A 144179-nucleotide genomic window follows, 5' to 3' on the forward strand; every position below is an offset into this window, starting at 1 on the left:
CCTCTTCCACCTTTATCTGGGCAGTTTGCAGTTTTTGGTTATTTAAAAGGAACAAAAAGGGGTAAAAGTTGGTCTGTGAAGAGGGGAAAGGAGGAAAGAATTAAGAAGTTTGTGATCTGCATCTGTACAGTCAGGAGAGACGAACACAAAATTAGGTGTATCCTTACCATCACTGGCTTCAGCCCTGCTGACGGCCACAACCTCTGCAATGATTCATACCATAACGACCAGCATCATCAAATCGATTGGGTTAGAACCTGTACGCATGTCAATGGAGGATCTGAAACCATCAAAGATTATGGTAAATTCATATCTAGTCCTACTTCACACATACCTCATGCTGCTTGTGTACATCACACCACTGAACAGCAAACAAAACAGTAACAATTCACTTAACTGCAATTGACTAATAAACAACAATAGTCACTTTCAAAGGGGAGCTATATATAACTATTACAGTGAATAACTGAAAGACGCAAATGCATCAGTCTATCAATAGCAATTAATGTTATCCAAGATAGAGTGGGTGTGTGTCCCAAAATCAATGTGTTTCTCAATCACACTCTATTCTCTTTGATTTGATTTGATTTATTATTGTCACGTGTATCAGCATACAATGAAAAATATTGCTCCTTGCGCTTTGTACAGAGTATACTGTTCATGAAGAAATAAATGACAGAGTGCAGAATGTAGTGTTACAGTCACAGCTAGAGTGTAGAGTGTAGAGAAAGATCAACTTAATGCAGAGTAGGTCCATTCAAAAGCAGAGAAGAAGCTGTTTGGTTGGCATCATTTTCCAGACAGGAAGAAGGTGGAAGCGAAAATGTCCGGGATTCGTGCGATCCTTAATTATGCTGGCTGCTTTGCTGAGGCAGCGGGAAGTGTAGATACAGTCAAAGGATGGGAGGCTGGATTAACAAGTGGCAAGTTTATTGTGAAACACCTTCTCATCTTTGCTGTTTGACCGTGGTTAATTCAAGCACTGTACTAAAGTCCATCAAGCAACTAGCTAAAAAAATTCCTCATTTTCAAGAAGAAAGCGGTCACCAACTCTTTCAGTTAGGTGTTGTTTCTGCATACAATTCCCACCGTGTGGCAATGCCAGCCTCTCTCTGAAGAAAGAGACCAGGGTTAATGTTTTCAGGTCAATGATTGTTGGTCAGAACTGACATTTTTATTTTGTGTTTGTGGGTCACGTGCTGCAAGTCTAATCATCCACATCTCAATGTGTGGAATTATTTACTTGTCGTGGTCAGGTTTCAAGGTGGGTACCGGGGGGGGGTTTGGTTGGGGGTCTTAGGGGTAAGAGAGTAGGTGGGAATGTGGTGAGGTGGGGAAACTTTCTTAAAATCTTTATTCCATTCTTGAACTTATAAAACCAATGCACAGAGTGAATTGGGCAAATTGGAGTCCATTCCTTGCTTGCTCCAAAAAACCAAACTCAAATTCCAATTGAATCCAATTAAAGGTCCCCACAAGAGAGACAAAATCTAAGCTGGCAAGAAAAGGCATTGCACCCAATCTTGGGCTTTATCTTAACCAAAAGGCAGTGGGAGAACTTTTACTCACTTCTTAAATTGTGTGGAGCTATAAAGCAAGGTATTCCTAATGACCAGATATAAATAGTCTTAAACTAATGTTGTGGATGCACTTTAAAGTCAGTATGTATGCTAAGCCTTCCAATCCCTCCCATTGTTTTGATTAGTTGCGGTACAACAAATTTTTTAAAGGTGTCGAATAGTTTTGATGGCAGGGTATTCAAGCATAGAGTCAAAGAATGGCTATAGTGCAGAAGAAAGCTAATTAGCACATTGAACAGGATTTTACATCCTCGCTTGGGCGAGACCAGAAATTCCCGTCTGAGGGCAATGGAGATTTCTGTTATAGGACCCTTGCCGCTCTGATTATGTGGGGGGTGAGTTGGTGGACTTCTGGCCATTGTCTCTGTGTCCATTCTCTGCAACAGCATCTCAGCTGGTTCTGCTCCTGTCTTTACCATGTAGCCCAGTAAAATATTTTCTCCTCACATAATTATCCAATTTCCTTTTAAAAACCACAATTGAATCTGTCTCCTTCATGTGCTCCAGCAGTGCATTCCAGATTCAAACCACTGGTCACACGAAGAGGTGTGTCCACATATTGCTTCTGGTTCTTTTGTTAATCACCTCAACCTTTTGCTGATGGGAACAGTACGGACCCCTCATGATTTTGAACATCAATATTAAATCTCCTCTCAACCTTCTCTCCTCCGAGGAGAACAGCCCAAGCTGTACCAATTTATCCACATAACTGGACTCTCATTCCTGAAACCATTCCCATAAATCTTTCCGACGCTCTTTCTAAAATCTTCCCTCCTTCCTATTAAGGCTCAACCACTGTTTTATGAAGATTCATAACTTATTCTGTCCCCTTATTTATAAAACCAGGATTCAGTGTAATTCATTAATCACTTTCTCAACGTGCTCTGCCACCTTCAATGACTTATGCACATGCGTACCCAGGTCCTTCCATCCTGCATTTCCTTTAGAGTTGTACCCTTTATTTTATGTCATGTCTCTTCATTCTTCTGATCAAAATATAACACTTCACACTTTTCTACATTATATTTCATCTGCCATGTGTCTGCCCATACATTCAGCCTGTTTATATCCTCTTGAAGTTTATCACCTATTGTTGCAGTAAAAGATGAAAATCACTCAAGTATGTAAGTTCAGTAATAGAAACTTGTGTTCACAAGCATGCTTGGGAGACACAAGCTGCTTCTACAGAGTGTATCCATTATGTGTAACATACTTATATCTTTTGGTTACCATGTATCACCAAATGAGCAGGATTGTACAGGTTTTCACTGTTCTCTTTATTTGGTTGAGGACAGCTCACATCTGAGCTTCTCATCACACTATTGCTTAGCCATCCTATGAAGATCATTAAGTTTTTGATTGCTGCTTTCCCACACCATCAAGCTGAGAAAGGGCTCTATTAACTATTCTTTTTAAGCTGTTAGTGCTCATAACTACATTTGCCTGCCTCAAAGCACTTCATGTTTAATGCTGAATTATTTCAATTCCCCCAATGAACTACTCTCATTAATTCACAATATTTCTGAGTCTTGCATCATCTACAAATTTTGAAATGGTGTTCTATACACCCAGGCCTGGATCATTAATATAAATCAAGAAAAACAATTTCTCCTCGACGTACCATTCCTCAGTCAGAAGTAAAATTTTCTGTAATTCATGTTTTAATAGGCTTGAATTAAATAATTACATTATGATGCAATTCTAAGACTAATGATTCAAAATATCACATTTTTCGAAATGCAATGCCTACTTGCACTAATACTTTTGACTTAAAAAGCATAGTTTTACTGACTAAAATAAAAGTAAATTACTGTGGATGCTGAAATCTGAAACCAAAAGAGAAAATGGTGGAATATCCACCATTTTCTCCTGTAGTTTTACTGATTTTTGGGAATTAAAGGGATTAATATGTAAATAAACAATATAATCATTGACTTAGAAATGATATAGCCAACACATTTTCTTAGAGCTCTTGCACCTCAAAATTTCCCACTACATTTCTGGCTATAACCACACAAAAATAAATGTGCACCAGTCTCACATGTATCCTCATTGAATTGGCCGATATTGTGGTCTTAAAGAACAAAGACACCATCCTGCAAAAAAGGCATACGGCAGGATTTTCCAGGTTCATTTGCCCTGAAACCGGAAAATCCCACCCAAGGTCAACGGACCTTTCCATGGTACGCCCCTTGCCTGCTCCAATTCCTGTGGCGGGCAGGATGGTAAAACTCCCCCCATAGAATGAAGAACCTGAGACAGCCCAATCTCTTACTTGATAAAACTCAAAAATATATGTAAATTATTGAGAATTGAAGGAACATAACCTTGCAACATATGATCTGTGGACTTTAACACAAATAACAGAATGCAGTAAATCCTTCATTTTTATTCTGTAAATTATGGATACAGGTATTTTGCAATGTATTAGAATTATTTGTACACTAAAATTTACATGATTGTGCAATCCTTCTGCTATTTTATACTTTATTTTTTATTATAATTGTCTCTAGTTATGATGATTTGTTTTCTTTGTATCATCATCACAACTTGGTATCTGCCACTGTGATAAGTTTTCGATAAACCAATTATATATTCGTCACTCTATCTATCTAAAGGTATTCAATTGAGGATGAATAGGAATAATTGATGTATGATCTTTATGTGGCTGGAACCTATCATATATTAAGATCTACGAAATACTAGGATGGGCAGAGAGCACTAGTATAGACAATAGTGCGTTAATATGTGAAGTCAGAGTAAGGGAGAACAAAATGATGTCTAAATCAACGTTATTGTGCATGTATGTGAATGCATAAAGTATAGTAAATAATATTGGGGAGATACAGGCAGAGATTGCATTTTGGAAGTATGATATTGTGGCGATAACAGAGACCTGGCTCAAAGGTGAGCAAGATTGGGTGTTAAATATTTCTAGGTCTAAAGTACTCAGAAATGAAGGAAAGGGAAGGTGTTAGCTAGAGAGACCATTACAGTGCTAGAGAAAGAGGATGTGACAGAGGATTCAAGGACAGAATCAATTGGGCTACAGCTAAGGAACAAAAAGGGTGCAATTACATTGCTTGATGTAATCTATAGAGTGCCAACTAGTGGGAAGGATGTGGGACAAATCTACAGGCTAATTACAGAGTTGCAAACATAATAGAGAAGTTTAATGGAGAAATTTAACTACCCAAATGTAGACTGGCACAGTGGTAGTGTAAAGAGTGGAGAGGGGCAAAAGTTCCTAAATTGTATTGAGGAGAATTTTCTACAGCAGTATGTGCCCAGTCCTACAAGAAAGTATGGACCTGGTCCTTGGAAGTGAGGTGGGCCAAGTAGATCAAATGTCATTTGGGGAACATTAGGAGACAGTGATCATTGTATTGTAAGGTTTAGGATGGTGATTGAAACAGGAAATAGGCAATGTCCAGTAAAAATAATTAACTGGGAGAGCTAGCTCAACAGGGAAAAAACAGAACTGGGCCAGTTTGACGGGAATGAAAGGTTGACGAGAAAATCTGTAGCTAAATAATTGGCTTCTTTCAAAACAGAAATGACCAAATCAGAGTCAAAATATATTCCCTTAAATGGGAAAGATAGGTCAAACAAATCCACAGCTCTCTGGATGAAAAAGGAGATAGAAATTAAGATAAGGAAGAAAAAATATGCTTTTGTCAGTTGTCATGTAGAAAATATATGTGAAAAGCATAATAGAGAAGTGAAGAGCAATTATGAGAAAAGACAGGCAGCCAGTAGAATGGGGAACCCTAAAGTCTTCGATAGGCAAATAAGCAGTGTCAGTGTGATAAAAGGAGGAGAACCGATTAGGGACCTAAAAGGGAATTTACGCATGGAGGCAGGGAGCATGGCTGAGGTTTTAAATAGATAATTTGGATCTGTCTTTACAAGAAGGTAAATGTTTTCTAGGCTGGGCTGAGAGATAAGGAAACTGTTAAATAGATTGATGGTACTGAAAGTTTACAAGGGGCAGAGACTGGATGAGATGCATCCAAGAATATTGAAGGAATTGAGAATGGAAATTGCAGTGGCATTGGACATAATCTTCCAGTCTTCTCCAGACTCAGGAGATGCCAGAGGACTGGAGAATTGCAAATGTTACGTTCTTGTTCAAAAAAGGTTGTTAGGATAACCCTTGTGATTAGAGGCCAGTTTAACATCAATAGTAAACAAATTTCTAGAAATAATAATTCAGGATAGAATTACCAATCACACAGAAAAATGTGGGTTGATTAGGAAGAGCCAAGCTGGATTTCTAATTGGAAAATAATGTTTAACTAACTTTCTGGCGTTTATTGAGGAAGTAACTGTTATGTATGTTGGAGGTATGCCCATTTAAGAGAAGAGGTCAAGCTCCACCCCGGGTGGAGTCTTGTGCTGACTATGCTAGAGATACAATGTGTTCATAACAGTTCCAGTTAGGTTACTCCCACTTATGTCATGGTATTTTATTAGCCCATATGAGACCTCATACATAATAGTAACAAAGAAGGTTGATGAGGATAATGCTGTTGACGTGGTATACATGGACTTTCAGAAAGCATTTATTGCAGTGGCACATAACAGACTTGTGAGAAAAGTTAGAGCTCATGGAGTAAAAGGGATTAGAGCAGTGTATAGGAAGGTTTCTAGTGGAGTTCCCCAGGATTTTGGCTTTTCTTGATATATATTAATGATCTAGATCTTGGTGTGCAGGGGACAGTTTCAAAGTTTGCGAATGACACAAAACTTGCAAACTGTGAAGAGGACAATGTAGAACTTCAAAAGGAAATGGACAAGTTGATGGAGAGGGCAGATATGTGGCAGATTAATTTCAATGCAGAGAACCGTGAGGGAATGCATTTTGGTACAAAGAACATGGGCAGACAAAATAAAATTAGGGAAAATATTGTTAAATTGATGCAGAAGCAAAGGGACCTGGGTGTATATGTGCATAAATCATTTAAGATGGCAGGGCAGATGGAGAGAGCAGTTAATAAAGCATATAACATTCTGGGCTTCATTAATAGGGGTATAGAGTACAAGAGCAAGGAGGTTATGCTGAATTATACAAAACACTAGTTAGATCTCAGCTGGAACATTGTGTACACTATCGGAAGGATGTGAATGCATTTGAGAGAGTGCAGAAAATGATTATAAGAATGGTTCCAGGGATAAGAAACTTCAGGAGAGGTTGGGACTGTTGTCCTTGGAGAGATAAAGGCTAAGAAGATATTTGATAGACATGTTCAAAATCATGAAGGGGCTGGAGAGAGTTGAAAGGGAAAGACTATCCCTGCTTGTAAAAGGTTCAAGAATGGGAGGGCACAGATTTAAGGTGATTTGCAAAAGAAGTAAATGCGATGTGAGAAAAAACATTTTCATACAGCAAATGGTTCAGGTCTGGAATGTACTTCCTGGAAGTGTGATGAAGGCAGGGTCAATCAAGACATTCAAGAGGATATTAGATGATAACTTGAATAGAAACAATGTGCAGAGATATGGGAAAAAGGCAGGAGATTGACATTAAGCCATGGTGCTCATTTGGAGAGCCAGTGCAGATGCAATGGACAAATGGCCTCCTTCTGCACTGTAACGATTCTGTGATTCTTTGGTACCAAAGCAATGCAATAGTGCTCTCATGAATTAAATATACACCAATGACACATTCTGCTTTGAGCTAATGCTTCCTCTTTAAGTACCATGTAAAGTCATTTGGAGCAATGCAAACATCCAACAGCTGAAAAATCCCACCTACCAGTATGTGTTGAATTTTGCAAATGTTGCAGATTGCTGTGACATACACCAATATTGACGCACGTTACAGTTTATTTGACTCACATCCCATAACTCCATGGTTTATTTCTATTTTAGGGAATTATAAAATTAATATCCTATGAGTACCACACAACTTCTTTAGAGACATTAATAACTGTGAACATTTGCAACTGTTTTCAAATTAGTGATGAAACGACTTCATTTAAACATTTCAAAATTATTAATAACTGATAACTTCCACCTGTCATGTGCAAACTAGATATGATTATAATTAATCATGCATTGACGCAGTGACATCTGGTATGTATCTATCCATTATCCAACATTTTCTTATTAACACGAATGATGTAACAGATGGAGATAAACATCCTACATTCTAATTTTTTTGCTTCTTATCAGTCTCAAACTAATTCCAGCCCAGACTCTCACTGATTAGGCTTATGAAGTTCAGGTTAATAGTACGGGCAAACTGACTCATTTCCACTCTACTCTGAACTCGAGGGTTGTCGGTGCACTGTAAGTGAATATACTCAAGGTTGGGACAGAGAGGTCTTTTGCTATTTCAGGGAGTAAAGAGATAAGGGGGTGAGCAGGAGAGTGGGAATTGAGGCAGACGGTCAGACATGGTCATATTGAATGGCAGAGCATAAACCATATGGTCTACTCCTGTATCTATTTCTTGTGGTTTTCCCACTGCAGCAAATGCATATTTAGTCACTGAAATGAGAGATCTGCAATATAAAAACAAGTAAACAGCCGATAATCAAACTATTCTGAATTATTCAAACTCACACACACACACAGAACACAGAACATTACAGCGCAGTACAGGCCCTTCGGCCCTTGATGTTGCACCGACCAGTGGAACCAATCTAATGACTCTCCAACCTAAACTATTCCAATGTTATCCATATGCCTATCCACTGACCATTTGAACGCCCTTAAAGTTGGCGAGTCCACAACTGCTGCAGGCAGGGCATTCCACGACCTTACTACCCTCTGAGTGAAGAACCTACCTCTGACATCCGTCCTATAATTACCACCCCTTAATTTAAAGCTATGTCCTCTTGTGTTAGCCATCACCATCCGAGGTAAAATGCTCTCACTGTCCACCCTATCCAATCCTTTGATCATCTTGTATGCCTCAATCAGGTCACCTCGTAATCTTCTTCTCTCCAATGAAAATAACCTCAAGTCCCTCAGCCTTTCCTCATAAGACCTTCCCACCATACCAGGCAACATCCTGGTAAACCTCCTCTGCACCCTTTCCAATGCCTCCACATCTTTCTTATAATGCGGCGACCAGAACTGTACACAAAGTCCAAGTGCAGCCTCACCAGAGTTTTGTACAATTGTAACATGACCTCACGGCTCCGAAATTCAATCCCTCTACCAATAAAAGCTAACACACCGTAAGCCTTCTTAACAACCTTATCAACCTGGGTACCAACTTTCAGGGAGCTATGCACATGTACCCCGAGATCTCTCTGCTCGTCAACACTATCAAGAGTCCTTCCATTCGCCCTATATTCTGTACTCCTGCTATTCTTACCAAAGTGAATCACCTCACACTTTTCCGTATTAAACTCCAACTGCCACCTCTCGGCCCAGCTGTGCAGCTTATCTATGTCCCTCTGCAAACTGTAACATCCATCCTCACTGTCTACAACTCCTCCGACTTTGGCGTCATCAGCAAATTTATTAATCCTCCTTCTACACCCTCATCTAGGTCATTTATAAAAATGACAAACAGCAGTGGCCCCAAAACAGATCCTTGAGGTACACCATTCGGGTCATATTTTACTTTAAATCGCAGACGTATTCTTTCTGCTCAGGAAATCCATTTTCAAATCCCTCTGCAAATCCATTTTCAAGTTTGCTGACAGCACCACTGTAGAGGGTTGGATCTCAAACCATGATGAGATGGAGTACAGGAAAGAAATAGAGAATCTGGTAAACTGGTACAATGACAATAATCTCTCCCTCAATGTCAGTAAAATGAAGGAGATAGTCATCGACTTTGGGAAACGTAGCGGAGAACATGTCCCTGCCTATATCAATGGGGATGAAGTGGAAATGGTCATGAGGTTCAAGTTTCTAGGTGTTTAGATCACCAACAACCTGTCCTGGTCTGTGAATAACCTACCTTATATGAAGTTGAGCTTTCTCTACACCCTATCTATGACTGCAACATTACATTATGCACCCTCATCCTTCCTTTTCATCTATGTACTCTATGAATGATATGCTTTGCCTTTATAGTGCACAAGAAACAATATTTTTCATTGTATACCAATACATATGGCAATAATAAATCAAATCAAAAACAACATTCTTGGAGTGGGGCAGCACAATGGTTAACACTGCTGCTTCATAGTGCCAGGAACCCGATTCCTGGCTTGGGTCACTGTCTGTGTGGAGTTTGCACATTCTCCCCGTGTCTGTGTGGGCTTCCTCTGGATGCTCCGTTTTCGTCCCATATCCAAAGCTGTAAGGGTTAGGTGGATTAGCCATGCTACATTGCCTTTTAGTGTCAGGGGGACAAGCTAGGGTAAATGCATGAAGTTATGGGGATAGGGCTTGGGTAGGATTGTGGTTGCCGCAGACCCGATGGGCCAAATGGCCTCCTTCTGCACTGTAGGGATTCTATGATTTATGGTATAGCAGGTTACAGAAACAGGGAGGAACAGGATGATGAATAGAAGGATGAAAATTTTTAAAAGAGGCATTCCATAATGGGAGCTGATGAAGATGAGTGGGACTTGGTGTGAATTAAAATATGATCAGCAGTTTTGAGAGAGGAGTTTAACACCATAAAGCCAGGTTGAGTAAGCTTAAGCCTAGGGGCCCAGAAGGGAAGGGGGCCCAAAAGCAAAAAAAAATTGGTTTAATCCTTTTAAGGGTGAATAAATTTTCATAACTATACCCTGTGGGTGAATATAACAAATACCTATAAATAGAGGAGCTTCACCTCCAGACTTGTACTACATGCAAATAAATACAAAATAAATGCAACAAGGAGTTTATTGTATATATACATACTTATTTTAGTGCATACTTAGTTACATATAGTACTTTTTTCAACATTCACTCTTACTTCGTATTAGTCCCACACCACAGCATGATGACTGTCACCACTGCCTCCAGTGCTATCAATATATCATCAAATTCACGATCATTGTCTGATAATTCACCAATATCAACATCAAAATCCCCAGCATCTAAATCACTCCCACTATCACCACTGCATCATCCATCATCAAAACTGTTGTTGAGCGCATTTACCCTACCCTGTGAAAACGTTAAAAGACTTTTGTTTGTGCGCCACCATTGTTGTTTACGACGCGACAAATGACTTGCTGTCACCACTCACCAGCCAGAGTTCAAATTTGTTATCATAATGCATTAATAACACATGTATAATGTCATCATGAAGCTGAAGAAAGAAGGCCTCTGATTGGAACAATTGCGGTTGGTAAATCTTGTTTGACCAATCACTGCAGACATGACAAAGTCAGCCTATCGAGAAACGACATTTATTTCGCTTTACCCTTCAAAGGGTTAATTGAGTGTACAAAAATTGGTTTAACTGAGTGTACATGTGAGTATTTTGAATGATATTTCAGTACTTTTGCATATACTTTTTTCATGCCTGGAATATTACAAATACTATTTTGTTTTCTAAATTAGACTCCAAACATATAAACATTTAGAAGTATTGCTTTTAGGACAAGTTATCTAACGTCACTTAACGTCACTTTATTCTCTTCAATGAAGGGTGGGGCAGGGGGCAGGGGGCAAGGTCAGGGGGCCTTACTACAGCTCAGCCTAGGGGTCTGGGTGGTAGTTAATCTGCCACTGCCTAAAGCATGTCACATTGAAAGTCTGGATGTAGTAAACGCATATAGAATAATTTAGGTAGAAGATGAACTGAGAAATGGGCTGAGACAGATTATGTTATGGAGATGGAAATGGATCATCTCTGTGAGGGTCTGGGGGTCAGAAATTCCGCTCTGGTTCAGATAGCATGTCAAGCTTGGGAACAGACCATTTGAATCTAAAACACTTGTCAAAGAAGCTGATAGAATCGATGGTTAGAGAATGAAATTTTGAGCAAGTGCTTAAGACTTCAGTTTTCCCAATGTTAATGTGATGTTAAATTGGACTCATCAGGCACTGGATGTTACACAGCAGTTTGACCACACAGGGGCCAAAAGAGGTAAAGGTGAATTAAAAGTTTGTGTCATCAGCATTCACGTGGAAGTTGATGTTTTTGTTTTTGGATGATATAGCTAACTAATGAGAAATGGGAGTAAGGCAAATACTTGAGAGCCTCCCAAGGTACTGGTGCAAGTGTGGGAAGGCAAATTATTGTAGGGGATCCTCAGGCTATTACTGTAGAGCTAAGCATGGATCCATACAAGAGCAGTTCTATGCAATTGGACAACAGAGGAAAGATGTTGGAAAAGGATGGTATAGCCAACCATGTGAAAGTTGATCTTTCTCAACACCCTGGCTATGAATGTTACACTATATTCTGCGCCCTCTCCTTTCCTTCTCTATGTATGGTATGCTTTGTATTGTGCGCAAGAAATAATATTTTCACTTTTCACTGTACATTAATACATGTGACAATAATAAATCAAATCAAAAAGGTTAATTAGATATCAAGAAGGATGAAGATAATGCGACATGGAAGCAATATGGGATACTTTAAGAGTCAAAGTTGTTTTCTGAAAGGGAAAACATGTTTAGCCAATTTATTGAAGCTCTTTGAAGGAGTTACATATGGTGTGGATAGAAATGTGACTTTGATTGTGATAGGTTCAGTGCTTTGATTGGGACACAAACCTATCAGAGAGGTTCTAAGATTGGCATGCTAAACATAAATAAGGACAATTATCAGGGCATGAAATCAGAGTCCACTAAACCTTAAATGATTCTAGGGGTGAATAACTCTCACCACTGTTATGTTCTTATATTTGTCATCAATCATATGATAAAGATTGGCAAAACAACAACGTAAGTTTTTTATTTGATGTATTTGACATCTCTGACAGCACTGTATGCAGTCTAGAGTCATGAAACTAAGTCAATGTTTATTTATTAGTGTCACAAGTAGGCTTACATTAACATGTAATGAAGTTACTGTGAAAAATCCCCTAGTCGCCACAGTCCGGCGCCTGTTCAGGTACACTGAAGGAGAATTTAGCGTGGCCAGTGCATCTAACCAGCATGTCCGTTTGGACTGTGGGAGGAAACCGGATCACCAGGGAGGAAATTCACGCAGACATGGGAGAACGTGCACACTCTGCAGTGACCAAACCAGGAATTGAACCTGGGTCCCTGGTGCTGAGGCACTGTGCCACCATGCCGGATGAGTAATGATTGAGATAAGCTTCTCCAAAGGTGCATGCACATCATATCACAACACCCACCACCCCAGCAACACAACAGCACCTCTCATTTTATGAGTAATTACTGCAGGTCTGTTTAATTTGCATTTACTTTAGGGTTGTTTATCAGCTTCTCAGCTGGGTGTACCCATTTATCTTGCATTTAAACATTTCAGTTCCCACACTAAAAGTTATATTTCAAAAGCGCATGAATTATAAAACTAAATATTTCTAACTACAACGCAATAAGTCCGATACATGGGCCAGAAAATGGGAATGATCAGTATTTAAAACCTATATATCTGCCAAGTCTTAATGCGAAACTGGCTCATTTTGGCATCGTTGGAATTTTTTTTTCGCAAACGCGGCTTATTTCTAAGCGGTTAAATTGTTTGGCAGCGAGTTTCACTGTTTGAGAGCTAGCCGGATCTCCCTCCCCGATCATTAGGTTAATGCGGATGGAATTGAATGTAAACCCAAGAGGAGGCGGCAATGCAGCCAGCGGCTGATAAGGGCTGAACAGAATCAGCAGAGGGTTTAATTGACAAAAAACCGAAAATGTTTTTACTGTTTTACTGAAAGTGGTCACAGAATAAATATTTTCAATTATGTTCAGGTCAGGAGGGATGATCTGAATCCGGGTGCTGACTTTTAAAGAGAAACCTGACCCGGAAGGAGTTTAAGTGAGTGCCTGCAATGGGAAGTAAATAGAACGTTGCGCGGGAATCGAATGTTGGTCTTGGAGTAGAACGCTACCCGGGATTAGAACATTAGTCTTGGAATAGAACGTTGGTCTTGGAGTAGGACGTTACCCGGGAATAGAACGTTGGTCCTGGAGTAGAACGTTACCCGGGAATAGAACGTTGGTCCTGGAGTAGAACGTTACCCGGGAATAGAACGTTGGTCCTGGAGTAGAACGTTGCTCGGGGGCGGAATGTTGGCTCAGGAACAGAAGTGGAAGCTGAGGATTTGCCAGGGTAAATGATGTTGAGGAGCCTGTGCTCAGTGCTGAGAACACTCATAGTCTGACCAAAGGAGGGGATGGGGAGATCAAAAAGGTGAAGACCCTTAGGGAGAGGAGTTATTCGCAGTGCCTGATTTTACATATGTTGTTGAGCCTTTGGAAAGTTTTTGAAGGAGCTCACCTTTTTTAAAAAAAACAAAATAATGAAGACGTGATGATGAGTTCAGTATAGTAGGTCTTATTATTTATAAAAAGTACCTTATTGTGAGGGGTTAAATATCTTTGCCTGGTGTTTACATCACAGAAAAAGGCCATTTGGCACAATAGATCATTGTTGATGTCGTTGTTTTGTCCCACATCTAATTCCATCTTTTTCTATAAATGCTTTTAGCACCTTTCTCAGCCTTTATCATCACCATTTACATTCCCTTTGCTAACCAGCAGGTTAGCAAACCCATTTAAAAAAAAACATGTACTAGACTTTATTTTTAAAGGAATAGAATTTAAAAATGTAGAAGTTACTAACTTTGGTTAGTGCTTGTGTGCAGTTTTGTTCACCATTTGGTAATAAGGAAAAGTTTATATTGCTGTGAATCAATCCTGATGAGTCCAAGCTGAAGAGTTTTGACAGCATGCATCTTTTTCTACAATATCAAGTTCATGGCAGCACAGTGGTTAGCACTGCTGCCTCACAGGGCCAGGGAACCTGGGTTTGATTCCCGGCTTGGGTGCAGTTTCTGCAGGGAAACTGATTCATAACAATACAAATCGTAAAGAGAACAACAATTTAAACTGCATGAGATTGGTTAGCAAGAAGACTCAGATTGATAGAGGTAATGTGAGAAATGCACCAGGGAACAGTTAACTGTCAAGCTTTACTTTAAATTTAAACCAGGCGGGTTGACTCTGATAGAACTATTGCCATGAACCAGGAATTGGCTGTCCCCCAGGCTTTTGTTTAGTTGAAGGAGGTATAATGCGTGGACTTGCTCCTTCTGTCTACAAAAAACAGGGCCCTGTGTGCAAATATATATAGCTGCTAGCATATGTAAGTGAGCTACACTGTGAGCCTGACTGATAATCTTATGTCGACTGCCAGTGTAATTCCTAGCATACTCAGGATTGTTTCGGAAGTGTTGTCCAATCACAGAATCACACCTAATGTAAGACATTGTTTTGGGTTTTGTCAGTTTTGAATTGCCCAGGAACTTGAGCTTATTGGTCACTGTTGCTTTCTCCATGGTAATACCTCAGCCAAAGTTGAATTGTTAACCAATCAGCACCATTTCTCTGTAGAATAAATTGTTATCGTTTGAAATTTGGCATTCTTATGTTAGTCCTGATGACCCCGTACAAAAACTTTGGCAACATGTCTTTCTTTTCAGCAGCATTCCAGTTGTGTCCTCGCAAATGTCTTCCTGATTTAGTACGTTAAAGGCCCTTTATAATTGCAAGTGGTTGTTGTGTCACAGACTGTATCAAAAATTCAATCTTCTAGAGAACAGAAACTAGCCACCACCCTTGGTCATTTGCTTGTGCTTGTCATCTCTCTAAAACGTGTTCTCACTTGACCTCTCCAAGCTCCTGTCTTTTTGCCTCTGTAATGGTACTTTCTAAAGATATTGAGCTTTGATTGTCTATCACCTTGACAGTTCTACTCTGATTTACAGTCTAGAAGTAGGTTGTCCCATTTGTTATAAACCCTGCAGCATGAGTCTTGATCGACAAATTTGCCTCCACCTTGGTGCTCCTCCTCCCCCACAGTGTGGCCACAGTGCAGCATCTGGCAGTTTGCACTGAGATGAGGGTCGCTGTATGTGTGAGCGAACCATGAGAGCGATACAAAGCAAGATGAAGAAAAGTCGCAATTGCAGTTTTGGCAGTTTTTCATCCTTAGTTATTTAAGACAGAAATGTTTCAAAGCATTATTCACATAAAGGTAAATCACAACCTGAGATACTTAGTGCCACAATTTGAATGAGCGTGTTTATATTTGCATTATTATGAACAATCCAACAGTAGCACTTAACCATATAATTAACAATATTTATTGTTCACCACAAGAGGGAGCTTGGCTACCTTTTTTTTTGAAACAGCCATTCCTTCAGGGAATTTAATGATTCATAGAATCCTACAGTGCAGAAGGAAACCACTCAGGGCATCGAGCCTGCATCGACAACAATCCCAAGCAGATCCTATTCCCATAAACCCACGTATTTACCCTGCTAATACTCCTAACACTAAGGAGCAATTTAGCCAATCCACCTAACCTGCACATTTTTGTGTGGGAGAAAACAGGAGCACCCAGAGGAAACTCACGCAGACATGGGGAGAACGTGTAAACTTCACTCGGATAGTCACTCAAGGCTGGAATTGAACCTGGGTCCATGGTGCTGTGAGGCAGCAGTGCAAACCACTATGCTACTGTGATTATCTTAATATGGTCAATTTTGACAATATAACTGTATGGCTGCAGATGTTCTGAAGTTGTAAGCATTTTTTATATTCCTTCCAAAACTGTGAGATTTGAGTCTGTACTCGGCCTATTATGAAAGCCTGTATTTGCTTTTAACTGATTTCACTGATTTGACTTAAATCTGAATTTAAGATTAACTTTAAATTATCAGCCTATTAATCATTACTTGTGTGGTTTTCTTTCACTGGAGTTGCTTCTTCAATGATGATCTCTATCTTTCAGCCCACCTTAATTTCTCTTGAATGGTGAGCTGAAGATGGATGAGGTGGTAGCTCAGCTAATTGCAGAAGAAGATTTTTCCACTGATGAGGGGAGCGCTTGGACAACTGGCTCTCATCCAGAAATCCATTTACCTTTGCCTACGAGTGTACTTCAATTCCAAAGTAAGACCAACTCAGTAAGCCATTTGTGTCTAGCTTAATCTTGTCTAATTTTGTGTGCTGAGCCTGCATGCAGTGTCATCGGTCAATGCTGTTAAAAGGGTAAATGAAATCTGAAAACTGCCCAGTGGAGCCGCACTGCTTGTATGTTATAGGCAGTGCCATCTTGCAGACATGGCAAATGGTTAGTGTCGCTTTTCCTGATCTTGGTGGCTGTCTAGGCAAAGTTCGAATGGTGTCAGTGATGGGGAATTGTATCCACAAGTTTACAGAACTGCACGTCTTGCCTTATTTGAGAGGATAGTCTTTGAGACTTTGAAGGTTAATGTAAAGAAAGCTTGTGTCTGATTATTGAAAGCAAACACATTCTGAAGGAGCAGGCCCTCATTAACTAAATGAGTGAATTTCTTTGAAGATTTATAAATTTGGTGTAAGAACATAAGAAATAGGAGCAGGAGTAGGCCATCTAGCCCCTCGAGCTTGCCCCGCCATTCAATAAGATCATGGCTGATCTGTCGTGGCTCAGTTCCACATTCCCGCCCTCTCCCCATAACCCTTAATCCCCTTGCCTATCAAATACCTATCAACCCGCGTCTTAAAAATATTGAGTGAGGCAGCCTCCAACACTTCAACAGGCAGAGAATTCCAGAGATTCACCACCCTTTGAGTGAAGAAGTTCCTCCTCAACTCCATTCTAAACCGCCCCCCCTTTATCTTGAGGCTGTGCCCTCTAGGAAGGTAAGGTGTTTGATGTTCCCAAACTGAACTTCGGGAAACAATTTGTCAAGAGTAGATAAGTGTATTTGGTTGAGGTTAGATAGATTTTGACTCCACGTGGAATGAAGTATGAGATTGACCAGCTCTGTGTATGTTTGTTCACAAAGTGGGTGCAAATTTTTAAATCTACACTTGTGATGTCCAGATGTCAATTCAGCAAATTGAATTCTGTAGTCTTTTAGAAACGACGAGGGGAATTAATGGAATGTCCTTCTGCCAGTTTTATGATTGGAAGATTGGGATGCAATTTAAGGTATATAAAGAAATTTGGGGCTTTTTTTTGGTTAAAAAGGTGATTGGATTTGGAGCTGATGACCTGTAGGATACAAATCAAACGATTGGATTAAAGTCATCCTTGTTTATAGAACTGCTCCCAGTAAAATTGAAGCCAGTGGAGGTCAAGGGGAAATTCCACCATGGTTTGGAGTTGTACCTAACTTCACTGCTTGAATTGCAGCAATTCAAGGGTAGTTGGGAATGGATAGTGACACCCACACCCAGAAGTGGAAAGAAATAGCACCACTGTGATACACAGGGAATTGTTTCCCGGTTGCATGACACTAGAACTGGCACTTTTTGCAAAATTGTATTTCTGCTTTTGAGGCTTTATCACGTTTGGAGATAACACAGACCAGTTAATGGAGAACAGCATTGTGTCTTATACACTTGGTGCCAGCAATTCACTAATGCTTATGTTTGCAGAATGCAGCCTCAGAAGGCACTTCTCCGAGGCAGAGCTATCACTGAAGTTGCAGTTGTCATCCACAGCTACTCTAGAAGTGCCTGTGACCAAGAGGGGCACCCATTGTATTTTCGAGTCACAGAACTTTGGCTGGACTCTCCTTAAATTCAGATTACTGTGTTGGCTGATAGAGGTGTAGCTGGCAGATCATACTCAGAGGAAGTAGACATTCTCAACATTACAAATATGTTTAATTACAATCCAATTAGAAATCATTTAACACCGTTTGTATTAAAGATAATATATGTACTTGGTTTAAGGTAGCTTGGTAACATTCACATATCTAGCATCTAGTTGAAGCTCCAGAAGCCATTTCAACAACGTAAATAACTGTAAAGGATGCTTTTTAGAGTTTTAAATTTATTTATTATTGTTACAGTAGGCTTATATTAACACTACTGAAATTACTGTGAAAATCCCCTTGTTGCTGCACTCCAACGCCTGTTCGGGTACACTGAGGAAGAATTTAGTATGACCTAACTAGCACATCTTTCGGACTCTGGGAGGAAACTGGAGCACCCGGAGGAAACCCATGCAGACTCTGGGAGAACGTACACATTCCGTGCAGACAGTGACTCCAGCTGGGAATTGAGCCTATGCCCCGGCACTAAGGTTATAGTTATGCTCCCAACAAGATGGGGATTAAAAGTTCTGTAAACAAATTAGATCTGCGGGTTATGACTTTCTAATGAGATTTAATTTTGTTGCTTATAACCCAGATCATTTACTATAATGTATTTATGTGCTGTTGTAGAGAGCTTGGGTGACAAATGCCGCAATAGAGGCTCTGGGCTCTGCTGTATTGCCTGAAATTTGTAGAAAGTAAACAGGAGTTGTGTTTGGGACCCAGGCAGAGAAATACCTGATGAAACCCTAAACTGTTATCGTGCAATAATTAACGACCTTTCCTGTAGTAAGCTAAATTATTTTTTGGGGGAGAATATTTGTTGGTTTCAGCAGTAAGATTGTGCAGCTGTTGGTCTGTTGACCAGTTCTGTGTATGTTTGTTTAAGAAGTGGGTGCAAATTTTTAAGTCTACACTTGTAATGTCCAGATGTTAAAAAGAGTAAAGAAACTGGCTACCGAAGAACGGCCCAAGTCTGCCTGCGAGCCATTGAGAAAGCCATGTTTCATCACCAATGGCAGACTGCTGCGGAACTGATGACAAACTACTTCCAGATCTTGGAAGACAACACAACCAGAAAACAGGAATCTGCCAGTCAGGTAAAATACATGCTGGAATGTCATAGTAATCACGCAGACTTCACCATCTGAATGTATGGGTGTCTCAGGCATGATTCTGAATAAGACCATAAGATTTAGAAGCAGAATTCAGCCCGTTGAGTCTGTTCTCTCTTGTCATCCTGGTTGATAGGTTTCTCAACTCTATTCTGCTGCTTTTGGTGCTGGATGGTGGTACTGGGCGTTCTTGATTACTGAATGTCTTGCCACAGTGGATAGATAAGTTTCAGCCACATTGGTGTGGGTCTGGAGCCATTATAGGCCAGGCAAGATGAGAACAGTCCTCACCAATGATGTGACATTTGGGCTGTTAATGTCAAACTGACAACTTCATGGTCATTTTTACTGATCAGCTTTTTAGTTCCTGTATACTTTTAAGCAGAATTCAAATTCTTGAATTGATATAATGGTAATTATGCATTCTCTGGATTTAGTGCTCCACTAACATAATCAGGGCACTGCTACGCTCCTAATGCCCACATTTGCTGTAAATTCTAAATGTTGGTCTATTCGTGACAGTTGCTGGTCCAAATGAAAAGCACTGTTCCTTGCTGATGCTGCTACTGCTGGAGTAAAGCTAACACTCAAACAGATCTGCCATGTTATTTCTTTCTGTTTCTTCCCACTGTACGATCTGCTCTTTCTTTTCACAAGTTCTTTGGAGGAGAGTCCCCTTCATGCACTCAGTTTGCCTCTCTATGTGGCTCTGAGAGGGATTTGGCAGGGGAGAAGCTGAAGGAGGATGGGTTTGGTAGTTCTTGTTCCAAGGCAGTGACACTCAGACCCTACGTGAACAATACTGTGGGATACTTATTCCTGTGCACAACAACCAGATTTGAAGTACCTAGATAGTAGATCATCTAGCGCCAGAACTTTGGTCTCGAGACTTAACTAGCCCTTCCTGTGTTGTGTACATTTTATATAACAATGATCTTGTTTTCAAAAATACATCTGCTTGTAAAGTTAGTACTACTCATGTGAAAGTGTACTTGATTGCATATCTATAGCTGCTAAATAATAGGTGCATGTTACATGGTAACTAATACAGCACCAAAATGATTTGCGTTTATTTATTAGTGTCACAAATAGGCTTACGTTAACACTGCAATGAAGTTACTGTGAAAAATCCCTTAGTTGCCACACTTCCGCACCTGTTCGGGTACACCTGAGGGAGTATTTGTCATGGCCAGTGCACTTAGCCAGCATGTCTTTTGAACTGTGGGAGGAAACCAGAGCATCCAAGGAAACCCAAGTAGACGCAGAGACAATGTGCAAGCTCCACACAGACAGACACCCAAGCCGGGAATCAAACCTGGGTCCCTGGTGCTGTGAGGCAACAGTGCTATCTACGGTGACTTAAATAACAAGTGAACGGGTGTTAATAATGTGTATTCCCGAAGTGATTCCTTTATAATTTCAGATCCTTGCTCTATTATATCTGTCTCCTTTCACTAATAAATATTTTAGAAAAGGACTTCTTTTGTTTGATAAAACAATTTGTAATGAAGGTTGCTCAGTGAAGAAATGCCTAAAGGACCAACAAAACTCTTTTTTTGGCTGTATTTTACTTTTGTGAAGACACTTAACAAATGAGTATTAAAAAAGCTCTGGTGGTTTTTTTCCATCAGGTGATCTGGAGAATGGGAACTGCAATACTTCAGTATCATCCCAACAGCTGCGATGAGGAGATCAGTTCATTTGTTGGTAAAATGAAGAGTATTGGAGTGAAACATTACCTGAAGGTAACTAAAAAAGGAAATCTTGGATTTGGATAGCAACTTCATTGATCTGATATTTCTGAAGCACTTTCAAAAAGCGCAGTTAACTTTTTTATTAGTATCATAATTAGGCTTACATTAACATTGCAATGAAGTTACTGTGAAAATCCCCTAGTCGCCACTCTCTGGTGCCTGTTTAGGTGCGTTGAGGGAGAATTTAGCATGATCAATGCACCTAATCAGCATGTCTTTCGGACTGTGGGAGGAAACCCATGCCAACACCGTGCGGACTTCACACAGACAATGACCCAAACTGAGAATTGAACCCAGGTCCCTGGTGCTGTGAGGCAGCAGTGCTAACCACTGTGCCACGCTGTCTGGTACTGTGATCCATTCACAGATTCTGAACGTTAAGATCCTGTTGTTCTCAAATGATGGGTAAGGTTGTTTAGTTCACGCACTTTCTTTCTCCACTAGATGATTTTTATTTTCTTAAAAATGTAAACACAACCTAAAATTCACCCCTCACGTAGTAAACTGAAGCAGATTTGCTGATAACAGCCCAACTAGGTTGTAGTGTCTTACGGTTTACCTGTTGTGTTTCCAGACTTGCAGGTGTTATGGACTAGTTCTGTGAGTTATCATTATTTGTAATATTATTGTCATTGATCAAATGGATTCTTCACTGAACATCAATTCTGTAAAGATACGCCAGAAATTATGAACTCTTCCGTTCAGTTGTAGTGCCCCTATTGCATGGTCAAGATTAATTATTTTGTCAGAGTTTAAATCTGAAAACATCCTGTTTTTAATGGCTCTGCACCTTGTTGCACAATATGTATTTACCCAATGAGCCATCCAGTGTGCTTGTGTGCATTTCTAAACCACCAAACTGCAATGGGGAAGATATAATCTGTCTTGTTCTCTCTGTTCCCAAGGTGTGCTTGGAGCATGCTATTCACCTGCTGTGCAATGGAAAGACAGAAGAGGCTTACAGAGAACTGACTATAGCTGAAACGTGGAGATATGGAGAAAAATCAGCAGCTCAGCAAAAAGAACTTAAACTCATTCAGGGCTATAGGGCATTGCTTGACTATTATACATGGGCTAAAAAGAATGGTGCCCTTCACGAGAAAGGTAAGTGATGGCTGTGGCGCCACAAACTCACATTGCCACTTTGTGTCTTGCTTGTGTTTAATAAGATAAGAGGAAACTTGCTAATTGGATTTTCCAAATCCAGTAAGGGTCTGCCTCCATAAATTGGCTGGTTAGCTCAGATGGATAGAGTGTGGTGCTGATAATGGCAAGGTCATGGGTTCAATTCCCCTACTGGTCTAATGCAATAGCATGTCTCTATCCACTGAAGTACATTTGGACTGATGTTTTTAAAATGTGGGGGTGGGGGGAAGGCGGTTTGCAGTCAGGATCCCTCAGGAACTTCTGAATTTAATGGCTGGTCCCGGTGAGCATTTTATCGTCTCTGTCTCTGTTTCCCGGTTGCAGCTTATTAGAATGAGAGATTAGCTCTCGGTTTTGTTTGCTTTCCTTTGGCACGGGCTACAACCTGGGAAACTGGACTAAGGGGTTGACTTGCGAGGGTTGGAGACGCGAGGCTAGTTGTGGGAGTGGTCTGCTGGTAGTTTGGTTGGGAGTGAGGGTGGAGGTGTAGGGGGGTAGGTAGTTGGATGCTGAAGGAGGACTGCTGCTACTTTTCACCCATTTCACCACACTACCAGAAGGATGTGGAGGCTTGGGAAAGAGTACAGAAAAGGTTTACCAGGATGTTGCCTGGTATGGAGGGCATTGGCTATGAGAAGAGATTGAATAAACTGAAATTGTTCTCCCTGGAAAGACAAAGACAGAGGGGCGACCTGATAGAAGTTTGTAAAATGATGAGGGATACAGGTAGAATGAACAGTTGGAAACTTTTTCCCAGGGCAGAAATGACAATTACAAAGGGGCAAAAGTTCAGGATGAGGGGGGAAAGGTTCAGTGGAGATGTGCAAAGGAAGTTTTTTTTACATGGAGGGTGGTGGGGTTTGGAATGCACTACCAAGTGAGATAGTGACATTTAAGACTTATCTTAATGGATACATGATTTGATTTGATTTATTATTGTCATATGTATTAACATACAGTGAAAAGTATTGTTTCTTGCGTGCTATACAGACAAAGCATACCATTCATAGAGAAGGAAACAAGAGAGTGCAAAATGTAGTGTTCGAGTCATAGCTAGGGTGTAGAGGAAGATCAACTTAATGCAAGGTAAGTCCATTCAAAAGTTTGACCGCATCAGGGAAGAAGCTGTTCTTGAGTCAGTTGATACGTGACCTCAGACTTTTGTATCTTTTTCCCAGTGGAAGAAAGAATGTCCGGGGTACATGAGGTCCTTAATTATGCTAGCTGCTTTGCTGAAGCAATAGGATATGTACACAGAGTCACTGGATGGGAGGCTGGTTTGCATAATGGATTGGGCTATGTTTACGACCTTTTGTAGCTCCTTGTGGTCTTGGGCGGAGCAGGAGCCATACCAAACTGTGATACAACCAGAAAGAATGCTTTCTATGGTGCATCTGTAAAAGTTGCTGAGAGTCGTAGCTGACATGCCAAATTTCCTTCGCCTTCTGAGAAAGTAGAGACGTTGTTGGGTTTTTTTTAACAATAATGTCGGCATAAGGAACCAGGATAGGTTGTTGGTAACCTGGATACCTAAAAACTTGAAGCTTTCAATCCTTTCTACTTCATCCGTGTTGATTAGACAGGGGCATGTTCACCTTTACGCTTCCTGAAGTCGATGATAATCTCCTTCATTTTGTTGACATTGAGGGAGAGATTATTGCTGCCGCACCAGTTCACCAATCTCATTCCTGTACTCTGTCCCGTCTTTGTTTGAGATCCGACCCACTATGATGGTGTCATCAGCAAACTTGAAAATCTAATTGGAGGGGAATTTGGCCTCACAGTCATAGGTGTATAAGGAGTATAGTAGGGGGCTGAGGACGCAGCCTCGTGGGGCACTGATGTTAAGGATGCTTTGGAGGAGGTGTTGCTGTCTGTCCATACAGATTGTGGTCTCTGAGTTAGGAAGTTCAGGATCCAGTTGCAGAGGGAGGTGAGATGGGTTTTGTGGGAATAATGGTGTTGAAGGCTGAGGTGTAGTCAATAAGTAGGAGCCTGACAAGGTGATGACATGAACAGATGGGGAACAGAGGGATATACGTGGTTGGTCTAAACAAGACAGTGTGTTTGGCATCGGCTTGGAGGGCCAAAGGGCTGTTCCTGTGTTGTACTGTTCTTTGTTCTTTGAGGTGCTGGATGGGCACTTGCCAGCTTCACCCAGCAGTCCCCACCATCCCTCTAGCTGTCATGTTTCCCGAGGTCTGTGAAACCCAGCTGTCCGTACAGAATCTGCATCTTCTCCCCATGCCTGCTTGGGTTTCCTCCCACAGTCCAAAGATGTGCAGGTTAGATGGATTAGCAATTGGTAAATATGGGGAGGTTACAAGGATAGGGTGGGTGGGGCCTGTAGAAAACGCTCTTTTGGAGAGTCAGTGCTGACTCAATGGGCCGAATGGCCACCTTCTGCATTGGAGGGATTTTATGGTTCCATGGTTGATGTAACATTGAGGTTTGAGATAGGTTAGGTTCAGTTTTGAGATTTTTAAACAGGCTTCCCAATCCATATCATGGTTTAACCTCCCTCCTCTCCCACCCCCACTTCTCCCAATGTGCTTGTCTTCTTTCCTACTGCTTCTTTAACCATTTGTGAAATTAAGATGTTACTATTCTTGGGCACTTTTGCTAAAGATCAGTTTTCATTTTTAGAGAACAGTAAGATTTTAAACCTCACCAGTCAGATTTCTGTCCTCACCACAGCACTGAAACAACATTAATTCCAGTCATAAATAACATTGACTGTGACCTTGATGCTCCATTCTTCCTTCACAGATTATAGAACCATAGACTCCTACAGTGCAGAAGGTGGCCATTTGGCCCATCAAGTCTGCACTGACAACAATCCCTCTAATCTACGCATCCCGGAACACTAAGGGGCAATTTAGCATGGCCAGTGCACCTAACCTGCACATCTTTGGATTGTGGGAGGAAACCAGAGCACCTGGAAGAAACCCACGTAGACGCTGGAGATTGTGCAGACACCAAACAGACAGTGACCCAAGTCGGGAATTGAACCCAAGTCCCTGGAGCTGTGAGGCAGCAGTGCTAACCACTGTGTCATTCTGCTCTCCTTTAGCTGTCTGTTGTCTTTAAACCTCGGCCACGCTATCCTCCTTGACTCAATAAGACTCGCCTTGCCTGTCTAATTGGAGCCAGAAAATCATTTAACAATGGCTTTTCCTATCATTGCACTTTCTATCTCTGCAATTCTCCAAAGATTCCTCTTTGATCCTTTCCTCTTCCTACTTACACCTATCCCTTGGAGCATTTTTGAAAGGATATCATTTCTTTGACCCAGTCCTAGTTTTGTCTGACAGTGCTCCTGGAGAACCCCTTCGGACAGCCTGCTGCATTTAAAGTTATGCACAAATGCAAGGTTCATCTTGTTTACAAGAAGTAACATTTTCTATCCTAGAACAAGCTGATGATGCAGTTGACTTGGGCACAACACAAGACATGCACAATTACTTCCGACAAGCCTCTATTGGACTGCATGATGCTATAGAAAATCCTGGTGTGTGGGATCCCTTTATACTCAGTTACGTCAATGTAAGTTGCAATACTTTTGGGTGCTTAATACAAAACGTTATCAAATTTCCACGTTTTCACTTGTTTTAGGCAATTTTTACTGGGTGTTTAATGCCATCCCAATGTTATTTTCTACCTTAACTAAGTACGACAGTTGAAATAGTGTGGGTTTGATCACAATCGATGGGTCAGTGATAGGGCATTCTCAGGGGCTGAAAAAGTGAAGGGTCATTCGAAAGCATAGGAAATCACTTGGCGTAATACCAGGTGACTGCTGTCAGAAGGTGACTTCTTTTTGTATAGAACATTTTACGAAAGCCTGAATCTACTTTTGATGGACAAAAGCATTCCATGGCATAATTCCAAAAACTGCTGGGGAGTTTTTCTGGTGATCAATTTTCACCCTTCAGTCAGGGCCACCAAATTACCTGACAACCTATCTCGTCATTGAATGTGAAACTTTGCTGTGTGAATTGGCCACGTTTGCCCACATTACAGAAATCACCATCCGTCAAAAATAGTACTTCCCGGGAGTGAAATACTTTGGTACCCAGAGGCATTATGTAAATGCAAGCACTTTCTTGAGTTCGACGGCGAGACAGGAAACTCCCACCCAAAGTCAATGGATTTTTGGCAGCTCCCCAAATTTTCCGGTCCTGCCTGCACCAATTCCCGCCACGGGCCGGACTGGAAGATCCCAGCCCAGACGAGTCATTGGAAAACGTGTGCTGCCAGTGCTATACACTGGGGGAGGTGGGAATCAGGAAACCAAGCAGAAAGTCTTACAAATCATGGTCTCAGAAATCTGATAAACTGCAAGGGGAAAAACATACTGAATACTGACTGAAGTGAGGGTATTAATTTAACTAATGTTCTTTCCTCCCATTTTAATTTGTCTGTGATCTTGACTGGTGGAGAACATTGAGTTTTTTGAACATCGATTTTGCATGTACTTGTCCACTAGATGGTGCTTTCAGACCTGCTTGCAAGTCCTTACGAGTAATTTGAAAGTTTGGCGAATTTATACATCTTCATTCTGCGTTCTCTCTGCTCTGTTAGAGGTAACACAGCTCGATATTTCCTGAGGAACACTCAGGTTGTTGGGAATAAGTCTGCTTAACTGATTTGACTTCTCCTTGACCAAAATGAGTAGTAACTTGACAGGCTCGCATCCACAGTTAGAGAGACTGGAATCTTGCAGCCAACAGAGATCTTTCGACCCACTTCATAACAACTTTTTAAAGCGATGCTGCAGCAGGTTAAATGCCCCAGGATTCGAACCATGCTGACTGTTTCCAGTGTGTAATTGATTAGTTTGGCAAGGTTGTGGTACCTGAAGCAGTGGACATTGGAAACGCGATTTGGTTAGGAGCATAGTTTGAAGGGTGAAGGGAGAGAAGCTGCTGGGATCTTTATTTTTTAAATAAAGCTAACTTATATTATGCAGCAGTAAGGAGAAGCATTCAATATGAGATCTCGTTTTAAACCTCCCCTTGATCAATTAAATAAATCTACCATTATATACCCTTCTCGCTGTACTCCAGAGCATCCTTGCTACTGAGCAATGCTCACTGCTGGAGATTTCTGTGAGCCATTGTTTGAGGCCACTCGGGACTTGCACCAGTTGATATTCTTCACTTTACCTGGGTCACAGCCTGGCTGTAGGATGCGTGAAAGGTCAAGACTTTGAGATTGCAAGCACAAACACTTGTGAATTCGTCGGGCTGATCACATGTAGGACTTGATCAGCATCCTGAGCTGAAGTTGATGATTTTTTTACCACCAGGAGTAATGCAAAGTGTTTCCACTGACCAGGGAAAGCATATTTTAGTTGTATCCATTTTATAATCCCTTAGACATAGGAATGTGCTCTTGTTTTGGAAATTCAGCTGCTATCTCTTGGATCATGTCCCTGATCTCGATACTCTGGGCGGGAATTTCCAGCCGCGCTTGCCTCAAGGCCAGAAAATCCCACCTGAGGTCAACAGACCTTTGCATGGCCCGCCCCCACCCACTACGATTACAAGAAAATTCCATCCTCTGTCTGTGAGAGTTTCCTTGTCTAAATTTCATTGCTTTCCCAGATGTCCTAACAGCTGGCTGCTGCACAGGCTTCCCCCTCCCCTGGAGGGTAATATTTTCAAGTCAATAGAGGATGCAGAGTGACTGCTTCAAGAAACTGTCACGAATGTGCATGAGCAGATAATCGTTGAATATCTGTGGGTGCTGTATCCCTTTATTGTAAATGTTGGTAACTTTGTCTTGTCTTTGGATTTCAGCTACTCGATTTCTATGATGGTTTTGAAGAAGCCCTGAAGGTTTTAAACAATTACGCTTACAATAGCAGATTTCCACCAAACCCAAATGCTCACGTGTATCTGTACGAATTTCTGAAGGCACACGATGCCTCGCCTCAAAAACTTAGGAAAGTGCTGAAGGTAAGAACATTCAGAAAAGATTCTGATCTGCTTCACCTGCTGATTTATAGCCTGTATAAAAACAAATTACTAGGGTTGCTGGAATGTGAAACCAAAAGAGAAAGTGCTGGAAAATCTCAGCAGGTCTGGCAGCATCTGTAAGAAAAGAGCTGACGTTTCGAGTCCAGATGACCCTTTGTCAAATCAGCTTTGTCAAAGAGTCACCTGGACTCGAAACATCAGCTCTTTTCTCCTTCTGGATGCTGCCAGACCTGCCGAGATTTTCCAGCACTTTCTGTTCTGTTTTGTAGCCTGTGTTCCTTTATTTCTCTTTTAGCAGGGGAACCACATTTGCCCACACGACACCGAGCTGGGCGTGTGGCAATTCTGTGTTATGTTCCTGCTCTTGGACTTGTCCACGCACAGTATCTAACGGCAGACTTGTTTTCACTCTGTTCTTTGGCCAGTTCCCATGTCATGGGGAAATCACTCTCTGTGATGGGGCAGTGAATGTCTGGTGCATTGAGAGCTGTTGTTGTAGCTGCATAGAATTGTCAGTCCTCCTCCCATTGCTCTTGTCACTATCCTGCATGGGGAGGCAACTGAGCCTCAGGGGGCAGCTGGTTTGAGTACTGAGAATATGGCATGTGCTTCATTACGTCTTTGCACTGATGATGTTGGGCTTTGAGGGTGCTAGGGGTAACCAGGATAGGGCAGGGGCTGAATCTGGATAAGGTACTTTTTTGGAGAATCAGTGCAAACTTGATAGCTTCCTCCTGCACTATAGGGATGCTATGCATTCTATAACTGTCCAGTGCTTTGAAATAGTGCCATGGGATCTATCTTTTATGACCGTATGAGAGAGCATCTCTGACAGTGGAGGATTTCCTCGGTATTCCTTTTGTGCTCAAATCCTGGAATCAGATTTGAACTCGTTAGGCTGAAATTTCATTGGATTGGCAGCCCATGCTAGTTAACCACTTTGTTCCCCTTTCCTGTGCCAAATTCTTCTGTGCCTTTCTTGCCTGACCCTCTGACTCAGGTCAGGCAATATCCAGGCAGCTTAGCTGTCTCCAAAGCCCAGCGTCAAACTGTTACGAGTTGGAGTGAAGGAAGCCATGGCCCTTACTTTCAGCTGCTGTAAAGCAGATTAAAAATCCGATTGAAAATGACAAGCCAGGGAGATGGTAAGCATCTAAGGCAAGTGGATGGGATTTAGGGGAGTGGGGTGACTGGATGTTGGGGTGACGGAAGGTAATTTGGATGGGATCTAACCAGGCTGGACCATGGAAGGATAGGGTCGAAGCCACTCAGGGACTATGTTGTTGGGGGCGGGGTGTTATAATTCAAATCAGAAACTGAAGTTTTTTATAAAGCCCACTTGGATCTTAAGTTTTGCACCTTGAATTTGGCTAGGCTAAGTATGACTTCAGATATGATACAAATGACCCACTAGGGAGCTTTTATCAAACAAAGTTTATTTAAGAATATAGTTAACATGTAGGGAAAGAAAATTAGCAATAATTTTTATCAATTACAAACAAAAACAAAACAACCAAGATAATGTATAACCCTTCACAAATGTATTTAAAATGTTTCAATCAAACCAGAGTTTTCCCACAGACGAAAATCCTTTTCACAGGGTTAATACAAAAACTAATTGTCACGTGATAGTGGAACTGGGTCCTTTTGATTGGAGAATTGAAACCCTGACTTCTCAGCCTTGTAACTGCTAGCAGCCCTCTGCGTACACCCAGAACAGTTTGAAGTCAGAAAGCTTCACAGGGAGAGACTCTGGTCAAGCCACCGATAGCAGAGGAAGGCAAGAAGCCTTACTTTAGGCTAACCAGCAGAATTTTCAAAAACCAAGAAGAGGGAGAAAAATGCTTCTGTTCAACTTGATGTCCCTTCTAAACTAAATTGCTGCAGCCATTCGGAAAATGAAATCTTAAGTTCACTCAGAAGAAAAACAAAGCTGTCCAAAACACATGACTTTCTGCCTAACAATGCAGGGTCATAAAAGATCCCAGAGTAAAAATAAAGAAATCCCATTTAAGTAGCAATAAAATGACCTCTGGCAGCCAGTCTAGCAACATTGAAACCCAAAAGGCCTGCTTACAACTGCAGAGAGCATGATTTAAAAAAAAAACTTAAAGTTACTCTGGCGTCACAGGGGATAAATACAATAAGAAGTCTTACAACACCAGGTTAGAGTCCAACCAATTTATTTGATGGTAATCTCATAAGCTTTCGGAAACGGTGTTCCTTCGTCAGGTGTGTGGGAGGTTCTGATCAGAGAAGGGCATATAAAGTTACACACAGTTTACAGAATAATAATTAGAATTCAAGTCTGTACAGATTCTCCATCCCCCTTTGCAGCAGGACGTGAACGGCTGGTAACATTGCACCCTTCACTTTTGAGTACAAGCGACCTGTTGTGCAAGCAACCACCAACTCATAATGCAATAATTAATAGGAAGTAACGTTTGTTATCCCCTTGCTTCCACCCCCCCTTCACAATCCATTGTGTCACATATAGGGAGATTTCAATGTGCGCCCCATTTAGGACATTGCACTTTTTGCTGAAATGTTTCTATTGAATCTCTAGGTATTGTATGAGCTGGTGCCTTCCCACGAATTGATGTTGGAATTTAATTCGCTCCTGCTGCAATCAGGTTAGTACTTTGGTGAAAATATTGTTTGTGCCGAGAATTGTTTCTAGATAGGAATTAGACTCTGATGTGAGCGCTATCTATTGAACAAAGCGACACTTGTGAACAGTGAACCCAGTTGGTTGAAAGTAAAGTTAAAGTTTATTTATTAGTCATAAGTAGGCTTATATTAACACTGTAATGAAGTTACTGTGAAAATCCCATACTCACCACACTTTAGCACCTGTTTGGGTACACAGGGAGAATTTAGCATGGCCAGTGCACCTAACCAGCCTGTCTTTCAGACTGTGGGAGGAAACTTGAGCACCTGGAGGAAATCCAGCAGACACAGTGAGAACATGCAAGCTCCGCATAGACAGTGACCCAAGCCGTGAACTGAACCTGGATCCCTGGTGCTGTGAGGCAGCAGTGCTGACCACAGTGCCATCATGCTGCCCATAGGAAGAACATAAGAAATAGGAGCAGGAGTAGGCCATCCAGCCCTTCGAGCCTGCCCCGCCATTCAATAAGGTCATGGCTGATCTGTCGTGTCTCAGTTCCACATTCCCGCCCTCTCCCCATAACTCTTAATCCCCTCTCTTATCAAAAACCCATCAACCCGCGTCTTAAAAATATTTAGCGAGGCAGCCTCCACCACCTCAATGGGCAGAGAATTCCAGAGATTCACCACCCTTTCAGTGAAGAAGTTCCTCCTCAACTCCGTTCTAAACTGCCCCCCCCTTTATCTTGAGGCTGTGCCCCCTAGTCCTACTGTCCTTTCTGAGTGGGAAGAGCCTCCCCACCTCTATCCTATCCATCCCATTCATCATCTTATATGTCTCAATGAGATCGCCCCTCATTCTTCTAAACTCTAACGAGTACAAGCCTAGTTTATTCAGCCTCTCCTCATAGCTCAACCCTCAACATAGGAAGGAAGTCTATCGGTGTTAAAACCTGTTGCCTGATCCACGTAGTCTTGGTCCTTTTGTTTTGCAGGAAAGAAGAAGCATCAAAAGGAAGCTCTGTGTGTCCTTTTCTGTCTTCTGGATTTCCCTACCTGGAAAGAACATGACCACACATGGAAACTATTAATGAAACAGATGAAGAAAGCTATATCTGAGTATGTACACTTGGTAAAGGACCATTTTACTTCCTTTGCAGGCATTAACCTATACTTGATAGTTGTGTGGTCAGTCATATTACAGATCACAGTTTCTGATTGCGATTCTGTTTGTGCAGCATTTTGCCAATTAATCCTATAAAATGCTCAATTGCATCATTTGACTGTTGGTTAAAAATTCTTTCCGGGTAACAGCGCCAGGGACCCAGGTTCAATTCCAGCCTCAGGTCACTGTTAGTCTGTGTGGAGTTTGCACGCTGTCCCCATGCCTGCGTGGGTTTCCTCCAGGTGCTCTGGTTTTCTCCCACACTCCAAAGATGTGTGGGTTGGTTGATTGGCCACGCTAAATTGACCCGAGTGTTGGGGATTAGCAGGGTAAATGTGTGAGGTTACAGGAACAGGGCCTGGGTGGGATTGGTGCAGACTCAATGGGCTGAATAGCCTCCTTTTGCACTGTAGGGATTCTATGATGATTCTAGTGACAAAGGAGCACCTTCACTTTGGACCCCCAACAATGCTTTCCAAAAGCTGCAGAGCGCCAAAAAGCAAACATGGGATTAAAGCAGAATTCGAATCAGAAGAATAATAACATATGTATTGTATCCAAGAATTGAGGATAGCATATTGATTTGAAGGATTACCCAGATGTGTTGCTGATTCTCAGTTTCTTCCTCAAATTACTCGTATTACTGAAGTATACATTTTTGTGCGAATGAAAGTTCTATTTTAATCTGAAGGCACTTTCTCTGATGCTATCAGATTTAAGCCCAGATATCTACTCTCAAGTCAGTGAACATAGATTGGAGATTCCTGGTTCTGTGAACCCAACATTTAAAAATGATTCACCTGACATTAAATTTTCAGCCTGGGGGTTGTGGGTTAGAATAGCAGCTGGAATGGGGGACCAGAGAAGGCGTGAAGAGGCTGGTGGGTGCCAAGGTGGATTGGATGGATAATCTGCCATGGGGCTTGAGCATAGTGTACAAAAATAAAGATTAAAACATCAAACTTTCTCTCCAGCTCTCACTCCTCTTGCCCTTGCCCGGGTGGCACAGTAGCACAGTGGTTAGCACTGCTGCTTCGCAGCTCCAAGGACCTGGGTTCGATTCCCGGCTTGGGTCACTGTATATATGGAGTTTGCACATTTTCCCCATGTCTGCATGGGTTTCCTCCGGGTGCTCCGGTTTCCCCTCTCAGTCCAAAGATGTGCGGGTTAGGTTGATTGGCCATGCTAAAATTGCCCTTTAGTATCTTGAGATGCGTAAATTAGAGGGGTCAGCGGATAAATATGCAGGGATATGGGGGTAGGGCCTGGGTGAGATTGTGGTCAGTGGGCCAATGGCCTCTTTCTGCACTGTAGGGTTTCTATGATCTATGAACTAGTAGTCCAGTGAGATTTGAAGCCACAACTTTCTGCCTCATGTTAACACCACAAGCAACAGACAATTTGATTTTTTTTTTGATCATATATTTTAATCAGTGTTATTTTCTGTTTCTTTAGAGGTCACCCTGACTGGATCAAAGACCAATGGGAGTTGAGACGAGATTGGTGGCCTGCATTTCATTTCAGCAAATTTCGAGCCCTCCGGGATTTTGAAGAAAATGAGAGGATGGCTTGTAGGAAAGCAGTGATTGCAGGAATCCTAATGGGGAAAGGTAAACTAAAATAAAATCTCCCTTTCAGACCAATATTACATATGAGGAATAAAAACAAAATAGTGCAGATGCTGAAAGGTGTGAAATAAAAGCAGAAAATAATGAAAAAACTGGGGAGATGTAGCAGCATCTGTGCAGAGACAGAGTGCAGGATCATAGAATCCTACAGTGCAAAAGGAGGCCATTCAGCCATCGACTCCGTACTGACCACAATCCCACCCAGGTCCTATCCCCGCAACCCCACATATGTACCCTAGCCAGTCTCCCTGACACTAAGGGGCAATTTAGCATGCCCAATCCACCCAACCCACACATCTCTGGACTGTGGGAGGAAACCGGACTGCCCGGAGGAAACCCACGCAGACACAGGGAGAATATGCAAACTCCACACAGACAGTAGTTTATATCTAATTTCCTGACATGCATCAGTACCACTCAGCTGTCCTGTCAGGAGTTTTTAGCTGTTGCTCAAATAATTGTGAAAAAAACGAAAGGTGAAATTTTAAACACTTTACTGAGGCAATTTTATATGTTGAAACTGCGGGGGGAGAAGTACAGCAGTTTGATAATTTAAGCATATTTATTGTATGAATGCACTACTGAAGTGACACTTAAGAGTTTTGTTTTTGCATGAATGGTTTTCCCCATTCAGAGTGGGAGAATGGTTAGAAAGCAGACTGTGTTCCTGCCCAATCTACCTGATTTGTAGGTTTGGGATAATGAACATGGGAAATTCTGAGTACATACATTTGAAAACAAAATATAAAGGGGCGAATTTTACTGGGAATCGAACTGGGCAAGGGGCAGACCATAGAAAGGTTCGTTGTCCTTGGTGGGCTTTTCCAGTTTCGGGATGAGAGAGGCTTAAAAGTCCCGCCCAACTTCTTTTTTTGAAATTCCGAGTTATTTTGTTTTAATTTCCTGAGCCCCGCCTTGAAATCCTATCTCTCAAATGGGAGTGATTGAGCTGTTGTGAGTTACAGAAGAGCAGCTTGAGATTGTTGGTCTCTGTTTTCTGTACTAATGAAGATTTGTGCGTGCATCTTGCTGAACTTGGCTAATTTCTCCAATTTTTGAGTCTGTTTCTCTCTCCTCCTCGTTTAGATTGCAAATACTTTGTCACCATTTACCGACTGGGAAATAAAGATCAGAATGTGCAACTGAAGAAGATGAGGCAATATGTGAAAGATCACAGCCTGCTGCAGCTATGTTAAATTGGAAACTGTACATACAGTTTCTAAAACTTGAAAATGAAATTTACATTAATTTCTAAAATTTGGAAGAAGGAAAGTTTTTTTGCAAGCATTTTTTGTTAACTCCTACTGATAAGAAAACCACTGCTTTATTTAAACGAAACACAGTGAGGATGATATCAGCTGGGTTGAGAGCTGAGCTATTGCTCCCTCCAATACGCCTAGTTTTTCTTCAATGTGAGGCAATAGTTGAGATTGCTTTGAAGAACATTCCATGAGATAGCAATGATACATATAAATGCTAACTGGGAAGCTATAAAAAATGTAATTTCTAACATTTTGTACTGTTTGCAAGCAAGTGTTTTTTTGTAACTGAGAATGCACAACTTAATGTATTTATTGTGACAAAAAATAAATATTCAATTAAGTGATTGTGCCTGTCTGGAAAAAAAAAGTTCTTATAGTTACAAGATTAATTTTTTTTATTATGAGGGAGTGGTTTAAAGTGGTGGGGATGGCAAAGGCAGGAAGCATGTGGTGGCATATGGTTAAAGTACCATAGAATCCAGCTGAAATTAATGAATTGAATGCTAAATGCATTTAATTTTGACATAGCTCCTAATAATCCAAAAGGCTAATGGAATGTTTATCTCGAAAACTGGAATATAAAGGAGGGGAAGTTTTATTGCAGCTGAATTGCTGTTGACAGCCTGGGCACTGCACCATTAAAAAGGTGTATTAGTCTTGAATGGTCAGAGTCACCAGAATGTTATCAAGGTTCCAGTGGTTAAATTAAAGAGATTGCATAATCTAGGCTTGCATTTCTTGGAACTGTAAAACGTTAAGGGGTGATTTTGATTAAGGCCTTTAAGATTTTGACTTTGAATTGAATGGTTTGATAGTAAGAAACTTTTTCTGCAGGTGGAGTCTCAGGGTGGCACGGTGGCACAGTGGTTAGCACTGCTGCCTCACAGCGCCAAGGACTCAGGTTCAATTCTGGCCTTAAGTGACTATTTCTGTCTGGAGTTTACACATTCTTCCTATGTCTGTGTGGGTTTCCTTCGGGTGCTCCAGTTTCCTCCCACAGTCCAAAAATGTGCAGGTTAGGTGGTTTGGCCATAATAAATTGCCCCTCAGTTTCCCAGATATGTAGGTTAGAGGGGTTAGTGATGGGAACTGTGTAGGGTTACGGAGATAGTGGAGAGGGCCTGGCTAAGATACTCCATTGGTGAGTCAGTGCTGGCTCGATGGGCCAAATAGCTTCCTTCCACACTGTATTGATTCTGGGATTCTGCAAGACCTGTCTTGCCGCTATAGAATTTGCAGTGAAAGTTTGTGCTAGCAGGATGGCCCTGAAAATGCCACCCATAAAATCAGAATCGGGTCATTCAGGAGAGAAATTAGGAAACACTAATTCATGGGGTAGTAGAAATGTGGAACACTCGCCCACAAAAACTGCACCAAATGGTACCTCAGTTAATTGTATAAAAATTAAGAGATGACTGGTTAAGGTATTGAGTGATATGAAGCCAAAGCAGGTAAATGGAGTTAGGAATCAGATCGTGTTGAAGGGCAGAACATACTCGAGGAGCTGAATGACCTATCACTGTTGCTATGTTCCTGTGAATCCAAAATGCTACATTTCTTTGACTTTAGAACTATTAATAAATTAATAGACCTCAGAATGTCTGCTGTGGGAAATACAAAAAGACAGCATGTTTTTGGTTATTGTCTGTTGAGATGAGAGTGGAAGGACTCTTGCTCTGTACGGAAGCTCTGCTATAATCAAGATGATGATGCTTGACCTCCCTCAACAACATGCGATTTGCCTTCCTAGTTGTGTGTTGTACTTGCGCACTAACTTTTGTTCCTTGAAGGAATGCATCTCAATCTCTCTGAACATCAAGTTTTATAAGTTTCACAACTTTTAAACAAGTTCTGCTTTTGTATTCTTACAACTACATTCTTTCTCGCATTTTGCTCAATCTGCCATCTTATCGCTCATTCACTTGGCTATCTCTGCAGCTCCTATCTCCTCACAGCTTGTATTTCCACCTACTTTGTATCATAAGCAAATCTAGACATACCCTGCCTTTTTGTCTGAGTCATTAATATAGATTATAAATAGCTGAGGCCCCAACATTGATCCTTGCAGTACTCCAATAATGACAGTGCTTCTTGTCCATTAACCAATCCATTATCCATGTTAATATATTACTCCCAAAACCATGACCCCTTCTTTTGCCTATTAGTCTTTTGTGTGGCACGTTTATTGAATGTATCTTAAATATCTAGATACACTATATCTATTGGTCTCCCTTTATCTACTTGACTAGTTACATTTTTTGTAAAACAATGTTGCCTTTGATCAGACAATGACTCTGTTTGCATTGTTAAGACTTCCTTAATTCTGGCATTTCCTTGACAACTGATGTCAGGCTAACTGGCCTGTAGTTTCCTGTTTTCTTTTTCCTCTTTTTGAATAATGGTGTTACATCAGCTTCCAATCTGCTGGGTCTATTCCAAAATCAAGGGAAAATCATAGCCAATGTGTCCGCTATCTCTTTTAGAACACAAGGATGTTTATCGTCAGGCACTGTAGGTTTTGTCAGATTTTTGTCCCTTAAGTTTCTCTCATACTTCTTGCCTGGTGATGTTCATTCTCTTAATTTTCTCACTCTGTTTATTGCTGAGGTTGTTTCTGTTATGTAATTTGATCTTTAATTCCATTAACCTGTTTTGGTGTAAAACTTCCCCTGATGGGGGAAAGTAAATATACTGCCAAATACTTGAGGAAATGCGTTCATCTGCACCCACAGGAGGGTTGCCTTCTCTGAGCATTACTGTGGGAGATGGAAGTACAAAGCTGTTATGGCCTACAATCAAAATAGGAAGCCCTCTTAATTATGTTTATAAACATTTGAGGCTTTGGCAAGGTTTTGTTGTAAATGTTAAACAAATATTAGTTCACACCCTGCCTCCCTTTGTCCGCGAAGGTCAGTATTTGTATAGTTATAAAAAAATGTTTCATTCAAGAAAAGAACAGAAATAGAACTGGAATCTGGCATGGAAATGCACTGCAGGAACTCGCCAAGGCTTCTGAGACAGCACCTTCCAATCTCAAGACCGCTATTATCTAGAAGAACAAGGCAGCAGACACATGGGAACACCACCACCTGAAAGTTCCACTCCAAGCCGCTCACTATCCTGACCGGGAACTATGTCGTCGTTTGTTCTCTGTCGCTGGGTCAAAATTCTGGAACTTCTCTAACAAGCACTGTGAGTGTATCTACACTACGTGGACTGCAGCTGTTCAAGAAAATAGTTCACCACCACCACCTTGAGGCCAGTTGGGGATAGGCAATGAATGCCTCGACAGCAATGTTTATATTTCATGTTTTTTTTAAATCTCAATCGTGCAGCCCTCCTAGGATCCTTTTCACAGCATATCCTGAATTTGGATAAAGTTAGCAAAAATTATAATGTGCATTTGAAGGACTATTGTGAAGGCTGAGCGAAGGAGGGAATTCCATGGAGGTTATGGCAGCAAAAGCAAGAGACCAGAAATGGAGGAATGCAAGGATCTCAAAAGATTGTGGGGATGGGAAATTTACAAAGTAAAAATGGTGACATGGACAGGGTGTGGCTGCTCAGCCAAGAAGGGATTTGGAAATAAGGATGTGGACTTTAAGGTGTTTTCAGAGCAGGAGCCAGTGGACTGGGGGTGACGGGTATTTGCTACGCAAAGAAAACAGATTTTTAGCTAACCGCCTGGTGTAAGACGACCATTATTTTGGACCACCCTTATGAAAATCACTCATTTTCACTTGCCAGTCCTTATCACTGGTTTTATGCTTAGCTAGCAGGGGAGGGACAGTCCAATGAGATGCTGAGTTCCAACTACACTTCGCAGTCATTGAGGTTCCCACCCTTAGCACAATTTTCCCGCAGTGTAAGTTCCAGATTTGTAAGATAAATAAATATGCCCAAAAAATACAAGATCCCAAACATTTTTGTTCAGTCGTAGGACATGGAAATTGCTGGCTGGACCAGCATTTATTGCCCATCCTGAGTTGCCCTGGAGAAGGTGCTGATGAGCTGCCTTCTTGAATCACTGCAGTCCACTTCTTTTTGATTTGGACCAGCCTTATGGAAATCACTCATTTTTACTTGCGGACTTTAAGGCATTCTCAGAACAGGACCCAGTGGACAGGGGTGATGGGTATTAACTACACAAAGATGCCATTGCTTTCACTACACGAAACAGATTTTTGATTTCCCCATAATGCTGTTAGGGAGGGAATTCCAGGATTGTGACCCATTGACTGAGAAGGAATGGCGATATATTTCCAAGTCAGGGCAGTGAATAACTTGGAGGGAAACTTTCAGGTGGTGGTCTTCCCATGTATTTGCTACCCGTGTCCTAGATGAAAGTGGTCGTCTAAGGATCTTTGGTGAATCGCTGCAGTGCATCTTGTAGATAGTATACAGCTGCTACTGAGTATCGATAGTGGAGGGAGTGGATATGGTGCCAACCAAGCAGGATTCCAATTGAAGGAAGAGTGAAATAAACACATTTGGCTTCTTGTTGATAAACATTGAGGTGCAAGGCCTCAGTGTAACTGTTAGAGTGTCTGATCTGTTTAATTAAATTAAAAACTTTTACATTAACAGCTCTGTCATGAATTTTCGATCAGCCTGCACATAATGGGAAAGTTGGAGATAGAATTCAGAGCATAACTTTCCAAGCTGGGCTCAAAGGGCCCTAAAACGGAAGTGAGGGGTCCCTAGGAGTTTAAAAAGTCATCAGATTTCTGTCCAGGGTTGAGATCGCTTTGCACTGAAAACACAGGTAGGTAACTTCCTTCAGGTCTTTAGTCCTCGTTTGCTTGTATGTACAAGCAGCCCATGTGTTAGTGTTTGGATTATAGATAAACCCTTTAAACCAGATTCTCCTCTGCAATTCTGCTCTCAGTATGGTACATTTGGCTGTTGTAATCAGGGGAAGGATAATGAAATCTCACAGAAATATAGGGCAGTCATGGAATTTTTGACTTCAATGAATATTAGTGGTGTGGAAAATTTATGAAAGAGATCTTGTAAGCATTAATATCCCCTTGTTAGGGATATTTATTCATTGCACTTAGTGGAATTCCATACTCCTTGTAAATGTTTTGAGTTATGTGCCTAAATTGCAATATGAAACCAATTCATAAAGAGAATAGTTTCATCTTCGATTGTTTGAATGGAAGAACTTGCACTTATATTGTGTCTTTCATGGTTTTAGGATGGTCTAACATCAGTCACAGCTAATAAGGTAGCATTTCTGCTACTCACAATGTAGCGAAATGCAACAGCTGCTCTGTTCAAGAAATATCATAATCAGCAATAAGATAAATGGCCAATCTGTACATTTCAATGTTTTTTGAGGTGTAAATATTAGTGGGGACACCAGAATAACTCTTTAAACTTTTGCTGAAATAATGCCAATAGTTTTTTTTTCATCTCCATCAGAGAGAGAGATTGGGCTAGAACAAATTGGCTGGAAAATTCCGGCCTTTCATGTCCCGCTGCATGTACAGATGGAGAATTTGGCACTCAGCCAAATCTCCATTCACTGCAGTGGGACCAAAGAATCCCACCGGCATGAACAGCCGGAAAATGCTAGCCAAAATGTTAGAAATACTCAGCAGATCTAGTTGAATCTGTGGAAGAGAGAGACAAAATTAATTTGGGTGGGGAATGGGGGAGGTATTTTCCTGGCCTCCTTGCCTGCCAAGCTCTTTTTGTTACAGCCACAAGATTCCTTCTCCCCACTGAGTACAGGAGATCCCTCCAGCCTTTAAACTCCTGCACCAGATCTCCAGGTCCTGAGTGCAGAACCTGTGACCTGCCCCTCCATGTGAATCACACCACTCATCTGGAATATTCTTCAACTACATGTTGGAGTCTTAATCTCCAGTTGTGCACGGGCAGATGTTTCTGGTTGGGGTTGGGTTGGGGCTGTACAGTGGGGTGGAGGGTTCTTACCTTCAGATTGTGGATTCCAAATTAACTAATTCAGCAGCAAGCTTTTGTGAATTCTAAAATAAAGCAGGTTATTTATTCTGGCACACTTACTGTGAATTAACTATTACATATATATATTCTCATTCAAAACCTCACAAATATTAGAAACAATTGAAGGTAATATACTGTTAAAGCTTATAATTATCTCAGGTTCTTTAGTGACAGGCCTGTAGTTTCTTTGATGAAGATGATGATAATCTAAAGTTGAAATGAAGATCTTGTAAGCTCAGAGAGTCTCAGCAGGCTGTTAAGTTCTTACAGTCGAAGTTCCAGGAAGTTGGTTCTCAGGTAAACCCAAAACGGGAACATACGGGTGGGAGTCCTTCACTCTGTTGGGTTCTCATGCTTACAGGGTATTGCTATTCATTATTTTAGCTGTTTGATGGCTCACAGCTAAATCAATGGCTTCTGGTAGAACGCTGTCCGCAAACAGTTTCTTGCTGATTTTAAAAGCAGGCTACAAAATGGCTTCATCATCATGTGACTTCACAAATTCAAAGTTTTTTTTCAAATAAGGGATCGGTGATAAACAGAGATTCACTCAGTCTAATCTGGATGAGGAAAACCATCATGATGAAACAAAAGATTAATAGGATCCATTCGCATCCACCTTTACACACGTTAAGTTTTGATGTTCCTTTTCATCTTGGACAAAACAGAGAGACATATCATCTAGATCAGCACTCATCCTTGTCTGTTGATCCATCCTTAAGCAAAGGGATGTGTGAATTTCCTGAATGCCAATATTTAAAGTAGGCATCTGCTAGGACTGTTTGGAGCTCAGATGCCGAAAATTACGTGATTTGTAGCAGCCTTTTTAATAATCTATTTCTGTTCGGTTTTAAAATATAAAAGTATTGACTGAAAGTTCATAATAAATTCAGATATGACACATTTAAAAGTTTTCACTATCCAGACTACTTTTCCAAAATGTCAAGCGTAGTTTAATTAATGCTACAATTTAATGTTGGCAGATATTAATCTATGATGCCGTGATGACTTCAACCGGGCTAATGAGGTTGGCTTGCTAGAGTATGAGCGGTCTGATGAATCTTAATTGATGGTTAAATCAGGGAGCCTCCTGTTCCCTATTTAAAACAGGTGTATCAGACTCCCAGCCTGCATTCAGCCAGGAGCAACTGGAGAGCTGGCTGTGTACAGATGTATGGTGTAAATAAAGTAACTTGGTGACGGGACTTTAGCCTCTGGAGTTATTACAAATGCAAACATAGCTGAAGTAGAAAATCTAAACTTTCCTGTGGAAGGTCCATGGTGGGACATCTCCTGCAGCATGAATAACCAGCTGGCCGACATTCACAACTTTTACTTACATGACAACGTTCACGTCTCCTCCCACACAGCCTTGCAAACCTTACCCTTCCTTTTTCTCCAAGTGGCTGCCCTTCACAGCTGCTCTTTATATAAAGCTCAAGTCATAAAAAACCCGCCTCCACATTTGGACCACATCTGCCTCTGAACTGTTTCCTTGGCAGGCCCAATTCCAGTCTGCACCAGCCAGGGAATATGAAAAAGCCCCTCCGGAGCCATCTTTTCCTGAGGCTGACACGTAGAGCCAGGAATCTTTCCATTCCATTACCCAGTTCAAACATGAAAATCTAGTCTCTTCTTGGTTATTTTCAAAGATGAAGGTGCAGTGCTCAGAAAGCTCATGATTCCCAATAAACCTGTTGGATTTTAACCTGGTGTTGCGAGACTTCTTATTGTGCCAACTTCAAACATGTGCAGGTTAGGTGGATTGGCTATGCTGAATTGTCCCATGCTAAATTACAGGGATAGTCGGGAGAGAGCCTGGGCAAGATGATCTGTCAGAGAGTTGGTGTAGACTTGAAGGGCTAAATGGCCTCTTTTGCATTGTAGGGATTCTATGATTCTTTGACTCCATGTTTCCACAGCCATCCTAATATAGATCATGCTTATTCTGACTGTAGTTTGATTAATGATTTGTATAACTGAACAGGCAGGCAAAACTTCAATCTAATGTTTAATCTAAAGCTTGTCAATTCTGACAGCTTAGCACCTCCTCAGAGCAGAACATGAGTGTTAGTACAGATTACAAATTCAAATTCTAGAGCAAAGCTTGAAGTCACAGTCTATTGGGAAGACCCGCACATCTACTGAACCGAATCCTTCACTTACTGCAGCCAAGGTTTCTAATTATTTATTAAAAAAGGAGAGAAAGCATATTTAAAAATTACTATGATGCAAATTAATTCCAACTGCAGTTCACCTTCCATCTGTTTTTTTACTGCAAGATGGTTGAACATAGCTCAGATTGACATTGTTTGAGATCCCCTCTTTCACATGGAACCTTAAACAGGAGTTACTTCTATTCAGGTAAACAGGAAGAGTTCTGTGACTGTACGTAAGTGACGAGAATCTTGAAACTGGAGGAGTAGATAGATATACTACCCATGTACTGAACTCAATAAAAAATAGCAAGCGGTTAAATAAATCATTGAAAAGGGTGATGGAAGCTCGACCCTCATCTCGATGGAATACAGATCATTTGATGTTATATGATAGTTGCATAAAACTGCATGTGAAGTAAACATTTTAAGAATCCTTGCCTTGGAAGAGCTACAATACAAATTCACCAGGACGATGAGCTTGGAATGCTATGAGGATAGGTTGTATGGTTAGGCTTGTATTTTCATGGATATACAAGAGTTAGGGATGATATCATTATTAAAATATATTCTTATGTTATCTCTGGAGAGCATGGTGGCACAGTGGTTAGCACTATTGCCTCACTGTGCCAGGGACCTAGGTTTAATTCGGGCCTCGGGTCACTGTCTGTCTGGATTTGTACATTCTCCCCGTGTCTGTGTGGGTTTCCTCTGGGTGCTCCAGTTTCTTCCCACAATCCAAAAATGTGTAGGTTAGATGGATTGGCCATGCTAAATTGCCCCTTAGTGTCAGGGAGATTAGCAGTGTAAATACGTAGGGTTATGGGGATAGGCCCTGGATGGGATTGTTGGTACAGGCTCAATGGGTCAAATGGTCTCTTTCTGCACAGTTAGGATTGCCTGATTCTATGACCAACAAAGCAAAAGAACCTAATTTACCATATGAACCCAACAAGCAAACCAAAGGACAACATTTTATAACTTTTACCTTAGCAATCAAATCAAAATGAATTAACAGCCAAAATTATGATCCATCTAAATTATGAATTACACATTAAATAGAAGATATAATAGAATTTATTGGCCAGTCCATTTAGCATAGGTGACTCTAATTTCAACCACAACGACTTTCCTTTCAAAGTTCTGAACTTCCTTAAGTAGAATTCCAGTTCTTTTTCTTCAAGGATGTAGTCACCAATATCATCTGCCAGCAACTTGAGTTCCATTGGCACGATCTTCACCAAGGTGGCAAAACCTCTAGAGCTTTGCTCATGCACCAACACTGATTGTGTGGACTCCCAGAATTACCTTTATCTGAAACTCAGCAACAGCCTGTCTTTCCAGTTATGGCCAATCAGTTACTTTAGTTGAAGTAGCACAATATCCAAATTTATTTTATCTCTGCTCCCAGGTCCAGCCTTCATGTTCACCTTTTTCTGTTGTGTCAAAACCCCTTCGCCAGCACATCTAACCATATGGATCCTGATTTTGTTGCACCCCCAGGTCACATGAGCCTGTTTCACATCCATGCTCTATAACATGTAAGGCTGTCACTGATACCACACCCAGCAGCACAGCCACTCCTCCATTCAAAGCTCTTGTCTGGCGTCCACTCTGCTGTCATTGAGCTCCAGGGATTGGTTCAGGCAGTGACTTCTGACCAAAGTTTGGTCACCTCCCAAAGATCTGCCCCTGCTACGTCTTGCTCCCTCAGGCGACTCCATCATATTGACCTGTAACTTCTGAGCTCCAGGGTATCATAACTGGAGGAGGCACCCCAAAGATGCATTGGGAAACACCACTGCCCAGAGGTACCCCGGTAAGGAATGCGTGGTAATTGGCATTGGGCAATTATCTTGCATGGGAAACATCTGAAATTGTGATTTAAATCCCAAATTGCAAATGTTCCAACTGTCTAACAGTAAGAGGTACCCAGATAAAGTTAGAAAAATTAAATCCACTTTTACTTCTGGGTGACTATTATACTGAAACCCCCTGCCTCCCACCCAACTGCCTCCCAAGACTTGACACTTGGGCACCCATTACATTGCATTGTCCTCACTCAACCTTTCTAGATGAGAAAGGAGCAGTTTCAGTTCCAGGTAAGTTGTTAGGAGTGGAGCGTCAATCTGACTCTGAGTGCCACTCCATGGAACTTACAGGCAAAAATGATTGGATAAATAAAGAGTAACCTCCTGTCCTCCTGTCTCTGTCTCTCAGGATTGATATATTACAAAATTCTGAAGGTGTGAAGAAAGGTTTAAATACGTAATGCAACAATTATCTTCAATCTATTGGCATAGTTTCAAATCATATTTAAACATATGGTACAAAGAGATGGCAACGCCACTTAATGACAGATTTCCAACTTGTCTTTGCTTCTGTACAGGAGTGTTCCCCTTTTACTGCACACCAGTATGATGCAGAAGACTCTCTTACACCACTTAGAAACATTCCAGAATTCTTCTTCAACTAGTGTTTAGAATTTCATCTAAACTGTTGCTCGTCCAGTCACCTATTGATGAAGGACTGGCAGATTCAAGAATTGTGCCAAAAGTGTAAGAGCTAATTCTGTAACTTGTTCCAGCTTCTTGACCCAGACTACTGCTTTCCCAATGTTCTGAAGAACACAGACTTGAACCAGAATCTTGACTCAGAGGTGGAGGATCGACAGGGCTGCCTGCACCTTTGTCTCCAAGAGGTTGCCAATGGCTCTTATGACTTATACTAATGATGGTACCCATCGTTTATTTGTAGCTGAGCAGCTTCATTTTGTCTGGATCTATTTGCCAGCTGGAACCCAACTGTCTGAACCATTCCTTGACTTTACAGAGATAGTATTGACTTCTCCTTTGGTTGGTGATGAGCAAGGATTCCTGGGATTGACCTTTCATCCAATATTCAAACTTTTACATGTATCATTCCATGCTGATTAAGGGCAAGGTGGTTAAACATGTGAAGGAGGTTCAGATTTACATTCAGTGGTCGTGCACAAAAATCTAGACATGAAATAGTTGGAATAAATTGATGGACATAGGGATATGTTTTGGGAGATCATAGTAGACTGGAAAGAAGCTGAAATCTCATGAAGATGAGATTTCCTAAGAAGAGTTAGTTTGTTAGCATTACACCATTGTTCATTAAGAAATGAATGGATATGTCTGTGAAAGCGAGTTTTGGTTAACACCTTGTCGAACACCAGGGGAGCTCTAACGAAGGGTCACCTAGACTCGAAACATTGGCTCCACTCTTGCTCCACAGATGCTGTCAGACCTACTGAGATTTTCCAGCATTTTTCTGTTTTTGTTTTATTAAGAAATTTTGATTACATTCATGCATTCTAGATTTATCAGGTGTCAAACTATTATTGCAGATTGTCCTGTTACAGAAACTGTTCAGTATGCTTAAATGGAAAGCAAGTAGATTTAATAATAGTTGGCCACATCATCAGTTTTATAAGCTGACACTTATTCTAACATGTCTGTTCTATACGAGCATTCAAATGAAACATATTTTAACATTTCAAAAGAAAATTCTTCTGCTGCGACAATTCACAGAACTTTTTGGTTCTGATTGTAGGAGTGTTTTATAGGGCAAAGTCTTACGATTCAATGTTGATGCAAGTTCCAGTAACAGGCCATATCAAATCCCACTGGACAATCCTTTCCTTTATGGTCAATGCCAGAGGTTTGTGCATACGGCATGAGAAATGTGTGGCATTGCTCAGTGGACAGGGGAGGCCCAGTAGCAAAGGAAAGCAGGGAAAGACTATTCTGTGGTGATGTGGGCCAGGACAAGTATGAAGAAGTTGACAGCATTGTAAAAGGAGGCAATTATGGCTGGAGCGCTAAGGAAGGCTTTGAATGCTATGACATAAAGTTGTGCCAAATTTCATCATTAGGTATTTTGATTTACGTTTATTGTGCAGCTCTTACAACATATGAATCAATCTTATCGAGTGGTGTTTGCTATCAGAAACTATTACGAGGTTACTCTTTTATCGGTAATTTATTTGGCAAACCTCTTCTGTGTTGAGAATGAAGAAAGCTGCAAAATGTTTTCTGTTCCTTAGCTTTATTACACTGATATTTCTTGGAACTGATGTGATAGTGCATTGCGATTATTTAACGGGTGGGATTTTAGGGCCTCACTCGTCCCGAAACCATAAAATCCCACCCAACGTCAACAGATCTTTCCATGGTCCTCCCCTCGCCCGCTCCGATTCCCACAGCAAGCGGGTTGGTAAAATTCTGGCCTACATGTTTGTACATAGATGAGAAAAGGCTTGCAGGCTCTTCTGTTATGAATGCAGTATATCTTCTTGATTGATCCTCCACCTTGCAACTTCTGTAGGAATTTGCTTTGTGTTTGGAATTTCCATTCACACAAGCATGTTCAACATCTAACCTGAGCTTGTGCGGATATATCTGGTTACAGTTATGATATTGTGACATGCCATACAAAAATTTAATTGAGTTACTTTTGCTGATGAGAATCTTTCAATCTTCACCTCAGAAGGAATTAACTGAATATGATTAACTAATGACATTTTCAGGTTTTCTTTGATAAACTTTGCTCTTTGGGACTTGAATTATAGGAAAGAATAATTACACAGGTTTAAAACATGTGATTTGGATCTGAAACTATGAGGCCCTGGGATAGGCATATGGGGCTGGCTTACATGTATCCCTCCTGAGTATGCTTTCAGTGGGAGGGTACTAAATTAGGATAGGTTCCCAGCTCACTACTCACTCCCATAACACGAAAATCAACAGCAAACCCAGCATGTTTAAAAATAATTAAGGGTCAATTGAGCTATTAACAAACCAATTGACCCCAATAATATACTGCTCATGCCATTGTATTGCTAGCATGGGTAGGTGGGCTGGAGTGGGTAGGCCTTTTTAAGAAAAATATTTTTAAAAGGGCAGGAAGGAAGAGGGTGTACCTCTCTCTGTACACTAAGGACTCCCTTTGCTGCCTGCCAGCAGGTTATGTAGTGAAAGCATGCTACTTCACCATTACCCACAATCCCTTGCTGAAAGAAAATTGGCAATGGAGGTGAATTGAGGTCCTTTAGTGACAATTAATTTGTCACTTAAGGGCCTTGAAAAGCTGAAGGCAGGGGTGGGGCCTGCCTGCCCTCAATTTGAGGGAATAAGAAGGGAGAGGGGTTGTTTTCTGGCCACCTACCTTATTTTACTTGGCTCCCTGACTCCCAATGTGCTGGTAGAAGCAGTAAAATTCAACACTTTAAGCCTATCTTTTAGACAAAGTTCTATGTGATCCTAATCTGGCACACCTGACCAGAGATCCACTTTCTTAATGGACTTTGAAGACTGTACATTTTACCTTGGCAAACTTATCATCAAAGTTGGCCGTTTTCTGGTATGTAGTAGCAACATACCAGCTGATGTAACTGACAAAACCTGAAAAAGAACTGATACTCAAAACTGCTTCTGAATATGGAGCTATGGCATGCAAAGGCAATGAATTAAACCAAGAGTATTGTGGGACCTGGGTTTGTTATCACCTAATCTGCAAGTATTCCCAAAATTCCATTCTGTCTTTGCAACACACAAATGGAAAATTAAAAGCAAATTTAGAAATTGCTGGCATACATGAGCTCTGGGGGCTCATTATATTATATTCATTAGATAATTATATCCATTAAAGTATTACATTAGGTAATTATATCCGGAAAACTATGGCTGTCTCACACCTGTTAGGTTATTTTGATTTTGACACCTGGTTTGGTGCATTTATTGGCATGTAGTAGCTGATAAATCTCTGTAAATAAAAAAAATCAAGAAGTGGTTAAAAGGTGGACTATGATACAATAATGTAAGTTAAGGTGGGGTGAAAGGAGGCTTGTGTGGAGCATAGTGACATGCGTAAACCTGTTGGCCAAATAGCCTGTCTCTGTGCTATATGTTCTGCATAATTCTATGGAAAGCATCACTGCAGCCCTAGTCATTATCTTATTTCCAAATCCTGGCAGAGATCTAAAAGCAAAGGACAGGAATTTAATATATCTATGTTCATCGTGTTAAAAAAGCAGCAGTCACCCCTATTGAAGAAAATAAACTTTCACAAAAGACAACAAACAGACTTGTTGAAGAAATATCGGTTTATGTTTTATATAAAAACAAGCAAGGACATTCAGAGAAGTTACAACATTGAAATACATCAAATTGTCCCAAACAATCCATGTTGACATTTATCCTCCATAAAGGACTCTTGAAAATATATGCAAAATAAGCACATTTGTAACTAGAAACCCACAGCTTATCTCTATGTGTCAAGATTTTGCACAACAAACAATAAGCAAAGGCTATTTTGGATTTGACAACTGAAGCTCTACCTTTCAAATGACCTGCTTGGTTTGAACTGTAGCACCTGCTGTAAAGTAGGAAACACAGTAGACAGATCAATGATGTGACAATGGCCAGATAACCAGTTCTTGTGGTGTTAGCTGAGGGATAAACATCATCCTGGAGGACTCTGGGGAGATCTCTCTATGCTTCTTCATAGTGCCATGTGATGTTTTACACCCCCCTGAGAGGGCAGACTTGCTTTAACGTCCCATTCAGAAAATGACACCTCCAACAGTGCATTTCAACCTTTTTGCATTAGATGTGGATCTGTGATTGCACTCTTAACCTCTTCATTAAGAGGGGTGTGGCTTCATGTCCATGGCCAGTGGCTTGAACATCACTTTCGGCTGCCACTCAAGTGCAGCAATGAGGATATGCTGCACTGTTGGAGATGGCGTTTTCTGAATGAGAGCTTTAGCTGTCAAATCCAAGGGTTGGAATGCTATCAGCTTACAAAGCTGCCATTTAATATGTTGTGCAGTAGCTGTGAATTGAATTTATGCAAAATAATACATTTTTCCCTTACATAACGGATGCTATCCTTCCTATTTATGGAAATGATCATAGTATTGGCACGGATGGTTATATGTACAGAGGCTATAAATCACCACATCTAAATGGTTAGTACATTTTAGGAGATTTCATGAGTGAGTGAGTTGCATTTCAGTCATCTTTGTGCATATGTGAAAAGCCTGCCCTTTTAAAGGATTATTTAGCTATTTTGTTGGAATTGTAGAATCCCACAGGGCAGAAGATGACCATTCAGCACATCGAGTCTGCATCAATTACAATCCCACCCAGGCCCTATCCCTATAACCCCAGGCATTTACACTACCTAATTTCCCTAGCACTAAGGGGCAATTTTAGCATAGCCAAACCACCTAACATGCACATCTTTGGACTGTGGGAGAAGCCGGAGCACCCGGAGGAAACCCACGCAGACACAGGGAGAATATAGAAACTCCACACAGACAGTCACCTGAGGCCGGGAATCAAACCCGGGTCCCTGGCACTTGAGGCAGCAGTGCTAACCACTGTGCCACGGTGCTGGGTTACTCAGCAGTTATTATACCTGATGATACTGTTCATGGCTAGTTTTAGGTGAAGTCTAAAAATAGTAAACTTTTGTCAACCTTGTATTACTTATGATTCATATGTGATGTCTTAGTCCCTCAGGAATATATTTGTAGATTGTCAAAGAATTCCAGAATGATTTGGAATGCTGGAAAGCATTTTGCACCTTATGAGTAAGAAGGAAGCGAAACACTAAAATATAGGCAATAGGTACTTGTCCTAAACTTAAGTGTTAGAAATGGCATTATAAGCTCTCATGTTCCAAATATTTCAATTGGAACTCTGGAAATGAATCCATGGGGTGGATTTTCCAGCCCTTCCTACCGACGGGATCTTGTGATCCTGCTGAAGATGACACCCCCCCCCCGCCCCTCCAACTCCCCCACTGGCGACGGGTTCCCCGGCAGTGGGACCAGCAAGCCATGCAAAGCTCTGTAGACATCAGCGGGACTGGAAGATCCCACCAGTGGCCAAGGGCAAGCCACTGCCACAACTGGAAAACATGCTGGGTGGGATGGTTTAGAGGGGTGGGGGGGTAGAAAATCTAGCCCCATGATTTCTCCAAACCAAAGGAGTGAATAAGATAAAAGATATCAGGTAGCTAATAGTAATGATCTTTCAAATTAACAATGATTTAGCAATATCATTCTTGTAGACACTGGGAATAGATGGAAGTAGCAAAGCATTTTTGTTCAATCGCACCTCTTATATCTTCACAATTCTATATCATATGAATTTGGGAATTGACTAAAAGGGCAGAATCTTACAGCCATTCACACTGGCGGGATTTTCTGGTCCCGCTGCAGTGAATGGAGATTTGACTGGGTGCCAAATTCTCCATCCTCACTGTGCTGGCAATGGGGCATTAACAGCCGGTAAGATTGCTTCCAAAGTCTTGAGTACACCTGTGTCACCAATGACAGGGCTCAGTATCACTGCAATCAGTCTATGTTGATCTATTTATGTAATGGACCTCCCATTTCCTATACAACATCTCCTAAACCATGCCGCCATATTTAATTCTCCATGTTCGCCATCATTTTTTACAATTTGGTAAATCTGCAGCTTAACTTGTTTAAAAAAATAAAATTTTAACCGTTAATGCATGACAACTGTAGTCACAATATTTATATTAACATAAAGAAACACAAAGTTTTTTACAAACTGATTGGATCATGCAAATGTAAGCCTTCATTTTTTAGTAGTTGGAGTCTCAAAATTTTTTGGTAGTTGGAGGTTTTGTTTTATTATCCAGTTGATCAATGATGTTATAGGAATATCTGAAAACCGGAATATGTAAGAAACAGGATATCTGTATGGGTGATTGATCAATCCAGGACTGATCAATCACCATCATAAATTTATCATCTCCTTTGCTGAAGGTGAAACGGGTAAGTGCAAAGGAACAAGTGTGGAGATTTCATTAGTGGAACAAAAAATGGGGTTTATTAACAAGTGACTTTCAAGAGCTACATGTTTGCAGCTAATTCCAAAATGCCATTGCCCTAGGAGAAATCCTCCCCTTTGGGGTGCTTCCTACTTGATCGCCCAGGCCAGGTGACCATTACCCTGCTGTGTTGCATTTAAAGGGACATTCACCATAGTAAGTAAAGGCAGTCACTTTTAAAATGTGAAGCTAAGTCAGCAGGCTCAATGGCCTGTTCCCTAATTATCTACTCTTCTTCAGTACTGTCCAACGCTTGAAGCAGCAAATGAGTGGGATTTAATCAGGATGGTTTGTGATAGTGTTGCACATGGCTGTTTCAGATTTAGATAATGTTGGTGCCCCTGTAAAAAGAGAATTTGAACTGTTGGACTGTGATGCTGAAAGGATGATGGTATATTTACACGTTAGCATGGTGTGTAACTTGGAGGAGAACTTACAGTTGATAGAGTTGCCATACACCCACTGCCCCTTGACTTTGAAGGTGGTGCAGGTAATGGTTCTGAGAGTAGCTGTCAAGGAAACTTCATTGAATTCTGTAGCAAATGTATATGCTGCCATTGTGTGCCGGCAGAGGGGTAAATGGATATTTGAAATAGTGGCTTGGCTGCTGATCAAATATATGTAACTTTCCAACTCAGAAATAAAATGGCTAATATTTGTGTTTGTTAAGGTATAGAAATGGTGAATTGGATTAAGGGACTCAATGTCAGCACCAAGCATTGTCCAGACCGGGAAGAAATTGGAGATGTTTTTAACATGCTGCGAACAACATTGAAATTATCAACATCTGGGAATGTAAAGGTGAACAAGCAAATTTCTCTTTAGAGGTTATTTCAATCTGGCCAAACATTTTTCAAGTAACTGCAGGCTCTGGCTAGACGGAATTTGAACTCAGGCCATAGAAATATTAGGATTTACTAAGTATATCTTTTATTTCAATTCTACACAAAATAGTCAAAGACTGGAAACACTGTACGTTATATAGTATCTACAGAGAATGGAAGGTAGGTTTAATGTTTTAGTTCTGATTTGTTTCAATTTTCCAGTATCTGCAGTATTTTTATACATTAAAATGACAATCTCTTTCTCTGGGTTGCAGGAAAGAGTTTCAATAAAATTGCAAACATTTATAGACATCAATGTTGTGGCAATTAAATATAATTCAAATGTGATTATATTTAAAAGTCAGTTTATTTTGTTCAAAAGCCATACATTTCTATTATAGCCTGAGTGTATGGCTTTATTTAAATATTTCATGTGGAAAATTAGGAAAATTGCTTTTCTGCATCTCTAAAATACAGCACTGTCTACTGTAGATAGTGCTGTAAGATATTTGTGTAACCAACTCCTCAATGTGGAGGATATTAGCCAGTACATCCTGTCCTGAAGTATAACCAATGCATTAGGACTCCATTATTCACACCTAATCACAAGTTCATCTGGTGGGTTGATCTGCTTACTACATCTTGAGGATCAAACGTGAGAATCTGAATATTGTGCCTAATGCAACTAAACATTGTCCTGTTGTTTTTATACTTTCGGATAGTGACATTATTTAGCAGTTTTCTTCACTTATTATTTTAAAAAGTGGAAACTTTGTTCAGGAAATGTACGGTGTTACAGGTTTCTAATGTGATCTCACTACATCTTAATATCAATGAGCCCAGAAATAATGAGGAGATTGTTAAACTCTCAGCAGGGTCAGATTATAGATCTGTCATAACACACTTAAGTTAAAGAAAATCAGAACTATGTGCATTTGAGATTTAATAGCCTAAAATCTTTTATTTTAAGTATATAGACACATTCTAATCTAACTTTCATACAAGGAATTTAGGCGACAAGTTGACAAATCTGCAAAACACCCCAGGTAATCAGTAGGATTCAGTACCTGTACATTGCTTAAACCCAAGGAATAGATTTCAAAATCAACTCATTCAAACTAGCAGGAATTTCCTGTTCCTCAAAGGAATTAAAATAAAAAAAACATTGTTAGCTCAGTAAACAATTGATGAAATGGGAATTCAATTTGAATTCAGTTGTCTGATACCATTTGTTATGTAGCCATTTGTAGTTCTTAGTAAGCAGCGAGCTGGTTCCCTACAGATATTTGAACACAAATTAGGCATGAAGTAGAAATGATTGTATGACTGTTGGAAAATTAGCAAAATAATACATGCGAATGGTGGCAGTTAAATAATGCCGACTTCTTGAATGTTCCAGCACGGTGATGCAGACGTTGGCACCTAATGATTTATGAATAGACAATACGAATTTATGAATACATTTGTATCATCAAGGTATAAAATTCCTATATTAAAGATCAGTCAATAACAAATCTCACTTCCTGAACAATTTTTCATAATTTTTTAGGGGAGTTATACTTCTTGATTATTTCCTTTCCAAGTGCATATGCCTCACAAGGAATGATTTACAAGCTCATTGAACCTTCCAGGTTAGTATTCATTTTATGCTCATGACCTTGTCTACAGGAGTTCAACACAAGTTGTGAGCTATGACTAGTCTACACTCATTTGACTACCATGTAACACAGTTCTGTAAAATAAAGCAGGGGGCTGCCACTAAAATCATTAGATATTTTAATGATTAATGACTTGAAAATTATTAGGCAATTATTATCTAAATATGGGTAATTTGAAAACACACTAGAATCTTTAAAACTCAAACAGTAAAATCTAAAGAAATAATCACTTATATAGGACTAAAACCAAATAATTGATTCAGATAGAATTCATCAGTGGAATTCAATGTCATAAATGATTCTGGTAATATTGCTGAAATATTCACAGAATCATAGAATCCCTACAATGCAGAAGAGGCCATTTGGCCCAACGAGTCTGCACTGACTCTCTGACAGAATATCTCACCCAGGTTTTCTATGCTCTGTAACCCTACACATTCAGCATGGCCAATCCACCAACCTGCAAATCTTTGAACTGTAGGAGGAAACCGAAGTACCCAGGAATAACCTGCTCAGACATGGGGAGACCGTGCAAACTACTCACACCCACCGAAGGCTGGAATTGGACTCAGGTCCCTGGTGCTGTGAGGTAGCACTGCTAACCTCTATGCCATTGTGCCACCATATTATGCCTTTAGATTAGTCATTGTCTCTATCACTGTTGTACTTAATTAGGGTTCAAAATTCATCAATTTACTGAAATGGTAAAGGTTTTTCTTTATATATATCAATAGTTATAACTAAACATAGAGGCTTGTTTAATCCTGTTTGTGAGAACTATAATAAAGATGAAGATTGAAAGACAGCTATTATTTGTATAGCACCTTTATTATTGCAATTTGTACAAGATGCCTTGCATTGAGAAGTGTGGACATCAATGAATAGAAGGGACATTAGGGTAAATGACTTAAAAGATAATTGAAAAAATGGATTTGGAAAGTTGAAGGGAAGGTGGTACTATAGGGAGGGATGCATTAAGCATGTAACTTTAGAGAAAAAGATGGTGGTAGTTGAAGATTTCATACTTCTGATGTATTGTATAGAGGTCGGTTGCATAGGAGACCAGAGATGGAAGACCAATTGAACTGTTCTGAGTCATAAATCTGGGGGGATGGATTTATGGAACGAAGATAGGCATGACCCATGGCAGTGATTTGCTATTATTTTTGATTCTATACTTTGTTGAGGTGATGGGTGAATGGGCAACAGTACTTTGGATCAGTTGGAGTTTATCTAGAGTGGAGTTCAGGAAGGAGAAGTCAAGCATGGGGGAATGAGAGGCAGATCTTATTTTCAGCAGTGCTGGTTAAACCTGATGCTTTTGAGATTGAAGAAAGTAGTTGTGTGATGGGTAGAATTTGGGATGGAAATCCTGATTGAGCCTGAATTATGTCTGGAAAAGGGGATAGAGTCAGAGGCAAGGATGTGGAATTATGTTAGGGAAGGTTTCAGCTCAATGACTTAATGTCAGCCAATTAATCTGACCACATGAGGACTCACCTGGTCACGTTTACCCTGTGCACATTTGCAGAGCGATGGACATGGGTTTGTTTTGTGACTCATCATGTTACAAATGATGAGTCACAAAGAGCACATTTGTGTCAGAGGAAGGTCGTTGAAGAAAATAAAATCAATATAGAAATTTCAGTGTTCCTGACAAGGCTAGCATTTATTACCTATCCTTCATTGCCCTTGAGAAGGTAGCTTGGACCATCTTCTTGAATTGCTGCATTCAATGTTGTGGATGCAGTCCAATGTTGTTAGGTAGGAAGTTCCAGAATATTCACCTAGTGATAATGAAAGAATAGAGGTATGTATGTCCTTGTGAGTATGGGTATGACTTGGAGGGCAACTCAGAGGTGATGGTGTCCCAATTCACCTGCTGGCCATGTCATTCCAGGTCATGTATTGCAACATTCTGCTGAAGATGTCTCGGTGAGTTGCTTCTGTACATCCTGTGCATCGTGCACACTGTAGCCACAGTAATCTGATTTTAGAGGAGGCAGATGTTTAGCACGTGAATGGGCACTGGTCAATAGAACTATTTTGCTCATTCACCAATGGCAGCTTGCATATGCCTTCCTAATGGTTTAAGCAGCAGTCTGGAAATGGAATTACTTACTACACTGTTAAATAGGAAGTGACATGTGAAGTGCAGAGAGCAAGTAAGAAAAGGAAATGGGTCACTGACATCGTGAAGTTTGCATGTTCTCCTTGTGTCTGTGTTGGTTTATTCAGGGTTCTCCAGTTTCCTCCCACAAACTGAAAAATGTGCTGATTAGGAGGATTGGCCTTGCTAAATTCTCCCCGAGTATACCTGAACAGGCGCCAGAATGTGGCGACAAGGGGATTTTCACAGTAATTTCATTACAGTATTAATGTAAGCCTACTTGTGACTAATAAATAAATTTTAACTTTAAATAAAACAAATGTTGCAATGCACCATTCCCAGACTGATGCTGAGCAAAAAAACAGAACAATGGGGCAGGATTCTCCAGTCTCATCCATGGCAGAGCCCATTGTGAACAAGAACAGAAAATTTAGCATTCAGGCCAAAATTCAATTCATTTTCAGCGGCACTGGAAAATCCCGGCCGTGAACAAGGACAGAAGATTTTGGCATATGTTCCATGGCATGCTATTATAAAAATTTATGGACCTGGATTATTTCATTTCTTTTTAACTATTTAGATATTTTAACTTGGTGATTCTGTTGGGATCTGAAACTTTAAGGATGGATTGTAAATACTGTGCTTGGGATAACATATGAGCCTACAACTACAGGCATATTATTGCAGTCTCTTTCTTATACTGCCTTCTCTTTATGTCTGCAGGACAGCTGTTCCAGGGAAGAGTAAAAACAAGTCAGTTCCAGCCAAAGTCAAGAGCAAACGTAATCGACTTGCGCCACAAGAAAGTATGTCTTGATTATAGCGCAGTTGTTTGTTTAACAAATACTTTTCTATGTACATTTGTCCAGTATATTTTCAGATAATTTTGTGCAACTCTAATTTATTTGGGCTACAGGGATTTTGTAGAAGGAATAAAGGGCATTCAATCTGTTTCATTTTGATAGTTAAACCTACCTAACTCTCTTTCAGCCCATGTGCCTAATTTAGTTTCTTCAACATATTTAATAGCCTCTTACATTTATTTTTGTTATTATTCGCAAATAAAATTCAACATGGCTCAGTAAATACATACGCACTTAACGGAGGTAAAATTTTTATTGATTTCTTTCACTTTTGCTTACAGTAAGAGCAAAACACCGTGGATGCTGGAAATCTGAAAAATGCTGGATAGACTCAGCAGGTCCAGCAGCATCTGTGGCAAGAGAAACACAGTTAACACTCTGAGTTTTTATGACCTTTCTACAATTCCAAAGAAGGGTCATACAGACTCAAAAAGTTAACTGTGTTTCTGTCTCCACAGATGGTGTTGTCCAAACCTGGTGTTGTCAGACTTTTTACTGTGTCCACAGATGCTGCCAGACCTGCTGGATTTTTACAGCATTTTCTGACTGAGCTCAGCCTTCCTGATTAAAGCCCAGAAATTAAGCATGTAGCGCAGACTGCCTGCTCTAAGCAGAAGTTACCCAGGATTCTGTGTTACATATGTATGTGGGTGGGCATATGCCCCTTTAAGAGAGTAGGCAGTGACTTGGAGCACAGCTCAGGCAGTCTTGTACTGACTGTGCTCCAGTTACAATGTTGAATAGATCATTCCTGCTTGATTTACTTCTACTTACCTCATGGTCTATTTTGTAGCCAATAAGTAACCCTCAAACATTATAGTTACTACCTGCGAGGGAGTAGTCATGCAGAAGTGGAGACCCACAGGTGGCCTGCAGATGAAGCAGGAACAATACTCTGCCAGATTGTAGTGACCTCAGGGTACCATCAGGAAATTCTAATAACTGCCATGTCATCACAATGGCTGGACATGTGACACCCATAAAAGTTTGGCCCGCATTAGCAAGCACTTTCCCTGGTCTTGTTTGTGGCTTGATGTAGCTGAATGTGGAAAACCCAGCCAGGATACAGGAAAATCCCAGTCCGCAATTAAACCAGTCCCCCCTTCAAGTCTCTCCCAGTATTTCATAAACCGTAATTTCATAAATACTAATAGGCTATGTGGGGTCCCTGTCCCAAGCCAAGACCAGTTACCAATACTTCATCACCCTAATGGATTTCACTACCAGAATCCCCAAAACTATTTCCTGCAAGGCAAGGCTGTGAGCGAAGGACTAATCCAGTTCTTCACCTGGTAAGGCCTGCCAACACAGCTCCAGTCAGATCAGGGGACCTGCTTCTTCAGGTCCCAAGTGTTTCAGGAGGTTATGCCCAGCTTGGGTATAACCCAGCTGAAGTCCTCATCCCACAGTTCTAGCAGGTGCTAGAATGCTGCCACCAATCCCTGAAAACCATGGTTAGGATCTAAAGCTCCAAATACTCCCAGAACTGGACAAGAGTCCCTGTGCACACCAGTGGTTCCTGGAACAAATCCATTGGCTTCACTCCAAGTTAATTGATGGGCATGAGGTGCAGAGCCCCTTGAAACTGTTCAAGGAGAAAATTCTACAACCAAGGCGGGTACTTCCATTTTGGACTATATCTCCAGGTTCAGGGAATGGCTTTTCAACATCTGCCAACAGTCCAGCAGGCAACTTAGCCTATTAAGCACCAATTGAATACAATTTTATACAACCCATGTGCTTTTTCAGTTGGTAGGGGTCAGTCAGTCAGCCAGGCGGCCTTTACCTTTAAGCTGCAACTTTGATCCAGGGCGGGATGAGCTGTCAGGGCAGAAATAAAGTTTGAAAAGGTATTTGGGGATTGTGGTTTGTGTAGGAATGTGCTAGCTAGACACTTTGCATTGTTTTTCCATTGCTAATTATTTTTTGCAGGTCTACAACTCCCTAAGACAGTTCTGCTGTCCCCCTGAGGTAACACATAAGAAACGCCAGATTACATCCTCTATTTGCTCCACATCCATTCTTTTCCCGCCTTTCACAGCACATATTTCATGTTGGCTGGTCATTGGCCAGTTAGGGTGCAATTACGTTCCAAGGCCGAAGTTGTTTCGCACCAGCTTCTGGGCCTCCCAAGTTCATGTACTGGAAAAGCAAAACATTTACACCAAAGTTTTAAGTCTTAGGCTGAATACAGGCAGGGTACACATGCCTCCAGCAGGACAATAACAATTGTTTGCTTAGTTTCATCAGTTCATAAGATATAGGAGCAGAATTAGGCCATTCGGCCCATTGAGTCTGCTCCGCCATTCGAGCATGGCTGATATGCTCTCATCCCCATTTTCCTGCCTTCTCCCCATAACTCTTCAACCCATTGCCAATTAAAAATCTGTCTAACTCCTCCTTAAATTTACGCACTATCTCAGCATCCACGACACTTTAGGGCAGCAAATTCCACAGATTCACAACCCTTTGGGAGAAGTAGTTTCTCTTCAACTCTGTTTAAATTTGCTATTCCTTATCCTAAGACTATGACGTCTCACCCTAGAATGCCTCACAAGAGAAAGCATCTGGTCCACGTCTACTTTATCCATACCCTTTATTATTTTATATACCTCAATTTGATCTCTCCTGATTCTTCTAAATTCCAGAGAGTATAGGCCTAAACTGTTTAATCTCTCTTCATATGACAAACCCCACATCTCTGGAATCAAGCTAATGAAACTCCTCTGAACTGCTTCCAATGCCACTACACCTTTCCTCAAATAAGGGGACCAAAAATGTGCACAATACAATTGAGCTTTTCACAGATAATAAAGTTCCATGAGGGAAAAAATGGAGCAGAAATGAATTTCATGAGTAAAAAACCAGCCAGGTTTTCACAGGTCACAATTAATCCCAAGTTAAAAGTTCAGTTCTCCACAGAGTGCAATTAATTTCATAAATTAAGAGTTGAATTCTCCACTGACTGTGATTACTCACATGAACTGAGAGACAATTTCTTTTACAGAGGACAGTTAACCCTGTGAAATGAAAACTCACCTTATCACAGGGACTGCTCATGAATGTCTGTTCTGTTCTCTTCATTATCTTTTTTCACAGCAGACACGTATTAATTCAGTTCCACTTTAGAAATGCAGAGACATCAGTTGATATGATTCATGATGAGTAGAAAAAAATAATGGTTACCAGCTGGGGATCCCCAAATTTTAAGTGGAGCAGCAATAAGTGCCCCTTTAACTATGGAATCCAAACTGTTCAGCAAGGGAGAAAGTATCCTCTTCCCGATGAAGACCTCTAGTCTTTGTCCACTGTTAAATCTTGCTGGTGTGTGGTTACTGTGTGGGCTAATGCAGCTGCAAGAAGATGCCCTGCTAATCTAGCATTGCACTATCCTAAAAAAAATGAACTTTTTACATTTCTCCAAATGCATTGAAGTTTGAATGTAGATGTCCATCAATATCTATGCGGATTCAGATGTTTCATTAAAACAGAATTTCCACATCTCAGATCAGGATTATAAAATAAAGTTAATTGACTTAGCTGTTTCTCATCAGATGTAAATCCACAGTGAAGCATTACCATTTAATTACATTAATTGATTTGATTTGATTTATTCATGTCACATGTATTGTACACAGTGAAAAGTATTGTTTCTTGCGCACTTTTCGGACAAAGCATAGAGAAGGAAAGGAGCAAGTGCAGGGTGTAATATTATAATCATATGTAGGGTGTAGAGGAAGATCAATTTAATGCAAGGTAAGTCCATTCAAAAGTCTGATGGTAGCAGGGTTGAAGCTTTTCTTGAGTCGGTTGGTATGTGTCCTCAGACTTGCGCATCTTTTTCCTGATGGAAGAAGGTGGAAAACAGTATGTCTGGTGTGCGTGGGGTCCTAGTTTGTGCTGCTGCTTTTCTGAGGCAGCGGGAAGTACAGACAGAGGTTAAGGAATTGTAGGTGCACAGCGTGGGCATGGGTGATGTAATGCTCGAGTAGCTTGGGGCACTGTCAATTGTGCAATTTTGAGACATCACTGCATTAACTATTATTGCTGCTCCACACTGTAACAGCTCAGAAGCTAATGCTTCTTCCTAATGCATAGAGCACCTTACCATTGTCTCACACTGAGCTCCCGTGCCCTCCAGACAAAAAGGGCTTCTCATTGCGATTGTTTCATTTGCAGTGACAAGACTCAAGCATGATAACAGAGTAGGCTAAACCCTCATCCCTAATCTCCCTCTAAAGCATGAGGTCAGAAGAATGTAGTGCTCAAACTTAGTCAGACATGAGCTGGGGAGTCAGTGTGCTGGCATTAGGCAGACAGGAGATAGACATTCGCAGGATCTCTGAAGAGAATCACAGATTTCTGTTGTTCCTGTATGAAACTGGAACTCCCTGCCTATGTGAATCACCCTGCCAATTAAAAATCTGTCTAACTCCTCCTTAAATTTACTCACTATCTCAGCATCCACAACACTTTGGGGCAGCGAATTCCACAGACTCACAATCCTTTGTGTTAAATTTGTCCTGCCTTTTTCTATAATCCTTTGAGCCCTAATCCTCTGACAACTCTGTTTCTCCAATTCTGGGCACATGTGCACACCTCCTTCCCCAATCCATTTATTTTACTCTGCTATTGCTGTTTAGGCACAAATCTTGGGATGCCCTCCCTAATATGCATCTATATCTTCAACCCTCTCTCCCTTTAAAATCAAACTATTTGAGCAATTTTTTTTTTAGTTGCACTAATGTTTCCTATTTGGCTTGGTGCTAGTTTTGTTTTATTCATTCATGGGACATGGGTGTGGTTAGTTGGCCAGCATTTATTACCCATTCCTAGCTGACAGTCAACCACATTGCTACGGCTCTGGAGTCACACATAGGCCAGACCAGGTAAGGGCAGCAGATTTCCTTCCCTAAACGACATTAGTGAACGGAATAGCTTTTTCCAACAATCAACAATGGTTTAATGGTCATCAGCAAATTCTTAAATCCAGATTTTTTAAATTAAATTCAACTTCCACCGGCTGCCAGTTGTTTTTGATGAGAGAAGGGATTAAGGGTTATGGGGAGAGGGCGGGAATGTGGAACTGAGCCACGACAGATCAGCCATGATCTTATTGAATGGCGGGGCAGGCTCGAAGGACTAGTTGGCCTACTCCTGCTCCTATTTCTTATGTTCTTATGTTCTGCCGTGGCAGGATTCGAATCTGGATTCCTAGAACATTAGATAAGTTTCTGGATTAACAGTCTAGTGATAATGCCACTAGGCCAACAACTCCCCAGTTTTGTCTGTTGATGCCTCAGAACTAAACACAATACTCTAGATGTGGTCTAAATACAGCTTTAAATATCTGCAGCATAATTTTGACCCTTATGTATCTAGTCCCCTTAAAATAAAGGCAAACATTCCATGAGCCTTGTTAATTATTTTTTGTAACAAATCTTTAGTGGACCCCTAAATCTTCCTGCTCATCCGAGTTTCTTATCAATGGTTTTGAACGATTAGAAGGAGGTTGTATTTATAACATTTGCTATTGTTTTGAGAGTAGTGAATATTATCTTGATCTTTCAGAGCCGGTAGTGGAAATGAATGGCATAATTACTATCCCTACCATTCCTTCAAGACAGAAGCTCAAGACAAAGTGCTCTGTAATCACAAAGGTTCCAACTGTTACCTGGGATCCAAGGGCACATGTGATACGAATAAGGCCTACAAAGGAGAACAATCGAAGGAAACCAACAACATCCAAACCTTCCCGTCAGAAAGTCAAACCACGTGTTAAAAAACCCAGGAAAGCACCAGGAATCACACCATGGAGTGCAATAAAAGCAACCAAGTTACCTTCTCTAAAGTGGAATAACACAAGGCAGCAGCCACCATCGGTGAGCAAGCCAACTAAAAAACAGAAGAAGACTTCTCACAAAGTACCAAGAAAGAGGAAGGCAAAGAAGAAATATAAAGCCAAGTCGGCTGAAAACACAGCAAACTTTTCAAGATTAACTCCTAAAGCCCAGCCACACAAAAAGAGAGTATCAGTTTCAATAAAGAAGAAGAATAAAATTCATACAAAACCCATTTCTGCAACCAAACCCTTCACAAAGGCATCATTAAGGAAGACAACCAAAATAACTAAACGGGCAGGATTTTGATATAGACCTGATAAAGCTGGAAAAAGTGAAGAGAATGAATGCCATTGAGAAACTTCATTGGAGTAGCCTCTGTCAATATGAATCTATTTGGTGCAAAGATCCAACTGAGATGTCCCTAATGTGGACGAATAAGTTTGTTTGAATTCTAGAACTAAGAGTTCTAGCATATTTGTTACAAAGTGTCTGTAAGAGTATTTTTCAAGAATAAAGTGATAAATCAATAAACTGTACAATACTCCAGTCTGGATTAATATTTATTTTGGTTATCTTGAAATGCTCCATTACTTTCTGGTAGGTTAGTTGTTAGCATACTAATAAGTATCTGACATTTCAAATCCATGGTGTGGAATTTTATGAGATTTTTATTCTAAGTGTTCAGCTAGTGTGAAAATGGGAGAGCTGCTGTTCTTTTTTTTATGTGAGTTTTCACACCCAATTTGTCTCTGAAAAGATGGGCTGATCAGTTTCTAGTCAGAGAGACTGTAAGTAGGACTTAACTCACCAGACAGCCTGTAGAGAGAGAGATACTGTGCATGTTCAGAGATCTGATGCTGCGCATGTGCATTTGCAGTAGCAGGAGTCTGACAGACAGAAAGAGAGCTGTCAGGCCCCTGCTACTGCAGGCAGTCTCAACTAGCTAGGTCCCACCCCGCAATCATGGTGACCGACAGCCCATGGTGGAGAATTTGCCACTGCCTCCTCTTGCCCACCGCCCAGACCAATCAAGGCCGTTGTTGCCTCCCCCATGGATCGCAGGCATAGTGGCATTGGGCCTCCACCACCCCCTCCTCTCTCCTTCCCCCACTGATCGCAAGCAGAATGGCACTGGGCCTCCCTTCCCCTCTCCCTCACCCATCAATCGCAGGCAAAGTGACAGCGGACCTCCCTACCCCCCATTGGCCCATTCCCCCATTGGCCTGCCCTCATTTGCCCCACTCCCAGCACATATCCATTCTCCCTGCCCCCTGGCCCACACCCCATTGGCTGTATCCTGGCACTACCCAGTGGATGGCACCAAGATGCCCAGTGGGCATTGCCCAAGTGCCAGGCTGGCAGTGTCAAGGTGCCACTGTGGCACTGTTAGTCTGGCACTGCACAAGGGGCACTCCCATCTTGTACTCAGCCTCCCTACAGAGCGTCAGTAGTCTCCAGTTCCACATGCAAGGCCAACATGTCTGTCTCCTACTCATGTGGAGCAGGTGTTTTCCTCGCCGGAGAGAACCTCTCCTGGACAGACCTTAAAGGCAAGCGAGCCCAGATGATTGAGCGCTGGGGTCATTAAACACATGTAAAACACTGCTTTAATAAATTTAAATAAATTAATCAACTCCATCCCATTTCCGGTGAGAGGCTGACCATACCAGAAATCCAGATGTCATAAAATCCCAATAGGCACAAAACAGGCGCATTTCCCTCTAGCCACTTTATGCCCAGTTTTATGACAAGTTCCAACTGCAAAACAGGTGCAAAGAGGTCATAAAATTGCACCCATGATGTCTATAGGAATTTTATTTTTCAAAAAGAATGGATCAGGCAATCATAAGGGACTATTATTGAACAATCCAGCATTGGTAAAATATTGTTCTTAAATATTCTGCAGTTTCCTGTAAAATTTCTAATGGAAGTAGATAGAAGTAATTCTAATATTACTTAATGTTGCTCATAAAATTGTAGGATTTTGATATCTATATCATAACCAGATTCATAATATTATATTTTAGCCTGTAACTTCTGATGGAGTGTCCCTACCTAATAACTAGTTGCCGTAAACCGTAAGCTGAAAGGTCCAGTCAGATTTAAAGATCTTTGACAAAGTATCTACGTAAGCTAAGTAGGTAGGATTGTGGGTTGAGGGATTTTGTGTCTGGTCGGGCCAGACCTTCCTTAAGAAGGGGGGACATGGAATGGGGGTCAAGGTCTGGCCTCAAGGATGAGGGGAGTTGGGTCAGGTCGGGCCTTGAAGGGGGAGGCTTTTAGATTGGGTTCGGCCTTGGAAGGGATAGGCTGGGCCTCAGTGGGGGCCATGTCAGGCTTCAGAGAGGGGGGAGGGAGGGAGGGAGGGGACGGGTTGGACATTGGGGTAAGGGTTGTCTTGGGCCTTAGGAATGTTAAGTCAAGCCTTGGTGGAGGTCCGTCAGGCCTCAAAGGAGGTTGGGTCAGGCCTTGGGGAAGGAGTGGACAGTCAGGTTGGGTCTTGGAAGGGGGTTTTGTCTTCAGAAGATCATCAAGTACAATTAGGATGGGTAGAAATTAGGAACAGCAAAAGTCACAAAACATTTGTGGGAGTAGTTTATAGGCCTCCTAGCAGTAATTGTGCCATTGGACAGAACATTTAAATAAGAGATTATTGGAGCTTGTAACAAAGGCAGAAATAATTATTGTGGAGGCTTCAATATTCATATAGACCAGGACAATAGGCAAGCATGGCCTAGAATCTGAATTTGTGGAATGTTTTAGTGACTGTTTCTTGGACAAATACATATTGAAACCAATTAGGAATGAAACTGTTTTAGATCTAACACTATGTATTGAAGTAGGGACAGTTAGTAATGTCGCAGTAAAATACCAACTGGGAAATAGTGATCATAATATTATATTCTAACTTAATATGAAAGTGACATTCTTCAATCACAAACAAGAATATTAAACTTAAACAAAGCATAGGTATGAGGGGAGAATTGACGAAGGTTAACTGGGCAAATAGATTAAAAGGTACGACTGTAAAGGAACAATGAGAAACATTTAAAGAAACAATTTGAAGACTATGGGTGCAAATCCCCTCCTAGCTGTTAAATTTCAGGAGAGGCCAAAAATGCGATTTGTGCCAGCGAGGTCATAGAATGAGATTTTGCCAATCGCCTGCCAGTGATATAATCAGATTCATGCCCATTAGTATCACTGTAGCGAGCTTATCACTGCTACTTCCATCTTCATCCTGATTACCCACCAGCTTTCAAAAACAGAAAGCAGTTGAGATAACCATGCCGGGGGTATACAGCGCCCCCTGCCGGCTAGAGAGAGACATACCAGGGGGCCCTCAGGGTAGCTACATTGCAGGGTTCCCCTTATAAATGGTGAGGGGTGTGGGGTGGAGGGAGGGGATTGCCCTTACCCATGGTAGGGTTGGAGTGTCTCAATGTCCAAGGTGTGGGGATGGGGGATTTCCAGTGTCTGTGGGAGGTTTCAGTGTCTATGGGGTGGGGTGAGGTTGCCTTTTATTTAAATTGGTTTAAAAATACTAACTCATAGGCCACAATCAGTGAGGATAGGCAACAGCACCTCCTCCATGATCATCCTCAACACCAGTGTCCCACAAAGCTGTGTTCTCAGCCCCCAACTATACTCCTTATACACTTTTGACTGTATGGCCAAATTCCTTCCCCCCCACCCATTCAACTTTCAAGTTTGCTGACAACACCACCATACTGGGTCGTATCTCAAACAATGATGGGACAGAGTACAGGAATGAGATGGAGAAGCTGGTGAACTAGTGTAGCAACAAGAATCTCTCCCTTAATGTCAATAAAACAAAGGAGATTGTCATTGACTTTGGGAAGCATAAAGGAGAACATGCCCCTTTTTACATCAATGGGGACAAAGTAAATAGGGTCGAGAGCTTCAAATTTTCAGGTGTACAGATCACCAAAACCTTCCCTGTCCCCCCATGTCAATACTATAGTTAAGAAAGCCCACCAAAGCCTCTACTTTCTCAGAAGACTAAAGAAATTTGGCATGTCAGCTATGACTCTCACCAACTTTTACAAATGAAAGCATTCTTTTTGGTTGTATCACAGCTTGGTATGGCTCCTGCTCTGCCCAAGACCACAAGGAACTACAAAAAATCATGAATGTGGTCCAATTCATCACGCAAACCAGCCTCCCAACCATTGACTCTGTCTCCACTTCCCACTGCCCTGGCAAAGAAGCCCGGCATAATTAAGGACCCCACACACTCCAGACATTCTCTCTTCCACCTTCTTCCATCGGGAAAAAGATATAAAAGTCTGAGGTCACGTACCAACTAACTCAAGAACAGCTATTTCCTGCTACTGTCAGACTTTTGAATGGACTTACCTTGTATTAAATTGGTCTTTCTCCACACCTTATTTATGACTGTACACTACATTCTGCATTCTCTTGTTTCCTTCTCTATGAATGGTATGGTTTATCTGTACAGCACACAAGAAACAATAATAATTTTCACTGTAAATACATGTGACAATAATAAATCAAATCCAAATCAAATCAAACAGCACCCAATATAGGGATTCATGGTATTGCTAGTTTTCTTAGGCCCCACCCCTCCAGCTGATCTCGCATCTGCCTTTGAAATTGAACAGAGTGTTGCTCAGTATGGCGACAAAAGCCAACTATGCAGCCTACAAGCTTCATACCGGCCTTCTCACTTGAGCCAACACTTTGTGCAATTGTTCACTTTGGTCAAAAGAACAGAAGAGCTGAATACTTTTTCAGAAGTGGGAAACTTGTAAGTGTGGATGTTCAAAGAGACTTCAGTGTGCATGCGCCAGGAATGCAAAACGTTAACATAAAGTTTCAACAAATAATCAGCAAGGCAAATGGGATGTTGGTCTTTATTGCAAGGAGATTGGAATACAGAAATAAAGAAGCCTTGCTAGAATTGTACAGGGTTTTGGTGAGACCACGTCTAGAGAATCAATCACAGCTCTGGTTTCTACATTTAAGAAAAGATACACTTGCATTGCAGGCAGGACAGTGAAGATTCACTAAATTGATCCCTGAGATATGAGGGTTGTCTTATAATGAGGGGCTGTGCAAATCGGATCTATTTTCTCTGGCGTATAGATGAATGAGAATCATCTCATTGAAACATAGACAATTGGGATAGATTTTGATAGGTTAGATGCTGAAAGATTATTTTTGCTGGTCTGGATTTCAAAAATCTGGCGGCACAGCCTCAGGATAAGGCGGCATCATTTAGGACTGAGATAAGGGGAAATTCCTTCACTCAAAGGGTGGGGAATCTTTGGAATTCTCTATCCCCGCAGGTTGTGGATGCTTCATTACTGAATACACTTAGCATTGGTATAGACAGATTTTTGATACTTCACGGAATCATGGGATATGGGGAACAGGCAGTGAAGGTCAGCCATGATTATATTGAATGGTGGAGCAGGGCCAAATGGTCTACTCCTGCTCCTATTTCTTGTGTTCTTGTGTTCAAAGGACTCTAGACAGACAAAGTGCTGCAACCTATGTAGTGGAGTAGGTGATTGCTATAAGACCTGAACAAAATGCTGCTTCCATTGTGCACAAATGCTGAAAGAATGATAAATGGGGCTATCACCAATGGGCTGATCAAGGCAATAGAAAACCTGCAAGAGAACCTGCAACCCTCCACTCACCAAACACTGCAGTGAGCAGAATGGGACATGGAAGGACAGAGAAAGATACAAGAAGAAGGAAAGGAGTGAGACTGCAGACTGCCAAACACTGGCACTGTCCCCGAACCTCCCGCTCCTCAGCAGACCCAATCAATGGAGGAGGAATCAGCAAGACGCCACCTGGAGAAGTGGCAGCGAGTGAAGAAAGACAAGAATAAGAAGGGGCCAATAAAAGATCAAACCACTTGCCAGACCAATAGCAAGAGGTGACTCTAGTCCAACCCCGGTGACAGCGGCTGCTATTCTTCAGGTGAGGAAAGACAATGGCAGCACCTATGGAAGAAGTGGCATAGATGGAGAGAGCTGGAGGAGGACACTCTTGAGTTCCACAACAATTGAGACAGTTAAGAGGTCAGTGGACCTCACAATTAAATTGAAGAGATAGGTGCACCCCACTCCAGGGAGGCAGGAACAGCTATATCCTCTAGGGAATGGAAGGTAAAAACCTATCCAACAGGGAACTATCCAAACCTCACTCCTTAGATGAACCCCCCCAATGTCACCTGGACAGAACAATTCTCATGGGCCGATCAGGGCAATAGAAGATTTGAACTGTCAAAGACAATGGGTCAGGTAAGCAACAAAATGCTTTCAAATGGTTACAAATATTGCTTCTATCAATGTGTGTAGAGTTAAATCTGTTATGTGCTGTGTTTCAACTTTGATTTCTTTGCTAAGGTTAAAGTGAACTCTATTGGTTGTGCAGGAGCGTGCAATACGCCACCACAGCTCATACAGGACAACTCTGTCTGACTCCAGATTTGATTGGAAACTTTCCAACTTCTACCCAATGATTGAAACTGCACTGCTGATGTTTGTGCAGACCTGGTGGGGACCCCATTGCAGATTCCCTTCCCAAACCCATTTTTTAGAGATGTTCATCATGTCGATGTGTGATATTCTGTTAAAGGTCTCCTGATCCAGGCTGGCGAGGCAGGTGTCCACCTGCCTGTCCCTTACATAAGCAATCATATCCTTGAAAGATGGTGGGCCATCAAAGAGCTTCCTGCAGGGTACAGCGTGAGCCTGGTCCATATGGATCACCCAACTCCAGAGCAAATTTAAACCAACTAGCAATGGCATTGGACAGAATCTTATAGTCCTCATTCAGTAGGGAGATGGGCCACCAATTTCTGATATTTTCCCTTGCCCCCTCCAGTTGTAGATAAGGGTGATGGTGCATTTCTCATGGATTCTGACATGCTGCAAGCCAGAAGCATACTCCCACATACGCTTAGCAGGTCTGAGCTGTTTCAGTTAATTACAACTCAAGAGATGAGCCATCACTTCTTGGAATTTTACTCTCCTCAAGCGGAGACGTTGGCCTAATGGTGTTATCGCTGGACTATCAATCCAGACACTCAGTTGATGTTCTGGGGACCTGGATTCAAATCCTGCCACAGCAGATGGTGGAATTTGAGTTCAATTTAAAAAAATCTGGAATTAAAAATCACTGTTGATTGTCAGAAAAACCCATCTTATTCACTCATGTTCTTTAGGGAAGGAAATTTGCCATCCTTACCTGGTCTGGGCTACAGGTGACTCCAGAACTACTGCAATGTGCTTGACTGTCAACTGTTTTCTGAACATGGGCAACTAGGAATGGGCAATAAATGCTGGCTAGCCAGTGATGCACAAATCTCATGAATGAATTAAAAAAAAACTCAAGAGCTTTATTCAGATCATCCTGAGTTAGCGATTTGTCCAGACTTTCCCATGTTCAGCATCTGTGATAGAGGATGTGGGCTTCACATCATACAATCTGGTATAAAAGGATTTGCTGACCCTCAGAATGTCAGATTGTAGTGATGTTATCAAGCCAGCTTCTTTCTTCAGTCTGCTGGTCACCAAGCTCTCTATGTAAGTGGCAGTTGGCAATAGGAGACAGTGGATTCACTGTCAGCCTGCAGACTGGTAGAATCTCTGTGATCAATTAGAAATGGTCTCAAGAACCAAGGTATTTCAGGGCCAAAATGAGGTCATATTCTCTGGGAATTGGTCTGACCAATTCTTTGTCCCCTTCACCACCAGACCAGACTATCAAAAAATGATGGGAATATGGTTTGGAGGATCTGAGCTATGAACTAAAAACTGGAAAGCATGCGTAACTATGGTAAAGCAAAAAGTGGAAGTGAGAGTAAACTCCCTGCCCATTGTGGGTAAAAGCTGGGCTATCAGGTGTGAGGCACTCTCAGTGCTGCTGTACATGGTGCAGGTGTGGCACATTCCTCACACTGGCATTGTGACAATCACCTGAGCCATCTGCCATTTCATCTGAAAGTCACAAATGGACTGTGTCCACAGGGAAATCACATACAAACTTCAAGGTAAAGGGGAACATTAAATGCCCAACAGCACCCTCATGGTGATGGCCAGCTTTATATGTGGCTGCATCAAATTGTGCATAGATCCTGTGTGTGCAATCACCAAGGCCCTGATCTTACTGGCACGGATGCCAAAGGCTTGTAAGAACTTGCCCGAGGCTAACGAGGAATGCCCTTCTACGAGTCTCGCCCACCCCAATTTCGGAGTGGCCATGCAGGTAAAATCGAGGCCCAGGTGTCATTACATGCTGATGTTCTACTTGTCCCAGTTGTTGCAAAGGATGTGTCGGCCCATATTGCCATTTTGTGATGTACCACTTATCCTTTGTGGAAAAGTTTATACAGGAAAACACATTTGGCAGTGGTCTGTAGGTAATGTCCTCAAAGACCTGTAGAAAAAGATAATAGATCCTGTGAGATGGTCACCTGAGCAGATTGTCAATGCCATTTGGCAGAATACATCCTCACCAGAGCATTTAAATCAAGAACAAAATGTAATTCGGCTGATGGTGAGAAAGACCCTATCATCAGATCCTTCCCACATGCCGAGAGTCTCATTCCTCTTTGGCATGTTGCCCTTGAAATGGTTATGATGGTGAAGCGACCATTGTCTGCTACCTTATGAAATATGCCTTTGCTAAGACAGATCTGGAGACAAATGCAGTGATTTTTGTGAGGTTTACCCGAAGCAGATCTGTAATGCAGGATGTTATGCTATTCCCAAGAACATACTCTCATTTAAGCATCGACTGTTGCTGGAGGACCAGAAACTCACTGGTTAGTTTGCTCAAAACTGATGGTCTTCCTGTGCAAAGAATCATCCTTAACCGAGAATTGCAGACTGGTACATTTTAACCTCCAAGACTACATGCTGAGAGACACACTAAAGCTTGAGACAGTTGCAGCAGAGACACAATTGCTGCCTGAGACCTTTCAGCCCTTGTATATCTAGGGGCTGAAAGTTATGTAAAACCCCTTGGACCATATGACTGACACAGAAAGTTCATTATGAATGTCAAGAGTATTGACATTTTTTGAGGCACCCCAGAGTGGAACACACTGCATAAAGGAAAGTTGAACTCTGTTGCACTTCCTGAAATCTTCAATTTAAGCAGTTCTTTCCTCAGGCTGTAATGTACATTTTAAATATTGAGAATAACACAGTTGTATCCAGGCACTTTAGAGTGGAACATGTTGCATGGAGCCAAGTTGAATTTTATTGCACTTTCAGTAATTTAATGTTTTGTAATGCACTTTTACAAATTTTATGGAAAATATATATTTTTGGAAAGGAAAGATACTGACCTCACGGGACTAACTTAATTTTCTTTTTTCTGGGACTTGGTAAATGTGTCATATTTTCCCAGTATTTTCCATTTAATTTCAAAGCAACTATATTTGCATCTTGTGCTTTTCTCTTTCTTTTCTCCAAAAATTACCAATTTAATTGAAGGATATCATCTGGAATTTCATAACCTGTCTTTTCTCTTTACAGGTGTGCCTGACTCGTGGTCTATTTTTATTCCAGATGTTTAGCATTTGCAGTTTTATTTCTATTTATCAAAAGATGCATAAATACCTGTTCCCTCCTTTATAATCAGAATTGTTGAAATACAAACCATGAGGCTAAAGTTCCAGACTGTTGTACAACCTGTGGAATTTCACACAGGTATGACCAAAAAACAGTATATCTGCTCTGAAAGGGAAAGTCAATTAAAGTATAATGGTTAACCTTTTGTGTTAAATTGTGTATACTGTGATATTTGGGAATTATCACAATTTGGGAATTAACAGAGATTTAATGCCTATTTCACAGCATTCTATGGGAATTCACAGCACAGTGGCCTCTGTTGTAATATTTCATTAGAATTGTCAGTGGTCTTAGCTAAAATTAAGTGGTGCTGACAGTCCCAAGGATGTAAAATTCCTCCTAACCAAGTCATTTATGAAAAAAAGGATGGAAGTAATGAATGGTTTTACTGACACAACATGTATAGCATGACAGAAATTCAATTTGTATTGCAATGATTGAGAATGCATAACATGAATGGTTCAACTATAGAATATACTGCACACACAAAGCATAAAAAAACTACCGGCTGTGCAAATGCAGCTGGTATTAAATCATGTATTCTTACAAATTGAACAAAAGTCTTTGAAAGATTACAACTGTTGGGTCAGGGAAATACAATCTTTTAAATGATTTTGTTAAAGTTTTCAAGATTACTTAAAGACAGGAGGATACAAGTTAAAATAGCAAATCAAAAGAAAGTTAGTTATAGTTGAAAGATAAAATCAGATTTAGAAAGCATACCTTTAGAGTGAGGTGTATTCGATTGCCCCATTGGATACAATTTCTCTGGAGCCATCTGTAGGATGAACAGGAATGGTTTAAAATGTTTGACAAAGAATATTCAGCTCAGAAGGAGGCAAATAAATCTTGTTTATTAGTAGCCTATAGCCTGGATGTCTATCTTTATATTATAACACCACTAGTTAAAAAAAAATTCAAATGCATTGTTCTTCATTTGATAACAACAAGAAGCTGGAGAAAAATTGAATAGCCTCAGGAATGCCCTCTTTGCTGATTGCCACCTCAATGTTTGTGCCTCAGGCTCTTTCCAAACTGACAGCGGAAACGTCAGTAGTGTGAGTAAGTCTGTTGTACATTGCACATAAAACAGGTGATTCATTTCAGACAGAACAATTTCATGGCTTTCACAGGGGCACAGAGGTTTTGTTCCAAGTGGCAGCTTGCTTCAAAAATCCAGGGTCTTACTGACGGCACAGAAATTGTTCTATACACTCAATAAAAATATGACAAAAAAATCGCATTTGCTTAGTACACACTTGCGTGTCACTATTGTCAATGGTAGATTTCTTTTCTGAAAGCATTTATGATGTCCTACAAGTCAAACACTGGTTCCCAACTTTAGCCTGTGTTTGCTCTGTGGGATTCATTTACGATAATGGAATGATATTACAGAGTGAATTGCATGGTTGAGTAGTCCACACTTCGTTCTTATCTGGATTGATCACATTTGTGTGTGTAACACTTTGACTGGAATTTGGGGCTGTAAATACAGTGAAGCTGTCAGTGTTCACTGTTATTGATGGATTCTACGACTGTTTCTGTGATATTTTCTATTATGCTTGAAGGATACTACGTTAACACCATGAAGTTGTTTTTTCTAAGTTACAAGGACATTTGTACTAACAATATTGAACTAGAATAGGCTCATAGAATCCCTGCAGTACTGAAGGAGACCACCCAGCACATCAAGCCTGCACCGACAGCAATCCAATCCAGATCTATCCCCTCAACCGCATGAACATGCCCTGTTTGTCTCCCTGACACTAAATCAATTTTGTATGACCAGTCAACCTAACCCTTGCGTCTTTGGAGTGTGGGAGGAAACTGGAGCACCCAGAGGAATCCCATGCAAACACAGGGAGAATGTACAAACTCCACACAGATAGTGACCTGAGACTGGAATTGAACCTATGTCCCTGGCACTCTGAGTCAGCAATGCTAACCACTGTGTCACCATGCTGCCTATATACATACTTAGTGTGGGTATAGAGAAGATTCAATATCAGGTCCTTACATATTGCTGCTCATCTCTAAATTGGCCCTTACTCTAGGTCACATATTTTTTACATCACCATGTGGGTGGTATTACAGTCAGACTCACGTTAACCCTTTAGGTACCAGATCCTTCTACTGCATCTCCCCTCAAGATCTTTATCCCCTGGATAAAAGCTGACATTCATTTACTTCCGGTTTGCTTCAAGACTTGCTTTGTTAAGTAACAGACCCTTCTACTGCTTTTATTATTATGAAATATTAATAGAAACTTCTATTGTCCAAGACACACAGTTAAACGTGGAAATCTGGAAGATGCTGTCTTACAGGGTGTATCGTTGTAGCTTACCATATAAATTGACATGAATATCAATCTAGAATGCACTATTCTGTCAAAAAACAATGAAACTTTTCAGCCTTGTTTAATCAAGAGTATCCGATTTTTAAATACCAGATTAAGTCATAATCACTGCTAAAAAATCTTTCTTCAAAATTAATTTTATCGGTGTGGATTCTTATTCCCCAGAAGAGGATTTGAAAATTGCCCCATTAAAATTCTTTTGTCAAGTTTCTTTATGATATTTTAGCTTCTACCTTAAGGTCATACCAATGATCCAATCTTTATTTCATTTTTGTGCAGCATCTAAAATGTGAATTATAATCCCTGCTTATTATTTCTTGTGTTGCTGTCTGTGAGAATCCTTCACTATGGCTGGTCAACCTGCACTATTGTTGAATGCAGCATGTGGTGCCACATTCAAGTCACCTCAGAATAGCAGAGTCCATATGCTAGTGGGCAACTTTTCTCAAGGGCAGCAGTGGGTGCCATTTCTTCACCACCAAATTTAAACTCAGATATTTGCAGTGCAACGAGAGCTCACCACATTAAATGTATCATTTCTAAAATTTAGCACTTGTTAAAGGAATGCAACTTTCTAGCATTGAATAAAAGATGTGAACTTCCCTTTATATTGGTTTTCTGAAAACAATATATTTTTTAAAGAAATATTATTCAGCTCACCAGTGATGGTTATGCCTTCAGTTATGAAAGTAATGTGAGGATGGATGTTTTTTTAAAATGTTTTTATGTTTATGTTTACCTATTAGTAAATAGGCTTACATTAACACTGCAATGAAGCTACTGTGAAAGTCCTCTGGTTGCCACACTCCATCGCCTGTTCAGGTATACTGAGGGAGAATTTAGCCTGGCCAATACACATAACCAGCATGAGTTTTGGGCTGTGGGAGGAAACTGGAGCATCCGGAGGAAACCCATGCAGGCACGGGGAGCATGTGCAGATTCCACACAGACAGTGACCCAAGCCAGGAACTGAACCCAGACCACTGGTGCTGTGAGGCAGCAGTGCCATCTGCTCTGCCACCGGAAGTATGGTGGTATTCTGTGAAGAAAAGTACTTTGTGTGCATGTGTGTATGAGTGTGCATGCGTGTATGCATGTGCACATGTGTGCAAGTGTGTGTGTGTGTGTGCGTGCTTTTGTGTGTCCATAATTTTGGAGAAATGCCTTTATTCCTTCTTGCAGTTTCCCACAACGATAGAACTGAGGATTAGGAATACAAATGCATACGGGGATCAATGAAACCAACTCATATTCCATCATTGTGTGCCTTTGTTTAGTGGTGCACCAACACAGTTAACCATTAGTAGCTACCTTATTAACAATAATATATAAACCTGGCATTAAAAGCTGGTACACTCCATTTAGAAATGGAATGTGAAGTAAAAGATAGTATAATTACAATGTATCAATCATACAGTCAAAGGATACAGGTTCTGAATACCATTATAAATTAAGATCATTAATCTCCATTGCATGAATTGGAAATTGATTTTGAAATTTTGATCTACAAATTCTTCAGATACCATATAGATTTACTTATGAAGATCTGTGAACATTAGGCTGACAAATAGAAAAGTTGTCACTTAGATTAATATGTTAAACATCCAAAATGTCTATAGTTAATGTGTTGTTCTGATTAGTACAAGGACATTTTGTGGCCTTTGTTCCACAAGCCTCATAGTCAAACTTCATTTGGCCCTAAAGGGCTCACATAATGAACAAAAGTGACCACTTGATGGCAGTCATACAAAGAAGTTGACACTTGTTTCTGGTGCTGGCTGTGCCTTATTAAAAAATATTTTTGAGAGAAGAAATGTGTGTTCAGCTATTCAGTAAAATGTGATTTTTTTTGAAGGACAATTGGAGGGTGCCATCTTTTCATTCAAAACTATTAATTGAGCAGGAACTGGCCAGAACCTTTCCATCCTCTGGGCTTCAGTAAATCTGTAATAACTTGGGTTTCAAGTATCAGATCAAAAATAATGAATGAATGCTTCTAAAGAGATCATCAATCCTTGACAGTATTCCAATATTTTAATGGTGTTGGGATTGTGAGATGCCCCCCTCCGTTCCAGATGCAACATTGTTAGCACAGACAGAATATAATTGATTTCTTAAAGTATCAGTTCGTTTTTTCTGAAAGTTTGACATTTTGGCCATTTTAATCTCAGCTTTCGTTGGCTAAAACAAATCTTACTCATGTCGACAATTTCTTTTTTATCAGCCTGACACCACTGGCCTGACAGCTATCATTGTATCAGAGTCCCTACAATGCAGAAGGAGGCCATCAGGCCCATTGAATCTGCTGCTATCACAATCCCACCAGACCCTATTCCTGTAAACTCTCATATTTACCCTGCTAATGTCCCTGACACTAGGGTTAATTTATCATGGCCAATCTACCTAACCTGCATATCTTTGGACTGTGGGAGGAAACCCACGCAGAAACAGGGAGAATGTGCAAACTCCACACAAACAGTGACCCGAGGCCAGAATTGAACCCAGGTTCTTGGTGCTGTGAGGCAGCAGTGCTGACCACTGTGCCATCGTGCGGTCCTTTAGGACTAATAAGAAATATTTATATTAAGAATAATTAGCTGTTGTAAGTAAGTTAGTTTAATTAGCACCTTGAAGATAAATTAAAGGCCACTATGACTCACATTTGTGATTACACTACTCCAGAAATAGAATCAAAACTTGTTTATTCTAACTGCAAAAGCCAGAATTCCCAATGCTATAACACCAAGCTGCAACTCCAGCTGCCATTGTGCTTTAGCAGTGTCTGTGCTGCAGATTTTGTTAAACTGCCTTCCACCGACAGGGCGATGCAGGATTGGGATGAATTGGAACACTTATCCATTTTAGATTGAATCAAATATGCTGACCTGCACACATCAGAATTTTAGATAATTTTACCTTCTTGTTACAGCGGGAGATGAGCCACACTGGAATCTGAGGTGGAAAACGTACTTGTGCCGTACCTTAAATCGAACAGGAGGAAATCAATAGGTAATTTAAAAACAGTGAGGCTTTTTATTTCCAGTTTTAAAAACAGGCCATATTTCTGAGGCTTGTTATGTATCATCCCTAAGGAGACTAATAACTATTACACAGAAATTGAAATTCACAGTGGCCAATTTAACTGATTATGTGATATGATTTTAAGTTTTGAGACTTTTACTACAACTGAAGTTAAACCTCACGGGATCCAGGTTGGAGTATCTAAATGGATACAAAATTGGCTTCTTATCAGAAGCCAGAAGGTGGTTGTAAAGAGTTGTTTTCAAACTGGAGACCTGTGACCAACAGTGTGCCTCAGAGATCAGTGCTGGGCCCACTGTTATTTGTCATTTATATTAATGATTTGGATGAGAATATAAGGGGCATGGTTAGTAAGTTTGCAGACGACACCAAGATTGATGGCATGGTGGACAGTGAGGAAAGTTATCTCCAATTGCAGCGGGATCTGGATCAATTGGGCCAGTGGGCTGATGAATGGCAGATGGAGTTTAATTTGGACAGATGCAAGGTGATGCATTTTGGTAGACTGAACCAGGGCAGGACTTACTCAGTTAATGGTAGGACGTTAGGGAGAGTTCAGAACAAAGAGATCTAGGGGTACATGTTCATAACTCCTTGAAAGTGGAGTCACAGGTGGGCAGAGTGGTGAAGAAGGCATTAGGCATGCTTGGTTTCATCAGTCAGAACATTGAATACAGGAGTTGGGACATCTTGTTGAAGTTGTACAAGACATTGGTAAGGCCACACTTGGAATATTGTGTGCAATTCTGGTCACCCTATTGTAGAAAGGATATTATTAATCTAGGAAGAGTGCAGAAAAGATTTACTAGGATACTTGATGGATTGAGTTATTGGGAGAGGCTGAAAAAGCTGGGATTTTTTTTCTCTGGTGTGTAGGATGCTGAGGGGTGACCTTATAGAGGTCTATAAAATAATAAGGGTCATAGATAAGATAGTTAATATCTTTTCCCAAAGGTAGGGTAGTCTAAAACTAGAGGGCATCGGTTTAGGTGAGAGGGGAGAGATACAAAAGTGTCCAGGGGTGCAATTTTTTCACACAGAGGGTGGTGAGTGTCTGGAACAAGCTGCCAGAGGTAGTAGTAGAGGTCGGTACAATTTTTTAAAAAGCATTTTGATAGTTACATGGGTACAATGGGTAGAGAGGGATATGGGCCAAATCGGGTAATTAGGATTAGTTTCGGGGTTTTCAAAAAAAGGGTGGCATGAACAAGTTGGGCCGAAGGGCCTGTTTCCATGCTGTAGATCTCTATGACTCTATGAGTCTATAACTCAAACAAATTAAAAGGGAAATTGACTAAACATTATCTCTGAAGCAGCCTATTCACTGTCAAAGTGAAGTTTGCAAGATCCCACCCCCCACTCCAACCATGTCTATGTGGATTTTTTCCAGGCGCTGTGATTTCCTCCAACAGTCCAAAAGACATGCTGGTTAGGTGCATCAGCCATGTTAAAATTCTCCTTCAGTGTACCCGAACAGGTGCCGGATTCTGGCGACTAGCGGATTTTCACAGTAACTTCATTGCAGTGTTAATGTAAGCCTGCTTGTGACAATAAAAAATAAGCTTTAAAATCTTTAAATTACAGAGCAGAACCTTTTCCTTTTAATTTTATTAGAAGCAAAAATCCTCTCAAGGGTTACTCGATACACTGCTTCTTAAGTATGTATCTAATTCTTCTCAAATCAGTCCAAAATGATTCTTAGATCACGGGGGTTACTCCCATTATTTTCCTTTCCCAGCTCTATAACTTTTAACCCCAGGACTGACTGTTATGGTGAGCATTTTTCTGGAGATATCCCTCCAGCTAAAGCTAGACAATTCTTCCAGCCTTATTTTAAATCCCCATAAATTTAGTCTTTTCAATTTAAGCATGAACTCCTGTACCCTCCTGCATGCTGCCTACAACTCCTTCTCTTTCACAGACAGACATCTTTCTCTGTGAAATTCAAGGGTATCTTTTAGGCGAATATTAAAACTTGTTCTACAGAGGCTTCCTATGCCACATTCCCGCTCAAAGTCCATTTCTGTGACAATGTGTATCACATAAGCCTTGTATCCAGGTGGAAATGCAGATTAGCTATCCTTTTGGACTCCAAATCTATTCTTTTTTGGGATTAAACATCCAATTTAAGGTTAATTAGCAACTGAGTCCTTGAAAGTTTTCAAGGCTGAGTTACAGAGGTTTTTAATCAGTCGGGAAATTAAAGGTTTCGCAGATAAGGCAGGAAAGTGGATTTAGCGAGTGATAGTCAGTGATTATCTTATTAAATGGTGGAGCAAACGTGAAGGACTAAATGCCCTACTCCTGTTCCTGAAGGGCTAAATGGCCTACTCCTGTTCCTGTTTCTTATGGTCTTATAGTCTAACCTGCCATTCCTAATAGCTTCTTGGGACATTGAAGACTGACAGTCTATTCAGTGCCAACACAGATGTTTCTGCCACTGTCTGTAAGTGTGAACCCCTTGCACCTTCTTCCCAGTGAAGTAACTTGCCTTTAATCTTTAACAAACAAGCCATGCATGTTTGTTGTCAGTAGAATTAAGAACAGGTCACATGGCCTCTTCATTCCTCCAATTCACCCTGAATCGAAACACAGTCTGAATATGTAATGATCTCATAAAAGCTCTCATTTGAAGCAGACTGTTAATTAATTGTGAAATTTGAATCATTGTTTGCTGCTGGAATGTTTAAATTACTCCGAAGAAATATATAAACATTCACTTCTCCTTTCACATGCGTGTTCTAATTCTTTTCAAGAACAAGAAGCCTCCTCGAATTCAGATCAAGCCTGACTGGGTGAATCTTTTTGCTGATGTTAAAGCACACTTTTAATTATCTTCGCTTAATGGGAGAAAAGTTGTAAATCAAATTTCCTTACAATTCAAGATCTGGAATTTCAATAGCATCACATGACTGCAGCAATGAAAGAATGACCTTGTATTATATTAGCCTATCATTGTTCTGTGCTGTGGGATGATTAAAAGTCAATTCGTGCTTGTGGTTCCCACAAGGTGGAGCTTCTGCCTTCAGCAAGGAAGCAGTGGAAAAGATTTTGAGATGGGGAATGCGTTCCCCGAAATGAAAGGCTACAGAGTGACATTGCCGGAGACAGTGCTGCAAGTCCGAGAAGAAGCTAAATTAGAGGAAGAGAAACCCACATAAGTGGTGCACATCAAGCGGGGCGAGGGTGAAATGATGCACTGATCTTACTTTCCTTGCTCAGTACATTTGCAGAGTCTGCACTGATGTCTTTAAGTACTGATAATTGGGGGCCAAAATTGATTCGATGCTGAAAACAGTTGAGGGGATCATGATGCGTGGTTAGCCCATTTTTGTTGCTTCTGCTGTGGGTCGCACACTAAAACTACACTTCCTGCTCATTTAAATGATCTAGCAAGTGCCTTAGCTCCAAGTGCCCTGCAGAGTGGCTGCACGCCTCAGCAAGGGGGTCAAGATTTGTGTGGGGTTGACTCCATGGAAAGCTAGCCTGCTCCAACTCCATTTTCAAGTTTGCTGACGACACCACTGAAGTGGTCAGATCTCAAATAATGACGAGATGGAGTACTGCAATGATACAGAGAATCTGATGAAATGGTACAATGACAATAATCTCTCCCTCAATGTCAGCAAAATGAAATAGATATTCACCGACTTCAGGAAGCCTAATGGAGGGCATGCTCCTGTCTTCATAAAAGGGGATGAAGTGGAAATGGTCGAGTGCTTCAAGTTTCTAGGTGCCTAGTTCACCAACAATCTGTCATGGTCCCTCCATGTCAATGCTATAGTTAAGAAAGCCCATCAAAGCCTCTACTTTCTCAGAAGGCTAAGGAAATTTGGCATGTCAGCTATAATTCTCACCAGCTTTTACAGGTGCACCATCGAAAGCATCCTTTCCAGATGTATCACGGCTTGGTATGACTCCTGCTCTGTCCAAGATTGCAAGAAACTACAAAGGGTTGTGAACGTAACCCAGTCCATCACGCAAAGCAGCCTCCCATCCACTGACTCCGTCTACACTTCCTAATGCCTCAGAAAAGCAGCCGGCACAATTGAGGATCCCACTCACCCCACATTTACTCTCTTCTACCTCCTTCTGACAGGAAAAAGATACAAAAGTCTGACATCACCTACCAACTGACTCAAGAACAGCTTCTTCCCTGCTGCCATCGGACTTTTGAGAGGACCTACCACATATTAAGCCGATATTTCTCCACATCCTAACTGTGACTGCAACAACATATTCTGTACTCTCTCCTTTCTTTCTCGCCCATGTACTTTATGAACAGTATGTTTTGCCTGTATATCTCACAAGAAGCAATACTATTCATTGCATCCCAATACACGTGACAATAATAAATGAAATGAAATCAAAAAATCTACTTAAAACCATTCTCCTTCCTTCAAGGGAAGATACACTCTGGCTGCAGTCAGTGTGAGAAGGGACAGTAGCCTGATCTTTAAGAAGAGTGAATGTAGTGTAAAAGGGAAATAAAATGCTCCAAGATTGTCAGATGCTGCAGTGGAGAACTTGGTACAGGAAGTGGACGGGAGGAGAGCTTCCCTCGATCCACAGGAGCCCGAAAACCATACAGACAAACATGGCAAAGGCAATTGTCGCCGTTAAGACATTATGGCCAATGCCAGCAGTCTAGTCCAAGGACCTGGATGCAGTGTTGAAAGTAGCTCAGTGATGTAACAGGAATAAAGTGAGATGCTTATGATGTCGCCAGAAAGAGTGATTTGTCGAAGATTTGGGAAGATTTTGGGTATCAGCAAAGGATGATCAAGAAATTGATAAAGAAAGAGAAAAACTAGTATGAGGGTAAATTGGCAAGAAACATAGACAGAGATCGTAATAGTTTTGATTGGTTTGTGAAAAGGAGAAGTTCAGTGAGAATAATTGTGATTCCCTAAGAGGTGGTGACAGGAGAAATTATACCAGAGAATAATGAATTGATATTAAACAAATACTCTGGCCTGGATTTTCACTCCTGGAAATCTCCTGGATCACTCCACCATCCTTGGGAAAATAGATGATGGAATCTTCATTCCAGGAAGGATTGGAGTAGATTTGGCCTTGTCATCCCTGGATGCAGATCAGAGGCAGGCCCAGGGGCTTCCCAGTGCTGAAGCAGGCTGTTTAAAAGGCCCACCCCGGTTCTCTGGAACTTCAACCCATTTACCTTCTTAAACATTAGGTCTTTAATCACTCAGAGCGCCTCACCCTTGCCTTGTACTCCTCATACCCATACATGCCAACTCATTTCCCCTCCCACTCCCAATAACATCAGAACCCTGTGATCATGGCCTCTTACTGAGAGCCTTTCTCTTCCACTTCCTCCTCCTTCTTCCAACAACTTGTCCAACTCTGTGTTGCCTCTGCCCATTTTATCTGTCAATTGTGCTCATCTTGGAGCAGGCATTTTGTGCCCTTGAAGTCAGGACCAAGATCTTCAGCACCTGCCACCCAACTTACCCTTGACTTCAACAACTTGAAATAACAATGCAGCCTCTCAAATGCAACGACAACCAATAGAAATCAATCAGCAACTGTTCTGAAAGCAGTTAATGATCCCTTTAAACAGCACTGCTCCATCCAGCTGCTGAATGAATATTCAGCAATGTGAGGTTAAGAGAGGGCGTTTGTTGGAACGTTGAATTGCAAAATGGTAGGACTGGCATCAAAGCAGCACTGCAATCTGATTGTCATCATAGTTTGATTACTGTGCATACTTCCAGCATACTTCCTTTTGCATTTGTTCATCTTCCCACAATGGCAGCAAGTGCAACCCACACCCACCACAACTGTGTGCACATGCCGCAGATACCATTTTGGAATCAAAACGGCATCTGTAGCACCAGAAGAACAGCCACCATGCGACCTGATTTCGCTCTCATTGTCTCTTACTCAAGCAGCCTCCTGGAATAACTGAATTTGCATTACATTTGAGCATTGCTAAGCCTGTGAAGTTTGTAGTCTCTCGGGGCTATGGATTACTGATTCGGTCAGCTATCTCAGTTAGATAAATGTGTAATTGCTTTTGGTCTGTTCCCTTCCAGGCATTGAGAAATTGGAGGCAAAATAAATCAGATAAATGATTGATTAAAGAACAAGGAATCTTTCAAAGCTCTTAAGAATATGATGAATGATTAATCATTATTTCAAGTTCCCTTTGTTTTAAAATAACATTTTGAATAACCAAAGTAACATGTGTTACATAAGATATTTGTATGTTTTTAAAGAATTCTGTTAAACTGTATACATTTGTGTAAACTGTATAAATTTGTGTAAACTGTATAAATTTGTGTGGGTTTCCTCTGAGTGCTCCGGTTTCCTTCCAGTCCAAGGATGCGTTGGTTAGGTTGATTGGCCATGCTAAATTGACCCTAGTGTCAGAGGGATTAACAGGGTAAATATGTGTAGATACGGGAATAGACCCTGGCTGGGATTGTGGTTGGTGCAGACTCAATGAACCGAATGGCCTCCTTCTGCACTGTAGTGATTTTATTCTATGTTGCATATCTTTAATGAAAGATAGAGGCACGTTATCCAATGCTGCCTCATGTGCTCTAAAAGTCTTTATTCTATTACCCCTGTCTCTAATTAAATTTGTTCCTGTAGGGTGATGTTTACTTCGTGGCTTTAACAGGGTGACAAAATTGAATATTTCTACATTTTGGATTGAATGGGGTTTACACCATAAGATCAGTTCATATGAAGGCCATCAGTGATTCTAAGAGCACAGAGATAATAAAGGTGATTCTGACTCAGCCTTAGTCTCAGAGAGAGACTCCTAGATTGGAACATTACTTTGTCAACTCATCACATTTTGACCAACGTCAAAAGGGTAACCAGGTCAGATTTAAATAGTAATAAATAGGCATGGCTGCCACAAAATGTTTCTTCTTTTCTTTATTCCTGCCATTCTGAAGCACCGGATAATGATGTACGTCATAGAGTTTATTTGATGATATTTCTACCGACAGGAGTTTTTTTATGCCATGAACCTAGATAAGGGAACTGACTGTAGAACATGAACATGTGTTTTCAAGGGCAAACTCTGATACAGCATTGAATCAGCAATCTTATTGTAGCCAATGTAGGCAAGCTTTGTCAGACTTGATTCTGATGAAGCATAATTGAACTCAAATGTTAACGTTATCCCTCTCTTCCACAGATGCTGCCTGATCTGTTCAATACTTGCCACATTTTCTGTATTTATTTCACATTCCCATCCGCAGTATTATGCTTTTAGTTTTACCACTCTATCTAGTAATAGTTTTATCACTCTTTTCACATACTGGGGGCAATTCTCCCATCCCGACCCATTACTTTAGGGTTAGGGTGGGAGATGCGCATCACCGGCCTTGGTCCGGGATTTGCGCATGCACCGGGAATGTATGCGCATCTCCCAGAGTCGGAGAACAGTCGAAGGCCAGACCACACTGGAAACCGGCTGAGTCATTTAAATCTTTTTTTAATTTTAATTTAATTGTACTTTTAATTTTAAGTATGTTTTACGTTTCATTATTGGGAACTTGAGAGTCCTGATTGAATCTCCCATCCCACCAGGAGTACCTCATGTAGGGTAGTTCCCCATGTTTGGGGAACTAGCAGGAGACCCCACTGGATTGAAAGTGGGGGGCAATCAGGGCCCTCCAGGGGGTTGGGCAGTAAAAGGGACAGTGCTCCTGGGCATGGCCACCCTGGCAGTGCCAGCCTATGCTCCATGGCACTGCCCATTGGCAATCAGGCAGTGCCAAGGCGGCAGGGCCTATTGTGGACGGTGTCTAGGGCCTATCGGTTGGGACATGGGGTTCCTGCTTTCACTCTGCATGGGAATCAGTCTGGGGTGGAAGGAGGGCAGTGATTGGGGTGGGCCAGAGAGGGCTGGTCTGCCGGGGAGGGCTTCTGCTTCCCGGGGGAGGCCTGTCCCCGGAGTGGAGGAGGGTCAGTGAGGGCTGGGGAGGGGTCTGCCAGGGTGATGGGGGACTGGTGGGGGGGAGATCAACATTACTGGGGGGATGGTGGGCTGGGTATCAGGGTGCTCTGGGGTGAGGGTGGGGTCAGGGCTAGCCCAGGAATTGTTGTGGGGGCTGCGATCGGGCTGTGGGAGATGCTGGAGGGGCAGTACCGCGGGAGTCCCGGGCTGGCCAGCAAATGGGAAGGCTGACTGATCGGGGCCACTGCAGATGCGCAGAGTTCCAGAACTGTCAGACTCTGGGGCAAATAGGCACCCCCCCCTCCCCAACACCCCACACCATCCCCCACCCCCAACCCCGGGTTTTTAATGACATCCACTCTGCAGTGCAGAGTGGGTAGAATCAAGTGTGAAGTTAAACTGAGAAAACAGTTGTGATCTACAACAGTATTCCCACCAATTCAGCACCTTTGGGGGAATCGCCCCCATTGATGCTGAGTGAGACAGCGCGAGAGAAGAAAGGAATAGGGGGAAAAAAATATTGGCAGAAAATGAACAAGGTTTGGAAGTCCCACTACTTTTCAATAGCAGGTGGGACAAGAAATTGTCAGTCAAAACGTTCAAAATCAATCCTTGACTAATTTCTGCCACAATTTTTGGAATTTGTATGAGATATCTTGCCAGCTTCTAGATTTTCTTTTACTTTCCTCTGCAGAATTATCCTGACAATCCAGAATATGCCCATCATCCGGTTAATATGAAGGTAACTGGACAATGTCGTACAGAATTGAACCCAGGGTCCCCGGCGCTGTGAGGCCTCTTGTTGTTGGACCTTCACATTTTCACCTTGACTTTGTCCAAGCTTAGACTTTCTTTGGTGTTTAGAGGCAAATTGGTTTAGCGTCAGCTCTGGAGGTGATATGGTGCTCAGCTTCAGTCTTCCCAAGGCTGGAAATAATCTTGGAAATCTATTCATGAATGCACTGCAGTGATGTGCATCAGCAACTTCATCAACTTTATAGATTACCATCCATTTTAAGCCTGCATTCCTGCCTAGTGGGATGAAGGTTCGTGATTCTGGATGACATATCAAAGTTCAATGATCTCTTTGTCTTTGTACTTCAGTTTTGCTTTGTGTTAGCCCATAGCTTCCAGTGTAGTTCTACCTAGATACTGTAACTTGATTGATGAAGCCTGCAGTGCAATGTTTTTGAGTCATTTTATTTAATCAGATAAGATAGCAATTCCTTATAAAATCCATAGAATCCCTACAGTGCAGAAGGAGGCCATTTGGCCCATTGAGTCTGCACTGGCCCTATACTCGTAACCCCACATATTTACCCTGCTAATCCCCTGACTCTAAGGGGCAATTTTAGCATGGCCAATCAACCTAACCCACACACCTTTGGAGTGTGAGAGGAAACCAGAGCACCTAGAGGAAGCCCACACAGACATGGAGAAATGTGCAAACTCCACACAGATAGTGACTTGAGGCAGGAATTGAACCTGGGTCACTGTGAGTCAGCAGTGCTAACCATTGTGTCACCGTGCCACCCCTTGTAACTATTTGATCTCTGTGGGGTGTCCATCTACTTCAAGTTTAATATGCCAGTATTTCATTCGCCATTTGATTTGCTTTCCCTAGGAAAGTTATCATTTCTCTATAATTCTTCCACTTCTTGTATGAGGTTTGGCTTTAAATCCATGTTTTCGATCATCAGGCAATTGCCTTGATTAGACTTAAATCCTTCCTCATTTGCAGGAGATCTAATAAAGCTTCAACAAGGACATCAACTACTATGCAATCATGAATCAATTCTTCCCTCAATATTTCATGATTGCATTTTTCTGCACCGTATATCACTAATGCCTGGTCATTGTTTTTGCTTGCCCTTTTTATAATTACATTTCTGCAAATGCTGAAATATGAATCAAATGCTTGCAGGACAACTTGGTAAGAAGTTGAAATCTCTTTGCCTTGCTATTACATCATTGGAATTGTTCCACCTGAATAGAAGAATGCACTGACCCAATCCTTTTCTTTAATTCATTCAACCAGGAGAAGTTCCATATCTGGAAAACCTATTTCCGTGGTTATCCCAGCACTAAGCTTTTTGCAAGCCAGGTGGGATTTTTCATGATTCTGGGAGCGGTATTATTTATTCCATTTGTGCACCAAGCCCTGTAATTATTGCTGCTTCACTGATGTTGCTTGTTGATTTTGGTCTGCGGTCACTGCTTTCCACTCACTGCTTTCGGTTAGTGTCTTTACTTGTGTCTACTGCACCTGCAATACTCTTACTTTTTGTTGAGTTTTCTTCTCATGCTTCCTTGAAGGTCTCTTGACTTGTCAGGTTTGCAGCTGCTTCTTGGAGTCTTTCTGGGTCTTTTACTTGATGTTACTGTCACCATGTTCCACGTTTTTGAGATGTTGGTGGGGTTCCTTAAGTGTTTGCTTATTCTCCTAAAACAAGCTGTTGAGACTGTAGTTTGTTAAAACTATCACTCTTTATTTATATTCATTTGTTTTTATTTATATTTATTTATACCCACTAAATACATTTTGAGACCAGTCCAAGAGATTGGAACTCCAGATCTCTTGTTTCCTCCAGATCTCTGTAACTCAATCCATAGAATCCTTAGTTTCTAGAAAGAGGCCATTCAGCCCATTTAGTCAACATGACAACAATCCCCTCCAGGCCCTATCCCTGTGACCCCACAGATTTACCCTGCTAGTCCCCCTGACACTAAGGGGCAATTTAGCCTGGCCAATCAACCTAACATGCACATCTTTGGACAGTGGGAGGAAACTGGAGCACCCAAAGAAAACCCAGAGAGAATGTGCAAACTCCACACAGACAGTGACCTGAGACTGGAATCGAATTTGGATCTCTGGCACTATGAGACAGCAGTGCTAACCACAGTGCCACCATGCCACCAACAAAATCTTGGCTTCAGTTTAGCAGGCAGTAGGCACAAAAGCAACATATCTCAGGCATGCTCTCCCTTCTCATATAGAGCTCTTCAAGTACAATTTTACCAGTACTTTTCTTCCAATCATCTCAGATAAGATGAATCATGTCAACGCAACCAGGATGTCCAAAGAATACATGTATGATGCTCAAATCATGCAATAAGGTGCAATGTAACTTTAATGTGCTATAACTGTAGAAAGAAGAAGTGGAACTATAGTCATGCAGATTTTCAGCATTATGTTATTGAAGCCACCAACAATACTTGGGCAGCTAAGTGGTTAGAAAATGCAAGCTACGTCCAATGCTATAACCCATCTCACTGCTGCAATGAACCACAAAGAACCCTCAAATAATTTAGGTAATTGAGCTCATTGTCACACGATTTAAAGAGGTGTCTTGTTCATGGCATCATTGCCTATTTATGACAGTGGTCATCCAATGTTGTGCTGGAAGACTGAGCAGCTAAGAGTACTTATTGAAACTTTCACACTTGGGACTTAATATTCAAATTTTAAATCAAAGTTCAGGAAATCATGTACAGTGTTTTGCTATATTTCCTATGTGCGCTACCAGGGAATGAGGCTCTCACTCTGGGCTGGCATCCAAGGATATCAATAGGTGTCAATACTATGAAAATAGTAAGTGATTAAACTGGGGTCAGCATTCAAAGTGTGTGCCAGATTTCTTTTTGCTTTTCTTACAGGGAAAACTTTTTTATCCAGTGGATGGTTAGTGTATGGAATGTGTTATCACAAGAAGTAGCTGAAACATCTGTCCATTTAAGAAGATGTTACCTAAGCACACGAGGGAGAAAGGAATCTTTTTTTCTTTATTCTTTCATGGGCCATGGGCATCACTGGTCAGCATTTGTTGCCGAACCTTAATTTCCCATTTCACAGGGCAGATAAGAAGCAATCATGTTGCTGTGGGTCTGGAGTCTCATGTAGGCCAGGCCAAGTAAGGACAGCAGATTTCCTTCCCCAAAAGACATTAGTGAACCAGATGGGTTTTTCCAACAATTGACAATGGTTTCATAGTCGTCAGCAGATTCTTAGGCAGAATTTTTTTGAGATTTTTTTCTAAGTGTCGAGCAGACGTGGAGAGTTCAAGACCTATTTTTTGGATGTGTTTACAGGCCCAATCTTACGCACTCTGTCTTTAAAATTTTGGGTGTGTCCGTTTCTTGCTACAGAAGGCAGTGGCAGGGCCTAATGCACCCAACAGCCTGTGGAGGGAGGTACTGCGCATGTGCAGACCTCTGATATTGCGCATGCACATTAGAAGTAGCAAGGGTCTGACAGACAGAGAGAAAATTGACAGCATATGCTACTGCAGGCGTCCTCACTCACAATCATGGGGACCCACGGCTGGAGATGCACTTCCCGCCACCCCCACCACCACCCAGAGCAAATGCAGACCCTGGCCCCCCTCCCCCATCGATCACAACCCCACTGCCTTCCCTCACTGATCGTGGACATGCCGCTGTCTCCCCCTGATCACATTCAGAGTGGCAGTGGGCCTCCTCCCCCCACAGGCCCTGTCCCTCATCGGTGCCTCCCAATCATGCCCTACCCCATTGCTTCCATTGGCGTCCCATTTGCCCCACCCACCCACATGCCCTGTCCCCAGCACTGCCCCCTGCAGGCCCTTCCCCCTGGCACTGTCCCTCACATGCCCTACCACACTCTGTGTTTCACAGCGTGCCCTAGTATAATTCACTCTGAAAGTCAGTGGACAGGGCCTATTCCTGCTGGAAGAGCTGGCACGATGTAGAGATGCTGGCGTTGGACTGAGGTAAACTCAGTAAGAAATCTCACAACACCAGGTTAAAATCCAACAGGTTTATTTGGTAGTAAACACCATTAGCTTTCAGAACGCTGTTCCTTCGTCAGGTGAGTGGGGAGTTCTGATCACAAACAGGGCATATAAAGGCACACACAGCTTACAGAATACTGATTAGAATGCGAGTCAAGTCTTAAAGGTGCAGACAATATGAGTGGAGATAGCATTAAACACAGGTTAAAGACATGTGTATTGTCTCCAGACAGGGCAGAAAGTGAGATGTTGCAAGTTCAGGCAAGTCATGGAGGTTACAGATAATAAGAACATAAGAACATAAGAAATAGGAGCAGGAGTAGGCCATCTGGCCCTTCGAGCCTGCCCCGCCATTCAATAAGATCATGGCTGATCTGTCGTGGCTCAGTTCCACTTTCCCGCCCTCTCCCCATAACCCTTAATCCCCTCTCTTATCAAAAACCCATCAACCCGCGTCTTAAAAATATTTAGTGAGGCAGCCTCCACCACTTCAACGGGCAGAGAATTCCAGAGATTCACCACCCTTTGAGTGAAGAAGTTCCTCCTCAACTCCGTTCTAAACCACCCCCCCTTTATCTTGAGGCTATGCCCCCTAGTCCTACTGTCTTTTTTGAGCAGGAAGAGTCTCTCCACCTCTATCCTATCCATCCCATTCATCATCTTATACGTCTCAATGAGATCTCCCCTCATTCTTCTAAACTCTAACGAGTACAAGCCTAGTTTATTCAGCCTCTCCTCATAGCTCAACCCCCTCAACTCCGGTATCAGCCTAGTAAACCTCCTCTGCACTCCCTCCAAGGCCAAAATATCTTTGCGCAGGTGCGGCGCCCAAAACTGCACACAGTACTCCAGCTGCGGCCTCACCAATGCCCTATACAGCTGCAGCAAGACCTCCCTACTTTTATATTCAATCCCCCTCGCTATGAAGGCCAGCATCCCATTCGCCTTCCTGACCACCTGCTGCACCTGCAGGCTGGGTTTTTGCGACTCATGCACAAGGACCCCGAGGTCCCTCTGCACCGTCGCCTGCTGCAGTTTTTCGCCACGTAAGTAATAGTCCTTCCTACCATTCTTCCTACCAAAGTGGACCACCTCACACTTGCCAACATTAAATTCCATTTGCCATTTCCTGGCCCATTCGCCCAGCCTATCTAGATCCTTCTGCAGACTCTCCACACCCTCCGCACAATTTGCCTTTCCCCCAATCTTGGTGTCATCAGCAAATTTCGACACCCTACACTCGGTTCCCTCCTCCAGATCATCTATATAAATGGTAAATAGCTGAGGCCCCAGCACCGACCCCTGGGGCACCCCACTAGTCACCAACCGCCAATCCGAATAGCACCCATTGACCCCCACTCTCTGCCTCCTATTTGACAACCAATCCTCTATCCACGCTAACACCCTACCCCCAACTCCATGTCCTCTGACCTTCTGCAGTAACCTCTTGTGAGGTACCTTATCAAACGCCTTCTGAAAATCCAGAAAGACCACATCCACCGGCTCTCCTCTATCCACCGCCCTAGACACATCCTCATAGAGCTCCAGTAAATTTGTCAGACACGACTTCCCTTTAATGAAACCGTGTTGCGTCTGCCCTATCAAGCAATTCCCTTCAAGATGCCTCGCAATTTCCTCCTTAATGACGGATTCTAACATTTTACCTACCACAGACGTTAAACTAACCGGCCTATAGTTCCCCGCTTTTTGCCTGGCACCCTTCTTAAACAACGGCGTAACATTAGCCGTTTTCCAATCTTCCGGCACTTCCCCGGAATCCAGCGACGTCTGGAAAATAACCACCAAGGCATCCACTATAACCTCCGCCATTTCTTTCAGAACCCTCAGATGCATTCCATCCGGTCCTGGGGACTTGTCCACAATCAGCCCCTCCAGTCTGTCGCGCACCACCTCTCTAGTAACAGTAATGTCATTAAGACCCTCCAGTCCTACCACCTTTCCATCGCTAACACCCGGCAAATTATTCACGTCCTCCTCCGTGAAGACAGAAACAAAAAAGTTATTCAAGACCTTAGCCATATCCCCATCCCCTACCACTAGGTCCCCTTTCTCATCCTCTAAGGGACCAACGTTCACCCTAGCCAGCCTCTTCCTTTTTATATATTTATAAAAACTCTTGCTATCCTTTTTTATATTAAGCGCTAGCCCAGCTTCATAGCTTCTGCTACCCTCCTTTATCAACGTTTTTGTCAATCTTTGTTGACATTTAAACCTTTCCCAATCCTCTTCTCGCCCACTGCTCTTAGCTACTCTAAATTCCTCCACTTTTAATTTAACACTTTCCTTCACCTCCTTCGTTATCCACAGCTTATTACCTCTCTTCCTACTGTCCTTTTTAACCATCGGAATAAATTTCTGCTGAGCACCAAGAAAGATCTCCTTAAAGATCCTCCACTGCTCCTCAGCAGACCTACCTTCCAACGCGCTCCCCCAGTCCACATTCGTCAATTCTTCTCTCATCCTACCGTACTCCCCTCTATTCAAACAAAGGACGCGTGTCCGGGAACCCACTTTCTCCTCCTCCATCTGCACCAGAAACTCCACCATACAATGATCACTCTCCCCAAGAGGATCCTTCACCACAAGGTCCCTAATTCTACCCGCCTCATTACATAGCACCAGATCCAAGATAGCTCGCTCCCTCGTCGGCTCCAACACACACTGTTCCAGGAAACTATCCCGGCAGCATTCCAAGAACTCCTCCTCGAGCCCACCTCGTCCAACATGGGTCGACCAATCAATATGCAGATTGAAATCCCCCATAACTACTGCCGTCCCATTCCTGCACGCCGCACTTATTTGCGCGTTAACAGCCCGCCCCACCTCCAGATCATTATTCGGGGGCCTATAGACGACACCCACCAGCGTCTTCCTCCCTTTGCTGTTCCTAATCTCCACCCACAACGATTCCACTTTCTGCTCTTTGGCTCCGATATCATCCCTTGCTACCACCTTGATGCTGTCCTTAATCAGCAGAGCTACGCCACCCCCTCTTTCCTCCTGCCTATCCTTCCTAAACACTTGATAGCCCTGTACATTCATCTCCCAGTCCCTGTCACCTTGCAGCCACGTCTCTGTAATGGCCACCAGATCGTATCCATTTGTGTCGATCTGCGCCACCAGCTCATCCACTTTATTCCGAATGCTTCGTGCATTCAGATAAAGCGCTTTCATCCCAGCCTTCTTCTGGACCCTATTTGCCGTAACGCCACCACTTGGGACATCCTCAGCCTCTTCCCTTACCTGTACCCTATCCTTAACTGTAGACCTCCTAACATCACCTACCCTCGCACCCTCCCCCCCCCTAATTAGTTTAAAGCCCTGTCTACAGTCCTCTTTACTCGATTCGCCAGCACTCTGGTCCCAGCACGATTCAGACCAACCCCATCCCGCCCGAACAAGTCCCACCTACCCCAATACTGGTGCCAATGCCCCATAAATTCGATCCCATTCCTCCCACACCAATCTCTGAGCCACCCATTCACTTCCTTTATCCTGTCAACCCTACGCCCGTCTGCACTCGGTTCAGGCAGTAGCCCAGAGAAGACCACCTTGTCGGTTCTACTTTTTAATTCCATTCCCAGCTTCTCATACTCCCTCCCCAGATCCTCAGTCCGCACTTTGCCTACGTCGCCGGCACCCACATGTACCACCACAACCGGGTTCTCACCCTCCCACTCCAGATTCCTCTGCAGCCCAGCTGCGACATCCTGTACCCGAGCACCAGGCAGACAACACACCCTTCTGTGCACTTTGTCATTGTGACAAAGGACAGTGTCAATACCCTTCACCCCACTATCCCCAATCACTACTACGTTCCTTTTCCCCTTCTCTTTGCCTATGTCCTGCTGCATCACTGTACCGTGTGCAGTTTGCTCACCAACCTCACCTGCCTCGTCCTCCTCCAGACTGGAAGCAAGAACCTCAAACCTGTTATGCAGATTAAGAGGCTGAGGCCTCCGCTCCTCACCCCCCTTCCTCCTCCCAGCAGCCCCCTTTTGTTCCTGACCCTTAGATTTAGACAGTCTAGAGGGGGTGGATGTCACTTGCACCCCATTGACAATGACACCCTCTCTCCCCCTGATGAGCCTCAGTGTCTGGAGCTCAGAGGCCAGCTCATCCACCTTGAGCTGGAGCTCCTCCAGCAACCTGCACTTACTGCAGACATGGTCTCTGGGAAGGACCCTGGGGTCCACCAGTTCCCACATCATACAGGAACCGCACATCACATGCCCCTCCATTATTCAATATAATTTGTTGTGGGAAAAAATTTTTTCCTTGTTTCTTGCTGTAGTAGTTTTGAAAAAAAAGTTTTTTTTTTCCTTGTTCTTTCAACCTGGCCTTTTTACCTTCAAGCCCTTTTTGATATTAAGCCCTAATAGCTCACTCTGCTTCCCTCTCACTCCGCTGCCCGCTCAGACGCTGCCCGCTACCTACACCAGGCCTCCTTTTAAACTTGGCGCTGATTTAAAGCTGATGGGCCACAACTGCCTGATAATCACTCCCTCACAATTCTTAAAGCAGTAAATACAATAAGTAAATGCTTTAAACAGTTCTACAAAGAACAAAGTGCTTTAAACTTATTTTAAACAGGTTTTAATGTGACATGAACTCAAGATCCCGGTTGAGGCCGTCCTCACGTGTGCAGAACTTGGCTATCAGTTTCTGCTCAGTGATTTTGCACTGTTGTACGTTGTGAAGGCCGCCTTGGAGAACGTTTACTCGAAGATCAGATGCTGAATGCCCATGACCGCTGAAGTGTTTGCCAACAGGAAGGGAACAGTCTTGCCTGGTGATTGCCAAGCAGTGTTCATTCATCTGTTGTTGTAGCGTCTGCATGGTCTCCCCAATGTACCGTGCCTCAGGACATCCTTTCCTGCAGCGTATCAGGTAGACAACGTTGGCCGAGTTGCAAGAGTATGTGCCATGTACCTGGTGGATGGTGTTCTCACATGAAATGATGGCATCCCTGTCGATGATCCAGTATCTCTTGCAGAGATTGCTGTGGCAGAGTTGTGTGGTGTCGAGGTCACCGTTCTGAAGGCTGGGTAGTTTGCTGTGGACAATGGTCTGTTTGAGGTTATGCGGTTGTTTGAAGACAAGAAGTGGGGGTGTGGGGATGGCCTTGGCGAGATGTTTGTCTTCATCAATGACATGTTGAAGATTCTGGAGAAGATGTCGTAGCTTCTCCGCTCTGGGGAAGTACTGGACGACGAAGGGTACTCTGTCCACTGTGTCCCGTGTTTGTCTTCTGAGGAGGTCAGTGTAGTTTTTGGCTGTGGCATGTTGGAACTGTCGATCGATGAGTTAAGCGCCATATCCTGTTCTTATAAGGGCATCTTTCAGTATCTGGAGATGTCTGTTGTGATCCTCCTCATCTGAGCAGATCTTGTGTATACAAGAGCTTGTCTGTAGTGGATAGCTTCTGTAACGTGTTTAGGGTGGAAGCTGGAGAAGTGGAGAAGAGGCTGGCGGCAGAGCACTTAAAGGGCAACTGTGCATGCACTGATCTGTCATAGTAGAGATCGGTGTATATGCAGTGGCCCCACATTGTCAGCCTCCAGATCAGCCAGCCCAATTGCTGGCAATCTGAACCACCGCACCCCCAGATCGCTGCCCTCCTGGACCTCTCCGGGCAAGACCTGATATCCCTCAAGCCCACTCCCTGGCAGCCCTAACCCCTCCCCCATTGGCAGCCCCGCTCACTCCCTTCCCTTCATCTCCCATTGATTAGTGGCAATCCTCACCCCCACCAATTGACCCCCCAACAGACACTGTTCCATTTGGCCTCACTCCCTTAGCGCGGCCTGATGTCCGGTTTGTCCCTTGGACAGTGCCAGGGGGCCAGGATGGCACTGCTCAGGGGGCACCCCTTACCTTCAACCTCTGGGAGGGGGCCTCAATAGCCTCTGTTCCCTTTGGCAAGGTCGGCTGCCTGGTCCCCATTAGTAGGGAAGTGTTGTAAGCCCTGCTGGAGGGAACCACTCCAGGAAGGGAAGGGTGAAACACTAGCGGCCCAGACAGTTCAGTCTTGGGCCCATTAATAGGATGGAAATTTAAATTTCAGTATTTAAATCAGCACCGATTTCCAGAGTGAAGCTGATTGCTTCAAAAATCTTGGAGCCAGAGGCGTGCGGAAACCATGGTGCCCAGCGGGGAGCCCACAGCTTCTGTTCATGTCTTTTGACCCACTGTACTGCTAGAACAGTGGGCTGGGAGAATTGCCCCTCATGGTGTTGGATTGAACACATGACCAAAAGTGATGGCAAGAGTCCTTGGTGACACTGCATTGCAGAGCCAGAATCAGAAGCTCCTGTGAGATAGCAAACCAATTGATTTGCAGTTTATAATTAATATTTTTTGGTGTCACACTTTGATGCTCATGGTCACGTTTTCCTGAGTGCATCAGCTAAATGATTCCTGTCTCGGAAGCGATATCATACATACTTAACTCCAAGGAAACAGGATGTTGAGCAGTGGATTGAAGATTCTCTCAATCTGCATAATCCTTTTGAAATCATCTGCTCCTAGCAGTGTGTCTCTTTGGTAACAACACTGCTTTCGAATAACACAGACTTTTTGAATTATACACCATTTTTATCTGACATAGCGCGAATTCAAGAAATACGACTTTCCCAAGAATAACAAAATCTGGCAGGTTCATTACAATTTTCCAAGTACAACTTTTTTCTTATAACTTACAGTGGTACATGATCTTTTCTTTTCATTTCCATGCAGCAAGGTCAAACATCAATCTCCTTTTTTGTGTGTTGTTCACGATAAAGCTTCCGGAATATAACCTTACTGATACACTACATTTGCAATTCTATCAGTGATTAAAAAGTCAGTTCTATTATTCATTTGTCAAATGCTGACTTTAACGTATTTTGTACAAAGATGCTGAGGAAAGTACATATGCTTCGAAGCTTTCATTTATTTTGCATCACTGAAATTATACAATAAATGCGAGACTAGGTATTAAGATTCTGATAGCATCTCTTTCTTGTCCCTGTAGTACTCATTATTGGAACTTCATTCTTGTTCTAAAAGTGACCATCTGTGGGATATTAAACAATGAGGATGTCTACAGATTCATTTCAAAGCTTCACCTCCCAATTGAATTTAATTTTTTTCTACATTAGAAATATTATCAACAGGAGATTACTTCTAAAAAAAGACAATTTAGGTATGAATTAGGACTTCTTGGCTTCTATTCAGGCCAGTAAAGTTACAAGCAGAAGAAACTGCCACTTCCTCCGACTGACAACAAAGCACTGTTTAAAGTTTATTTGTTATTGTCACCAGTAGGCTTACCTTAACACTGTAATGAACTTACTTGAAAATCCCCTAGTTGCCACACTCCAACGCCTGTTCGAGTACACTAAGGGAGAATTTAGCATAACCAATGTGCCTAACCAGTGTGTCTTTCGGAATTTGGCAGGAAATCAGAGCACACAGAGGAAATGCATGCAGGCCAAGGGAGAACGTGCAGACTCTGCGCAGACAGTGATCCAAGCTGGGAATCGAACTCGGGTCCCTGGCGCTGTGAAGCAGCAGTGTTAATCACTGTACCACCATGCTGCCAACAAGTTGGGTGACATGATAACTGAAGCCAAGTAGAAGCTACCATCAGCTACAGTTTGAGATATCCAGCAACTTGAGGTAAATGTTGATTCCAAAATTACTGCTTTTTAGCCATGAATAAGAATCAAATGTATGCATAGATAGAGTTTAATAACTCTTGATGCAAGATCTGGCTTCAGCCATGCAGATCAATGAAGATTCTCCAATGGTCAAATTCAACAATCAAGATCGTTCAATCATTTTCTCTTTGAGAACTGGAACAGTGTCCATTTCAATCCAATATTTTCCCTTTTCATCAATTACTGATTCCTGGATGGAATTGTTCAATATTCTGGGTGCCGCATTAACTGAAAACTTAAATGGACCAGTTGCATACAAACTGAAACAGAGAAGAGGGGAGTATTCTGCTGTGAGTGTTTTGTTATTCGTTTAGGGGATGTGGCCAGCATTTATTGCCCATCCCTACCTGCCCTCTGCTTCAGAGGGCATTTCAGAGTCAACCACATTGCTGTGGATCTGGAATCACATGTAGGCCAGACCAGGTAAGGATGGCAGATTTTCTTCCCTAAAGGACAGTAGTGAACTGTATGGGTATTTATGACGATCAACAATGGTCTCATGGTCAAGATTAGATTTTTAATTCCAGATATTTTTACTGAATTCAAATTTCACCATCAGTTGTTGAAACATCCTTCACAGCAGATGATTTAGAATCCATCTTGGACAAGGAGGAAGTGCATGGAGAGGGGGGGCAGTGGTGGGATAGAAAGACCAATGCAAACTGGAGGAACAGCACTTGATCTTCTGATTTGGCACTTTACAACATTCCAGAATTAACACTAGGTTCAACAACGTCAGACTATGAGCACTCTCGTCCACCTTCACCTCATTTCCATCAACTTACTTTATTTCATTTTAGCCTATTTTATTTATTTTTATGTTCGTTTCTTCCATTTTTTCATTCTTCAATTTTTTAAAATCTCACTTTTCATCTTTTTTCCCCTACTATTGCCTCCCCTCCCCCTACCACACCAGGACCATCGTGCCTCAGCTTGTACTTTGACATTCTGCTTACCTTTGTTCTGCCATTTATACATTCTGATCTCTTAATTGTCGCTATCAGCGCCCTTCCTAGCCATGATCACCACCATTTATATTCCCTTTGTCTTTTTCTTTATGACACTTTGTCGATCTCTCCTATCTCCACCTTTCTATCGTCACAGCAACGCCTATCCACCCCCGTCCTCTCCTCACCACAGCAGCATAAATCTGATCCCACTTTCTATTGTATTCATCCTGACTCAAAACGTTAGCTCTGTTCTCTCTCCATAGATGCTATCAGATCTGTTGAAATTTTTCAGCATTTTCTGTTTCCGTTTCGGATTCCAGCATCCACAGTATTTGGCTTCTAGCTAAAAATGGTAGGCGTGCATTGTAAGCTTAAGATTTTACATTTCAATCCTAATGTTAACGCTGGGCCAGTGAACTCAATGTTGCTGATATAATTCAGGATGCCACTCGAATGGCTGGAATGTTAATCTTTCAGTTTGGTCCCTGAGGTAACTTTCAATGTTACAGCAAATATTCCACTTCTACTGGAAACATCTGCTGATAACGTGATGAGATCTGCAGTGCTGCATAGAGGCCTGGGGCCATTAAGTGATTTACTTCCATCCTTTTGTATTGTAGCTTTATTTTTCAAAATTGGTATTGTGCAATTTCGGCACACGCATTAACATTTATTTCAAGACAAAATAGCCCTGATTTCAGCTGGAGCTTTTAGTGATTGGGAAGAGTTGATGGTGTGTGCTCATCCTTTTTCTGCTTCAATGGTCAGTGCTATTAACAGTCCACAGGCCTACAGCAGCTTTGTAAGGAAACTGCTGTTTATGAGAGTAGAACAGAATCACACAATACCTACAATGGAGAAGGAGGCCATTCGGCCTATTGAGCCTATACTGACAACAATCCCAACCTGCCCCAACCTGTAACCACACGTATTTATCCTGCTAATCCCCCTAAACTAAACATTTTGGGACAACAAGGGGCAATTTAGCACATCCAGTCATCCTAATCTGCACATTTTTGATCTGTGGGAGGTAATTGGAACACCCAGAGGAAGCCCACGCAGACACAGGGAGAACATGCAGACCCTGCACAGTCACCCCAGGCTGGAATTGGACTGGGGACCTGGATCTGTGAAGCAGCAATGGTAACCACTGTGCCACCGTGCCACAAAAATCATCAAGATTAGTAAATTAGCGGAGTATTTTTATCAACTAGTTTTAGTTAACAAAATGTTTTGTTTTTCAGATGGTATTGTAGATACCTAACTAGAGCAAGTACAGTAGAGGAACTGAGAGGCCAGAAGTTATCAAAGTGAATGATCCAGTGTATCTGGTAGGTAATGCAACAAATATAATTGTGCACTATTCAGCAGACTGTGCTAGAGTTCCATTAAAAGGTTTAATCTATACCAGGCCTGTCAAGGTTAGAGACAACACTATTCACATATAATCGTTTTCATATTCATCATACAAGCTTCCATTATGGGGCACTTTACAGCACAGTCTCCCTCCCATTAGAACTTTTCCCATCATTTTCTTGGAGTTTCTCCCAGTGAATGTTTCCGTGTATGATGAATGTTTGTATAATCAGAGCAGCTATGGATTATACTCTGACACTAGCTCATACAGTATGACCTCATGACAATTTCAATCTTTCTCCTTTGGCCCAATTTTACCATCACATTGTGCCCATTTTCGGGCGCTAAAACTTGGTGAAGTCGGGCGTGAGGCGAATAGTGTGATCAGCGCCCGCCTCTGCACCGGTTCCCTCTTTGCCAAGGCCCAAAAATGACCACGATCTGGGCTGTGCCCGAAATGGATGTGGCAGCCATTTAAATGCATTTGCATGCATTTAAATTGAATTAATAGGCTGCACACCCAACTTTACCAGCACTTCCCTTTTATCACTGCGTTCACCCATCCAGAATCGGCGCAAAACAGACATGCTCCATAAAAATCCAATTCAGATGTTCCAGTTAGACAGGAGGTAGGTGCCGAGCGTCCAATGGCTCACTGCTTGAGATTGATGGTGGTGGTGGTGCTGGGCAGAGTGGGGGGTGGGGGTGGGAGGAGGAGGGAGGTCTGCTGCCACTTTGCCTGAGATCGTTGGAAGGGAAGGGGGGGAGGGACCCCTGATCATTCTGAGTGGAGGGGTTTGGGGGGATAAGGAGGTCAGTAATGTTGGGAGGATGGGGCAATGTCTGTGGGCAGCCAGGAGGAGGCACTATCCAGCCTGGGAAGGATGTGGCGGGGAGCAGCATTTTATCATTTTTTTCTGCGCATGCGCTGTTGGAGGTGTCGATCAGAGCTGCAGGATTTTGGGTGCGTTAAGTCCTGCCCATAGACTTCTGCAGCATGACTTAGAATCGCTGATATTTTTGCACGTAGAGTGCCTACGGGGGTGCCTGAGAACGGGTCTAAAAGTTGGATCTGAAACACTCCCAGTTTCAAGTCCACCCAGCACTTAGAATTAAATGTACAAATGCTTTCTCTTAAGGCGACAGTATGTTAAAGATGTGCGGATAAGGTTGATTGGCCATGCTTAATTGTCCCTTACTGTCGGGGGATTAGCAGGATAAATAAGTGGGGTTACAGGGATAGGATTTGGGTGGGATTGTTGGCGGTGCAAGATGGATGGGCTGAATGGCCTCCTTCTACACTGTTAGGGATTCTTGGATGTCTGTGATTTCCAGGATAGAAGAGAAAAGGATGCTGAAAGGTCAAAACTTCCCTCAATCCTCATTCTCTAATCCAGGGTTTCCCAATTCTTTTGTTGTCAGCTCACTTTAATAGCAAAGATAAAAGAATAAAAAAGTTGCCACACAGTGGGTTAATTAATCAATTTGTGGTGTTTTATTAGAAAGGTGTTCTTTGCTTATAGTCCAGGAGAGAAGAATGGGAAAATCTCCCAAATGCTTCTGATGATGTCACTATGCAAAGATGCATTGGTTTAAGAACATAAGAACATAAGAAATAGGAGCAGGAGTAGGCCATCTAGCCCCTCGAGCCTGCCCCGCCATTCAATAAGATCATGGCTGATCTGTCGTGGCTCAGTTCCACTTTCCCGCCCTCTCCCCATAACCCTTAATCCCCTCTCTTATCAAGAACCCATCAACCTGCTTCTTAAAAATATTTAGCGAGGCAGCCTCCACCACTTCAACAGGCAGAGAATTCCAGAGATTCACCACCCTTTGAGTGAAGAAGTTCCTCCTCAACTCCGTTCTAAACCGCCTCCCCTTTATCTTGAGGCTGTGCCCCCTAGTCCTACTGTCTTTTTTGAGCGGGAAGAGTCTCTCCACCTCTATCCTATCCATCCCATTCATCATCTTATACGTCTCAATGAGATCTCCCCTCATTCTTCTAAACTCTAACGAGTACAAGCCTAGTTTATTCAGCCTCTCCTCATAACTCAATCCCCTCAACTCCGGTATCAGCCTAGTAAACCTCCTCTGCACTCCCTCCAGGGCCAAAATATCCTTGCGCAGGTGCGGCGCCCAAAACTGCACACAGTACTCCAGCTGCGGCCTCACCAATGCCCTATACAGCTGCAGCAAGACCTCCCTACTTTTATATTCAATCCCCCTCGCTATGAAGGCCAGCATCCCATTCGCCTTCCTGACCACCTGCTGCACCTGCAGGCTGGGTTTTTGCGACTCATGCACAAGGACCCCGAGGTCCCTCTGCACCGTCGCCTGCTGCAGTTTTTCGCCACGTAAGTAATAGTCCTTCCTACCATTCTTCCTACCAAAGTGGACCACCTCACACTTGCCAACATTAAATTCCATTTGCCATTTCCTGGCCCATTCGCCCAGCCTATCTAGATCCTTCTACAGACTCTCCACACCCTCCGCACAATTTGCCTTTCCCCCAATCTTGGTGTCATCAGCAAATTTCGACACCCTGCACTCGGTTCCCTCCTCCAGATCATCTATATAAATGGTAAATAGCTGAGGCCCCAGCACCGACCCCTGGGGCACCCCACTAGTCACCAACCGCCAATCCGAATAGCACCCATTGACCCCCACTCTCTGCCTCCTATTTGACAACCAATCCTCTATCCACGCTAACACCCTACCCCCAACTCCATGTCCCCTGACCTTCTGCAATAACCTCTTGTGAGGTACCTTGTCAAACGCCTTCTGAAAATCCAGAAAGACCACATCCACCGGCTCTCCTCTATCCACTGCCCTAGACACATCCTCATAGAACTCCAGTAAATTTGTCAGACACAACTTCCCTTTAATGAAACCGTGTTGCGTCTGCCCTATCAAGCAATTCCCTTCAAGATGCCTCGCATTACAATACTTAACGTTCCCCCCCCCCCCCCACACCACGTTACTCTTGTCATATGACAACTAATATTAACCTTAACTCTTGCTCACTATGAGCAGTAATTATTTTCCCAAGTTTCTCTATATGCGGTTTTATACATTATATATAATCAATACAAGAGTCTTCACGTCTAGGTAAACCTGTTGTAAATGTCAACACTGTGTCAATTTATGGCAAGGATCAATATCCGGTGAGGGGACAGGTTAATTATATTTAAATTTATAGAAGTGCATGTAAAGTTCACACCAAAGTTCACTAAAGCAAGTTCACACCCATTGTGAACGTGAACCTGATGACATCACCAGTGGGCAGGAAGATCTGAAATTATGATCTCGCTATTGAGATTTGCAGCTTTAGATCACGAACACCCACCAGCATTTGCACAGATGGCGAGCGTGGGCTCAAGAGTGCCCCCAGAATATGCCTTTTTGCAGTTTTTTTGTCTAAGTCCATTGTTGGTTCACACATAATAATGTATGGAATGTTTTTAATATGGGAGCAAGATTTGGGATAAATTTTCCATAGTAATTGATGAGTTCCAAAAATGATCTCAGTTGTGAAAGATTTTGCGGTCTAGACACAGCTAAAATCTCTGTCGTTTTCTTCGGGTTCCTTGTGGAGGCTGCCCTTCCTCTTCAATGACATGGCTCAGATAGCTTATTGATGACTTGAAAAAGTCATAGTTTTCTTTCTTCACACGCAGATTGTGCTTCTCTAGACACGCCAGTATTTCTTTTAAGTTCTGTAAATGTTCCTGTTCATCTTTGCCCCTGAGTGAAATGTCATCCAAACAACATTGGACACCATTAAGGCTTCTTCAGATTCAGTCTATTGATTTTTGGAATGAGACCAGCACTAATGTTATTCCAAATAATAGGCATTTTAACTGGAACAATCCTTTGTGAGTAACAATCATAGCAGTGGTTGCGACTCAGTTACCACTTTCATTTAGAGGTAATTTTATCTTACTGATTATGATTATCCCTCGCTCCATTCGCATTGTCTTTACCTGTAAAGACTTGATTACCTGTAAAGACTCACATTGCAACCATTATCTTGCAATTAAGTTTTTGTCTATATATGCCCTGTTGTGAACCCAATTCATCTGATGAAGGAGCAGCACTCCAAAAGCTCGTGATATCAATAAAGCTTTAACCTGGTGTTGTGAGACTTCTTACTGTGCCCATCCCAGTCCAACAGCGGCATCTCCACATCATGAGACAGTCCTGTGAATCAATGAAAGGTAAGGGGTACTAGTCCAAACACAGTACTGGATTTATTGTTTTGAAGTCACCGCAAATTCTTATAGAATCATCTGATTTAATGACAGGGACAATTGGAGTTGCCCCATCGTTCATGGTTACAGACTCAAACACTCCAGCTTTGATGAATTTTTCAAGTTCCATTTCAACATTTGGTTTGACAGCATAAGACACAGTTCTTGCCTTTAAGCATTTTGGGTTTCTTTCAGGTTTTATCTTAATTGTACTTTGATTCCGGACATTTTCCTTAAATGCCTTCTTGTATTTTTATCAGAGTTTTGGTAATGTGTTCTTTCCATCAATCAACTGCTTAAATGCTTGCCAATTTAGTTTGATTTTGTTCAATCACACTCTTCCAAAAAGTGGTGGAAATTTTCGTTTCACAACATGGAATAGTAATTTTTCAGATTGGCCATTTGTTTGAACTTGTGCCATGTTATAACCCTTCACTGGAGCCTCCTCTTCCAGTGACGTTTTCCAAGATTGGGAAACCCTGCACTAACTTAATGTTGAGATGCCAGCATTGGACGGGGGTAGGTACAGTAAGAAGCCTCACAATGCCAGGTTAAAGTCCAACAGGTTTATTTGGAATCACAAGCTTTCGGAACACTGCTCCTTCATCAGGTGTCATGAGACTTCTTACTAACTCCATTTGAGGAAGCAATCCTGGGAATCTTTGGCAATGAGGTTCTTGAGAGGGCAGGTGTTGTACAAGTATGGGGCATGGCCACAGCTCAGATCTACATTAAACATTTCATCCTTTCAGCTATGATCTAATTAAATGATGAAGAGGCAGAAGGAACTGAATATCCTGCTCCAGTTCCTTTTCTCATTCATTCTTTCTGCCTCGTTCAATGAAGCCAAAGTTTTCAGAGGTACAGGTTCATGTTACTCATTCTGCTGAAAGTTATATCTAAAGGATTTTATTAAAATACTATTGTAAGGTACTTTCATTTTCTTTTTCTCTAGGTGTTTTACATGACACACGAAGCAATGACATTGAGTAAGTTAACACCTCTTACATACATACATTAACTCATTGTAATTGCTCCAGGTGCCAGTTCTGGTATTTCTACTGGAGAGATTTTGGCCCTAGTTTTATGTTTTGGATATCTTTTTGGCACACAGACAGCTGAAATGAGGCCTTCAGCGTATGAACTTCTTGGTTTCATTAACCTCCTGCCAGGCAACCTTCCACTCATTCAAGGCAGGGAAAGTGGGAAATCATAACTTGAGATTCCACCACTGACAATGGGAAAGTGGCAGAATCAATTTCTCGAGAGCTCCCCACTCATTTCTCATGATCGAGGGTGTGGATGGGGGAGTGGAGGGGTGGGGGGGGGGGGGGGGGTGGGTGGGTGGTGGTGGTGGGGGGGGGGGTTGGCGGGGGGGGGAGCCTGTTGACTTACGTCAGGAAAGGTCTATGCTTTCCTTGTGTGCATCCAATGAGCAAATCTACTTTTCTGGAGACAAGAGGAATGATGAAAATAGAATGGAAAATCTTGCCTTTTACTTTCAACTCTCATACAACTAAGCTTGAGGGGAACTCTCTCAAACATGCTCAGGCCAAAAGGTAAGCATTGCCGTCCACATCTCAGTGTTTGTTGTTGGATCCTGACTTGCAAATGTTAATATAGATCTTGTTATTTTGGACAAGTGGCCTTTCTGCTTTATCATTTGAACAGGTTAATACCAGAGACATTGAGCCCTATTTTACCATTTTGATTCTAAGTTCGGGGTGAAACTGGGAGTGTTTTAGATCAGATTTTTAGATCCGTTCTGAGGCACACCTACATGCACTAAGCCTGAAAAAAAATCAGCAATTCTGAATCATGCTGCAGAAGCATATGGGCGGGGCTTAACATGCCTGAAACGCTGCAATTCTGATTGGTGCCTCCAACAGCACACGCGCAGAAAAAATTAATAGAATGCCACCCCCTGCCACATTGCTCCCAGACCGGATAATGCCACCCCCAGCCCCCACAGATATTGCCCCACCCCTACAACATTAATGATCCCCTTATCCCTCCCATCACCACCCAGACTAATTGCGGCCCCCTTTCCCTCTCCCCCTCACTGACCTCAGGCAGAGTGGCAGTGGACCCCCTTTCCTCACCCCTCTTATCTCAAGCAGAGAGCCATTGGACACTCAGAACCTATCTCCTCACTAACTGGAGCGTCCAGATCGGACTTCTGTTTCTTGCCAATTCTGGGTGGGCGAACATGGTGGTAAAAGGGAAAGTGCCGGTAAAGTTGGCGTGCAGCCCATTAAGTCAATGTAAATGCATGCGAATACATTTAAATGGCCATCATGCCCGTTTCGGGTGCGATCACAGCCATTTTCAGGCCTTGGTAAAGGGAGAACCAACCCAAAGGCGGGCATGGATCCTACTACTCGCTTCACGCCTGACTTTACCAAGTTTTTGCACCTGTAAATGGGTGCAATGCGATGGTAAAATTGGGTCCATCAGGTCTGGGAAGTGTAAGTGACCTAGGCAGTTTTAACCACCCACCTGCTTTATTTTGCCAGACATAGGATTAAAATCACTCTCTTTGTGAATGAGATTGAAAGCAGCACAATGGGTGATGCAGAGAATGAGTGAGTAGGAGGGCATAGAGGTGGCAGAACAGATCAAGAACTTCTATCTGTAAGTCAGTGTGCATCTGCTCTTAGCGAATGAATCCAACAATCTGAATCTCAATGGATTTACTCAGAAAGTTAAATGTTGAATAAAGGAAACTGTAATAGCTCTTGGTCAATGCCTATAATTGCCTGAAGCACCTGGGAGCGCTAGTAAACACTTGAAACCAATTGTTTTCACACTAAATCATTTGTCGCCATTTTAAAACAAACAAAGCAAAAAAGATTTGACATAAAACTGCTTTAAACATTTTAAAACACCTCCCAGAAACCTGGAGCTCTGCTGGACCTCAGGGACCATACCTTCTTCCTATGACATCACAGGGAGATTCTTTTATAGAATCAGAGAATTGTACAGTGCAGAAAGAGGCCATTCAGCCCATCAAGTCTGCACCAACCACAATCCCACCTAGGCCTGATCCTCACAACCTTATGCATTTACCCTAGTTAGTCACCCTGACACTAAAGGGCAATTTAGCATGGCCGATCCACCTAACCCACACATCTTTGGGTTGTGGGAAACCAGAGCATCTGGAGGAAACCCATGCAGACATGGAGAGAATATGCAGATTCCACACAGATAGTGACCCAAGCTGGGAATTGAACCCAGGACCCTGACACTGTGAGGCAGCAGTGCTAACCACTGTGTCCCGTGCCACCCAATCTGCTGCATCCGTGCTTTGCAACCAGGCCTTGTGAATCCCTTTTCTGATTGTGCTGTCCTGCCACTGGGAGAGGAATGTATTATTGAAGATAAAAGTGCACTTTTGATTGTGGTCAACAGCTGATGCCTCGATTTTGCCATTGACCAGAAGATACGGCCATTGAGGCATAGAAGTTTACAAAATGGAAACAGGCCCTAGGCTCAACTTGTCCATGCTGTCCTTTTTTTTAAACTACTAAGTTGTTCCAGTTGCCCGCATTTGACCCATATGCCTCCATACCAATTTTACCCATGTAACTGTCTAAATGCTTTTTAAAAGACAAAATTGAATCTGCTTCTACTATTACATCTGGCAGCTTGTTCCAGTCACTCACCACCACCCTCTGTGTGAAAAAATTGCCCCTCTGGACACTTTTGCATCTCTCCCCTCTCATTTGAAATCTATACCCTCTAGTTTTAGACTCCCCTATCTGACTTTGAGATTTGAAACAGACCCAGAACAAGGCTAGACAAATGAACGGAAAGTCTAGCCATTGTGTAGCACTTAGATATGAATGTCACCAATGATTGTTTTAACCTTCAGGAATCCTGTAATTTTTTTAGAAATCATAGTGTCACAGAAACCCTACAGTACAGAAAGAGGCCAGTCGGCCCATGGAGTCTGCACCGACCTCAATCCCACCCCTATATCCAAACATATTTTACCCACTAACCTACGCATCTCAGGACATTAATTTTTAGCATGGCCAATCAATCTAACCCACACATCTTTGGACTGTGGGAGGAAACCGGAGCACCCGGAGGAAACATACGCAGACATGAGGGGAATGTGCAAACTCCACACAGACAGTGACCCAAGCGGGAACCGAACCCAGGTCCCTGGAGTTGTGAAGCAGCAGTGCTAACCACTGTGCTACCGTGCCACCCTACATTTGATGCAGCACAGAATATATATTGATATAGTTATTCTGTCTATTATATCCTTTGATAGAATTAGCCAGTGGCTCTATTCATTCCTTACAGCTCTGCCAAATTTCTCCCACCAAGTATATTCTCAATCACTTTCAAAAGTTATTATTGTTTCTGATTCCAGTATCCCTTCAGCTGATGCATTCCAGATCATGGATGGGATTCTCTGATTTTGTCCGTGTCCACCCTGTTGCAAGTGAGGACGGAGCATTTGGCGTTCCAGCCAAAGCTCCATTCATATTCAGCTACATCGGAGAACCCCAGCTGTGAACACAGTCGGAGATTTTCAGCGCAAAACAATTCTCTGCATAAATATATTTTTCTCTATGTCATCTCCATTTCTTTTGCCAAATTTGGGCCCTTTGGTTACCGACCCTTCTGCTGTTAAAAACTTTCCTTTTATTTACTTGATCAAAACGCTTCATGAATTTGAACTCATCTGCTGAATCTGTTTTAAGGAGAAGAACACCACCAGTCTCTTCGGTCAGGTGTCTGAAGTTTGTCAAGTCTGACGCCGCTCTCGCTGATTTCTTTTACACCTTCACCAGGGCCTTCACCCTTCCTAAAGTCTGATGCTGAGAATTGACTGCAGTACTTTGCTTTGGAAAGTTTCAGCATAGTTTCCTTGTATTTATGAAGTGAAGGACCTTCTCCTGCCACCTTTCCCCATTTCTTTGCAATTGTACCCTCCATTTCATTTTGCCTCTGCTCCTCATACTTCTTAACAAAATGAATCACATCACATTTCACTATATTGGTTGAAATTCTCTTCTCTGGCAGGCCCACTGCCAGTGAGAACAGAGAATCTTGCACTCATCCAATTCTCCATTCACTGCAGTGGCACCGCAGGTGACATGGGAGAATTAGTTTAATCTACTATGAGTCTCCAATTTTTTTGTCTCAGTCCTCCTGAAGTCTGTTACTCTCCTCCTCCATGTTTAGGACATTTCCATTGATGTTGTTGCCATTTGTTCTCGCTATTACATTTCGTGGCTTTGCATGTCAATCAGATTGCTACCCACTCTGGGTCAGATGCTCTTTCCGAGGGTCAGTGCAGACATGATGGGTTGAAAGGCCTCCCTCTGCACTACAGCAATTCTAAGAGCAGGTCAGAGGCTCGGAGTTCTGCAGTGAGTAACTCATCCCCTGACTCCTCGCAATTTAAAAGATCCATGATTGTGATGGAATACTCTTCACTTAACTGGGATGAATACAGTTGCAACAACACTCAAAGAGCTCAATACCTTGCAAGACACAACAGTCCAATAGATTGGCATGCTATCCAACACCTTAAACATTCAGTCCCTCCATCAATGACACCCAGTGGCAGCACCATATTCTACTGCAGTGCCGAGGCTTCTTTGACAATATCATCCAAATTAGCAATTTCTATCATGTAGAAGGACATGGCAGCAGATGCATGGGAGCACCTACAAGTATAGTGACAAGCCACACAGCATCCTGGCTTGGAATTACATCATCATTCCTTCACTGTTGCTAGGTAAAAATCCTGAAATTCCCTCTCTCACAGTACTACATGTGCACATAAACCAGATTGATTGCAACAGTTCAGGAAGGCAGCTCACCACACCTTCTGAAGGACAATTAGTGATGGATAACAAGTTCTGGCCTTAACAATGACACTCACATTCCATGAAAGAAAAAAAATCTGCTGGGAACAACCAACATGTCATGTTCATTATGAGTGGAAATACAGAACTACATAGTAATGGTGCTCATTTATTGAGTGGTAATGCATCTCAGACTCTGACTAAAACTCCAAAAAGCACAAATGCACTCCACACTACACATCAATATTACTGAAGTTCCAACTAGTTCACCTGGTTATAAATCCCAAGGGAATGACAGCATTCTTCCCATTCTTGTCACATGAACTGATACAACTTGAATTACTATGCAATTTAGAAAGCCTTACATTCACTCAAATGAAATTAAAACCTTGACTCACTTCAATTGCATCAATCATATTAGAGTGCTCCAAGTTAAAACAGAAACGAAATGATGATATCAGACATATTTCAACATTTTAATGAATAGAAGTGTATCTAATACAAAAGCAGTGAAATTCAAAGTGACAGTATTTCTGTAAATCATAGTAAATTGAGTTTTTTTTTAATATTGCTTCTATGATAATGAAATAAGGTATATGCATTGCATTAATAAATGTCATATACACTGTATAACATATTGATTGATCGTGAAATATGAACGCCTTTTGTAAACAGGGATGAAATTGCAATGAGGTAATGTGTGTGAGGTAAAATAATTGAGAACTCTACCAGGCTACACTAATTGAGTATGAAGCCATTTCCTTTCACCATCTAATTATTAATTGCATTGATTAATATTAATTCTAGAAACTCACATTTATCCTTTAGGATATTTAAACTAGATTATTAAGAAGGAAATAATTTATTTTTAGACATCTGCCACAACTTTAGATCCATATTCGCTGCAAGCGCAATGGTGACATGAGCGCAAAATCTCACGAGGTTTGGAAAGCGAGAATCTCACTGACGAGATGTCATTTTCTGATTTTGCCTCTTCTCCGCCAAGGACACAAGTTTTTTGCCCAGGAAGGTTGGGAACCTCATTCCAGTAAATTTGAATATAATTAGAGGACTTCCCTACCATCCCCCCATGGTGGACAATTAAAATATTATATAGCTATCTTGAAACCGCTGCATATGGTTGAAGGAGAGAGATGGTCAAATGTAGTTCTTATAGGACATGGGGTTATAGCTAGATGGATGATAACAGCATAATGTAATATATATCCTCTGTAAAATTGTTAACTAGAAAAGTCTCATACGAAAGATTCAAGTGAATATAATTCAAAAGATTGTGCTTCTTGACCTTTTGGGTAAGATCAAGCGTGGAGTAGCATGGTGGCACAGTGGTAAGCACTGCTGCCTCACGGTGCCAGAGACCCGGGTTCAATTCCTAACTTGGTTCACTGTCTGTGCAGAGTCTGCAGATTCTCCCCATTTCCTCCGGATGCACCAGTTTTCTCCCACAATCCAAAAGATGAGCTGATTACAAGCATTGGTCACGCTAAATTCTCCCTGTACCCAAACAGGTGCCAGAGTGTGGTGACTAGATGAATTTCACAGTAACTTCATTGCAGTGTTAATGTAAGCCTATTTGTGACAATAATAAATTAACCTTAAACATTAAAAAAAAATCTTTGAGCCCAAAATGGAGAGCAATTCTTTATCTTGTCAGCTTGGTTGTTTGTCTCTCATGTGAGTAGAATGAATTGGATTCAATTGGAACTGGAATTTGGTTTTTGGAGCAAGCAAGGAATGGATTTGTGTTTGCCCAGTCCATTCTGAGCGCTGGCTTTGTAATTTGAAGAATGGAGTAAAACATTTTTTAGGAAAAGTTAGCACTGTCACGATGAGGAAATGTAAGTAATGAAATGTAATTCTTATGTTCATTTGTGGGAATTCTGTTGCCCGTTCCTTTTCTGATGCTGACTGGGATACAGTTGCATGGAAGCTGACCATCCACTCACTATTTGTTTGGTCAAGTGGCTAAACTTCATGAGTGCCAGGTAACTAGTTAAACATGGGCAATTTCTTTTTTATATTCTTTGAAGGGACATGGGCGTCACTGGCTGGCAAGTGTTTATCACCCATCTCTTGTTGCCTGAGGGCAGTTGTGAATCAACCACGTTGCTGTGACTCTGGAATCACTGTAGGCCAGACTGAGTTAGGACAGCAGGTTTCCTTCCCTGAAGGCCATTAGTGAACCAGATGAGTTTTTCTGACAATCGACAATGATTTCATGGTCATCAGTAGGTTCCTAATTCCAGATATTTTTTATTGAACCCAACTTCCACTAGCTGAAATATGTAAGTAGCCTTCGTTACCTGGCAGAACATGGGCTGCACCAGTTCAAAAAGATGGCTACCACACCTTCTCAAGGCCAATTAGGATTGGGCAATAAATGTTTGCCTTGCCAGTCATGCCTTCATCGAATGAATGTTTTGTTTTAAAACGCGCCCGATTAAGACACCACTGTGCTAACATAAGCTTCACTCCACTATTATAGCAGAATTATTTGAAAGGACTAATGCTTCTAATATCACAGCACAGAGAGCAATTTTGGATGAATATATGAAGTGCCTATGCACTAATAGCCCACATGATTATTTCAAGGACATAGTTTTTGAGTTAAGCACTTTCAGGGAACAGTCATCTATGTGTATTTTATTTGTCATTTTTTTGAGATGCAGAATCAGCAGGTCAATCTCATCATTATTTGTGGTAACTTATAGACTCACTGCTGGCAGGTATGTCTCTGTCATTTTCTTTTCTAATTGCTCAGTTAGTAGTAAATCAGGCTCTTAACTAAACAGTGGTTTTAAATTTACTAAAAGAGAAAACAATGTCAAGTGTGGCAGAGTCCAATATCACATGGTGTTGCATCTTTCTGTCGGATTGGGTCACCCCCTGTATACACACAAGAACGTAAAAGTTCTTCATCTTATTTAAGTGTCTTATTTAGTGTCTGGTCTATAACAAGCTGCTATTGAGGTATGAGACACAAGTCCTCTGGGGTTGAGAGCAGTCGGAGTGACATAATATAAATGTGCCTCAGGTCAGTTCCAAAACAGGGACGGGTATGGAAAATGCAAATCTGTACTTGTCCTGTATTTATCCCTTGCTGCAGCAGCAGCCCAAGACAAATGAACAGCATCAATCTGTAAAAACGAACCTATTCTTTCATGAAAGTGCTGTGCAGCTTGGAGCTCCAGTAAGCTGTGCTTAGAATACAGAGTGACAAATTACAGAACTGCTGCAGCAAGCAACCTTCACCATGCAGCAGTAAACAGTAAAGAAACGTGCAAAGCAAGATTTGATGTTATTCTAATACTGTGAAAATGCCAGATAACTCTTCTGTAAAAAGAGTGGACAGTAGAAAATGTGAGTTAATGTCTGATAATGTCACTCAGCTGTTTGTTAGCTAATATGAATAATCTAATAACAGCATACTAAACACCACAGAGACATCATTGTTAATGGGAATAAATGGAAGAGCAACGTTATTTCAGTCATGCATGTCAAAACTCTGTTTTAAAAGGTCGAATGTGAATATAGAGGGAAACAAAAACCTCAGGAAACAATATTATTTGTGAGCGAAATACACGGACAGTAATACAGTCTTGCTGCATTGGCGACAGATTGCGGCTCTTTCTGTGCATAATATTAGCAATTTGGGTGGCATGGTAGCACACTGATTAGCAGTGCTGCCTCACAGCACCAGGGACCCAGGTTCGATTCCCATCTTGGGTCACTGTCTATGTGGAGTCTGCATGTTCTCCCTGTGTCTGCTGGGATTTCCTCCGGGTGTTCAGGTTTCCTCTCACAATCCAAAAGATATCCTGGTTAGGTGGATTGGCCATGTTAAATTCTCTCTCAGTGTACCTGTCCAGGGGCCGGAGTGTAGCAACTAGGGGATTTTCACAGTAACCTCATTGCATTGTTAATGTAAGCCTATTTGTGATAATAATAAAGAAACTTAAACATAAACTGATGCACGATCAATTAATTAATGTAATTTACCATCACTCCCAGCATATTTGATTGTGTGTACTGGGATAAAGAATCTGGATATCTAATATCCACTGTTCTTAAATGTCTGCTGGCTGTTCTGCTAATGATTAAGCAGAAATGGTTGTACTATGGATTGAAGGAGAATTGCACCTCTGTGAATTTGTAGTTTTGGAGGTCCTTTGCAAGAGGTTCTTTGCTAAAGGTGATGTCACTTAGAAGAAGAGGGAAGAAAAACACTAGCGTGCACTCGATAGCATTTGCAAATAAGCTGAAAACAGTTTAACGTGTGCCTCAGTTATGGGAATAAATGAAGAAATTTCTTGGTTTCTCAATGGTTAAATGTGCTCATACTTTGTCCCATCTTTCAATGCATGCCAACTTCACCTCTCTGACGTAGCATTACACAGACAGTGGTGCACTCCAGTACACTCAGGAAGACTGAGTTGCCAGGGCAACATGCACTTTTATATGCATGTTGTAGTCTGGAGCTATGGATCGTGATGGTTGAGACTCTGACATTCTTTTGATGACGTTGTTGAGCTGTAAGATTTCCAATCTTACTCTCTGCCATTGGTGAGTCTTGGGTAGAATTGCGGGTTGATACTTAACCTGTTGGCTGTGTTATGAAAGAGAACATAAGAACTAGGAGCACGAGTAGGCCATCTGGCCCCTTGAGACTGCTCCGCCATTCAATACGATCATGGCTGATCTTTTTGTGGACTCAACTCCACGTACCCACCCACTCACCATAACCCTTAATCCCTTTACTGTTCAAAAATTTATCTATCCTTGCCTTGAAAACATTCAATGAAGTAGCCTCAACTGCTTCACTGGGCAGGGAATTCCACGGATTCACAACCCCTTGTGTGAAGAAGTTCCTCCTCAACTCAGGCCTAAATCTGCTTCCCCTTATTTTGAGGCCATGCCTCCTAGTTCTAGTTTCACCCGCCAGTGGAAACAACTTCCCTGCTTCAGTCTTAGCTATTCCCTTCATAATCTTTTATGTTTCTATAAGATGCACCTTCCTTGGCCTTCAAATCCTGAGTGGTTCTCAAGCCTGAAGATACTGGACGCTGTCCACTGTGCCACCAAACCTCTGATATCAAAGAGGATTCATGCACAATTTTTTTGCAACTGTTCACATTTATTGCAACTGCACAAGTGTGTCCAGGAAACTGTGTCTGAACTTGGTCTGTATGTACGCTGGGTCTTCCTTTAAGATCCACATTTGGCGATGATTCTCCCAAAAGTGCTGAATTGGCCGAAAAACTGTTCGAGATCACAACTGTTCTGACAGTTCAGCTTCTCATCTGAATCTCTGCACTCTGTGCAATGCAGGGGGCCCAGTCATGAATATCATTAAATGTTCAGGAGGCTGGGCCAAAGAGCCTTATATCGGTGGGATGAGCAGGAACTTGCATATGCGCACATCGCTGGGAGATCGCTAAAAAGACCTCCCAGCATCCAGATCACTGCCATCAAAATCCCACACACATTGCTGGCCTCATTGTTGCCCCCCCACAATCTCCCCACACACATTGCTGGCCTCATCGCTGCCCCCCAACAATCTCCCCACACACATTGCTGGCCTCATCGCTGCCCCCCACAACCAGCCCCACCACCCCGCCGCGCACCCCCCCCCCCCCCCCCCCCCACTCCCCCTCCCCCACATACACATTGCTGGCCTCATTGCTGCCCTCCCTACACACATTGCCGGCCTCATCGCTGGTCCCCACAACCTCCCCATAGAGACATCGCTGGTCTCATTACTGGTTCCCACAAGTCTTCCACACACATCGCTGGTCTCATCACTGGTTCCACCTTCCCCCCCGCCCCCGCTGCCCCGTTTCCCCCATACACAGACATGGCTGCCCGCTCACCCCATGCCCCCATGGATCTGGATAATGCGGGTACCCAATCCTTCCATCCCTTGAACATATTGTCCTCACTGCTGCCCTGCAGAGAACTAGTGTTGTGCTGACATACACAACCCCAGCTTGTGATCATTCCCTTTCTTGAATGGGAGCCTTGAGAATTGCACCTCCCCCGGACACAGCAGCTAATCGATTAGGAGCCCTGAGTATTGCAATCCCCTGCCCCGGACACAGCAGCTTATTGAATGGAGCCAATCAGCACCCTAAGGGATGCATGACACTCAACTAAAAGCAGCCTTCAAAATCTCTCACAAGGATTTGTTGCCAGTGGGCCCCTTGGCTGTCCACACTCACTGCACCTGCACTCCCCTGAGAAGCCAGAGCTGAATATAAGCTGCAGGAATGGACTCACAGCCAGTCACACCACAAAGATGGCTGCTTGTAAACCGGCTCCCAGATTTTTGGAGGCAGACCTGGAGCACCTGCGAGATGCATGGAGGAGAGGTGTGTGAGGATCTTCCCCGGCCAGGGCCCCAACCCAAGGGGTGCATCTGCCATGGCATTGTGGGATGAGGTGGCAGAAATGGTGAATGCCAGGAACCTGACACTGTGCTCTGGCAGGCAGTGCCGCAAAAAAATGAACAACCTTCTGCGAGCATCCCACTTGGGTGAGTGACCATCCCACTTGGAACCCCACACATGCTTGGCATGGATCTCCAATCCCACTTAGATAGTTGAAGGGCATGCAACAAGTTACCCTTCCCCCAGGAACACAATCTAACCCCTTCCCTTCACCCCTCAATAAGCACCCTTCAGTGGTGACCGCTGTCCCCGAAATTGTCAGCACAATGCCCAAGACACAGACACGCACTGCACACCATTCACTTCAATATGTTAATACTTGCTATCCACCTTAATTTCCCACAGGAAAAGAAAATCCGCAGCGCACAGGAGATGGCACAGACTGTGCCTGACCTGTGACAGCTGCATAGCATGGGGGAGCGTGCCATGGAGCTGGCAGAAGGTGATGGGTCATCCCGAATGGTCACCAATAGCCAGGTCAGCATACAGCATGCAAATGAGAAGAAGTGCACCCTCAGCCTTGGTCCTCCTCTAAGTGAGCACGATGCTGCATGGAATGTTTTGCCTCCCTCCCCCTAATGTGTGTTATTTTTTCCAGCTCTGGACCCAGAGGTACCCGGCCTGCCGCCCCTGCTGCTCTGGAGCAAACTGCCCCCCAGGATGACACTGCGGAGGGAGGCACTGAGGAATCCTCTGAGGGCAGCACCACTAAAGCATCACCAGCATGTATGACACGACCCATCAACGCAGAGACGGTCACCACAGTGGGTACCTTTAGTGTTGAGGCTTTTGGGTCACAATCTGGTGAGCACATCACAGTAGCTGATGCACATCGGATGGAGACTGGCACAGGGGCTCCGGAACTTGGCCAAGTGTCAGAAGGCCAGGGCTGAGGGATCACAAATCATGGGGTTGATGCATCTAGGCCTCCAGGACAAGCAGAGCCAGGTGATGCCACAGCTTCTGGAGCTCAGTCCAGTTACCATGGGGACCTGTGGAGTGTCCCTGGGGCCTCTGGGCACCCCAAAATGGAGGAAAGGCTGAGCCCATGCTGTGCCCTTCTGCCCAGGAGATCCCAGATGCCCAGAGACCTTCCGATTCCCCTCTTCCTCACACCAGGCCATCTCAAGGCCAATCAGATGATCAGGATGGCACCGAAAGAGTGCCATCCACAAATCAGCCAGGGCCCCCCAGGTCCCGGCCACCTATTGCATCACAGACAATGGAGCGTGCGTCACACCCCCACCTCTGATGTGCATCCTGGGATAGCACCGAGAAGAAGCAGTAGTCCGCACAAAGTTGAAAGTTGTAGTTCACTAGAGGGCACGGGTGAAGGTCAGCATTCGTCAAAATTTGGTAATTATTTGTGTTAAGGACACAATAAACTGTTAATCGTACATCATGCTGTGACTAATGTGTTCTGATTCTCTTTCTCCCCTCCCACCAACAGTTGAGTGTTCCAGACTCCTTCCTCGCCACACTCCCCCACCCGCCGTCACCAACCACCTCCACCCCACCTCCCCCCCCCCACCCCCCGCCCCGTCCCACCAAAAAACATGTGTCCCCAACCCTTACAGTTACGTGGGCCAGGGTGGCAGCGTGCATTCGGAGTACAGGTAGGAGTCCGACTTGAGTGGCACCAGGAGCAGGATCCCAGTGTGCACAAGAGCAAATCGTCATCATCCTCCAGCCTTCAACCAAGACTTGTAACCATTGCCAGCCCAGGCACATTAACAGGTTTGGGTGTTCCTGGGGGATAGGCTGGTGGGATGACAGGAGCAGGGGAAGGCTGATGTGGTAGTTTGAGGGCCCAGGTCGGGTTGGAGGGGGAATAGCAGCTGCACTTGTTTCTGGGGTGCGGTGGGTGTGTGGTGGTTGCTGCCCCCTCACTGCACAGCGCCAGCTGGGTGAAGTGGGCTGCAATGAAGGTGACCCTCACTGCCCTTCCCTGCCGGACACCTGCAACTGCCACCTGCCCTCTTTACTCCGGTTCTTCAAATGGCGGGATGTCCACCTCACCCTCTTGCTGCTCTTCCTCTTCCCCCTTCCTCCTCCTGCTCCAGCTGGTCTCCCCGCTGCTGGGCAATGTTGTGCAGAGTGCAGCAAATGATGATGATGTGTGTAGCACACGTTCCCCCCCACCCCCCACACCCAACCCCGGAGCGGTCCATGCATCTTCAGCAAGCTGATGCATCGCTCTGCAATGGACCGGGTGGCTGCATAGGCCTTGTTGTAGCGTGTCTCTGCCTCAGTTTCAAACCTTAGCGGGTATCCTTTGTCACTCATCCTTTGTCCATTCCAGAAACCTGGGCTGGTCTTTATAGAGTCCAGGAATGTCTGACATCCTGATCACAAAGCTATCATGGACACTCCCTGGGTAGCATGCACCGATTTTCATGTTCTTGAGCGTATGTCACCGACCATTTGGATGTTCAGGGTGTGGAACCCCTTCTGGTTCACAAATCGCTGTGGGGAGTTGACAAGGTGATGTGCATTGGCCCTGCATATTTGGGATTCTGGCAATGGATGCAAAACCTACTGTGTATGGCCCACATCGAAATTAATGAACTGCCCTGCCCAGGCATACAGGGCATCTGTAACCTGCAGCATAGATCTGTGCGTGGAGGCCTGGGAGATCCCAGTTAGATCACCACTGGGAGCCTGGAATGACCCAGAGGCAAAGAAATTGAGGGATACTGTCATCTTCACATCCACACAGAGCTCCTCACACTGTGGCCTTGGAGAGGCACAGCCAGTGATGGCACAGCTGCTCCGAGAGGACCTTGACGGAACTGAGGGGCCTGTACCTCCTTGGCCTCGGCACCCTCTGCCTTTTGTGCACCCTCTCGGGAGCCTGCCCACGCACCTGGTGGCCTTCAGTAGCAGCCCCCTGCCCTCCTTCTGGTGGTGGCTGCTCCTGCGGTGGTCTCTCCATGCCTGCCACCTCCTGAGCCACATCCTCCTCCTCCTCTGCCCCTGCTGCCACCAACATGGCCAGCTCCAGATCGAGTAAACCAAGATTCGTCTGCACAGTGGGGTTTGTAAAGAATATATATTCCAACAAACCTGTCCAAAAACTAAGGGCCAGAGATTAAATTCTGGAACTGTTGAATGTGAACATTGAAGGTCATCCTCATGACACCTCTGACACCATTCCTCACTCAAACAGGGCAGACCACAATTATAACATAAACCTCTTAATGTTCTCAATTTTCAATATTTGATGTTCTTGCAACAATTATTCCCTATTTCTGTTTTGAACTCTCTATAAAATACAATGTTTCCATAAAATATGTTTTAGTACATCACAACAGAACACAAAACACACACTAATTCAATTAAGGGAGGTGATGGCACAGTGGTACTGGTGCTTGACTAGTAGCCCAGAGTAATGCTCTGGGGACCCTGGGTTTGAATCACTCCATGGTAAATGGTGAAACTTAAAAATTAATTTAACAATAAATTAAAGTAAAATTACACTTGAATAAGGCAATTGCTGCGTGCAATATCAATACTTTAAAACAGTTCCAAACAATATCAATTTAACTACCTTCAGAGCTAATAATCCCCATCTGTTCAGCCATACCTTATAGATTTTAAAACCGATGAAACTTTTACCACACAATGCCTTTATTTCTCTCTTGGGGTGCTGTCTATGGCTAACAACAGTTGACTTTTCAGATCTGGTCTTGTTCACTTTGCCTTCTGGGAGTTTGACCGGCTATTCAAAGTTTAATTTATTAGTCACAAGTAGGCTTACATTAAAACTGTAATGATGTTACTGTGAAAATCCCCTAGTCATCACACTCCAACATCTGTTTGTGTACACTGAGGGAGAATTTAGCATGACCAAACTACCTAACCAGCATTTCTTTCAGACTGTGGGAGGAAACCCACACAGAAACAGGGAGAATGTGCAAACTCCATATAGACAGTGACCCAAGGCAGGAATCAAACCCAGGTCCCTGGTGCTGTGAAGCAGCAGTGCTAATCATTATGCCACTGAGTTGGCCTGCTGTCTGCTGAGATTTTAAAACAACTCCCTTCATAGTTTTCAGTATCTCCTTAAATAAGTTCTTTCCCATTGACATCTCAATTGTCTCACCTGTCTCTTTTGGACTGCTCTCTCCCAGAATTGCTTGATTTCATCTCTTTACATTAGCTTTTAGAATTTAGAAGAAAAATAAGCTAATTTTGTCGGTACTTTGCCGATGACACCTTTCTTTCACATCTTGTATATCTTCTCCTTTGAATCATATCAACCCATTCGAATCTATTTCCTATTCTGTCAGCATCCTTAATAAATTATCTCATCTAAACATTTGTTTGAAGTCATTCTAGGTCCATTACTATAACAAACCTCCAGATTAGATTCATGCAGTCACTCTGTCCCTTGCTTTAATTGCTACTTACATATCCCAGCAGTTTAAAAGTGTGACCGGAAAATTACCAACTGAAAAATATTACAATTCTTGAGTTTTCCTGGCAAATTTTCCTGATATTAGTCTCAAAAGGAAAAAAGGCAACAGCATGGCTGAAGATTTCACTTTCCCACCTAGCACTCTGCTTTGATAAGAGTTCCCATTTTCCTTTCCCATGGATATTCCACATATATTCCAGGTATAATCCACATCATTATTACTTCCTATTGTACAAAATGTGGGATATATAAGGTCAGAAGTTAGTAATGCCAAAATTCACCAGGGAGGTGCAGAGTGACCGATAGAAGGATGTCATATTGCAGGAGAACTTCAGCCTTGTTTTGCCTGTTCTTTGGTCTTGTACCTGTTTGACTTTGTGTCACATCAGAACTACTTGACCAAGTTACACTGCCCATTGTTCTCACACCAACACTACTACAGTCTGATGTGGTACAATAAGGATTACCTTCAGGAACACATTTGTGTGCCCTGCCAGCCAACTGGTCTTACATGACTAACTGCATCTTTTTCGAATCAATCAAATAAAGTTTTTAGATTGCAAAGCAGAAATATCTTCATTTGGATTTTGAATCTAATCTTGTCACTCTTCTTTCCAAAAGAAAAAAGAAGCTAGCAAAGTCAGAATCTGATCTGAATTGACCAAATTTGGATTAGCTTAATTTGCTGCAGTTTTCACTGATCCCTATTCTCTTTAATGAAACGTTAGTTTATTGGGAGGAGTACAGACTTTGGATGACCCTCATAAAGATTATTTTCAAGAGGTTTTCCAGATGCACTGCTTAGGTTAGCTTTTACACCTGATGCTATTTCAGGATCTTGTTATTTCTGTCTGCCTTGCTATAATTGGAAATTATATCAAATCTAAAATCTACAAGATAATCAGCTGCAGCTATTTGCACTCAGGCCTTGGTACACTTCTGCCGGGCCCACCCATCTTATAAAGCAACAGTTATTCCCCAGCCACACCAGAAATCTTAAAGTATGAAAGGTCATAGGCCTAGAACAAACTCTCCCATCTGAAAATACATCTGTGCTGGAGCATACAGGGTTTGAAATCTATTAAAGACAATGGTATTTTCTACCCTAAGTTGCTCATTTGCTTGTTTTACTGTGCTGAAAATAAAATCTAAATCACACTTAGAATTATTAAAAAGACAAACTACAACAAAAACACATGTTTTAATGTTCTTATGATGTGGGCATCTTGGCTAAGCCAGAATTTATTGCCCATTTCTAATTGTCCTTGAGAAGGTGCTGGTGAGCTGCCTTCATTGTTGCCCATGCAGTGTAAGTGCACCAATGGTGCTGTTATGGAGGTGAGTTCCAGGATTTTGATCCAGTGACACTGAAGGAACAGTGAAATAGTTCCAAGTTAGGATGATGTGTGACCTGACTTGGTAGTTGCAGGTGGTGATATTCCATTGAATGTCAAGAGGGCATGGAAAGATTCTCTGTTGTTGAAAATGGTCATGCCTGGCACTTCTCTGGCATGAACATTACTTACTGTTTACTTGCCTGAATGTTGTCTGGGTGCATGTGAGCACAGTCTAGTTCAATATGTGAAAAATTGCAAATGGCACTGAACAGAGTGCAATCATCAGTGAACATCTTCACTTATGATCTATGTTGGAAGGAAAGTGATTGATGAAGCAGCTGTAGATGTTGGGCTGAGGATGTGCTACCCTGAGGAATTCCTGCAGTGATATCCTAGGTCTGAGAAGATCGGCCTAAGAAGATTTGCTTTCAACAACTAAAACCATCTTCCTTTGTGCTAGATATGACACCAACCAGTGGATAGTTACTTCGATTCCCATTGACTTCAATTTTCGAAATCCTTGATGCTACACTTGGTCAACTGCTGCCTTGAAGTCAAAGGCGATTACTCTCATCTCATCTCTGCAGTTCACCTCTCTTTCCATGTTTAGAAAAAGGCTGTAATGAGCTTTGGAATTGAATAGCCCTTGCAGAACCCAAACTGAGCGTCAATAAGCAACTCATTGTCATTGATAGTACTGTTGATGACAACTTCCATCATTTTGGTGCTAATTGAGAGTAGACTGATAGGATTGGATTAAACTTTATTAATTTTTGCGAATAGGATGTAGCGAGGCAATTTTCCGCATTGGGTAAATAGCAATATTGTAGCTGTGCTGAAACAACTTGTCTAAGGGTGGGTCTGGTTCTTGAGTACGAGTCTTTAGTCTACAGCTGGGATGTTCTGGGGGTTCAAAGCTTTTGCTGTATCCAATTTGCTGTTTCTTGATATCAAGTGAAGTCAATCAACTTGCCTGGAGACTGACATCAATGATAGCGGGCAACTTGCTAGAATGCCAAAATAATCATCTACTTGGCACTGATGATGGTTGCCAATGCTTCAGCTTTATCTTTTACACTGTTTTGCTGAGCTCCCCCATCATTAAGGAAGGGAATGTTTGTGGATACTCTTCATTCAGTTGGTTATTTAATTATCGTCTATAACTCACAACTGGATGTGACAGGTCTGCAAAATTTTGATCTGGTTCATTTGTTGTGAGGTTAATTTGCTCTGTCTATTGCATGCTGCTTCTCCTTTCAGCAAGTATGTGCTCCTGTGTTGTACTTTTACCAGATTGGCATTTCAGTTTTAAATCTGCCTGGTGCTGCTCCTAACATGTTCGTCCACACTCCCCAGTGAACTAGGATTGATCTCTCGGCTTCATGGTAATTGTACATTTGGTGGTATGAGGGGCCGTGATGTTACTTATTGTGGTTGATTCAATTCTGCTGCTGCTAATGGCCCCTGCACCTTGTGGATGCCAAGTTTTGAGCTGCTGGATCTATTCTGAATCTATTTGTAATAACTCTTGCTCACCAGTTAAGGAAAAAGGAACAACTTACTTATTTACAGGTAAAGGCTACACAGAGACTTGCATCCTTGTGGCTGCAGCCAGCTCCTGAGAAGGTTCTGGAATAGAAACTCCTGCTTACCCACTTGATTCCCCCACCCTGCTCCGTGATTGGTTCCCTGGGTCAATACTTAAAGAGATAATCATCACAGTCTCCCATTTAGCACTGCAGTTTTGTTACACAGCAGGATGGAGAGTGTGAAGACAGGACTTTGTCTCTAAAAGGACTGTGCGGTGGTCACTCCTGCCAATGCTGTCAAGTTCAGTGCATCTGTGACCGACTGGTTAGGATGAAGTCAATTAGCTTCTGCCTCTTGTTGATTCTCTCATTATCTATCACAAGACCAATTTGACAGACACTCCCTTCAAGACGAAGCCAGCATGGCCAGTAGTTCTAAGCCAGCATGGCCAGTAGTTGTGATACTAGGACATTCTTGTTGATGGACTCCAGTGTCCCCCATCTGATTGTGTAAATATTCTGTGCAATCCTCAATGCTTCTTCTAAACGCTGCTAAACATTGAGAGTACTGATTCATTTGATGTAGGCCTCACTGGCTAGGCTGACATTTATAGCCCTTCCCAAATTACGCTTGAGAATCTGGTGGCGAGCTGCCTTCTTGAACCACTGAGTCCATGTGGTTTGGATGCACTCACAGTGCTGTTAGCAAGAGAGATCCAGGATTTTGACTCAGTGACAGTGAAGGAAAGGCAATATATTTCCTAGTTAGGATGGTGGGTGGCTTAAAGGGAACATCCAGGTGGTGGTGTTGCCATGTGCCTGCTGCCCTTGTCCTGTTAGATGATAACAGTTTTGGGTCTGGAAGATGCTGCCTAAGGAAATTCAGGGAGTTCCTGCCCTGCATCATGTAAATGGTACACACTGCTGCCAAAGTGCATCAGCGGTGTAAGGATTGGCTGCTTGTGGATGGGGTGCCAATCAAGCAGTGAGTGTTTCTTGAATGTTGTTGGAGCTGCACTCATCCAAGCAAGTGAAGAGTATCACATCACACTTCTGACTCATGCCTTGTAGACATAGGCTTTCAGGTGTCTTGAGGTGAGTCACTCACCTCAAAATTCCTGAAATGATATTCCCAAATGGATTCAATAGCCTCCAATCTGGGGTTTGCACAGCAATTTTTTTAATTTACATTATTAGTTTCATTCTTACATTTCCCCCTGAATGTTGATGGCCATATTTTGAATAGCCTGGGTTTTTTCCCTAGTTACTACACTACAAATCCAGAATTTCAATTTAATTTTGATTCATTTTGTTTTTCATTTGACAATTCATTTTGAATACATTGTTCATTAGTTAAAAAGTTGCAAGTAACTGATTGATAACAGAAAAGCAAAGAAAATTACGTCGTCACAGAGATTTAATGTAATTAAATATATATTAAAAACGATTCCAACAGATTAAAATAATCAGTCAGTGAGTCCAATCCTATGTGCATATTCTCATCCATAATCAAAATCCTGTTAAAAATTCTATTAGAGAAGGGCAAAAGTGAGTTCAGGAACTGATTTGGTCTGTATCTGAGGGATTGAAGCCCTTTCCTTGAAGACAATCAGCAGTAGTACTGAGACAAGAGTGGATTCTCATTTCCATTTGCCTTTTCAAAATTATTCAAGAATAGGTTTCATTGAGAAAGATCTATTCAGCAAATACCTTTCCTGCCTAATTCAGTAATCTCTGCACCCTTACAGAATCTTACAGGAGTTGGCACAGTAGCACAGTGGTTAGCACTGCTGCCTCACAGTGCCAGAGACTCAGGTTCAATTCCTGGTTGGGGTCACTGACTGTATGGAGTTTGTACGTTCTCCCTGTGTCTGCAAGGGTTTCCTCCCACAGTTCAAAAGATGTGCCAGCTAGGCCGTGATAAATCCTCTCTCAGCATACCCAAACAGATGCCGGAATGTGGCGACTGGGGGATTTTCATAGTAACTTAATTGCAATGTGAACGTAAGCCTAGCTGTGACAAATAAATCAATAAACTTTAAAAATAAATAAATTCTCCTAAGATAACAGTACCAGGCAAGAGATATCTAAATGGGATTGTACTCTCAACAACCAAAGAGATTCATCACTACAATATAAATTCAAAAGGATTTCAATTTTCTGAAGTGGTATGACTGTGTAAGTTCCTTGGCCACCACACTGTTCCCTCCCATCCACGTCCACTGGATACTTATACCTATGAACTATTTCAATGTCCACATCATGAATCTTCACAGAAACAATATATAATTAACTGGCTTTTCCGAACTAGCTCTTTTGTCTTGATTTTGTTCAGTGTAAGAGAATTGGTATTGCACTTTATGAACTTCCTCACTGAGTTCCTATGGTTTCCTTCATTATTTCTCATGAAACCCACAAGTACTATATTGGCTCTGCAATTTGTTATGTCACACACTGATCAACAAATTATTCGTGAAAAGAAAGAAAGTAATGATGCCAGTATGCAACGTGGAGGAGATCCAGTATGTGTTAACATAAGCGCCAAGTAACTCCTGGAAACTAGCGCCCATTGGGTCTTATTGTGAAGGAAGTCACTGATCCAAGATGGGGGAGTAGAATTGACATCAAGGCCTTTCAATTTCTCAATAAGCTTGAATGGTTTCACAGTATTAAAAGCTGAAGAGAAATAAACAAAGGTAACATGAAAAGAATTGCCTTACCTATCTGTGTGCTGTTGGGTCAGGTGTTCAATGTCAGAACAGTGTCATCCACTGACTTATGAGGTAGATAAACAAATTGTAACTGATCAGTATGGAACAAGGGGACCGAAAAGAGACTAGCTTACAATGTACTCAAAATACTTCATGACTATCGGCGGAAGAGCAACTGGTCAGTAATCAGCTCAGCAGGCCAAAACTTCTTATCAAGCGGGACAATGATGGCTGATTTCCAACAAGGAACAATTTGTGTGTTGAACAATTTCTGAAAGAACAGAAAGGAAGGATCTGCCAACTGATGAGCCCATTCCTTCAGAATATTTCTGCTGATCTGATCTGATCTTGGCCACTTACTTTCCACGCATTTGCTCAAACTTGAATTGCTTCTCTGCCTCCATTTGTTGATAGTAACATGAGATCCTGTTAGTTCACAAAGTCAAGCTGGCTGCAGAGTCACATCTTCCTCAAATGTATCATTTTCAAACTTGTAAAAGAATCTGCTTAATTCATTTGGAACATGATGAGGGTTATTTGTGGACAAAAAGGAGTCATTTCTCTTTTTCAGTGTGAAGCCTGGTATTTAATGTATACAGTATGCATCTCTTGGATCATTTGTCCAAACTCAGTTATGCCAACTTACTCCATACACATCTTTCGCATTCAGAATTTTCTCCCTGGATTTTTAGTTCATCAAGTTTACCTTGGTCCTCCCTAAACTAAATGCAGTTTGCTTTTTCTTTGTTATTGCTTCTAAATCCTGAACCCAATGTTTCTTATTTGGATAGATCCTTTAGTTTGAAGCTGTTCACGGAAAATGATGTAATGATTTATAATATCTCTGATCATGTCATCAGAAACTTTCACTTTGCAGGACAGAATGACTGCATCGCCACAGGTGTGGATCTGATAGCCTCTCTGCCTGGTCTTCAATAAACATTGCTGATTGTAACAACCCATTGTATTTTTCCCAAAAAGCCGACTCTTTTTTAAATGTGGAGTTTGCTTTGGAGCTAGCGAGCTTATCCCTAATGGGAAATGGTAAAAACCAAATAGATACAAGGGTACGATCTTACTGGCCGTTCATGCCTCTCTCCCACTGCAGCGAGGTAGGAGAATTCGGCGCTCAGCCAAACCTACGTTCACTGCAGCGGGATGGGAAAATCCTGCTGGCATGAACGGTGCTAACATTGCGGCCAAAGTGTTCCCCCAGGACAACCCATCGTATGATATCATTTCCCCGTGTGTTAATGCAGATTAAGCGCAGATTTCCCAACTGCATGCTCTCAAAGATCAAAAATTCCCACCCGAAGTCAACGGATCTTTAAATAGGCTGCCAAACTTTCCGGCCGACATGGCAGGTGGAATAGGAAGTGTTTACATATATACCCCAAGGTACTTTGCAGGAATATTATCGATACCAAAAGATTGATACCAAAGATATTAGGACTGATGGCTAAAAGCTTAGTCAAAGAGATACTAGATAGCATTCATAGTGCACAAACAGGTCATTCAGCCTAACATGTCTAAATAATGATATGGCTGCCCCACACAAATTTCCTCCTACAATCATTCATCTCACCCTCTCAACATATCCTTCTAGTTTTTCTCCCCCACGTTGATTCCAAGCTTCCCCTGAAGTGGATTATAAGTTTAAGGAGGGAAAGGAGATGGCAGAGGTAAAGATGTCAAGCGGGTTATAAAGGAAATTATAGATTTTAGGGCCTAGGCAGGTGAAAGTACAGCACCAATGCAGCTGCAATAAAAATCAAGTGGCCAAGACTGGAGGAGTGCACAGATCTTGGAGGCTGGAGGTCTGGATGAGGTTATGGAGATACTGAAGTAAGACCATAGAAACATCTGAATACGTTCCCATTCCCAGGTGAGGTATAACATTGACAGGCACAAGGTGAAACTACAATAATGTCCAGTGACACAGTGGTTAGTACTGCTGCCTCACAGCACCAGGGACCTGTGTTCAATTCCTGGCTTGAGTCACTGTCTGTGCGAAGTCTGCACTTTCTCCCTGTGTCCACATGGGTTTCCTTTGAATGCTCCGGTTTCCTCCCACAGTCTGAAAGACGTGATGGTTAGGTGCATTGGCCACGCTAAATTCTTCCTCAGTATATCTAAATAGGTGCTATAGCTTGGCAACTAGGGGGATTTTCAGAGTAACTTCAATGCATTGTTAATGTAAGCCTACTTGTGACACAAATAAATAAATAAACTTAATTAAAAAAACACTCACGAAGTATGACTTGAACTTGGGTCAAATTCTAGACAGTGGATCTTAGTGGGCTGAAACTAGGCTGTAACTCAAATAAAATTTCACATAAAATTCTTACATCCAGTGGAGAGAGATTACAATTGCAAAAACTTGGGTGAGATGAAACCATATTTTCAGAAGCGAGAAACCTGCCTCAGCCCAATGCGCCACACATCCCTCTACCTGCTAATTGGTATTTGTGCTGAATTAATGTAAAGACTTAACTACTGCTGGCATGAATATGCAATGTGCCTGTAACAGCATTTTAACAGGGAACTTTAATCCGCAAATGGCAAAGGTCATAGAGACATAGAGGTTTACAGCATGGAAACAGGCCCTTTGGCCTAATTTGTCCATGCCGCCCTTTTTTTAAACCCCTAAACTAATCCCAAGTGCCTGCATTTGGCCAATATCCCTCTATACCCATTGTACCCATGTAACTATCTAAATGCTTTTTAAAAGATGAAATAACATAGATCATTTATTTCACAAGTAGTTTAACTTTCAATTAATATGGACTCAGAGGTTTTATTTGTGTGCAGTCTATAATCTATTCCAAAACAAACAAAAATAATAAATCCAACTGGATCGAACTGGTTCATTAATGTCCCTCAGAGGAGGAAACTTAACATCCTTATTTGGTTTGACTAATATGTGACTGCAGTCTCACATCAACATGGCTGCAGGTGAAATTGAACTTGATAGCGCCCATTTCCCAGGCACCACAAGTTCTAGTATGTGTGTGTATGTATACGTGTGTGTGTGTGTGTGTGTGTGTGTGTGTGTGTGTGTGTGTGTGTGTGTGTGTGTGTGTGTGTGTGTGTGTGTGTGTGTATCTGTACACTTTCTGACATGACATATGCCAGTTGCCATTTTGGTCAAGGAATGAAATATTCCCACTTAAAGTTCACTGGTTTTGTGCAGAGCAGGCAGATCATGTCATTACCCAGATGATTTAACACCATTTAGGAGCTCCAAACACTAGCTGCCATCCTCTCTGCATCACACAGTTTAATATGTGTTAAACATCTTCAGGACGTCCCACCAAACTCCATCCACAATCAGCGCTATTTCAAAACATCATCAACTGCTTGCAGGTTACTTGCTGGTTAATTTCCATTGACTATTGCTGCAATTCTCCACATGCTGGCATTTCCCATAATTGCTTCAAGTTTTAAAAATCTACAGAGAGTGGTATTGCAGCTGCTGAAATACTTATTGCTAACTTCAAGTCTTCTGCACAGATCAGTTGTTCCCAGATCTGGGGCCACAAGTTCTCCTCGAAATCAAGAACAATCAAGAGAGGCCATTCAGGATAGGGCAAGCTGCTAGAAGAAAGAGGAGAGTGGGGGATGAGGGCTCTCAGCAGAAGGCTAACCCACCCAGGTACTCAATGAGCAATTCTCCTTTTTGGACCTCAGCAATGATCAAGGATGGAAACATTTATGCTTCAGTGAGGAGTTGTCATTTAAATCTGTTAACTGCTACAGCCACAACTCTGACCTCTAAACAGATCAAGGACTGCATTGCCAGTTAATGTAAAGATCATGACTATTAACTTTTATGTGTCTTGCTCTTTACAAGCTTGTACTGGGGATATTAACAATATCTCACAGTTTGCAGTCCACATTGCGTAAGGCTTTCTGAAGCTTTCTAACCAAAGACATATAACTTTATTTCATTTCCGCTTACCAGAGAGAAGTAGTTGGAGCAAACACAAGAGTTTACAAAGTTACAGGGATTTCTTCTGGTGCAGACTGCTATTGACAACACACACTTCACTTTGCTTTCATGTCAATTCTCTCTGAAACTAGTATGAAAAGGGATTCTATTCTCTCAACATGCAACTAGAAAGTAACGATAGAGAGTTTCAGTCCCCCAGTATCCTGGCATGAGTCATGATGTCTTCATTCTTCGTCTGCTTTGCTAGTTGTATCTTAGCCACCATAGAAAATCAAAGGATTTGAACTAGATGACCATGGTTATCTGCTACAGATATGTATCATGTTTTTGTTTTGCAATGTGCGGACTTGCACAGCACCCACACAATGAAAGCCATGCTGCAACATGAGATCTGGAGGAGCAGACATCTCTGGAGGAACTGTATAGCACTTGGTTGAGCTTATCACCAGATTTGTTGTAGCATGTTCCATACTGCACACCCTTGCCATCGTGAGGGGATAGCTCTGGCCACAACCTATTAGATGGGAAGCATGAGGAAGTGAAAGGGAGACACTTGTCTTCTGCTTGTGGTGTATGTTAAGAACTAATTCGACTGCAATACCAGTAACATCTGCCCCAATGTCCCATTCACCAATAGTTCCATACTCCTTAACTCCCCTATGTCACTGGCCATCACATCATAAACTTGAGTATAAGGCAAAGTAAAAGCCATCTCAAAATTCACATTTCAGTGTAAATATTATGCCATGTTGTATACAACTTTTGACGAATCACTTTAGTTGATCCCGTTTTGTGTGCCTTTGCCTTATCTAGGCATCCTGAAGAGTCCTATTAAATAGCTGCAATATGATCGGTGGAAGGCTACTGATGTTCAGTGGAGGAGACTGCAGATGGTTTTGGAGGGTGTCCTGGCTCTGGGTCTAGAAATCAGTTTCAAATTGGATCATCTTGACATCATCAGCAGCAATCTGGCCTTGCTGGTTAATAGACATCAGCAAAGATAATGGTGGAGTGGCAGGGGTGGGTCATATTTCATTCATTGAATTACAGCATCACAGCAGTGCAGAAGGAGGCCATTCAGGCCATCTGGTCTGCACCAACTCTCTGACAGAGCATCTTATTCAGACTCATCCCCCCACCGCACCCTATACCTGTAACCCCATGCATTTGCCCTGCTAATCCCCCTAGCCTACACATTTTGGGTCACTAAGGGACAATTTATCATGGCCAATTCACCTAACCTGCACATTTTTTGACTATAGGAGGAAACCGAAGCACCCGGAAGAACACCATGCAGACATGGGGAAAACACCTCCCAGCGCCGGATTTCCAATGCCATCAGCTCAGTGCCAGAAATTGGCACAGAGCTGCCTAATGTATTCAGCCGCTCATTTCTCTACAATTTCAATGTAATTAATGGGCCTGGGACTGAAATCTCCAGGCCTGGTAGCCTTTTCACCCCGCCCCCGCGTCAGGACTGGTTCACTCCAGCAGCATTTAGTACTTCACTGGGGGGGGGGAATGCTTCCTGGGCATTCCTGGGTTCAGCATTGAGGTGGGGGAGGGTTGGGACCACAGGTGGGGGGGGAGCGGGGTAGGAGCTGCACAGGAGATTGAAATGGGCCAGGAAGGAGGGGGTCAGGGCTGGGCCCAGACTTATTTCGGGGTCGGCGATTGGACCATGGAGGAGTTGCACAACTAGTGATGCAGGTGTCGTGGGGCTGGCCAGCGATCGGGAGGCTGGCAGACAGTGGTCACTGCACATGTGCTGATCTCGGCATTGACAGATCGCACATGCACAGTGACCCACTCAGCGCTATGCTCCTAGCCTCTTCTGTGGGAAGTGGCCTAGCCCAGTGATTTCTGGAATGGTTAATGCTGAGATATTCTGCACTGCACAGTGTGTGGGAGACTTATTTTAAACTCCTGCTGAAAGAAACAGCGTGATTTACTCTAGCTTTTACGCAAATTCAACATTTAGAATTGTTTTGGGAGAATCACCCCCAATATCTGGTGAGGGGGGAGTGGGGTCTTTAATCATATGGTAATATATTAAATACATATAAATCAGGTTCTCATCCATTATGGCCATGAATTTGATTATGTTGCTAGTGAAGGGCAGAGAAAAATGGAAGCCGTGATTGACCTGACAAAATTTGCGACTTCCGGTTTTCGCCAGATATTGAGTCCCTGCCGTCAAACCCACAGACGGCAAATGTGGGCTCAAGATCCCAACCATTGTCTTTGAAGTTACAGCCACTTCATTGTCGGGGCATGAAAAACCCCTGTTTAAATGTTTAAACAATATTGTGGTAATACACCCAGTGAAGTAACAGAGGTGATGAAATTCCTGGCCAATATCTGTTTGTTTCATCAAATAAAAGAATTTAAAATCATTAAGGAGACAGAAAACTTGATGCATAATTTAAATATACAGATTAATCAAGAGATATCAGTCTCTGTTCCATACATTCATTACTGAGCTACCAATAAATTGGGAACAAGTACAGTGACGTATTTAACTGAACTAAACCAGCACAGCGGATACATTATTAAGCATTGCACATTGCTGCAATGTTTTCAGGACACATTTACTCTTATTGATGGCTTACAAGTATCTTATTTTGAAGGATAAGATGAGGTTAGAACCTCTATTATGATGCAAAATGTTGAAATTACCTCGGGGTAATTTTTGTGAATCATTTATTTCTAATAATGTATACTTTCCAAATAACAGTTCATTATTCTGGTGAAAATAATTGACTCATTGAGAAACAAGAAGGCAATGGATAGATTGTTGAATAGAGTGAACAGGTCAGGAGTGTGTAGTGTGGTTGATCTTTTCCTTTATCCTGGTAATGACGTTTTTCAAGTACGTAGCCAGAAGCAATTCAAGATTATTTCCACACAAAGCAAAGTAGGCAAACAACTTACCATTCATTTAAAATTCATGCTAAATGCTCATCTTGCCAAGTTTGCAGAATGACTATTATGAATATTGTGCTTATGTGAACATACAGATCCCAGTCTAATGGCAATATCCAATGGTGTGCATTCAACAGTTAGCTTGCCCTTCCCCTTCTTTGAATTTTAATCTCCCTTCCTCGATAACAGTGCCTCTCTAATTATGTGTCAGAGGGCAGAAAGTGAGACAGTCGGTCAGCAGCCCTCAATAGAATTCACAACCCTCATTACTTCTCAAAGAATTCTGAGCTAGACAGTTCCAATACTACCTTGCTTATCATCGAGCAATTGTAGTGAGGGGGCCTAAAATTGCCATAGGATCCTCAACTACAAATATAACAAACCTATTTTAGGAGGCCACAGGCTTCACTTCAAAATTGGTCTAACTCAGTTTTGGCACATTTTGGGGCACAGGATGTTGCCCCCTGAACTTGTTCTTTGCTGTTGCCATTTTATGCCTGAACATGAACTATATGAGGTCTAATTTCTATTCATACATCACTAGAGGCAAACAGGCAGACTATAGGTTTTGATTTTGAAGTATCTATTGTATTTAATTGTCGCGGTAGCAAACAAAAATGAATGCAAACTAGCATTCAGAAATAAGATTCTATGTTAGTAGTGTATGGGATTGGGTAGCACAGTGGCACAGTGGTTACAACTGTTGCCTCACAGTGCCAAGGACCTCGGTTCAATTCTGCACTGGGCTCTGTCTGTGTAAAGTTTGCATGTTCTCTTGTGTTTGTGTGGATTTTAGCCGGGTACTCCAGTTTTCTCCCACATTCCAAAGACATGAATTGGCCACAGTAAATTGCTCCTTAGTTTGTCTCTGTTTACGAATGTGACTGTGGCTATGCTTGATGTGGTGTAGTGCCCCCTCAAGCTGTAAGCCGCTGTTGACAGACTAGTGACCTCTTCCAGGACTAATTAGCTACAGGAACAGATGAAAGCCTGATCTATGCATAGTCAGGGTGTGGAAAGTTGAGACTATATAAGGTTAAAGCTAAAATAAGTATTTATTTTGAAGTATGAAAGTTACAATCTTCATTGCAATTGGTCTTGCAACCCCAACTTCTTTAGATAACTAAAATTTTATTGTAATTTATTTCATCTTGAAACTTAATCTAACCTAGTCAAAATTCGGATTGGGAAGAAAATGACACCAACAGCAGAATATTCATGATCGCTGGCATTTCCCACCCTGCCACTGTACAAGTCACAAGGAATGCATCCCTGCTAACCAGGGATGCCAGGCAACCATGAGGTGGAGGGGGACTTTCTGCTTTCTTTTAGATTGGAGTGTTGCAGGATGACTGATGCTGGTTCTCCTCGGTTCTACTTCAGCCGGCTTGCCAGCATCCTCTGCTTCCACTTGAGAGTCTGTGTCCTTGTTATCCAGATGGGCTAACGTGGGGGTCAACTTTGAATTTTGCGCAGACACAGGCAGCAGCTGCCTCCATAGCAGGTAGCAAGACTGGTTCAAGCGTGGAAATAGACAGAATAAGATGTTGAATAAGATGCTTACATTGTCATTATTGTAGAAGGATGAAAGGACATTGTTTCCATTTGGCAATCATGCAGGATGTTACAGAAGCACCATCTCAGACAGCTGCCTGCCTACCAGATTGCGTGACAGCTTTGTAGTATCAGCAGCGCCACCAGGAGTGGTGGTGACTGATGGAACTACAAACAGTTAAAATGTCAGAGCCCCTTGATGGAGATAAGGAAGGATTTTCATGGTGGGGAGGGGGAGGGAAGCCCAGGGAGTTGAGGGAATTTGGGTGGGGTCATGCTTTGAAGACCAAGGTGCAAGGGAACACCAAGGGGCCCCAGACTGTGGAGACAGGGCACCTGATTTTGAAATGGAGTAATGGAGGTCTTCCACTCACCACCCCTTACCCCCCTGTCAGTCTGAGACCTGAACAGGACAAACTGCTGGGTTTCTCCCTGCACTGAACCCCAGCCCACCATTCACAAAATTGTGGTTGGGGCAGGAATAACAAAATAATGCCCATTTAGGGGACGAGAGTGGGGAGGCCACACTAGACCTCGCCGAAATCCTGTAGAATTGTGGGCAGGTCAGGGAAGGTGCGAGGGTGGCAGAAAGGCCACCTGGGGAGTTTTACGGCCAGTCCCTGTATGCAAGCCATTGGTCAGGGCAGGTAAAATTCTGCTCATGAATAATGAAAATCATCCAAGCCGTAATGTTCAAAACCCTGTGATATATAGTTACCGTAAATAGATTGGAATCAGTTCAAGATAATTTAAATCTTGCACTTTTTGTATTTTATTGTGCTACCAGTAACAAATAATATCCTTTTGGAAATCATGTACTCAATCACAAGTATTTGGTTCCCTCTACATGCACAAACCCATTTCACATATTTCTTTGGTTTACTTTTGTGAGTCCATACTAGCAAATGAGTTCCACAATTATCCTCAATGATCTGCCCCTGTGGAATGCTTGCTAAATAATCATCTTTGAGCCAACTTGCACGTGGACAGAATAAGATATTGAATAAAATGCTTACTTTGCCAGTACTGTAGAAGGATGAAAGGACATTGTTTCCATTTGTCAATGATAATGCAGGATGTTACAGCCAATAAAATGACAAGAGTCTTTTTTATCGTAATAAATACAGTAGATTACAAATTAGCACGCTGTGGTTTAAAATGTATAGCGTACTTACATCATAATTGCCAATACAAAGCACAGATAAAACGCTTAGTGTAAAACGATACACTAAATAACAGTTCAGTTTTGGAAAATCTTGTTGTAAGTATTTTGGGATAGAGAGGATTGACAAAAGCTCGTATCTTCCTTCTCCTGAACTCAGCACTCCCCAACTTTTGTTGCGAGGTGCTCCAATAAAATTATTTTCGCACACATCTCCCTATACTCCCAGATTCTACTCCTTTAGAGATCACAGACCCCATTACCCACTTTCCCCATTCCACCTGTCTTTCAGTCCTTCTTCTCCAGTGTTGCTGTGCTTTGAAAGCATCCCACTCCCAGATGTTTTACACCCAGACACCATTATTCATAGACTCCAGATCCAAATAGTTCACCACTGCTTTCAAAGCTCACCAACAACTTTGCATTACTATCAAAGCCAGAAACACAACCTCAGAACTGCAGCACCTTTCTTCTCCAAGCCAGAGCTTCCAAATCCAATAACACACTCCCATCATTTTCGTATCCTATACATTAGCCCCACTACTCTCAAACTGCCAAATCTTCCCACTACTATGCACAAACCCAAGGACTTCCCCTGCAATACCTGTCCTAATACATCTGGACCTCGGGAAGAATCATGATCTACTACTGCATCAAAAGTTCATCATCACCTGTGATATTTGTGAGTATTTCTCTGTTCTTCTCATTTTATAATCCAAGCCAGAAACTCTAAGGTGTTTTATGAAGTCAGCCTAGACAATACGTTTTGAACTTTGGCACTGGTAAGCATAAGATGTTTCACTCCAAGTATGATTCAAATAAGCCACTAGGGAGCCTTAACCAAACAAAGTTTATTTAAGAATACAGTTAACACATAATAAGACAATTAGCAATAACTTTTACCAGTTACAAACAAGGGGGAGAAAAACAACAATGGTATTGTAAATACCTTCACAGCTAACAATGTTGTTCCAACACCAACATTCTTACAAATATACGCCCTGGTTTCAATCTAGCACAGAAAATGAGTATGTTCACCTGGTGCTGGATTTTTCATCTTTACAACCTTTGCTGTGGTTTATTCCTTTGAATGTTGGGTTAAAAACGCTTAGGCCTTCTGACCCTAGAACTTTCAGTACACTTCAAGAAACAGAAGCACTCCTTGCCTCTAGTTACTAGATAGCCAGCCACCAAGAGCTAAATTTCCTAAATCAGGGAGAGAGACAGAAACATATTGCTGCTGTCTGGAGTCCAACAGCTTCTGCCAGACTTAAAGTAATCCTTTGATTTCCCTGGGAAGGAACAACCTGACCTTGACCTGTCAATCAACAACATTTTAAGGTTATTTTTAACATTAAGAAAGAGATCAGTGGGCAGGAGATAGCAACTATAAGTTACAAGTGTCATTTTAACTTACTTTTCCTCAGTTTGTTGTAACACTTAAGAAAGTGCAAGTTAGCATAAGAATCAATTACACGGAAAGAATAATACAATCAGCTACGATAAAATAAGTTGTTCTAATCAACTGGCAAATGATTGAAGTGGTGCTCAACAGTATTGCATAAAATCTGACATAAAAGTGTATGAGAATATTCTATTAACATTGTGATACCCATAATACCCATGACCCCTTCTCCGAACAAGTCAAAAAGATCATAAGCTCCAGGACGTTGCATTCGGCCCAGATTAAAAAATAAACAAAAGGCCCATCAGATGACTTTAGTAGCACTCAAAGGACATTTGCTCAGACATCTCGGTGCCACAATTAAAATAAAAACTGGGCTGCTTCTATCTGCAGAGAACATGTTTAAAATACCATTCCTAACGGCACAGTGGCATCACAACATACTTTCTACTATAACCTTATGGAGATAATCATACAATTAGAACTGGAAAATATTAATAGTATTACTATAATATTGTGTTACAAAACATCATTTGAATTATTTGATAATCCGTAATCAGTGATGCTGATCATATTACATGCAACAGTGTATCCTAAGACCGGCTATGAAGTATATCATAGGTATCTCAATGTTAATAGAATAGTCTCATACATTTTTATGTCAGATTTTCTGTAATACTGTTGTGCACTTCAATCATTTGCCAATTCATTAAAACAACTTATTCTATCGTAGCTGATTGTATTATCCTTTCCATGTGATTGATTTCTAATGCTAACTTTCACTATCTTAAGAGTTACAACAGACTAAAGAAAAATAAGTTAAAATGACACTTGCAACTTATAGTTGCTATCTCCTGCCTATTGCTCTCTTTCTTAATGTGAAAAATAATCTCAAAATGTTGTGTCTTTCAAGTTCCCTCTCCACAAACATAGTCATGCCACACTGAGTCAAACTTGTTAACTGACCTGTCAATCAACCAAATCCCGGTGTCTCAATGTTACCTTGAATGGAAAACAGCCCATCATTCATTTGAAAAACATAGAAACCATAGAAAATCTACAATACAGAAAAAGGCCATTCGGTCTATTGAGTCTGCACCAACAACAATCCCACCCAGGCCCTATTCTCGCTTAGTAACTTTGCTAATTTCTTTAACCTATCACATCCCAGGACACTAAGGGTTAATATAGCATGTTCAATCATGTCCGGGGGAGCACCCGGACGAAACCCATACAAACGCGGGGAGAATGTGCAAACGCCACACAGACAATCACATTAGTTGGGAATTGAACCCAGGTCCCTGGAGCTGTGAGACAGCAGTGCTAACCGTTGTGCCACCATGCTGCAGTTACCACTTTTAGTCTTAAAGGACAAATTCCTAAACTTGATTTAAATGGTGCAATCTTCTTATCCTTACACCACTCATCACAATCGTCTCTATTTTCTTGTGACCATGGGGGTTCATTGGTAATGTATGGGTTGATAAATATCCAGTTTTCTTCCCAGATATAATGGCGCACTGAGGCAGAGTTTCATCTGCATCCATAGCTCGTTAATCCTGGAACAGGTTGTGAGTCTGTTGCCGGAGGCTTATAGCTTAAGGGGTGCATCAAGCATGGCTGACCAGGAGTCTGTCCACCTCTTATCATCATCTATGTTGGAAGAATTTGCAGGTTAATCTGTCGGCCACATTATGAACACACATTCTCTTTGTCATCAAGTCTTGGGGTGGAGCTCGAGCCCAGAGCTTCTGGCTCAGAGGCAGGGTTGCTACCCACTGAACCACAAGACCTCTTACACATAATGAGGAATAACTACATTGAATATTCGTAATTTAATTTTAATTCTAATCAGCTTCTGTGTTCGTCAAAGTGAAGGGGTTTAGAGTTAGGCTCTTAGCAATGTTTTACTTTTACGCCTCAATTTCCACATCCATTCCAACTTAGGTATAGCACAAATTAAATGCAAGGTTAAGTTTTATTGTTGCCCTTCAGAATACCACCCTGTACATATTTCTATATGCAGCGCAGCACATAAATAGGTAATACAAAACTTCCATCTGTCTAAGGCTGCTTTTCGATGTGTGTTCTTGATTTTCAGAAGGCGTTTGATAAGGTGCCTCACAAGAGGTTATTACAGAAGGTCAGGGGGCATGGAGTTGGGGGTAGGGTGTTAGCGTGGATAGGGGATTGGCTGTCAAATAGGGGGCAGAGAGTGGGGGTCAATGGGTGCTATTCGGATTGGCGGTTGGTGACTAGTGGAGTGCCCCAGGGGTCGGTGCTGGGGCCTCAGCTATTTACCATTTATATAGATCATCTGGAGGAGGGAACCAAGTGTATGGTGTCGAAATTTGCTGATGACACCAAGATTGGTGGAACGGCAAATTGCGCGGAGGGTGTGGAGAGTCTGCAGAAGGATCTAGATAGGCTGGGCGAATGGGCCAGGAACTGGCAAATGGAATTTAATGTTGGCAAATGTGAAGTTGCCCACTTTGGTAGGAATAATGGTAGGAAGGACTATTACTTACACGGCGAAAAACTGCAGCAGGCGACGGTGCAGAGGGTCCTCGAGGTCCTTGTGCATGAGTCGCAAAAACCCAGCCTGCAGGTGCAGCAGGTGGTCAGGAAGGCGAATGGGATGCTGGCCTTCATAGCGAGGGGGATTGAATATAAAAGTAGGGAGGTCTTGCTGCAGCTGTATAGGGCACTGATGAGGCCGCAGCTGGAGTACTGTGTGCAGTTTTGGTCGCCGCACTTATGCAAGGATATTTTGGCCTTGGAGGGAGTGCAGAGGAGGTTTACTAGGCTGATACCGGAGTTGAGGGGGTTGAGCTATGAGGAGAGGCTGAATAAACTAGGCTTGTACTCGTTAGAGTTTAGAAGAATGAGGGGAGATCTCATTGAGACGTATGAGATGATGAATGGGATGGATAGGATAGAGGTGGTGAGACTCTTCCCGCTCAGAAAGGACAGTAGGACTAGAGGGCACAGCCTCAAGATAAAGGGGGGGGCGGTTTAGAATGGAGTTGAGGAGGAACTTCTTCATTCGATGGGTGGTGAATCTCTGGAATTCTCTGCCCATTGAAGTGGTGGAGGCTGCCTCGCTAAATATATTTAAGACGCGGGTTGATAGGTTTTTGATAGGCAAGGGGATTAAGGGTTATGGGGAGAGGGCGGGAATGTGGAACTGAGACACGACGGCGGGGCAGGCTCGAGGGGCTAGATGGCCTACTCCTGCTCCTATTTCTTATGTTAAAAGAAATAGGATTTTTCAGACTTGTTATTTGAGCACTGCAACAATCATCAGGGAGAGGGAACTTCCATTATGTTGAGCTGTCTTTCAGTTAAGAGCACAGACATGAAAGCATATCACAAAGGCCACTAATACAAGCACAGGCTTTATAAAATGATCATGTTTGGGACTGTCTCCTTAATTCAATGTAAAATTGAGGAGCAAAGAGGGTCATGTGATATGCTTCAAATTCTGACTGAAAACAGGCTTGGGTGACTTGGTTACCATGAGAACAGGGGAGTCCAAGTTAGGATTTACTGGGAGCAAGGTGGGAAATGTTCATAGTTGAAAGCAACAGCAAGAGCAACTGTGCTGATTGTGGTTAGTTCATTGAACTATAGAATCCTTACCGTGCAGAAGGTGACCTTTCAGTCCATCGAGTCTTATGGTATGTTAGCCTTTATTGGAAGGGTTTTAGAGTATAAGAGCTGGAGTCTAATGTTGCAGTTGTATAGAACGTTGGTTAGGCTGTGTCCAGTTCTGGTCGCCGTACTATCGGAAGGACGTGGAGACCCTGGAGAGAGTGCAGAGGAGGTTTACCAGGATGTTGCCTGGTATGGAAGGACTGGGTTATGAGGAAAGATTGAGCAAATTGGGGTTGTTTTCCCTTGAAAGATGGTGACTGAGGGGGAATCTAATAGAGGTATATAAGATTATGAAGGGTATAGATAGAGTAAACAGTGGTAAGCTATTTCCTATGTTAGAAACGCACAGTACGAGGGCCCACGGGCTTAGGGTGAGGGGAGAGAGGTATAACATGGATATTAGAGGGAGGTTTTTCACACAGAGGGTAGTGGGGGTATGGAATGCTCTGCCAAGCATGGTGGTGGAGACAGGCACGCTGGAGTTGTTTAAGAGTTACTTAGACAGGCACATGACTGAGTTGGAGATGGGAGGATATAGGAGATTGTTTTGAATAAGGTTCATTAGCATTGGGACGTCCCTGGTAATGTATAAGGATGTGGAATGATACTAATGTTTTTCTCTTTTAATTCACAGGTTTTAATTTGGTCCGCCTTGTTGTCCAACGAGGGGCATACACGTGATAGGTCGTACTTGGGCTGCTCTTGGATGTTCGAGAGTAGCCTAGTACTTCGTGTCGTTAGTGTGTGCTTAAACTGGACCAGATGCTGGGCAACACGACAGCTCAGTGACTATCACTGATTGCTGTGCAGACACATGGATTTGGGCCAGTGTCTGTGGGAGTTTGCACATTCTCCCCGTGCTTGCGTGGGTTTTCTCCGGGTGCTCCGGTTTCCTCCCACACCCCAAAGATGTGCTATTAGGCTGATTGGAGGTAATAAATTGTCCCTAAATTAGTTTTCCCTCAATATGGAATGCCATAAGCATAGATAAGGGTCATGGGTAGGGGAACTGGTAATGTTAAAATGGCGGTGCGGGCTCATTGGGCCGAAGGGCCTGTTTCCCGGGCTGTTTTTGTTCTTTGTTCTTTGAGTCTGCACTGACAACAATCCCACCCAGGCTATATCCCCTTAACTACATGTATTTACCCTGCCAATCCCTGACTCTAAGGGGCAATTTATCATGACCAATCAACCTAACCAGCACATCTTTGGCTGTGGAAGAAAACTGGAGCACTAGGAGGGAAGTCACGCAGACATGGGTGAAATGTGCAAACACAGTGACCTGAGACTGGAATTGAACCTGCATCCCTGGCACTGTGAAGCAGCAGTGCTAACCATTGTGCCACCATGCACATCATGCTTGGTCTCCAAGTTTTCGGACATAAAGAGCTAGCGAAAGAGGTCTCACAGAGAATCAAAAGGCTGCAGATGATGTGGTCAGCAGAAAGAAGAAGGCTGTGAGTCCTCTGCAGATTACCAGGCAGAATGCGAATGGGATGAATCTCTTTAGTTGAAGTGTCGCATCATATGGCAATCTAAAGACTCTCAAAGATTTGTACTGGCAAGGCCAGGAGGAGTAATCACTGGAGTAGATCTCACTGCTGATAATTAGTTTGGAAATTCTTTGAAAATTGAGGGAAGCCATTCAACATGACTCTTCAAAATATGGAGAAGTGAACCTATTGGAAGCTGGGAGCTGGTATGTCTATAAAGACTACACATGTGGAGAGCATGTTATAATGTATATGCATGTGGCATTGGGCTATCAGTTGTGGCAAAGCATGAATGAGGGCATAGGAACATAGAAACAAAGGAATTAAGAGCAGAAATCAGCAAATTCAGCCCTTCGGGCCTGCCCCGCCATTCAATCAGATCTCTCCCTGGTCTCAAATTCACCTCCCCACCTGCTTCCCATAACCCCTTATCCCTTTTTTTATTAGAAATATATTTATCTTCTTCTTGAAACCATTCAACAATTCAAACTCCACCG

At 42.3% G+C, this 144179-nt stretch overlaps 1 protein-coding gene and 2 pseudogenes across 2 annotated transcripts; all 3 read left to right on the plus strand.

The window, feature by feature from the left end:
* Positions 1-13457: 13457 nt before the first annotated feature.
* Positions 13458-35195, plus strand: taf1a (TATA box binding protein (TBP)-associated factor, RNA polymerase I, A). Of its 2 annotated transcripts, none has more exons than XM_080200475.1 (11): positions 13458-13731; positions 16417-16577; positions 19148-19317; positions 20964-21077; positions 21992-22190; positions 25645-25778; positions 28037-28195; positions 30783-30849; positions 31822-31945; positions 33447-33601; positions 34706-35195. In XM_080200475.1, exons 2-11 carry the CDS (start codon positions 16451-16453, stop codon positions 34813-34815), a joined length of 1359 nt encoding a protein of 452 aa, XP_080056601.1. In that variant the 5' UTR covers positions 13458-13731; positions 16417-16450; the 3' UTR covers positions 34816-35195. The 2 variants fall into 2 exon arrangements, with proteins under 2 accessions (XP_080056601.1, XP_080056602.1); XM_080200476.1 differs by lacking the exon at positions 13458-13731 and adding an exon at positions 13744-13812.
* Positions 35196-45085: 9890 nt separating this feature from the next.
* Positions 45086-46013, plus strand: LOC145350459 (HHIP-like protein 2; annotated as a pseudogene).
* A 499-nt stretch (positions 46014-46512) lies between these two features.
* LOC145350460 (HHIP-like protein 2) lies at positions 46513-63632 on the plus strand (annotated as a pseudogene).
* Positions 63633-144179: the final 80547 nt, after the last annotated feature.

The sequence above is a fragment of the Carcharhinus amblyrhynchos genome, chromosome 12, assembly GCF_965287045.1.
Source record: "Carcharhinus amblyrhynchos chromosome 12, sCarAmb.v2.hapA, whole genome shotgun sequence".
In the NCBI taxonomy this organism is placed as follows: Eukaryota; Metazoa; Chordata; class Chondrichthyes; order Carcharhiniformes; family Carcharhinidae; genus Carcharhinus; species Carcharhinus amblyrhynchos.

Bases quoted from the DNA above. Each gene is read 5' to 3' on its own strand.
- taf1a (XM_080200475.1), top strand. From the start codon at position 16,451: ATGGATGAGGTGGTAGCTCAGCTAATTGCAGAAGAAGATTTTTCCACT. The intron at 25,779-28,036 runs GTAAGTTGCAAT...TTTGGATTTCAG, and splicing joins TTATACTCAGTTACGTCAAT to CTACTCGATTTCTATGATGG. The intron at 33,602-34,705 runs GTAAACTAAAAT...CTCCTCGTTTAG, and splicing joins AGGAATCCTAATGGGGAAAG to ATTGCAAATACTTTGTCACC.